At 43.8% G+C, this 144,179-nt stretch overlaps 1 protein-coding gene across 2 annotated transcripts; it reads right to left on the reverse strand.

Annotated features, from left to right (window-relative positions):
• Positions 1 to 28,585: 28,585 nt before the first annotated feature.
• EMC2 (ER membrane protein complex subunit 2) lies at positions 28,586 to 85,681 on the reverse strand. 2 transcript variants are annotated; one of them, XM_075270280.1, is made up of 12 exons: positions 85,605 to 85,681; positions 82,334 to 82,376; positions 71,044 to 71,157; positions 63,806 to 63,870; positions 59,897 to 59,982; positions 57,565 to 57,622; positions 47,953 to 48,038; positions 47,726 to 47,785; positions 44,467 to 44,548; positions 42,821 to 42,931; positions 40,292 to 40,396; positions 28,586 to 29,069 (listed from the first exon to the last, which is right to left on the reverse strand). In XM_075270280.1, the coding sequence occupies exons 2-12, from the start codon at positions 82,371 to 82,373 to the stop codon at positions 28,983 to 28,985; spliced, it is 894 nt and encodes a 297-aa protein (XP_075126381.1). In that variant the 5' UTR covers positions 82,374 to 82,376; positions 85,605 to 85,681; the 3' UTR covers positions 28,586 to 28,982. The 2 variants fall into 2 exon arrangements, with proteins under 2 accessions (XP_075126381.1, XP_075126380.1); XM_075270279.1 differs by having other exon boundaries at positions 85,591 to 85,668.
• Positions 85,682 to 144,179: the final 58,498 nt, after the last annotated feature.

Genomic DNA, 144,179 nt, shown 5'->3' on the forward strand with positions numbered 1-144,179 from the left:
GAGTTCGATAGAACACTGTTCGATCATCTCTATTTATTAACAAAGGTGTATGAAATGTAAATCTTAATAAATCTGCCCTATATTTTTACTTACGCCAAAGATTTTAGTTTTGCTATGTTGGTCATACCACCAAGAAACAACCCAGCGACAAGAGCAACAAGGTGTTGTAAGTACCAGTATATTATGGAAGTTTAAGCATTGTGAATAACTTAAGGTTTTGGCCATAGACATAATATAAAGCAAGCAAGGTATTGTAGCTATCCACCAATGCACTAGGAGCAGGGCCGGCGTCAGCGCACGGCATAGTCGGGCAAGTGCCGGGGCCCACAGAGCCTCTGGGGGCCCCCCCGCACTTGCCTGTCACAATTTCAGCTCATCGGCGTCCGTCCGCCGATGAGCTGAAATACATACGCGATGCAGGAGCTGTGAGATCAGCTCCTGCTTTAAAGCTCCGGCCCCGGCTTGCGTGTGTAGGCGCGATGACGTCATCGCATCACGCCTACACACGCAAGCCGGTCCGGAGCTAAGCAGGAGCTGATCTCACAGCTCCTGCATCGCGTATGTGATTGGAGTGAGAGAGAGGAGCGTCGGGGGATCGAGGGAAGGTGAGTGATAGAAGGTGAGTGATGTGTTTGTTTTGTATTACATATTAAGGTGAAACATAATGAAGGGGGCTCATGAAACTGGGGGGCAAATGAAGGGGAGGGGGGGAACGGCATGACACTGGAGAAGATGAAGGGGGTGGGGAGAGAACGGCATGAAACTGGGGACAGAGATGGAGGGGGCCCAAAGAAACTGGGGGGCAAATGAAGGGGAGGGGGGAACAGCATGACACTGGGGCAGATGGAGGGGGGGAGAACAGCATGGAACTGGGGACAGAGATGGAGGGGGCCCAATGAAACTGAGGGGGCAAATGAAGGGGGGGGGGACGGCATGACACTGGGGAAGGGGGTGGGGAGAGAACGGCATGAAACTGGGGACAGAGATGGAGGGGGCCCAATGAAACTGAAGGGGCAAATGAAAGGGAGGGAGGGAACGGCATGACACTGGGGCAGAGACGGGGGACATTAAACTGTGGGCAGATGAAGGGGGAGAACGTGATGAAACTGGGGACAGAGATGGAGGGGGGACATGAAACTGGGGGCAGAGGAAGGGTGTATATGAAACTGGGGGAGAGATGGAGGGGGGCATATAATTTACGGGTGACTGTAGGAGGATTATACTGTGTGGGAGCACATGATAAATGAATGAGAATGGGTGGAATCAACATAAAAGTGGGTGGAGCTAAATTTGCCACGGCGCGCAGAGCGCGCCGCACATTTTGCCCCTCTTTCTACTCTTTAAAAGATTGGGAGGTATGGCGTTGGTGACGCCACACTCCTGCATGACGTCACTCGCTTCATCTGCAACGCACAGTGTCTCGACTCCCCCACCTCCTTTACAAGGGGGCCCACTGAGGCTCTGTCGCCCAAGGGCCCATAAAAACCTGGAGCCGGCCCTGACTAGGAGGCATCTGCCCTATCATGACTGGTGGAGGAAAAGGTGAGCAAAGTCTCCAGAGGTTGAGCCAACCAAGGAGAGATCAGGTCTGTCGGCTGGTGCAGGTAGCATTAGGTGCATAGACATCTAAGGAGCTCGAGGTCAACCAAAGAAGTTTCTGTATGCTATACTATAACAGTGCCCAGAACAACTGCGTAGATGGGCCATAAAGAGGTCAATTGTATATAGTAAGAACCGAGCCCCTTGGAGTTCCACCTAGAAAGAAAAACCTCAAGCTCAAGTAGGAAGAGGAAGACGGGAAGGAAGAGATAAAGATATCTCAAGATTTTAAAACTTCTTTCTGGAGTTTTGGTGGCAACTACAGCCAGACTTACCAACTTTTGGGACTGTCACAAAATGGGACTTGGGGCAAACATAGGGGCCATCTGTACCTTGAGAGGTATGATCACTGCTTTATGTCATACATGACAACATACTGTGGATACACAAACTCATTTTACTGGAATGATATAGCGACAATTAATAAATCTGGTTCACATCGGCCAACGCAGCTAACCACGCCAACCTTGTTACCTACTTCTCTAAAGTATAGGGAGTTGTGCAAAAATGCAAAAAAAAATCACAAAATATTTGTGCAAATATCCTCAAAAACAAGGCAATCCATAATTTGTGCATTTTTATCAACATAATTCTGGAGTACACAACTTGATAAATCCCCCCTCCTATATTTTTGAGGATATTTGTTTCATCTTAAAGGGTGGTCATATATGTAATGTTGTGCAAGCGTTTTAGGTAGGAAGGAATGCTGCAAAGTGAGTATGCTTTCAGAAATTCCCTGCCTAAAACTTTTGCCTAGTACTGTACTATATAGGAAACGCTACTCTATGAACCAGAATTAAAATCTGCTGTGTAAGATTTGCTCCTGCTCTGGTTTTCCTGGTCCCTCCATGCCCGATATAATAGACATTCCCTTGATGTTAACGTTACGCAGCAAATTGTGGCCGCAGAACATTAATATTGCAAATGTCATCATGCCAACCACAAATAATAATAGCGAATGTAATATCAGCGAAGTCCGATAAGTTTAGTTTTCTGCTGACTGCCGTGTTGTGATAACTTGCAGGTCACAATGTGATCACACTTTCTATGATAAGTTGCTGATATGATAAAGGATCAAGGGTCCTGGTGCAAAATCTCAGCTTGGGTCCTTCCTGAGCAACTTCTCCTCAAAGCTGTCAGCCAAGTCCCATCTGTACATTTGAGTAGAGTTTACAATTCCCTTGTTTTCTCTATCTGGGACTCAAGGACATTATCTGGGACATGGCTGTGTATATGAGCTTTCCCTGTATATACCCCTCACTTAATAATCATGCCCCTTTTGTGCCATCGCTTCCACCACTGCTTCTGACCAACTGCAATTTTTACTATGAAATGGTTGATTTTCTCTTTTCTGACAGTGGAAGGCTGTGTATCATAAATCTTCTCACTCCAGTGCACTGGAGGATAGGGGTCATCTATTGGCAATCATCAAAGGAAATCAGAAGGGAGATCAAAGATGTTTATTCAGTTCTAGTTTGGTGAGGGGAACCTATGGGTGAAAAAACAGCTGTGACCACTGCACTTCTATAGTTATTAGAGATGAGCGAACACTAAAATGTCCGAGGTTCGAAATCCGATTCGAACAGCCGCACACTGTTCGACTGTTCGAACGGATTTCGAACCCCATTATAGTCTATGGGGGGAAATGCTCGTTTCAGGGGTAGGCAAAATTCGATCAAATTATACTTACCAAGTCCACGAGTGACGGTCGGGCTGGATTCTCCTTGAAGTTTTCTCCCGATGCAGCGCCCCCGCGGCGTCTTCCGAGTGGAATTCACTCTGCCTAGGCATCGGGGCCTAGGCAGAGCCAACTGCGCATGCGTGGTTGGCTCTGTCCGGCCTGACGCCTGAGCAGAGCCAACTGCGCATGCGTGGGCATGCCCGCGCATGCGCAGTCGGCTCTGCCTAGGCCGGATGCCTAGGCAGAGTGAATTCCAGCCGGAAGACGCCGCGGGGATGCTGAATGGAGAAGACTTCTAAAGGTAAGAGAAGAACCAGCGTTGATTGGCAGAATGTATAGCATTCTGCCAGTCAACGCTGGTTTCGCATTGAACCTTAAACTTTGAACAGCTAGTAGTGTTCGATCGAGTACGAGTATTTCGAATACCGCAGTATTCGATCGAACACCTACTCGATCGAACACTACTCGCTCATCTCTAATAGTTATGCCAGTGAAGAGGAATCCACAAGTGTCCAGTGTGCGTCCATTCTCCACCAGTAGAGCTCCAGATGACCTACAGGGGGAGTAGTGTCTGGGTGATGGCCGCAGTGGACAGGAGGAGTGGCAGTAATGGCTTGAGAACCATATTGGCGCACAGTCCTGGGGACTAGTGGCTGTCCTCCGGTGACCTCTGAATATGGAAAAAAAAAAGTATAAAATTTCGGAACATCAGGATTTATTTGTAAAGTAATGGAATCAACATGGTCACAGGGTGACACCAAGATCATGACAAATAGCGCCATACAAGCGGGATGTGGGCGAAGGCTCTCAGATGACAAGGCGTCGGGCACTAGCGTATTGTTAACATGAAGTCTTAGAGTATAATAATCCAGATAATATGGTGCAGTTAATGATCACGTTTGGCGCTCTCTGATTCTGATGATAGTTACTGGCTGATGTGTTATAATCTCTCCAAATTACACGTCCGCAGTAATAGAACATAGTTAAGTCGCCACTAAGTGCCTGCACCATGTTATCATTCTGCTCGGTGGCTGCCCGCAGGCCCTGCTTGTGTCGTGACCTTGTAATTATCCATCATATGTAAGAAAACCGCACAACTTTGTTTCTTAGAAGGAATTAAACAAAGGAATTAGCATCTAAGCATTTAAAGCAGCCGGTACAGACAGATGAGATTAAGAAGGGGGTCAGTGTGTGACCCGTTATATTAGACCTCATGTATATGGCAGATCCATGTGCAGGAGACTGTATGGTGGCCCTTGGATTCCCACGTAGCTCCATACCATGACTGCAGGTATCACCGTACCATGCTCTGGAGAAGAGCCCTGTATATACAATGCTATATGCATTATCATATGAAATTCACCAACCCTTGTCCTCCATTTGATTGGTGTGTTCCCTGTTCCAAAAGTAAAGAAGTTCAGCTGACCATTGTAGCCTATGACGGTCCTCAGTCACATGTTGGGTACCAGTGACCTCAAGGCTGATACATGTTTTGCCGATGACAATTCACCTGATCCTCTTCACTTTTGGCCAGTCCTGGCAAACATGGGTGAGTATCATTTCTTTTTTTTACTATACCCCATGTCTGCCCCTCCTGAATTTGCCATTTATCACAGTCAACCTCTTCCAGGAGACATCTATAGGTCCATAATTTAGACAGTAATACTGTGTCACATTACAAGGTCTACACACATGACACCACCTTGAAGATGAGCACTTTACTAGGTGGTTGGTGTCCAGTACCTCCTCCTTCCTCAGCTTTTGGGGCATCCTTGCTAAGTTTTTAGATTTACAATGGACAAGGAAAATAAATGGCTGCTATTCGAAGTCTTCAGCTATGTAGAGTGAAAGGCAGAACTAAACATACACTTACATGTCCTACAGGCCCTGGTGACCTAAGAGGTTCTGCCGAATACGAGGTCTGTTATCATATTCCAATAATTTTTGACCACTACTTGTGTTGACTTCTTCACTTCTGAATTCTACCTGATCTTATCTTCTATAATTGTCTGCAACCTTCTGTAGCCATAGTGTACTCGCCATTCCATGCTCCAACTCTATTAGTCTTGTATGACATTTGTCAGGGATTCCAGACTGCCGAGTTGAAGCAACACATTGGCCTCAGAGCAACCTATGTGCTTTGCCTTCCCCGTAGTTGACTTGGATCACTTGTACATTCTGAATTTTTGTCACCGACTTGGCTTGACTGACTACACCTCTGTACTACAATACAGAATACCTGACCCTAGTAGACCACTATTATCAAATATTTGGCACGGTTGACTACTCTTCCATTTCATCCTTCTACCAGATATTTCTGTCTACCTCCCATTCTGAATTTATCAACCATCCTTCTGTTCCCCATCTCTCCATAACTCACTTCCAATAAGTTTTTACATGGACAATAAACTCCAGATAAATATTTGTTGACGTTGCAGATTTTGGTGGGATCCGCCAACCATCTAATGTGTATTGAGGTGTCTGAACTCTCCACCGCTGGGGGAAAGATGGATTGGGCATGTTGGATTTCCACATCCTTGATCGTTTTGTTGTCACCAGACATGTTGTCTCTAGCAGTGGCTTGCTTATGTCTCTCTACTGAAAACACATCCATGGTTTGTCAAGCCAATTGTACATGAGTATGGACAGTTTGGATTAATAGCATTGAGCCAAAACTTTATGGCCACCTTTACACAGTTTATTTCTGGTTCCTCGTAGACATCGTATCTCTGACTACTCTCATTTGGCCTGATTCCCACTTGCTGGACATAATCCAAGGAAGCAATCACTGGACCATTTAGGCCTACCTAATTCTTGGGGCCAGTGGAGTACTCTGACCTTAACCAAAGTTGAGGGAAAAGGGGTATTTTGGTTAAAATAGTGCCATCTAATCGGTTCTGTATCACATGAAGTAGATTAAGACAATGATCCTTCAATTTCTGTCTTCAGATTTCTCCTTAGGCATCAGCCTTTGCTTATAGAGGTCTATTCTGCAGGCAATGACTTGAATATCTAACTGGATTAGTCCATAGCTCAGTAGGGTAACAAATGAGGTTACTAGAGATGAGCGAACAGTAAAATGTTCGAGGTTCGATATTCGTTTCGAGTAGCCCCTCAATATTCCACTACTCGAATTGAATATTGAACCCTATTATAGTCTATGGGGGGAAAATGCTCGTTTCAGGGGTAGGCAACGTTCGATCAAATTATACTTACCAAGTCCACGAGTGAGGGTCGGGCTGGATCCTCCGAGAAGTCTTCTTCTTGCAGCGTCCCCGCGGCGTCTTCCGGCTCTGAATTCACTCTGCCAGGCATCGGGCCTGGGCAGAGCTGACTGTGCATGCCCGCACTACAAGCGGACATGCGCAGTCCGCTCTGCCCAGACCCGATGCCTGGCAGAGTGAATTCAGAGTCGGAAGACGCCGCGGGGAAACTGCACGGAGAAGACTTCTAAAGGTAGGAGAAGAACCAGCATTGATTGGCCGACTGTATAGCATTCGGCCAATCAATGCTGGTTCTGCATCGAACTTTTACATTCGAACAGCGAGTGGTACTCGATCGAGTACGAGTATTTCGAAAACCGTAGTATTCGATCGAATACCTACTCGATCGAGTACTACTCGCTCATCTCTAGAGGTTACCCATGGATTACATACCCTAGTCTAACCAGCAAAGAGTTACAAAACACTTAGAAATATATTACTGTATAGCCTAAGAAGGAACCTTTACCTCATTTGACCCAGAAAAATTCAATTTAAAGAACAAAGTCCTATCCGGCCACCATGACGGGCATTGTTGTCGAACGTCAATGCTTGCTGTCTAGGCTTGCCTTGTCTGAAAAACGATACGGTCCAAAAACATCAGTCAATGTGTGGGTGTGGCCTTTATAACTACATGAGAACAAACTGAGGTAATGGGCAAGTATAATGGGCATTTGGCCCAGGAACCGTCTTGAAGCAAATAAATTGTCCTCCGAGCCATTGCGAAGCCGTCTTGTTTATTTATGCATTTTCATGGATGGAGAGGGAGAATTTAACAACCTGTTTCATTTTGGTTATACACTAGGTTACACTTACAAGTTTTGATGCATTTCTCCAGAAGTATACACTAAGGATGTTAGACATACAGTGGTTTTGCTATGTTTTAAAGTTTATTTTATAATTGAGAAATTATGGTCTACAATAAGCACAGATGTTAGTCAGAACCGTGCGGTTTGGAAATTTCTCCGAAATGTGTTCTCCTTCTGAATGAGAATAAGCATAGACGGATACATCACCAAGAGACCAGATATAAATCTCACTCAAAATACCTCCTGGTTGAAAAGATTTCATCCAACGAGTCAGATACTCTGGTTTGTCAGATGCAATTAATGAGAAGTCGGGTCCAGAAAATGTTGTTATTTTTGGTAAAATCCACTTGCTGGATTCATTCCTTTGCTGACTTTACATGTTATTTCAGTTCATGAGCACCCCATTAACCCAGTGTAACGTATCACTTCCAAGAGCAAGCTCCAAACCAAATAGTTGGTTATAGAATCACTTGGTATCCCGTCACTTACCCTATAGGCAGAAAGTGATATATGGGGTAAGATTATGACACCAGAATGGGTTATTGACTAAGGGTCGAAATGTGATAAGTTTTCCATTCTAAAGAAGAGAGAATACGGGTTTATAAATCCTAGATCATAAGTGGGTAACGGATTATTGACTCCCAAAATTTCTCCAATTTTGACTACAATTTTCTGTATTTCTATCAGCACTTTGTGTGCAATCTAAAAGTCAGAAGCAATGTTGGCAAATGTATATAATGTATACCTCCAGTTCTAACAACTATGCCTACATATATACTACAGGTGAATATCAGAGACGTTGTAATATATCTTATTGAAGAAATATGGTTCCACTTTTCAGACTCAGTTACTTTCTACTTACGTCTATGAAGATACAACATCTGTTGTTAAGCTCTGCTACTCTGCGAATGAGGGATAGCACATTTAATACTGCTATGTCTTCCAGATATGATTTTCTAAGGTCTGGTTCACATTTGCATTTGGGAAGTCCATATGAGGAATCCCTGAATGGAAACCTATCCGCATAAAAAAGCTGTTGCCTAAGGAAGCCCACGGACCCCATAGACTATAATGGGGTCCGTGTGGTTACTGTAAGAAATATGCTTGCATACTTCATGCGGATAGGGGAACAGAATAGCCCGAACGCAGATGTGAACTATCTCTAAATCTGCAGAATGCAGAGACATCAACTTGTTAGAGCCCTTCTCAGGGTGATTCGCGATTGCCATTTTGCCACAAAAGTGGGAGTGGCCTTTTCAAGGCGCATATACTCCATATAATAATATAGGAATCCCAGATTGTTACTGGTGAAACAATGTAAGCACTTGCACCACTTTAATTAACCATTTAACGATCAGGTTAAATATTGTGTTAATTGCATTGTGTCATTTGTAACGATAGCTGCAATATCAAGTATTATATCTATGTTACTTCCTATGTTTTGTAATGGTCAATTAATAAAATGTGTTAGTTAAATGGGTTGATGGTCATTTACTTTCCGTAATTTATTTTGTAATCTCTAACACAACCACATCATAATAATAGACACTCTATTGTTTGAGCCACGGCCTAAATTAATGTTGATGGGAGGATTTTCTCTTACTAAACATCAGCATTGTGTACTTACTATTGAAGTTTGGTAAGGAATGAAAAAAAATTCCAGTTGAGATGAATGGAGACAGCTGGAGCAGTGGAGTGACCGCCCTATATACATCATCAGTAGGTGTGATCCTAATAGAATAAAACTTTAAATAGAGGTGGATTTCCCTTATTAACTTAGAATTCCCATTATGTTCAAAATAGATTTTTAGGACACAAATAAAATCACTTTAAAGGGGAAGTCCAAGCTTAGAAAAATAGACTATGTTTATATAACATTTTTTGTAATTCTCAATTTAAATATTTTTATTTCAGAGTTTAGAGTAGTATTTCTGAGCTTCAGAAATGTATGTTTTTATAAAGGTGTGTTTTTCTGCTGTCCCTCACCATTACCCAACTCTGAACCTGTGTGCCATGTTGCCTCTGTGCCACCTGCCTGCCCTGAACTCTGCTTGACCACTGACCACATCTCTACTAGGGTTGAGCCGATCTTGAGATTTCAGGATCGTTTTTAGAATCTGATTTCTGATCCTTTTCCAGACGATCCTGATATTTTGCTTGATCACCGATCGGGATCCGATCTTTCCCGATTGCTCAACCCAGGTCAATGCTTCTCTATGGGGAAAAGTCACTTTTAGGGTTGAGCCGATCTTGAGATTTCAAAATCCGATTTCCGATCATTTTCCAGCCAATCCCGATCATGAAATTTGCTTGATCGCCGATTGGCATTCGATTTTTCCCAATCCCAATCGCTCAATCCTAACCTCTACACATTCAGTGCCACACATCAGTGTCTCTCAATATGTCTGGTCAGCTGTCACTAAACCGAGACTACTCCTCCTAAAGGTATTAGCCTGGTGATTCTTTATAGTCAAGACCATACAAGGGTGAAACCCAGGGAGCCGCTGAGACAATTCTTTCAGGAGTAGCCCCAGACCAAATACTTTTAGTGGCACAGTGAGTCGACACCTACTGCCTTTGACTGTTACATGGAATCCAACATGAGGATTGTGCATTGAACTTCAATTAACCATGAGAACAGATCCTTGGTGCCAAAGTTGGCAAGAAGCTACTTGGCTTTGCCAGGGTATTTCAATTCTGACCAAAGACAGCAAACCAAGCCCTTGCCCCAGGTGAAGGAAAACTTAGCTACATCTACGTTCTAATGCTAAATGCGTCTTTCCTTCTCCTCAGCCTTTGACTATTTCTTTGGCTTGAATTAAAAGGGTGACTCCAAGACGGTCCACCCCATCTAGATAAACAGTGACTATGGAAAAGTTATTGTAGTGTATTTATAGCCCATATAGGAATTCTAGCCAGAGCTAGATCATTATTAGAAGGTCAATGACTGGAACTTTTTGATGAGCCGATACATTCGAGCCATGGCTGCTGTGTCAAGGAGATTAATAGGAAACGTTACATGATTTATTGGTACATATAAAAGAGAGAAACAACTCAAGTGATCCTGCTGCATATTTACAGCATCATGTCATTGTGGTCGTTGCCCACTGCCAGGTGGTTCCTGTGGACGGAGTACAGCAGCTGGTGGTGGCTCTCATTTCCTGGAGAGTCATTTGTTTGATTTGCACCACACTTCAGTTTTCTCCTTTTTGGACTTGTAAAAAGTATTTGGTGTCTAGAGAAGTATTCTGTATCAATAATGGGTGTTCTTTCTTTAAAAATAAAGTTGTCAAGATTTGTGGTTTCTGGGGATGAGTAGAGGAACTTGGCGTGTTTTGAGACGTCGAAGTTCTAGACCATCTGTGGTCCTTTTAGGTATTTTTACAACGTATTCCATTGGGTTCTTGGACTGTTTGGTTCCAAACTAGGATTAAATGAATAGTTTATATTATGATCATATCCTTATTTTATTTGTAACATTGATGTGAAGTATGTAATAGTTAACCATAGATGGAATAGTTGTCGTATTCACTTGACGCTACTTAAAAAGTACCTTAGTCAGTAGAGGGTGACATGAACCTGGAGGAAGCTTCTCCATGTTATATCTATATTTCTTGGTAGTAAAGACATTTCTGTTTACTACAATACTCAACCCCTTCCCCTAATAGGTCTCTTACATATTTAGGCTGTATTAACATTACAGCTAGAGATGAGCGAACAGTAAAATGTTCAAGATTCGATATTCGTTTCGAGTAGCCCCTCAATATTCGACTACTCGAATCGAATATCGAACCCTATTATAGTCTATGGAGGGAAAATGCTCATTTCAGAGGTAGGCAATGTTCGATCAAATTATACTTACCAAGTCCACGAGTGAGGGTCGGGCTGGATCCTCCAAGAAGTCTTCTCCGTGCAGCGTCCCCGCGGCATCTTCCACCTCTGAATTCACTCTGCCAGGCATTGGGCCTGGGCAGAGCCGACTGCGCACTACAAGCGAACATGCGCAGTCGGCTCTGCCCAGGCCCGATGCCTGGCAGAGTGAATTCAGAGCCGGAAGACACCGCAGGGAAGCTGCACGGAGAAGACTTCTAAAGGTAGGGGAAGAACCAGCGTTGATTGGCCGACTGTATAGCATTCGGCCAATCAATGCTGGTTCTGCATCGAACTTTTCCATTCGAATAGCGAGTAGTATTCGATCGAGTACGAGTATTTCGAATACTGTAGTATTCGATCGAATACCTACTCAATCGAGTACTACTCGCTCATCTCTAATTACAGCGTAATACACAACCTCAGGGCTGGGACAGCAAAAAACCCTGAAGCCAAGGTTACGTTTATAGTGAGTTTTTTATGTGGATTTTGATGAAATTATGAGCCAAAACCCACATCAAAAAAACGCCCGCACTAAAGTGCTATTGTTTTCAGCAGTAATCATTTTGACAGAAATCTCTTTTCTTTAGTCCATCTCTATCTTAGTGAGTTTCTGCACTTAAAACTGTACCAGGTAGCCACTAGGGTTGAGCGATCGGGATCGGAAAAGATCGGATTCCGATTGTCGATCGAGCAAATTTCACAATCGGGATCGGCTGGAAAACAATCAGAAATTGGATTTTAAAATCGATCCTGAAATCTCAAGATCGGCTCAACCCTACTGGCCACACAATTTTTTTCGTGTCATCAAAAATTGATGTGAGAACCTAAAGGGATTGTCTGGAAAAAATGTTGGAAAATAGTTCAAAATGGTAAAATAATTAAAGATGACATACTCGCCTTACCAATCCATCACTGTCCACATTTCACCTCTTTCCAGTTCCACTGGTTTCTGTACCTTCTGGTCAATAATGTCATTTGGTAAAGTAGAAAAAATTCCCATAGGGAGATGATGTCACGTAACTGCTGCCTCCAAAACCAGTAGAAGTGGAAATGTGTCTACCGATGCTGCCGCCACCAGAGTTTGCCTTAGATCTACCCCAGGCAGGTCTTTTGGATGTTGGGGCAGCACATTGGATGGAATTTCTACTATTGCACCCTTGTCCTCTGATGTCACCCTTTCACTCTGACCCCATTGACAGGCCTTATCTGGTATAGGATCATCTTCTCCACTTTTATGTCTCAACATTGTAATGGGATTCCTCTATGCTCTCACAGTTCCCCCTAATGCATCTACTAGCACGACTATCAGAAGCTCACCCCCTACCACTTCCACCAACACCTCCATATCTACCTCCTCTACATCCAAAAAAACCCACCGTTCTCATCCAACTCATCAAGAAGAGGAAGAAGTATTGGAATATTTTGGTGAAATCCAGCTTGGAACAAATCGGTTCGCCCATCTCTAGTGAATATAAGAAACTTTGTAATATATCCTACTAAGGAAATCTGGTTTTCAGAAACAGTCCCGGCAAATTTGAAAATTCCAAACCTAAAAAAATGTCAGGTCCTGCACTGTTTTAACAGAGTCTGTGGGCATGCCTATGGGCAGGTTGATGGCTAAACCATATTTTACCAACTACAATGTGTATTACTACTTAGTGTACAAGTTTAAGGGAATATGACTACAAGTTCTGACTACAGAGTGTTTGTAGTCTGTTGCCAAATAAAAGGACATTTTAAATAAGACAAATTGCTGGGGGACACACGGTGGCTCAGTGGGTAGCACTGCAACGCTGGAGTCCTGGTGTTCAAATCTCGCCAAGGGCAAAAAACCATCTGCAGGGAGTTTGTATGTTCTCCCCGTGTTTGCATGGATTTCCATCCCATATCACTGATAGGGAAAAATGTACATCTTTAGCTCTATTTGGGGCTCACAATCCACATTAAAAAAAAAAGACCATTTGCTATTTTATCTATCATTTTTAAAGTTGCAATTTATAAAATCTCAATGCATAGATGAACCTAGCTTAAGTCTAATTTGTCGCTTCCATATAGTCTACTTTCACACAGTATAATATGTGTATACCTGAGAAATCACGTCACTTTTATATTTACTTTACCAAATACCAGTGGCTACCCTGGCACCGGACAACGGCTAAACTTTCAATGTAAACCCTACGAAATATCAATGAGAGAAGGCTTATTAAGGAATAAAAGCGCCATTCATAACATTTTATGTGCCCCGCGGCCCTGTCAATGGTTCATAAACCTCAGTGATAGCCTCATAGATTCCGACATTACTTATACAAACAGCTCTTACAAAGAATACGGGTCAGGTGTTGGCAAATGAGTTCAGGAAACCAGAGGATGTTTGTTATACAGGTCAGTAAGCCCAACGTCAAGAAAAGCCTCCACTTTATAGTACAGGAAAGACCATTATGAGACAGACTTGTGAGAGCTGTCTAAACGAGAAATCGTCTTGAAGGTCTATCTGCTACTTTATAAGCTGACTTTCTACTTTGTGGCTATCTTGGCCGTCTGGTATGTGTTTCTGATTCTGGATTTGGTTATCGTCTAGCTTTGCCCGGTAGAGTAAAGGTGCTGATGTTTGGATTGTTTAACCATGTGCATTGCCTCCCATATTGGTATTCTGATTTTTATCTTGTCTAATGTCTTTTCTGTGTACTTTTGATTCTATAGTTCCGGAAAAAGTCTATTTCAAAATTGTGTCAAAATGTATTATTATTATTAGAGATGAGCGAACACTGTTCGGATCAGCCGATCCGAACAGCACGCACCCATAGAAATGAATGGAAACACCTGTGACGCCGGCTTGCCGCCGGCAAAGTCAGCGTCACAGGTGCTTCCATTCATTTCTATGGGTGCGTGCTGTTCGCTCATCTCTATATTGTTATTATTATTATTATTATTATTATTATTATTATTTGCTATTATTTTTGGTAGTATTTTTTAAGTATTATTATTGTTATTATTCATTTTTAGAGCACTATTTTATTGTAATGGAATTGCAATAGGAGCAATTCCCCAGTAGCTGCTGGTGAACCCTGGGGGAGGGCATAATAGACAGTGAGTCCTAACCTGAATCCCCCGACTGTCCCTTCCTGCTCGCCAGTCCTATCCTAAGCAATAGGCGGCAACTGGTCGACGGGCCCTTCCTATATAAGTGACAACACAGAACGAAGGCAAGGCAAACAACAACAAAGGGAGGTCAGCTAGCCAAGGGTCCAGTAATAGTCGAGCAATGCAGTACAGAATCAAAATCCAAGAGAGTAGTCAAAGGGTAAGCCAGAGGTCTGAGGTCAGCAATACAATAATAGCAGAAGAGGAGCTTAGCAGGGACAAAGTCACAATAGCCAGCAAGTCTATGAGGGCTGATCTCCTGTATAGAGGAAGCCCAGGACCCGCCATAGGCTTGATTGGAAGACAGGCTGTCAATCACACAGGCAAAGCTAGAATTAACCATTTGATGAACAGAGGAAACAAGGAGCAAGAGATGGGTGTGGTGGAAATTCAATTACAGAGATAGAGCAGTGTTCACACAGTGCAACGAAAAACACTAAGCAAAGAACCAAACTGAACTCACCTCCTGTGCCGCAACGTGTGAGCAGAGGGTGTCGCAGAGACATGAACAGAAAGAGACATTACATACATAATTCAAGACAAGTACAATTGACTAACTTAGTCAAACTGGTATAGTGGGAGAACGGACCTTGCCCTATATATGGTGGTTGGGCACCAACACTGCAAGAAGCTCCCGGCCACTATATAGGGCGGGGGAACCAACTCCTTCTGGTAGTACACAGACAAGATGCATCGCTGAAGAAGCTGATCTGTGTGGGGGCAAGCTGTTGAACCCCCACTGATCAGATATTTATGGGCTTTGGATAAATCAAACTTTAAGAAAATGTATATGTCATACATCTACAACAGGACCGCCTATTACTGCCTCATAGTGACTGAATAGCACCACCATAATATTAGCAAATAATACCTCTACATCATACCCACATATTGTATTAGCACCCCATAGCAACTGAATAATACCACTATAATGTTACAAAATAATACCTCCATACCATGACCACATATTATCATCATAATGACTGGAGAAAATCCACCATACCACCATACAGTGACCCTATAATGGTACATTCCACTTCTACACAAAGGCTACAATTAAATCCAATGACTTACAAGTGATGTCTCTTGTTCACCTTCTAGTCTTTTCTATTTAGTCATACCAAATGGTCTAATGCTTTGAGTACAGTTCCCCAGTCAATTAATAGTGTCCCCATAAACTAATAGCACCCCCACCCCCCAGTGCCTTCCTCCTTCTAGGCCTCTCTTTGTTATTGATGGTGTTCCCTGTTAACTATGGTGGAAAATGAAGAGGGATTACTCTTAATTTTCCACTCGCTGGTTCCCCCGACGTTCCCCCGATAATTAGGCCAAATGAATGGGACCCAATCATAGGCTTCATCAGTGACCGCAGAGCACACAACGTCACCCAGGAGGCCAGAAGAGGATCCAGAGAGAGCACCAAACACAGCGAGGAGGCAAAGAATTGGTGAAGGAAGGTTAGTATAACTGCTTATTTTTTACACCACCCTTGGACCTCCATCCATTATACTCTGAAGAGACCCCATAGTGTAATAATTTCATTTTCGGTTCTATCCGAAAATCTTAGGATCTTCAGAGGTTCCCCATCTCTATGGTGTATTATCTGGTTGAGATATATCTGTACGAGTCTGTAGGAGGTGCAATGATTGTACCACGCCATGCCAAGTTGAGCCCACTTGGCTCAGGGTCCCATCGGGGAATTCACCTGTTCATCTGTGGGCCAGTCTGCACCTGGTTACACGGAACAGACAAAGAGGTGTTGTAATATGTCCCCATGAATATAGATTTGGGCCATGATGTATAGAAATACCCTTACGTGATGTATTCCTTTACCACAACTAGTGGCTTGTCCAATAAGCCATCTACCTTGTCGTTTTCTACTGCCATTACTACTACCCTGGCTTCGGGCCTGCGGTGACCAGCAGGGTGTGTCTCTAACGTTACAGGGTGTACTTTACCTCATCTTATCTAGTTCTTTCTAGGTAGACATGTTTATGTACTCTCGGTGAAGACTCGGTAACCTCAGACAAACTGAACAGGTTTCTTTGGTATTCTTGGAACATGGACGTGTAAGGAACGAGAAGATACGGCCTATTTGCCAACAAGTCAAGCTTAATTAGCTTTCTTTCCATTCCTACAACTGGCTAAAGTCAACGCGCAGACAAAATGCAATGAAAAGCAAGTGGAGGTGCCATCACAAATACTGCGCGTGCCAAGTGGAAACCATACATTGACAAAAATCATTTCCACTAGAAAGAGAAAAATATGAGAACGACTAAACTTAATATCCAAAATGGACGGCTGTGTTTACTTGTAGGAATCGTAGAACTTCAGCCCTGACTAGGGACACAATATTGTGCTGTGCAGGCTGAAACCTCATCTGTCCCAGATGCCCAACCTATTACCTCATGTCAGGAACCAGAGAAGACCTGGAAATATAGGACAATGCAGCTCAGTTATGGTTGTGCTACAAGGTGACACGGGGCTGTGTAATGTATCATACCCTAGATCTTCACCGATGCATGGATTTACCCCACTCTTAAAGGGACCTGGTGATAATGAATATGCAGTCCTATCTGCAGACGGCATGTTATAGAGCAAGAGGAGCTGAGCAGATTTGTGTATATGGGAAAAGATTCAGAATACCTTGTTACTTATCCCATACATCTATGCTTAGGAGTCCAATGGGCGGTCCTACTCTGTTACTGAAAGTTTTCCTTGTATAAATGTGCATACAGATAGGTGAACCTGTCACCAGTCCAATCTGCAGGCAGCATGTTATAGAGCAGGAGGAGCTAAGCAGACTGATATGTAGGTCTGTGGGAAAATATTCAGTATATCTACTGAAATCTCTGCTCTTTCTGTGCTGGGAAGTCCAGGAGGTGGAGCTATCAGTGAGTGACAGTCCTTCCTCTATAACTGTAGCTGTCAGTCACTGATAGCTCCACCTCCTGGACTTCTCAATATAGAAAGTGCGGTGATTTTAAAGGGATCCTATCTTTCAAACCCACAAGAAAAATGGCCGCTTACATAGTATTATAAGCGACCATTTTCTCGTGGCCGGCGGGCATTCGCAGTTGGCTTGCCCTAGGCCCGAGGCCTATAAGTTAGAACACACCGCCAGAAGAAGATGCAGTGAAGACCTCATTCCAGACGAAGATGGAGGCGGCAGTGGAGAGTTCGCTCGCAGCATTGGGGCCGCCCCCAGTGCTGTTTGAGTGCTGGGGCCCACCCCCAGTGCTGGGAAAGAACTCATTTACATACAGACAAAAAACGGGATTTTAGGCGAACGGCAGCGTGGAGAAGACAATGAAAGGTAGGAGACGAATAGCCTTTCTTAAGGCTATTCCAATGTGTTAGAAAAAAAAAGGGTTTGAAGGATAGAATCCCTTTAATGGATAAAAGTCAGGTTATACTCAATATTTTCCCACAAACCTATATATCAATCTGTTCAGCTCCTCCTGCTCTATAACATGCTGTCTGCAGACTGGGATTTTTTTTTTTACATGACAGGCTCACTTTAATAACTGTTAGGATCTCCCACTGAACTCCTAAATCCAGAATGAGAAGGAATTGAAGATGATTGACTCTTAAAGAGTTTTATTGAACTTTTTGCTACAAACATATATATCAATCTGCTCAGCTCCTCCTGCTTTATTACATGCTGCCTGCAGATCAGTCAGATGTTGAATACGACAGGTATGTTTTAATAAGTGCAACAATCCATCAATATAACTATAATACAACATAGGAAAATAGTCCATTTATATTATCAGGTCTTGCTGATCCAAGTATATGTTACCGACAGGGTTTGAAATCCGGAATTCTATAGAATGCCTAGGCATTGTATATAATGCCTACAACTAGCAGGGGCAATGTATGAAACAATTCATATTTCATACATTAGCTAGGCATTCTATAGAATGGCAAATGAGAAACCAGCAAATTATGAAATACATCTCTGATTCATTTCAAATATCATGTTTGACTTTTAACCCGTGATACGGTCGCTGACTTTGTTTTGTTTTTTTTACTTGCTTCATAAGCTGAGGTCCAATGGGAGTTTTTAACCCCTTGAATGCCTCAGTCAAAAATGACCGCAGCATCCAAGGGGTTCCACCTTGTTGCCGGCACCCCCTGCAGTGAGATCTGGGGGTGCCGGTATCTGTAATCTGCAGCCCAGGGTCTAGCCAGTGACCTCAGGCTGCCTGGAACCCCCTGTTATCTGGTTGATCCTGCCAGAACTAGAGGAAGTCAGCCTACAGTCCCCTACAGTGTGGATCCAGAGAAAGGCAAAAAAAACCATGAGGCTGATGTGAATTGCTCCCATCAGTACTTCCACAATCAGTATAAAACCCTGGATCAGCTTGTCTTTACTAAAATCCAAAACCTGTAATATTTTTCCGTTCAGTATAAGCTTCCAAGCCTTGATGAATCCATCATCACCACATCCTGGAGCAATGACTTCCATGGCCTCGCTGTTCTTACAGAAAAGAATATCTGTCTATAATGCGGGTGAAATGTTCTCTCCTCTAGGTGTAGAGGACGTCTCCTTGTCACTGTCACCAGTATAGACGTAGAGGATGTCTCCTTGTCACTGTGACCAGTCTAGACATAGAGGATGTCTCCTTGTCAATGTCATCTGTCTAGATGTAGAGAATGTCTCCTTGTCACTGTCATCTGTCTAGACATAGAGGATGTCTCCTTGTCACTGTCACCAGTCTAGACGTAGAGGATGTCTCCTTGTCACTGTCACCGGTCTAGACATAGAGGATGTCTCCTTGTCACTGTCACCAGTCTAGACGTGGAGGATGTCTCCTTGTCACTGACACCAGTCTAGACGTAGAGGATGTCTCCTTGTCACTGACACCAGTCTAGACGTAGAGGATGTCTCCTTGTCACTGACACCAGTCTAGACGTAGAGGATGTCTCCTTGTCACTGTCACCAGTCTAGACGTAGAGGATGTCTCCTTGTCACTGTCACCGGTCTAGACATAGAGGATGTCTCCTTGTCACTGTCACCAGTCTAGACGTGGAGGATGTCTCCTTGTCACTGACACCAGTCTAGACGTAGAGGATGTCTCCTTGTCACTGTCACCAGTCTAGACGTGGAGGATGTCTCCTTGTCACTGACACCAGTCTAGACGTAGAGGACGTCTCCTTGTCACTGACACCAGTCTAGACGTAGAGGACGTCTCCTTGTCACTGACACCAGTCTAGACGTAGAGGACGTCTCCTTGTCACTGTCACCAGTCTAGACGTAGAGGACGTCTCCTTGTCACTGTCACCAGTCTAGACGTAGAGGACGTCTCCTTGTCACTGTCACCAGTCTAGACGTAGAGGACGTCTCCTTGTCACTGTCACCAGTCTAGACGTAGAGGACGTCTCCTTGTCACTGTCACCAGTCTAGACGTAGAGGACGTCTCCTTGTCACTGTCACCAGTCTAGACGTAGAGGACGTCTCCTTGTCACTGTCACCAGTCTAGACGTAGAGGACGTCTCCTTGTCACTGTCACCAGTCTAGACGTAGAGGACGTCTCCTTGTCACTGTCACCAGTCTAGACGTAGAGGACGTCTCCTTGTCATGGCCACTGGCTTAGAAGTAAAAAGATCATTACAAAGCTCTCTGTGCTGTCCCTTTCATGTATTTGTACATTATTATTAGATCACCTATAGGCATCTTTTTCCTAAACTAAATAACCCCAAATATGTTACCCTGTCTCCGTCCTCCAATCCGCCCATTCCCCTAATTGTCATGGTCAGAAACCCAGCCATGACTTCTTTATTGTGGCCAGATTATCAGGCAGGGACATAGATAAGATAAGATAGAAGATAACCTGGGGTGGTGTTATAAGGGGGCACCCTTCCTGCTGCTCGATACTATATACAAGCTTTGTTTACTTTAATCATGCAATTCCTATTTCCTACTCTAGGTGGCGGAACAATATGGGATTTGTTTTTCTGCAAAAAGTGAGAGATCTTTTTTCGGCAATATTTATTGCTAGCGCTGAGCCGTTCTTTTGAGTTCTTTTCCCAGTTACTGGGAAATATCATCAAGGTGCTGGCAAACGTAACGTAAGATGTCAGGAAAGAAAGGATTGACTTCACCTAGTGAGTTCTGGTTTATGTTGGTCCCTTTTCTTGTGCATAATATTAAAAAGGAAGAACTGGTCATCTGAATGTTAAGTGTGAATTCTGGTCAAGGGGACCCAGAAGGAATCATAATGTATCTTCAGGCCCGTAAAAACAGAAGAGTCTGGATTACTTTATCCTGTTATGTCTGAGTGTGACAGACTGGAGAGCGGTGCAGAAGGAGAGATCATTTTGCATCAGATTTGCAGTCTGTTTTCCACCAGTTATCGTTGTATCTCAGACATATGGCGATATTAGAGCTCCGTGCAAGGGCCCAGAGTGGTAGGGGGCTTTTATACACCACCCATGGAAGTCTATGGGATTATATCCTCTACAAACCTGCAGTTTATAGCAAGGTCTTCTCTTTTGGATTGATACAGAATTTAATAGAAAAAAAAAAAAATGTGACAGCTATTGTGTCTTTATATTTTATTATTTTATTTTATTATAGTATTGTGTCTAGGGAAGATTATCTCCATAATAAAGTGCTATGTGGAGGCAAAGAAACAAACTGCAAAAGTAGTAACAACCCAAAATCTGCCAAGCATATTATACTACCTACCTCCTACCATATTGTACCAACTTTTTATGTGGGGATAATGCCACTCCTTAGGGAGAGACCACCTTCTCAGGTGTGTGGAGACTTATACAGCCATAGTTGCTCCACTGCAAGGGAACATGGGAAGAATATGCAAATCTGTCTCCCAAGATGTAAACAGGGAGACAGTGCCTCTGTTATGCTGCCCTCTATTGGGAAGCACCCTGAATGATGTTACACATTGCTGACATTATGATGTTCCAGTAAAGTCATGGAGGTTCGTTTAGGTTTCCTCTTTCATCATCCATAGTTATCAGTAATTGGTTAGTAATTTCACATTATGTCTCAGTGGAAATGGCTTCCATTAGTTCCTGGGCTCTGTAGCATCTGCTATGTTTGCTATTGTGCTAGTTATGCCCATGTCTCTGTTCGCTCTATATCTACACCTTATATGTGCCATATGGCTGTGTATGAGGTTATGAAGGTTTTCCAATATTATCACGTATGGTATTCACAGGATTGGACACAAGTGTCTGATTACTGGGGGTCCCACCATTCATGAGAACAGGGGTCCTGTGTGCCCGTTTTATTATAATGATGGACACGCAAGAACTCTATCACTCTGTGTAAAATATATGGATCTGATAGCTGAGCGATGTATTTGGCTCCACAAGTCTCATTGATATTGACAGCATTAGTTTTAAACATGCATAACCGTCACTTCACTTGAAATTGGGGACACAAGACCCCTGTTCTTGTGAACTGTTGGGGTGTCATAGTTGGGAGTGGGACCCTCATCGATCGGACTGTGTATAGGTGACAAGCTGTTGTGATGGGACAATCCCTGTAAAGAGAACCTATCTGCTCTGATGATAAATTTTAACAAAAACTCAGTCCCAATAAAATTATGGTGGAACATCTTTTTGTAAGAATTCTATGTCACCTCCAACCTGTTATTCATCCCATAATGTATGCATATATTGTTGATATGTATGTATTTTTCCCAATATCGTGCTGCAGTGATCTGCGACTAGTCCGAGTGACAAGAGGACGGGTACTTGACCATTTTCTTACGAGTTCAATAAACATCTAAATATAAGACTTGTGTGAAGATGTTGCAGGATTTCTTGGCCTCTTCTGTTTATTTAATTGTTCTGGCCGAGTTCCTTGATCACCGATTACCTCCTTCGGAGGACCTACACTGAAGTTGGCTTCTAGCCCGGGGACTGAATGTGGTTCCCTGTGCTGTGTTATTTACCGAGCCATCGTGCGAAGATTTATGATGCTTCAAAGACATAGTTACTTACCCATTTCCAAGACATCTTGAGTGTCCGGTAACTGATGATACCACATTATGGGATTATTTTTATATAGTACTTTTTTGTAAAGGAATACATTTATTTACCTCTTGACTTGAAGCGCAGAGAAGACGCCTAATAATTCTACCATAATGTCTTAACTTCTACGCTTTTATCATTTACATAGTACTTGGATAGGGCCACGGTCAGGGATACACCTCCGAGGGCAGACAGAACTCTTAGGTTGAAGCCCCAAGTTGTGGAAAAGCCAGAAGAACACGGAGCGGAAGGTAGATATTCCCATTCCTTTTGTAGCCATTCTTGGTTTTGGCTCAATAAACTGCAGTGAAAAAAAGTTGGGTTTCCACAACGTGGGGCCTCCGTTTTAAAGGGGCCAAGAGGTTTCTAAGCAAGTCATGATGGTGGGGTCTGCCAACATAGGCTTTGATTTTGCTGATATCAAAATTCCCCCAACTCTTTTGGACCTCCTCATGGCGTTCTGTACCCAAGTCATCACTATGGCCCAATCACAGGCCTCAACCATGACCCCGGACATGTGACGTCAGAGAGGAGACCAAGAGTGGGAACACCAAACTCAGGAAGGAGGACCAAAAGAGGTAAAAGAAGGTGAGTATGATTTTTTTTTCCACCACCTCTGGACCACAGAATATAATAATTTACCACAATTAATGGCAACAATATTGGAGGTGGACCTTCTCACTCGAGGGGAGAACAGAAGAACCGCGCTCGCCTGGGTAAAATCAACAAACTTTATTTGTACAACGCGTTTCGAGCCTATCTTGCTCTTTCTCAAGTGCATACAGATAACCTTCCCATCATCCACTATTCGAAGGTTATCTGTATGCACTTGAGAAAGAGCAAGATAGGCTCGAAACGCATTATGCAAATAAAGTTTGTTGATTTACCCGGGCGAGCGCTGTTCTTCTGTTCTCCCCTCGAGTGAGAAGGTCCACCCCCAATATTGTTGCCTTGACGTCTCCCAGACGTATATCCAGCTGCCACCCACGTTTACCTGTGCCATCCATTCCTAAGATACACTATAGGGGTGGTTGTGTCTCAAACAACCCCACCAGGTGAGCAACCATTTGTTTCTGCTTACCCTGACTTTTTGATTCAAAAAATACTACACCAAGGTCGGCTCGGTGCCTCTCTTCTCTTTTTTTGCTTTACCACAATTCATGTCATGATGGCCATTGTAGTTCAAGATGAATCTCAATTGGTTTGGTTTTGTTAAAAACTGAACAATTGGAATATTTGGTTCACCCATCTGTAACTGGCACCTAAACCGCCCATGTCATGAATAATATAATTGGGAGTTTGGTGGATGCAGGACCAATCTGGTGGGAGATTCGTCCCGCTCTTCCGGGATGTCACCTGCTTTTGTAGCTTAGTAGATGATTACAAAGAGTATGAGATAGCTTAGACAAACCCTCAGAAAGAATTGTCACCTTTAGGCAATTCTTTTCTCTTGGCAAGGTCTTCGGACTATAAGCTATAGGATGTCCACCGCTTAGATCCTTGGTCGTGATCGGTAGCAAATATTCAGTTTCACTGCAGCACCTCCACAGGAGAAATGAGTCCCGAATAGGTGACCCTCTCAATTATCGCAGACCTCCCTAATAGGATATCTGCAACGGTCTTTCCACACCAGACAACTCCTGTAGAAGCGGTTATATTTTTTGGAGAAGCCATGAGATGCTAGTCCATCCTGCAGATCTATCGGCTCAGCCCGGCAAGGCTTCCCTCCAAAGAGCTGTTCTTTAAATAGCGACTTTAAAAGGGTATTTATATGAAGCGCAGAAGGTCTCGGTGCGACGTATCCGATTTCATGACGTGTCTACTCTTCCACTGTTCCATTGAACCTGCGAGAGACCATTTTAATATCCTCCTTGATGGGACGCGATTGGAGAGGAAATGCTAAGATGGCAGTAAATCGTGTTTAAGTGGAGGAGAAATTCTGCGCTTTATGTTCCCTTTGAAGCCTATTAAACCTACCTTTACACCTAGGGCACGGGAGAAGTGTGGTTAAAAGACACCGATTGTTCTAGCAGATGTTGCTGATATTCTAGATGCCTGATGCTGAAGCGCAGGTTGAAATGTTTCCAGAGAACTTGGTTTACTGTCGGGAACATCTGGTCCAGACCTTATATTTCGCTGCGATGTCTTTGTTGTAGGTAGTTCTTATCATAGGACATCGCTGTCTATTGTGTTGGCCTCTATAGTTGTTACCGGCAGCTTTAAACAGAGGAAAAAAAGGTGTAAAAAATCTTAGAAAATGGGAAAATCCAAAATGAGATTCTGTATTTCCACCCCAAATATGGAAAGGGTATAGATCCAGGATGGTTCTGCAATGGAGAGTTGGGTATTAGAAGTCGGCGAACCATTTCGTCCTGAGCCATGTTTTACCAGAAGATTCCAAACCGATAGTTTTATAACAAAAACAATTGGCAAAATAAAATGGATTCTGCAACATAAAATGGCTTCTTACGGTATATTAATATACTCTGGCGTCTCTTCAGACCCCACAGTATAACAGGTGGAGGCCCAAGGGACATGAAAAAATAAAAAATATTTGTACTCATGTTCCCTCAACCTCTTTTGAGCCTCCTAGCGGTGTCTGTCGCTCTCTCTTGGTTTACTCGGTGACGTCATGCACCCGGAAGACCGCTGAGGCCTCTGATTGGGCCACAGTGGTCAAATGGGCGTGTTGTCATGGTGCTCGGTGTGCCCATCTGACAGTTGAGGTGCAATAATAGGCCTCAGCGGGGACCCCGGGCACATGACATCACCAAGGAGACCAAGAGATGTACAAAAGAGGTAACAGGAGGAGAGTACGAATGTTTTTCACTTTTTACACCTCCCCTGGGCCTCCTCCTATTATAGTCTGTAGAGATATACCGTATAATCATTACATTTCTGATTCAACCCGAAACAAATCTGGAACCTGAGCCACACCAAACCCAAAACATATCTTGAAAAGTTCGCCGACCTCTAGTGGGTATGCTGAAAAGGGGGTAGAAGATAAGGTAGAACAATTCTCTTAAAGGGGCTTTCCACAGGTAAATTCACAGAATGTCTCATAAATATCTCATAGTTGGGGGATGCTTCTTCTGATTCTCTGCTATTTGGAAAATTGGAACACACAAGGAATACCCACAGTGGGATAGCCAATGCTAAATTAGTGGATAACCCACTGATATGTGCGGTACTATCAGTGTAATGGATGAAATTTAAGGGGGTTGACCAGGAATTGGAGCAATCGTTTGGACAGCCAATGGAGTTTTTTTTCTCATTGTTCTCTCACAGCGATGGGGGTGGGCCCCAGCGCTAAAAATGTGATGAGGGCGTCCCCACTGTTGCTCGAGAACACGATCCTGTGATGCCTCTATCTTCGGCTGGATCCTCCCCCTTTTCTGTTGTCTTCCTCCTGCGTCACCTCCGACGCCTGAGCAGTTGGCTCTGCCAGTGAGACACTAGTAGAGCCAGTCGGCTCTTGTTCTTGTAGTTCAATGCAGGAGCGGCCTCCCAAAAATGGCCGCCGGCCGGCATTCACACTCGGCTCTGCTGGTGTCTCACTGGCAGAGCCAACTGCGCAGGCGTCGGAGGTGATGCAGGAGGAAGACAACAGAGAAGGGGGAGGATCCAGCCGAAGATAGAGGCGTCGCAGGATCGTGTTCTCGACCTGCAGTGGGGATGCCCCCATCGCATTTTCAGCGCTGGGGCCCGCCCCCATCGCTGTGAGAGAACTAATTTGTATACCAGTAAAAACCAGTATTTCTAAAGAACGGTAAGAGAGGTAAGAGACGAATAGCCTTTCTAAAGGGTTATCCACAAAAAAAGAGGTTTTAATGGTAGAATCCCTTTAAAGCCAACCTGTGATGATTATATTAGGATATATCAAACATCACAGACCCGCCGTCTGACTACAGTGGGGCCCATAGAGCGTGGGGGACAGGGCCCAGCACTGGTTGTTACTATTTCCTTTACTCCTGGTTGCTGAAAACCCCCACTCTCTACAGACGCAAAATTGCCCTAAGGATCATGGAAGAAGGGTGAAAGGGGCAACAAACATCAGGCCATGTTATCCTGTGGGTCCCGTAATAAGGGACCACCCTAAGTCACTGCATTATAAAGAAATTACACTCTGAGTTGGGTCCTATTTATCTTTATATTTCTCAGGATGCCTAAAGCAGAAGCATATCCTGCAAAGAGATCCCGGGCCCCCACGTGGTGTCTATCCAACAGCGCTTTCATGTGACTATAAAACCTGCCAAGATTCTACCGTCAGATAACAATAACATAAACTGCGAATACCTGAACTCTGCCCAACTCCGATCATTTATCATTTCTATATTGTCATTTCCTATCTGGCCTTAATGTGCTTGTGACAGGTCTACACTCAGACCTCACAAAATCTTCCATTACATAAGAAAATACCTCTCCCCCTCTACGCCAGAAAATGGAAAAGCAAATGGCTTTATTTTGGCCACAATACAAGCACATTTGCTACCATGATTACTAAGCAGTAATGGAAATACCTTAAATAAGTAGTACAGCCTGTCCAGCAGAAGAAGACGGACAGCGAGATAAGGATTAATAAATGAGAAGTTGTAAGTTTTGCTTCCTGGCTCAGGTGCGGGCCTGCGAATAAACGCACAGAGCAAAGGAAAAAGAATTATTCGATTTTCATAAACGCTAAAACTTGGTGAGTAAAGTGGAAAATAAACTGAATAATAGCACTCAGATCCTCTTGTACGGTAGAGATCTGCTGCTTGGTCATAGTTTGTTCACATTACACTTATTTCTAACTTGAACAGTGTCTATGCTGCTGTAAGCACAAGACATCACTTACAAACAAGCTGCTCCTATGGCCACATAGCTTGTAATTCCATATCTATCTATCTATCTATCTATCTATCTATCTATCTATCTATCTATCTATCTATCCATCCATCCCTGCAGGGAGAAAGTAAAGGAATGCAGAGATTCAATTTACTCTGCCTCATATTAAAATGAATGGCATGCCACTGCCAAGTAAATGGAACTAATAAACACAAGACATTGCTTACAAGCAAGCTGCCTCTTGGTCACACATCTTGCAATACCTTATCTATGTATGCACGGAGATGTGCTCTGATACCGGTGGAGATCCAAGGGACTTGCATTGAGATAGTCAAGACCTATAAGTCCCTGGGTGTACTCCTTGATAATATGCTGGACTGAACTGATCATCTGGAGGCGCTGCACAGAAAGGGTCACAGTAGGCTCTACCTGCTCAGGAGGGCCTTTGGAGTCCAGGGGCCACTTCTTAGGGCCTTCTTCAAACCTTCTTCACAGTGGCCTGCTGGGGGAGTAGTATACCAGCCAGGGACAGAAATGGACTTATAGAAGGGCCAGCTCTGTCCTGGGGAGCCCCTTGGACCCAGTACAGGTGGTGGGTGACAGAAGGATACTGTCCATGGTGACCTCCATGCTGGAGAATAAATCCCACCCCATGTATGAGACCTTGACGGCACTTGGCAGCACTGTGACCGTCTGCTTCACCCCAAGTGTGAGAAGGAGCTATCGGAGATCCTTCCTCCCAACCGCGACCAGGCTGTATAATCTACATCAGACCAAGTGAAGATCACTCCACACAGAGATAATCCTGGTCTTCCTTCTTTCTTAGTTGCTATCGACTCCATAGTACATCTTTTCTCAGCTTATGTGTCTACTTCTGTAATATATTACTGTGTATTATCCTGTATCTGTACTACTATGCTGCTGTAACATACTGAAATTTCCCCACTGTGGGACTATTAAAGGGTTATCTCATATCTAATCTATTTCAGCAGGGAGAAAGTAAAGGACTGCAGAGGCAAGTTCCCATTTACTCTGCCTTATGTTACAGTGAATGGCATGTGTGGTCTATAAAGTAAACGAAATTCATAATTTATAAGCAAATGGTCTCTACAAAACACATAGCTTGCATTTCTCTATCCATCTATCTCAGCAGGGAGAAAGTAAAGGACGCAGAGACCCAAATTTCTATCTACTCTGCCTAAGAAAATGGTGTGTGCATCCTGCAAGCAAATGAATCTACCAAACAACATCTATAACTCATACTGTCCTTCCAGATTACAAACCTGGATTTACATAACGAGATATTCAAAGCGGTTTTTGGTGGATCACCAAATGTGCCCAGCAGAAGTATGGACAAAGTATCCCACAAGATAAGGCAAGAACATCCTGCATTCTTGGGGGTGCAAACAAAATTTAATCAAAATTATGAGTCATAATTAAATCTATTATTCTTTTTCATCCACCACAAATCATTGCAATTCCTAGCTTGGTGCCTCCCCCTCTTCATGGTACGATGGTATGTGGATGTGCTTCTATGTTATATGGTTGTGGGTTTCACGGGCTTCAAAATATACAGTCTGCTCATGAGCTTCAGAAAAACCAAGAAAAATAAGTTATTAAAAAACTGAAATCATCTTCGAGTTGCGGTGATGTCATTAGCTCCTGGTGATCTGATTGGTTGACTCAGGTCCCCACATGTACGGCCAATGGCTGCGCTCTGCTCTGTCGATGGGATAATGAACCTATTCGTTCATGGGAATAAGTCGGTTGGGTCGCAGCACTGAGATTTTAGGACTGGGTGATCTGTAATGTTTCCAGCATGTTCTCTACTGCCTTCAGAGACATCTGTGAGTCTGTCATGGTCCGGCCTGCAAGCTGATAACAAAGAGAACGGTTACTGGATTTACATTTTTATATAATTTATTCATTCATTTTTATATTCATATATATCTATCTTATTATACATGTACATTATTTAAATCTCTCTCTCTCTCTCTCTCTCTATATACACATATATATATATATATATATAGCTATCTATGTAAAGATAAATATTTCAAGAATTCTGCCTCGGACAATCCACACTGTTATCACCCACTTGGCTAGTAGGCCCTCAGTGGCATCAACATTACAAGGGCTTATATCTTTGGAATGTCTGAACAGATCTCGATAGACAAAACACCAAACACAGGGTTAATAGATTTTTATTTTTTTTTTCAGATAAAATTAAGAAAAGAGAAATGTAAATCCCATCAATATTTGGTGTGACCTTTGCCTTCCATCAATTCTTCTCGGTACTTGCAGACAGTTTTTGGCAGAACTCGGCAGCGAGGTTGTTCCCGCCGCCATCTTGTAGAACTAAGTACAGATCTTCTGTATATGTAGGCTTGCTCCAATCCGTCTGTCTCTTCATGTTATCCCAGACAGACTGGATGATGTTGAGATCAGGGCTATATCTGTGGGGGGCCGTATCATCACTTCCAGGACTCCTCCTCCAAAGGGAAAAAGTCACACAAAATATTGATGGGATTTACATCTCTCTTTTACTTGTGCAATTAGTTAATTATCAGAATTAAACTATTAACCCTTCTAATTCTGAAAGCGTTCTTACTTGGCAGCATTTTCTCTACACCTGCCTACTGTACATACATATATACACAAGGATAACGTATATACTCGAGTATAAGCCGACTTTTTCAGCACATTTTTCATGCTGATAAAGCTCTCCTCGGCTTATACACAAGTCAGAGTCCACGGAGCACAGAAAACTGGAAGGGGGAGGTCCTTTAGTGCTACTGCTCTGTGATTGGCTTGTCATGAGGTCACATGACTGTGATGTCATCAAAGGTCCTGTAGCCACTGGTATGTAACATCTGCAGATAAGGTTGAGTCTAAATCCTAGTAGCTCCGCCCACACCAGAGGTCATGACGTCATCAGAGGTCCTTTAGCCCACTAGGATTTAGCATCTACCCTGCAGATGAGTGGCCAGGATTCATTGTGTCTTATGGAAGATGTCTGTTGTATGGAGGAGAGGAAGCTACAGTAACGTGACACACACAGGGACCTTCCTTTAGTTACTCTGCCTAGTAATGTCAGGCATTTGAGGTTATTTAGTTTCAGTAACTCCATGTGCCTCACATTAATAACAGTTAACCCCATCATGTCCCTCATATTAACCCCTGTGTGCCCCATATAAGGGTTACTAATATGTGAGACACAAGGGGGTACTAATGAAGGACCTTAATTATGAAGATACCTAATTATTACCTCCATATGTCGCACATATCAGTACCTCTTATGTGAGGCACACAGGGGGTTAATGTGAGGGCCATGATGGGGTTAACTGCTATTACTACGGTATGATCCCCATGGAGTTACTAAGCTGCAATGCATAAGACCAGACTTTTTAATCTGCAATGGTGGATTCCCCCCCCCCTCCCTCCCCCTCGGCTTATACTCGAGTCAGTAAGTTTTCACAGTTTTTTGTGGTAAAATTAGGGGCCTCGGATTATATTCAGGTCAGCTTATACTACAGTATATACAGTATATTTTATTTCTAATCTAATACATATATAAATAAAATTAATTAATAAAAAATCTACATAAAATATGAATACATCTAAATAAAAATATATATAAATATACAAACACCTCTATAAAAATCTAAATAAAATAAATAATACTAAATATAATAAAAATAAGTAATAATAATAATTAACATAAATAATAATAAAATAAAAAATAATAATATGAATATAAAGAACTATATAAGCAGAGATCCCGTAGATTGAGCGTGGTCTTCCTGTGGATATCGGGATAGTGCTAGGAAAGATTAACAGTCCAGTCCACCATTAAACTAAGTTTTCATTTCCACTCTCCAGCATTTACTCAGGAAGACATTAAGCCGGGGCCAATTATATCCCCTATAATGGCGGTGGCGGGCCGCTCTGCTCGCTGGCTGGAGCCCTTTGAATGGCGGGCCGCTGAATACTTCACGCTGCTTTTAAAATGAGTTTCCTAACAGTCCTGACAACCTCCATCACTCATCGGCCAGTTTACACCGCACATATTAAGCAGGTAACTGGCTGGTTTGTGTCAGGGAAAGGCCTATCTGCAATTCGCCGGCCATAAAGCGCCATTTTCTCCAGAGAACACTATTGCAATTTGCTATCGGTAAGGAGCAAAAAAAAAAATTAAAAAAAATCTAGTTTCGTGGTCTAATGTGAACATTTAAACACTTAATAAATTTTCGATATAATGGTTTATTTTGTGAAACGCAGCATATTACGGCCGTGATTTATGAGCCCCCTCCCCGGGTCCCCCCCTAGTCTGGTATGATGTGTGTGGAAGGATTATGTGATCAAGAAACAGTTCCAGCGAGGAGCGGGGGGAGTTGCCGTTAACCTGTTCCTGACCTTTGGCTAGGCGACCTGATCAATCTTCTCTCTTTTATTACACGCTCACGGCTCAATAAGGTAAGTACCGCTGATGTATTCACCAGCACTTAATAACGTAAGAATTGGACGGGCGCGCGGACAAGCATCTGCTAGGCCCTATATCCTGGTTACACCACGTATTGCACTTTATTATACTACAGGTATTTGTTTTCTTCTTGGCTACAACGCATATCTAGTTTTATTGTATTGCGAGATTTGGTTTCGGTCCTGGCGACGTTCCTTTACAGGTTCTTTTGTAATTGAACAGCAGGCGTCTGATGGAGTCATGGCCACATAGAGCGCTGCAGGCTTCTGCTCCAGACCAGGCCGTAAATCATCTCGCAGGTGACAATACTATGGCTTTCTACTACTTTTTATCTTTGACATGATTGGATTATTATAGATAAATTTTGGCAAAATGTTCCGATTCACGAAAAAATGAAGTTCAGGCGTCCTTTTATTCCATGACTTCGGCAGCCATAAAACGCCACCTGTCTCCATCGGAACAGATGACAACAAACCCTTAAGTGGCAGTCATATTGTCATCCGGCTGCTCCGTATTCGTAACATACAAAAAGTATGCTAGCAGGAATCGGGAGACTGATAGAAACAAACTTGACGACAAGGCTACAGACTACACATGGAGATGTAAATACAAATATACAAAGGTTTTTAATCAAAATAATTTGCAAATTGGCTTATTTTTTTATACTAGATGCCCCAGAACAATAAAATAGAATATATTCTATGTCATGAAAAGTTAGGCCCCAGGGGCAAAACGGCGGCTCAGTGGTTAGCACTGCAGCCTTGCAGCGCTGGAGTCCTGGGTTCGAATCCCGCCAGGAACAACATCTACAAGGAGTCTGTATGTTCTCCCCGTGTTTGTGTGGATTTCCTCCCATTCTACAAAGACATACTGATAGTAAAAGAAAAAAAAGTTAGGCCCCCACATCACTACCAACTTTTCACAAGCCACGTTCAGCGCATGCGCAGTGGAGAACGTGCCCTGGTCTTAGCTTTATAGACACTTTTGAATACCACTTGGGGTGACCAACACCAAACATGCCAAAAAGTAGAAAGATAACATTGGGAACCTGTCCGTGTCCTCAATAGCGGTTTACTGGTGGTTGGGGGGGGGGTCTAATTCCAAAATTTCAGGATCCCTTAAACTAGAAGCTTTGCTGTATAAGATACCTGAATCATTACAAAAGCAATTGATGGCCCGTGCTTAGGATGTGCCATCACCTAAAAATCAGAGAGAGTCAGAAACCCGGGACTGCCATGGATCAGCTATCTGTGGCTTCAGGGATTCATTTTTTGGTCTGGAATTTGACGCGGAGGCCGCCTCAGATTCCGTACCAAAAAGTGGGTAGCAACAATTGGATGCCGATGCAGTGCACTGGCACCCAGTCGCGGCACTCCGCTCTGGATTAGGCCCAAATAAATGGGCCTAGTCGGGAGGGAGTGTTGAGAGGGGACATCAGCGTCTGAACCAGCCACGGAATCCGCCTGAGGAAAGAGCATGTCGCTTCTTTTTCTGCGAGCAGGAACAAACCGCTTGTGCAAAATAAGAAATGACTGGCACCTGATGATTTCAATGGGAGACTTTTTTGGGTCAGAATTTTCCGCGTCAAAATCCTGACCGAAAAACCCCGTCTAAACTCAGCCTAAAGGGGATTTCTCATTCTGATAACCAAGGTCATCAGTATGTGATCCGTGGAGCTCTGACACCCAAACTTTGCACAGATCAGCTATTTCGGCACCCTCTAGGCACCAGAAATTGTTGCACTGTATGGGGAGTGTATATTATTCAAGTAACAGGAGCAGAGATGCAGTTCCCTGGCATTAACACTATACAGTGGATGAGGTTGCAGCTTTGCTCCTATTAAGTGAATAGCTGCCGCCTGCACAGGCTCCTCGTCCGGTACAGGAGCTTCCGACACCCAGAGGCCGTTAGAACAGCTGATCTGTTTGGGATCCAGGGTCCTAGCCTGTATAGGTGGGACACACTACTGCTAAATTTCTAAAAAAACTTCCATGCACAAAACTAAACAAGGTGTTCTCCCTCCACAACTACACAAGTCTCATTTGCTCTACACATTGGCTAGCTTGTTCAGCTGATGTCGCTCTCTCTCTCGATGCCTCCATGTACATGCATGTTGTATTTGGCCAGGTATGCGTGTGCTCCCCGTAGGAACAGGGACGTAGTCTTCTACCAGACTTCTCTAGCAGCTTATCTTCCCAGACATCAGCATTCGGGGAGGCCCTGATACGCATAAGACCGAAATCTGTGGGTGCCGCTGACATTCCTTAATGTGTATGATCGGGGTAACAAGTTAACAGATGTCTTAAGGTCTTATTTATAGGCGGTTTGGGGGCTTTGGGTAGACGATAATCTCTCAGGTCTGCAGAACAAGAAGTGTATAAGATAATCCGCACTCCGGAGAGATCAGGTATCTGCTGTATTCAGAGTGCCTACAGCTCTATCAGATGTGTCCGCACTGAATGCTCGAGGTGTAATGCACCTACAAAAACTCCCACAGCGGCTGGCGAAGATAAAAGGCTTTGTCCAGCGACACGGGTGACGCTTTTATTTTCCATTCTGCTCGCTGATAAACTCGAGCACGCCCGGCCTGAAGGAGAACAGAACGTCTTTTCTTCTGACGCTCGCCTTCTATTCCCAGGCAAACAGGAATGGTCCTAATCTGCGGCCACGGGAGTCTCAATTCCTTCCAGAAGCAGCTTTGATACAGAAAGCAGCGGTAATGCTTGGGAATCTTTTGATAAAAATCGCTGAGACTTTTGAAGAAATTAGGTCAGATTTCTGAGCGCTGCATAAACATGGATGGAAAAAATGTTAAAAAATATTACGAAAAAGATAGCTGAATAATAATAATAATAATAATAATAAAAAGAAATATACTGGTGTGGGCCTAGCTTTGCTGCCATAAGAGAACCACTAAGCCAACAGAATCAGGATATGAGAAAACTAAAAAACTGAAGGAATACTAAACATACATTTTTCTGTTTCCTTGATGTCATGTTTGTCTTCTATCAGAATCAGGATATGATGGTGGAGGGTCTGACTGTTGGGAACCCCAGCTGTCACAAGAATGGGGGGCCCTGGGTCCCCTGTGTGAATGGAGTGGTAGTGCACATGTGTGACCACCACTCCAATGATACAGTACAATGATCTGTCAAGTCCCATATACGAGGTGATCCCGAATCAACTCTGTTCACACAGGCATCTTGCAGGAACCCATTCTCGTGATTGCTGGGTGTGACAGAGCTTGAACTCCCTGTGATTGGACCCTGGGGTCTCAATCACACGGGCGAGAGTGGAATACCAACAGTTTTCCCCATACAGTTGCTAAAATTGCAGCAGGATCGCAAAGCCAGGCCCAAAAGGCTTCCTATCCTATCACTTTCCGACATTTCGGATTTCTCGTTCCGCGCCTATCGCAAGTCTTCTTTGCGGCACTTTCTGAATGCTTCCAGGGCTTGTATCCCGGCGGTTTGGAAATTGCCTCACCCCCACTACCTTCGCCATTGGATCTGTAAGGTGGAGGATATCCAGAGCATGGAGGGCCTGACGGTGTCATGGGGCCTTCGTGTATGTTTGGACGACGTGGATTCTCTTCCAGGGTTCACAGCCCTATTGTGATCTGATGGGCTGAGACAATATTGCCGGCCATGCTCCCATCTCCGGGGACGCTCACTTTTCTTTCCCTTTAGGGGGCATTCACACAGAGTAAAATGGCGCTGATTCTGGCACAATAACTCGCAGCAGAATCAGCGCTGATAAAAAGACTCATTGACTTCAATGGGTTCTGTTTAACATGCGGAACACGTTGAAATCAATGGGTTAAAACGCATCCCATTGATTTTAGTCAAAGGGGTTGTCCCATCACAAGGATCCTATCTATACTGCTAGTTTATATGGATTTAAGACTTTTCCTAAATGCATTGCTTTATCAAAACTGCTTTGTTTGGCCGCTATCTTAATTTATTCACTTCATTGTTGACACTGCGTTTCTATGGCCAATGGGCTTATCTGCTCAATTCCCAAGGGGGGGGAGGGAGGGGCTGACAAGCAATGGAGCTCCTCAGATAGCGGAGGGGGAGGTGAAAGCTCTGGGATTACTGCGCTGTCTATCTTGAGCTTTTCTACTTATCAGACGGTTTAATTGAATTTGGCTGATAAGGGTTGAGATAAGGAGTCCGTTATCTCTGTATGTAATGCAAGCTGACTCAAATCCAGCTCTGCTATATCATTTTCCACATCAGCTTTATACTGTGGTAATGCATTTACAACCAATCCCTCATTACTGACTGCAAATATAGCAGATAGCAGAGCAAGTGAAACCCCGCCCACCAATGTGCCGAGAAATCCAGGAAGTGAAGAGAGCACAGAGCCTGGAGGCTGCAGAACAAGAGTTATGGGAATACCCTTTTAAACGGAACCCATTGAAGTCAATGGGAGTCTTTTTATCAGCGCTGATTCTGCCGCGAGTTATTGTGCCAGAATCAACGCCACTTTACTCTGTGTGAATGCCCCCTTACCCCTCCTTTACCTTAACACCCCCCCCCCCCTTTTTTTTTTTTTCCTTTCTCTTATCTCTCTCATTTTCCTTACCGGCTGTATTTGATTTGTATTTGTTGCTGTTGTCTATATGGGGGATTCTTCCCCTTTAGAAGTCAGGCTTTCGGGCCCTGTTCCGTTATTGGTTTGTGCCGTTTTTTCATTGTGTTTTAACTGGTTATAAATAAAGAATTTGCTCTGCTCCACCTTCCATGCTCAAGTTCCTACAGAAGTTTCTACTTATTCGGAGAACTGAAGCCCTGGTTGCGGAGGATTCCTCCCACCCCTCCAGGTTTGAGTGCCTATGGCGGCCTTGGGTGCTGTTCCAGGAGTCTTCTGACTTCTCCGCTTTCTTCTCCTAAGTTAGGGCGCAAAGGCCCCTCGTCTCACCCTCTTTCTTCCTAGCTCTTCCTTTTGGTCTCCCCTCATTGTTTCTTGTCCTGTCTCCTCTATTATGTTTGCTCCTGTTGTTTGGTCTTCATGTTTGTCACCCGCGTTTTTGTCTGTTGTCTCCTTTCTTCCCCTTTCGTAGCAGTAGCTCGGGGTCGGTTTTCCCCGACCCAGTTTTCTTTTTACTTCGCCTAGGCGTTGTGCATATGCTGTATTGATATACCGGCTAGGGGTTTTCCCCTTGTCCGTCTCTATTGTTTGTGGCAGTAAGCCTTGTTCATTGATTCTTTTGCTTATCTGTATTTGTATTTTACGTTATTGAAAAACCTTTAATAAAAACTGATTATACATAAATAAAGAATTTATTAAATATATTTAAAAAAAGGTAGGGTAGAATAACTAGAAGGCAGGCCTTCATGGTCACATGTTGGTTCTCAGTAGCATCTGCAACAAGAGATATCCTGTTTACACAGCAACCCATGCCAGAAAAAACAGGTCATACTGTGATCACGTCATTTACTGAAGAAGGTGAAAGCAGGAGAAGGAAGGACACTGAGTAGATGACTATTTCTACTGATGGGATGGTCTTTCAGACAATATAATGGGCCAAAAAAAAACATATCACCGGAGGTTCCCTTTAGAGTCCTGGAAAACTGCTATAATAACAAATGCAAGTCATATGTTATTGTGCAAAACATAAAAGCAGTATAAGGAGGTCAATACTAACAGGATCCACACATCGATCAAAAAATATTTACATCAGAAGCGGCAAAATTGGAGATTCTAATAAAATCAGGCTGCCGGGACTTAGTTGTACTTGGACGTGCGGCTTTTCTAGGAATCCTTCTACATGAAGATGTCAAACATAATTTCAGTCATCGGCTTCCAACAAGCTGACGGAGGTCATTTTCCTTGACAAGCAATTAGTCTGTCTACATTCATCACGGAGAGCAACCTGAAGTGGTTACACCAAAATTATCGCAGCTTTGCCACAGCTACAATTAGAAACAAGGGTCGGGCGTATTAAAAATCAGTAACTTGTCCAAAAGAGTGTTAGGCTGGAAAAATAAAAGTGAATGGGATCCCATTAATGTACTGTCTAAGCAGTAATAGACCCACTCGCTCAGCCAACACTTTCCCCGTCTCAAGAAATGCAAAACCGCTTCCCAAGCATTAAAAGTAACAAGTGCTTTCTGTACCAGGAGGATTTCTCCGAATAAACAAACATTAGCGCAAGTGAACGATGCGCCGTATATTAAAGAAGTGACCGAGGCAAATAAAAGACTGCCATAATGGTGTATGTGATGTATACAAGGAGGACGGAAGAAGGGATGATACATGAAAGGGTGTACAGACGTGTACCATACATATCTGATTGGAGAGGGGCCGACAAGGCACGGATCAGCTGTTTGGGGACAATTTCAACACCCATGCTAGACACTGCACAGAACCAGACAGATCTATGTCCTGTATATTGGTTGGGAATGTAAAGGGAACTGAGCTGAAAGACCGGCGCCCTCTCACTGCACGGGGGGCCGGAGCGATCTTCTCCAGGTCTTACGTTTGGGCGTTGTGTAGGGAAAGTGGCCCCGAACAGATGATCTGTGCCACCTGAAGCAGGTGATTATGGGGCCAGTTATTGGGCCTCTCCTAAAGATAGGCCATGCAAAGCTAAATCCTGGACAACCCCTTTAACTTGTGACGCGCCTATCTAAGGGAGCGTTCACACTAGCGTCGGTGTCCGACAGCTAGTGTCCGCTGCTAATGTCCGTGCAAAATCTTGCGCGGACATTAGCATTGGACATTTGCATTGATTTAAATGGACACCGGGTGCGTTCTTTTACTGTCCGTGTCTGTCCTTAACTGTCTGTTCCCAAAGATGTCCGACTTTTCAAGTGGACAGCTTGTCGGGTTTTGCTGTCCGCTTGAAAAGTCGGACATCTTTGGGAACGGACACTTAAGGACACCCACGGACAGTAAAAGAACGCACCCATTTAAATCAACGCAAAATGTCAGGGACACAGCTAGTGTCCGACGCTAATGTCCACACAAGATTTTGCACGGACATTAGCTGCGGACATTAGCAGCGGACACTAGCCGCCAGACACAGACGGTAGTGTGAAAGCCCCCTAACATTTCCAGCTAGGAGGAGAGGTAACAAGGAATCATCTTTAAGTAAACCTCTAGATTCCTAACCAATCTTCTTCCTATGGGTCCTTCACCAGTCTTTACTTTCGGGTTTCCCACCACAAAGGAAAAAGAGAATTCACTCACAGTTTACCTCCAGTAATACAGTACATCAACTTTTCATAAAATGAATAATGCAAGTGAATATAAGAAACTTTGTCATTTATCTTACAAAAGTAATAAGATTTATTCGCCAGTTTCGCACAATTTCTTCTTATATAGAAGTCTATGGAGAGGGCGAGGAAGAGTGTGATTGAAAGGACACAGAAGCGGACCCTTCTGACCCTGCTGTATCTTTAAGACAAGATTGTACACAGAATGAGGCAATAAATCATTGAACAGCCTCTTTCTCTCCCCTACTCTCTCCATAGACTTCTGAGTGAAGATAAGGAAAAGGGAAGCCTACTAAGCAGAGAAGGATAAGATACATTAAAACGTTTCTTATATTCAACTGTACCATTCACTTATGAAGTGGTTTTATAATTGGAGGGATGCTTTACTCTATGGTTAGTGGCGACCACGGGTTAGTGGGGCCACTGCGGCCCATGATTGGTAGATCAGTCATTTCCAGAGGGAGCAGGAAGTAGAGACTGAAGTGGGATCTGTGAGTATGACTAAAGCTGGCCATACCGATGGGACAACTGGTTGGGCATCATGTTGCAGATCGATGGATTGTGGGTTTGTTTGCTTACTTCTACTGAGTAAATGAATCAGTTCGTGGTCATGTGATTTATAGTACATGGTCATGTGATGAGACAGAGCTCGTTACAGTCACAGCACAGTAGTCAGACATCTACATGTAACCTTTTTTTCCCCTTAGTGAACCTGAAGCAGCAATCTGTGTTAGGGTAAGTTCACACGGGGTTTTTTGGACCGGAACCTGAGGCGGAGGTCACCTCAGGTTCCAGTCCAAAATACGGCTAGCCGCACTGCAACCGGCATCCAGTCGCGTACTCCGCTCCAGATTAGGTCCAATGAATGGGCCTAGTCGGGGGGAGGGAGTGTCTTCAGACCAAATCGCGAGGCGACTCGGCCTGAAGAATGAGCATGTCCGTCCAGAACAAACCAGCTCCCGGAAAAAACATCTGACCGGCTCCCATTGATTTCAACGGGAGCTATCTTTTTAGTCAGGACTTTGAGGCGAATACGGTCTCAAAATCCTGACCAAAAAACTCTGTGTGAACTTACCCTCACACTTACAGAGAGCCTATTAGGTCATAAGTCTAGCAGGGCCTAATAGGCGGAAGCTCACCACAGACCTGGGACCTTTCTTAGGCCGCTGGCTGCCATGGATTGCAGGGGATTGATGGGCAGACATTGGTGTTATTCTTTGGGTGCTGCAATTACTTTTTTCCCAGACATCTACACCAGAGAGGTTTTTCTAATATCGGTAAGCACAGCAGAAGCCTGAATGTCAATCATACCTATGCGAGCACCACGACTCCGCATGTACAGCATAATTGTATTTTGACTCATGCGCTTAAGATTCTGGATCACGTACCTGGTAAGCTTTTTTGATCTGACCGGCAGCCCATGTAGCAAATTTCACATTGTCCTTCTTCATCTTGGCGCTGGCTTTAGGATTAGACGCAATGTGGATCGATGACTAGAATAAGACAAGAGAGAGGGGGGGGGGGAAGGCAAATTATGTAATACATGCGAGTGACTGGTTTTTGTATATTACGATTTGCCGGAGCGCTCATGAAGACAGATTGCAATCCATTCAACCTCTTAATCTTCTAGTGTCACTTTGGGCTCTGAGCGCCTCCATAGGCCGGGGCCTTCCTATTGCTCACAATCCACAGTGAACAAGAATGTACAATCGCACCGCGCCAGGAATGTGCAATAATAAATGAAATTAAGTCAATTGCTGTAAAGTAAAACAGAGTAAGTGAAACCTGAACTGTGAGTAGTGACAGGAGAACATTCTTATAAAACTGGATTCTTGGGAATTGGCAAAATGTTACATTGCTTTTCTAATCCGGTTGTGTTGTCTTAAAGGGGTTAGGCCACGAAAAGTATTTATCTTCTACTCATAGGATAAATACCTGATGGGTGGAGGTCTGACTGCGGAGAATCCCACCAATCCACAAAACGTGGGGTCTGTTTGCCCCCATTTGGAAATTCAGCCTGAATGCAGATGTGTTGCTTGTTGGATGGGGCTCCCAATGGCTTCCATAGAAGCTGTTGTACTACAGATGACTCCGGCGCTGAACTACTTTGCAATGGGAAGAGATGAAGCGGTGGGGGGGGGACACACCAGATCCCCACCGATCCCTATCCTATGGTAAAGGAAAGGATAGAAAATACGTGTCTGATTGGTCCAACTACTAGGACCCCCTCAAAAACAAGAAAGAGGGTCCCCCTTGTCCTTCCCTTGAATTGAGAAGTGGTCTAGCACTTGTGTACATTCTAATCAAAATCTATGAGACACACAGCGATGGTTAAAGTACAACCCTCGACTAGCTCCAGCAGTCGCACTGAGCTTGGATGAAGCAGTAGTGTCCATGCTTGATTCCGCTCCATGTAAATGAAAGACACAGGACCTACATTCTCAAGACTGGTGGGGTTCTTGGGGAATCAGGGACTTGACCTCTATTCTGTGGATGGGATGAATCCCAACCGTGATCAGGCTGTATAATCTACATCAGACCAAGTGAAGATCACTCTGCACAGAGAAATAAATGATCCTGAAGTCTTCCTTCTCTTCCTTAGCTGCTATGGACTCCTAGTATATATTCTCTTCTCAGCATATGCGTGTCTAGTTCTGTAATATATTACTGTGTAATATCCTGTATCTGTATTACTATGCTGCTGTAACATGCTGAAATTTCCCCACTGTGGGACTATTAAAGGATTATCTTATCTTAATATTAGGTTATTGGGGTCTGACAACAGGTACACCCACTGCTCAGCTATTCTTAGTAACTGATAAACAGAGAATGGGGCAGGAAGCAGACAGTGCTGTTCTCTGTGTAGTGGCCAATCCAGGTACTACAAATCAGCTCCCATTCACGTGACTGAGAACTAAGCTGCAGTGACTTGGTTCAGCCACTACACAGAGAACAGCGCTGTCTGTTTCCTGCCCCAGTCTCTGAATATCAGCAGCTGAGAATAGAAGATTGGGGTGGAAGCCAGTTTTCATATCCGCCATGTGGTAAAAACCCCTTTAAGGAATCTAATTGTCAGTTCTGCATTGTGACTTTCCACTTTCAACTCATCCAGTTATAACAGCAATGAGAGGAATCCTATGAGCGGCTGTCGGGGCCACTTGTGTCTGTACGTCTGGTATTGCAATACCAGAAATGACAAGTGCAGTGCTGCTTCTAAAGAAACAAAAAGCAGACTAATGTTTTGGGATTTTTTAACCCTAGACAACCCTTGTTCGAAGCCACAGCTAACAATGCCTTGACTTTCTAACGGAGAGTTGCAGGACACATCACTGACAAGCCTGGCATATTAAGCGATGCCTATGGAATATAGTGGATTGTCTGCCAGTGTGACTGCAGTAGTTATAGCACAAGCCTGCCGAGGCCGATAATGGCTGCAGATATTACATGGGTAGACGGGGACGACATCGCTGCAGTCAAGTAAACACAGACTGGCCATTTCAAATTGGAAAGACACAATAATGAGTTTTCCCAGAAAAAATAGCTTCAGAAATAATGACTGTAAACTCTATGTAACTGTCTGATTCCAGAGGGCTGCTCTTTGAGGTCACGTATACAGGTCTCGTCAATGAGAAGTATAGCATATGTAGGACCCTATGCACAGGTAGACCTGCGGCCCCAATCCAGAGACCTAGTATCAGATTGGCCACCCAGACCAATCATCTGTTTTGGCTGGTAGTATTCATATACTAGGGATATGGCCGGAAGTAGCCCTGTTCCTGTTCAAGTGAATGGGGCTGCAGTTCCCCCACAAGGTCTGGAGCTTCTGCTCTGTACAGTGCAGAGGGATAGGTCATCAGTATCCATTACCTTCAGCCCTTTAAAGCCTATATAGCCACTAGGACATCCTAATAACTTACTATATAAAGACCAAACAGAGCTCTCATATTGTGGTTATTCAACTTCAGAGACTGGGAAAAATATTTTCTAGCCAGTTCCAGGTTTTCGAGTCCTCCCTGAGTGTATTTCACCTGCAACAATAATGAAGAGTTAGCAAGACAGGGCAACCATTCCTAAATGATTCAGATTGACATGTATTATACAAATAAACATATATAAAAAATACCAATAGATATACTTTAACCCTGAAACATATCCTTCCATACACGTATTATGGAAGTGCACATACATGATGTGGCAGCTCTATATGTCCAGTATACAGCCAACACCCAAAGGGTTATAGGGATATCCATTAATATGATGAAGCCGACACTGAAATTCAGCTTTCCCGGTGTGCACCCTGGTGCTGGAGATATCGGTGATGATATCACCCTACTTTCAGAAAGGAGGGCCTAACAGCCTAGCATCATCGCTGGGCTGTATAGAATACCCCCCTGACGGTACAAGAATACAGTCAGAGGGGCCTTCCTCACACTCCAGCAACCTCGTTGAGCTGTAAGGCCCTCTTTTCTGACAGCGGAGGGATACTGGTGCGGCAAATAATGGTGCCAATATCTTCAGCACCAGGGAGCCTACTAGGAAAGTCAACAATGCGATGAATTCAGCTTTCCCAGTTTGTGCCCCAGTTCTGGATATATCGGTGCCGTTAGTTTTGGCGCCAGTATCTCCCCACTGTCAGAAAGGAGGGCCTTACACCTTAGTGTCAGCGATGACGCCTGTCCTTCTGACAATGGAACGATATTAGAAATTAACCGATATCTTCAGCACTAGGGCACACACCAACAAAGCTGACAGTGTACTGAATTCAGTGTATTGTCGGCTTCCCATATAATACCGCACATCTAGGAGGACGTGATAGGTTCTCTTTAACTCTTAGGGCTAGTTCACACGTAAAAACCACCTGGCTTATTTTGGTCCTGAAAAAACAGCGTTTTTTTTTTTTTTTAACCTTGAGGCGTTTTTTGGAGCGTTTTCTGGAGCAGTTTTTGGTAAAAACTGTTTCAGAAAACGCCAGGCGGTTTTCCCCTCCCCTAAAGTGAATGGACAGTAAAAAAAAAAAGAAAAAAAAAACGCTAGGCGTTTTCAGTTGTGGTTTTTTGCCTCCCATTCACTTGAAGGGCTAGTTCACATGGGGGCATGATGGCGGATTTTGACAGCGGATTTCGCCTCAAAATCCGCCTCCATACAATGGTGGTCTATGGAAAAAAAGAAGCGAGCTGCCCTTTCTTCAGGCGGCAGCAACCTCTGGATCCATCCCATTCATTTGACCTGACTCCGGAGGGGGAAGCCATGACCGCAACGGTCGTGGCAGGTGGGTTTTGACCCCAATGTGACGCGGCTTCCCGCGTCACTCTCGGTGCCAAAATCCGCCCCAGTGTGAACGTGCCCCTATTGCTTTCCTCAGGTGGAATCCACCTGAAGAAAGGTCATGTCGCTTCTTTTTTCTGCTAGCAGTCTCAATAGACCACCATTGTATGGAGACATAGTTTTGAGGTGAAATCTGCTGTCAAAATCTGCCTCATTGCCCCCGTGTGAACTAGCCCTTAGATTCCCTCACATACAACCTGATCGATGATACAATAAGATCTGCTCTGTAAGCACTCACTTCAGCAAACTGCTGGTAGTAGAAGTGGTTGTGCGGGTTGGTCAGGATCAGCTCCTCCAGGCAAAAAGCAGCTTTTGCATAGCTATAAGGAAGAAGAAATTGGGATTAGATATGGTTGACACTACAACAGGGTCAAACATCATAAAGATCATCACTTGTCAATGGAAATCCATTCACCATTATATATGTGCGACTGCATTGTTTACTTCTAGTGGATAGGTACCTGTCCTAGACACGTGATGGGCGCATAGGTTTAATACTGAGATTTAGACTGAAGTGGATCCAGCATAAGGGTATGTTCACATGTGACATGGGGATGTTGCTTAACCCCTTAAGGACCAGGCCATTTTTTTGGTTTTGCATTTTCGTTTTTCCCTCCTCACATTTCAAGAGCCATAACTTTTTCATTTTTCAGTTCACAGAGTCACATGATGGCTTATTGTTTGCGGGACAAATTGTACTTTGTAATGGCATCATTCAATATGCTGTGCAATGTACTGGGAAGCTGGAAAAAAATTCAGAATGAGGCGCAATTGGAGAAAAAATGCATTTGCGCCATTTTCTTATGGGTTTAATTTTTACAGCGTTCACTGTTTGGTACAAATGACATGTTACCTGTGTTCTACGTGTCAGTACGAACGCGGTGATACCAAATTTATATAGTATTTGAAATGTTTTGATACTTTTAAAAAAATGATAAACTTTGCAAAATAGAAAAAAAATTTTGTGTCATCATGTTCTAACACCTGTAACTTTTTCATATTTCCATGTATGGAGCTGGTTGTGGTGTCTTTTTATGCGGGACAAGATGACGTTTCTATTGATACCATTTGGGGAAAGATCTGATGGTTTGATCACTTTTTATTCAATTTTTTATAGGAGGCAAAGTGTTGAAAAAAACGCTTTTTGGCTGTTTTTATTTTTTTGCCGCTACGCCGTTCGCAGTACGGGATAAATGTTTTAATATTCTAATAGTTCGGGCATTTTGGAGCGCGGGGATACCTAATATGTTTATGTTTAATGTTCTTTAATTACTTTTATAGCTAATCTAGGGAAAGGGGGGTGATTTGAACTTTTATATTTTTTATTTTTTTAATACTTTTAAAAACTTTTTTTTTTTCTTCTGTTACATTTATGATCAGACCCCTTAGGTACCTTGAAACCTAGGGAGTCTGATCGCTCATACTATTCACTGCAATACTACAGTATTGCAGTGAATAGCAAAATTGCAGCACTTCTATTAGAGGCTGCCTCTGGCATCGTCTAATAGATCTAGTGCAGAGACAAGCCTGGAAGCCTTCAATAGGCTTCCGGCTGTCATAGCAACCGATCACCGCCCTCATGTGACGTTCAGGAGGGCGGCGATCGGGGAAACATGGAGGCGCCCATGCCGCCTGCGCTGTTTACACGCTGCGGTCGCGTTTGACCGCAGTGTGTAAAGGGTTAACAGCAGCGATCGGCTCGGGCACCGACCGCTGCTGTTAGTGGCAGGTCCTGGCTGTATTATACAGCCGGCATCTGCCGTGTATGGAGCGAGCTCAGCGTGTGAGCTCGCTCCATACATCCCCATGCGACCCATGACGTACAGTTACGTCAAGGGTCGCTAAGGGGTTAAAGAGGACCTTTCATGGTCCGGGGCACAGGTAGTTCTATATACTGCTGGAAAGCCGACAGTGCGCTGAATTCAGCGCACTTTCGGCTTTCCCGATCTGTTCCCCGGGTGAAGAGCTAGCGTCCCGGTACCGTATCTCTCTACAGTCAGAAGGGCGTTCCTGACAGTCTGTCAGGACCGTCCTTCTGTACAAGCAGTGCCTATAGCGCTGTACAGTGTGAGCGCTATATAGTTGAACACTGAAAAAAACATTTTTTAGGAAAGTTGCGCAAATGCAGTTTTCCTCCAATTCCACCCCACTCTGAATTTTTTTTCTAGCTTCTCAATACATTACAAAAATTAAATGGTACCAATAGGGAGTACAATTTCTCCACAGACAAATTATACCCTTGTACAGCTCTGTGAATGGGAAAACCCACAAAGTTATTGCTTTTGGAAGGTGCGGAGTCAAAAATGAAAACCACAAAACGCCTTCCTTTTGAATCCTCGCTGATCTTTGGGTTAAAAAAATAAATAAAAAAATGCCAAAATCTGTGCGATTGGTGCCCAAGGAAACGGCCAAACATGGCGATCAGCTGGTTCAATCCTTGCATTACAGTCCACAACAGAATCTGCAGCAATAATTTTTTCCACCATGTGTCAATGGGACTTGCTCTGACATCAGCGGTATTATATACCGCTAGAGAGCTGACATCATTTCTGGGCTGTGAGGCCCCTTCCACAACCTTATACTGTCAGAGGGGGCTTTGATAACGTTGATCTGTAAGGCCCGCCCTTCTGACAGTGAAGGGACATCGGTGCCGAAACTAACGTTATCGGGGAGAATACCACCAAAGCTGACTGTGCGCGGAAATAATACCGCCGATGTCATGAAAGGTCCTGTTTACATTGCATTCATTTCAATGCTACAGTAATTCGCAGCAAGTCAGTGGATCACCACTTGCGTCCCCAGCCTAAGGGCTAGCTCACACGGGGCAAAACGGTCAGGATTTTGACATGGAATCCACGTCAAAATCCCGCCACCTCCCATTGAAATCAATGGCAGCCAGTCATTTCCTTTTTCCGTGAGCGTTTTGTTCCTGCTCGCGGAAAAAAGAAGCGAGCTACCCTTTCTTCAGGTGGCGTCCGCCTCGCGACACCGCCCTCCAGACTAGACCCATTCATTTGGGCCTAATCTGGAGCGGAAAGCCGCGACGACGGGATGCCAGTGCACTGCACCGGCATTCCGTTGCGGCAGCCGCGACGGAATGTGTTCACGTGGAACCCCATGTGAACTAGCCCTTAGTATGTTGATAACTGGAGATGAGCGAGTACTATTCGATACGGCCATTTCGAATAGCACGCACTCATAGGAATGAATGGAACGGCCAACACTTTGCAGGCAGCCGGCTACGTCCATTCATTCCTATGGGTGCGTGCTATTTGAAACAGGAGTTTCGAATAGTAATCGCTCATCTTTATCTATAACCTTTACTAAACCATCAATATCAGATTAGTGGGGTCTGACACCGGTCACCTGCTGAAGGTAGACAGCGCCATTCTCTGTGTAGTGGTTGAACGGAGTCACTGCACCTTGTAACCTGGCTCGGCCACTACAAGCATAGGTTCATGGTATAATATCGTCCTATCATCTGCCCAGCGACTTACTCGAGTTCATTGATATAAAGTTCCGCCAGTTCGTGCCAAGCTTCTTGGTCACCTACAAATCTGCAACGAGAAGGTCAGACGCTTGAGGACTATGGGTAGGGTGGGAAAGAAACTTTTGGAAAAAAAAAAAAGCGAAGGGTCTAAATCAAATGCAAATTCCATTTTAATTAAAAAGAAAAAAATATATAGCAGAAGTGCCGAAGAAAATCCCCTTGTAAAACACTCACTGTTCCAGATACTCATTCAGCTCTCGGATCGCCTCTGTGTTTCTCCCCTGGGCTTTGCGAATGGCAATCTTCCTCTTTCTTGTCGCCTATAGGATGACATTAAGAAAGGATTAGGCTCTGGGTAAAGAAGGCAATTTAACTGTGCAAATTATTATCTCAATGCCAGAGGAATTCCACTGTTTGGCGGGAGTATATAAACACACGCTATGCTGATCCAGCCACACAATGCATGGCTCAGCCGGCCGTCCCATTACGTATGCCCGCCTATTGATAGCCGCACTATGCATCACTTCATCAGAAGAAGTGCCCCGGCAGAATGTAGTAATTACAAACCAGCGGGGAGGGCTAATCCCGGGACCCCATTCAGGGTCCTATCTCTCCTTCCTGTCACTGCCATAATCTCTGCAGGAGGGGGGGGGGAGGAGGAAATTTAAGGGTCTTGTAATAGCTCTAAGCCAAGGATGGACATAATACCGTGGACTTTAAGAGTCGGCTGACCCCTTTCACTGGCCCAGCGATGTGATATCAATAGACAGCCCAAAAAAGTTTTAAGTCCCATAGGTGTAACCTATGCAAATGCAAACAGGCCCAGCAGGTAAGAGGCAATTTAGGATGAATTCCCATCTGCGTCGGAGACTTCATCGCATTGCCCATCCTTCTTATTTTTGGACTTTAAGTTAAAAAGTTGGGACACCTGACAGAAGCCATTATATATATAGTCTACTGGTGTCTGCTATTTTTGCAGTCCGTTGTTCTGATCCTCCAATGGACACCCCCGACACTAGTGAGAATCTAGGGTTACCAGCAACTTCCTACTACAGTACCTATAAGGTGATATGTAAGGGACTGAGGTCATGAATATCATGGCTCACAATGACTGGTGGAGAGTTATACAGCCATAAGGGGGTGCTCTAGGAGGAGATACTGGGCTATAGGGCCCAGGACTGTTCTTGAAAGGGGTGTCTACCATTGTTTGTGGAGTAAGTACACCATGGTTGACCATATTTCGATAACTTACCCCCAAGGCCACATAGGTCCTAAGCAAAAGACTATTTCAATTGCCCAAGTGACAGGTATACGAGGACAAGTTTGGCAAACCCAATAGATAAATGATAGTCCCTGGAGCCATACAGAATTGACAGGATCCTAACAAGAGCCCTGCACACGCAGTGGAGCAAGGTGTGATGTATATGTGCCAGGAAGGGTCGGGGAGGAGTCCTGGACTCATCTTCAGCACAATCCTTCCTATCCTACTAATATTATAAATGTGAAAGTTTGTGTGTTTGTTCCTCAATCACGTAAAAAAGTCTGAACGGATTTGGATGAAATTCAGCACATAGATAGTTTGTAACCTTGATTAACACGCAGGCTACTTTTTTCCTACTAATATTATAAATGTGAAAGTTTGGATGTTTGTTCCTCAATCACGTAACTGTTATGAATTTATGTTCACATACTATATACTATATTACACTGCTCTTGCCAGCAGGCTGATAAAGCCAGGTCTGCTTTCTCTCTATATAAACACACAGATAACACTAAGCCCATTGTGTACAAGCATTTGCATATTATATGATCTACTCCAGGCTGTGCTGACACACTCAGATGGGAAAACACCTTTAATCTAAATTCGCAGTGTCCCAATTTTAAACATGCCGGGAAAAAGGAAATCTAATTTGTCGAAAAAGTCTCAAAAAACAAGAGCTATGAAGAAAGCCAGAAGTCACAGAGTTCTCCTCAAGCGGAGCTGAGGAGGATTGAGCAAGCTAGGCATCAAGTGCCTCTAGAGCAGCCGAAACGCCGGAGCAGGCGGATCATCAACACACTCATTATATGGCGTCCCAGCGAGCTGCTGACATGCCAGAACAATCACAGGCACGGTGCGAGGAACAAGTTCATCAACAGTCTAGTTTGAGAGCTGTCGAAATGCTGGAACGTGACATAACACGCTTATATGGTGTCCCAGCGAGCTGCCGGAACAATCACAGTAAAGAGGACATGGCCTGTTTGTAATGCATTTTTAATAAGTGGTATAATGTTGGTCTAGATGGTCTAAGAATCCATCAGATCTATCACACAGCATCAGACACTTTGATAAATCTGGTGCTGCTTAAAGGGGTTAATCCAATTATTAATACTGATAGCCTGTCAATATTAGATATGCCAGGGTCCAACACCCAGGGAAACGCAGCTCCCGGTATGTTTACATGCTTCTCACTCCCTGTACAAAGTCTAGTGGTGGGTTTCGGTACTGCAGCACTGTACTACAGCACTGTACTACAGAAGTCTATGGGGGCATCACTGCAGTAACTAATCCTGCGACTACAGTTTAGGATAGGTCATCAATATTAGAAACTGGAGGACCCCTTTAAGATGGTCTAGCTTAAGACTTAGACATTATTATCAACATCCCCCAGCAAACATCTACAGCCTCTTCACCCCCCCCCCCCAAAAAAAAAAGGAAGGTGAGAATATGTCGGTATATTATAACAGGTATAATAGGTCTGAGGTCCTTAGCTGCCCAATGATCGTGTTGGCTGTATTCAGTTACCTGTACATATAGCCTAAAGGGGATGTTAAAGGGGATGTCCAGGTTTTAGGATTTTAAAGTCTTTCTTTAGGATAAATGTGTGAATGGTGGCGATCCACTGTACAGGATTGATGCCCATACTATACACAATGCAGGACAGGAAGCAGATAGCTCCGATCCCTGTATAGTGGCCGGCGCCAGTACTGCTGCTCGGCCCTTAACGATGTCAATAGGAGAGTAGCCGCAGTATCGGCACCCAACCACTACGCAGGAAAACAGGAATAACTGCCCATTAACATGCCCGTTATTGAACATAGCACAGACATCGGAGGTAGCGCTGTACGCCTGATCGGTGCTGGAGCTGACTGCCCACACAAACACGATTACGGTTTTATCCTAACAACAGGCCATAAAATCCTAAAACCTCAACAACCCCCTTAACATCACCGATAAGCGCTAACACCAAAATCAGAGGTGTGTGCAGGAAGGATTTTCAAAGCAGAAACAGCGCCACTATTGTATAGAGGCTGTTTCCAGTATTGCAGCTCGGTGCAATGCATTTGAGCTGCAATACCAGGCATGGCCCATGGGCAAGAGTGGCGCTGTTTCTGGGAGTGAGTGGGAGATTAGGCCTAGTGGTGGCTCTGATACCACACACCGCACATAGATACGCTTTAGCCTCGATTCTCCAGTGAAATCTGTAGTAACGCGGCCGGGAACACAACCCCAATGTAACTACAGGGCTGTAGAAATAGCTGGAAATGTCAATAGGCTAAACAAATTGGATTGGAGCGTGTTTTCATTTTCGCAGGGCTGCAGACATCTTGGCCATGTGGATTTAACTTACTAAAATACCATTGAATACAAAGCCCTATTCCACCGACTCGCTGCGCGCGGAGGATTTAATTGGTCGTGCGGTTTAGTGATTTTTCCAGTAATGTATCAGGATCTCGGATGATTTACAGGGCTTGTCAGGCAGACTGGACCAGAAGGTTTTGAGGACTGTCCAGTAAGACATTATGTGGGATTGTTCCCAGAATCAGTGTTACCCCGTGCCGTCTGCCCGGACGCCTGTAGCTCAACGGTTAAGGAAAAGTTGAGCCGATCATTTATTTTAATTTGACGCATAACTAAGCAAACAAAGAAGCATTGGCCTTAAGAAAAAGAATCTGGATAAGTAAGTCCTGACATCACAAGGATTACACAAGTAGCAGAGCTGGGTTTGTAAGATGCGGCAAGAGGGTGGCGCTGAAGTCAGCAGCCGTGTGCACAATGACAAACACAACCCTGCTACAACGCCCATCTAGCATCTGGTATAATGAGGAACGATTAAAGACTGGCGTGTACACATACAATGACAAACACAACCCTGCTACAACGCCCATCTAGCGGCCACCTACCTGGAGAGAATACGCCACCCCAAGCACAGACCGACCCTGAGCCGGTACAGACTGAGCGCCCACAACCTAGAGATAGAGACGGGGCGATACAGGCAGACGTACAAGCCACGGGAGAATAGACTGTGCCAGGACTGTGACCAGGGGGTCCTAGAAGACGAGACCCACTTCCTGCTACACTGCACCAAATACTCAGCTGTGAGGGCCGTCTACTACCAAAGACTCTCTGCCCACATCCCAGACTTCACATCTGCAGACAAGAAGAGGAAACTCTACATCCTACTGGGAGAAGAAGAGGCCACTGTGGAGATCGCTGCCCAATACGTGTCCAGCTGTCACCAAACAAGAGGAAGATGAGACTCCACGGACTGTTATATTTATCCCAATACACCCTCCCCACCCCACCCCCACCTCCCCATATAGCAGTCACCAACGAAGAAGAAGACGAGACTCCATGGACTGTTATACCCCAAACCACCCACCCGAATCCAACCCACACACACACACACACACACACACACACTCTACTAGCTTTGGCAATGCCAAATATCTATTCGGACGTGCCAATAAAGCTTTTTTGATTTGATTAAAAAGGGTTGTTATTGTTACTATATATTTTTTAATGTAGATCGTGAGCCCCATATAGGGATCACAATGTTCATTTCCCTATCAGTATGTCTTTGTAGAATGGGAGGAAATCCACGCAAACACGGGGAGAACATACCTTGCAGATGTTGTTCCTAGCAGGATATGAACTCAGGACTCCAGCGCTGCAAGGCTGTAGTGCTAACCACTGAGCCACCGTGTTGCCCCTTCTATTACCGTACTTGATCAGGTGTATTCTTGATGTTGGAACCAGATGCCCGGCTCTCTCATCTTTACTATAGTCAGCCAGACCCATAGCACAGGGACGGGATTTGAACCAAGGACCCCAGCACTGCAAGGCTGCAGTGCTAACCACTGAGCCACCGTGTTGCCCCAAAAGAGGACACTTCTTGTGTCACAGTGCAGCTGCCTGATGGGCGATGCGGACAGTGACAGCACTGCAGCAGCACAATGTGTGCACTGGATATCTAAGCGTCAGCTGCAGAGTGACAGGAGGTGTTAACCTAGTGTGACAGCAGCGGCCAGCGATATCCCCGCCCTGGGATAGTATTTAGCCGCGTGCAGATTTGGGGCTGACTTGTGATAAATTGGAAGTGACCGGCGCCTCAGATACATTGTCAGAATCAATTGTACGTTCCCGTAACCGGTTTATTATTGGCTGTGATTTTATGTGTCGGCTGTCCAAGAGTAACAATCTCGTATCCCAAATTACAGTAAGCGGGGGGATACATTACACCGCTTATGTACACGGCGTCAGGGTATCTAATGATGCATTAGCGGCTAATGAAGCCACAGGCACGGCCATTAGCTCCAAGGCTGTATGGAGAGCGAGTCCACATAGACTACACGTGGCCGTCACTCACAACTATAGGTCATGCACTCCAGCAGAGTTATTGGCCGCTCTTCTTTTGTTCTGGAATAGAATACTGGATGCACAGTAAAGACTGACACATCTACAGAGCAGTGGGAGAGGAGCAGGAAAGTTGGGCAGGGGGAATACAAAGCTAGATGGTACACTGTAAGGTAGAGAAATACCTATTAGCGGGTGTTATCCAGTATACGGAGGGGTGACTATTTTAGGGGTTATGAGTGTAAGTGCTATGGCCCATTTAGGGATTGCTCCACAATAAGAGTCCTCCATTTTCCAGTTTGCGTTACTACAGTTCTGCTTGGGAAAGGACAACGGGCTCCGAGTACAAGCTGCCACTTTCATAGACTCACTGCCCGGGTTGCAGGTTTTTAGATCAGGTCTTGCCTCTTGTAGAGACATTTTAAGGAGGACCTTTCACCACCTCCACCTCACTGCATCCTACAATAGTGGCTTCTTCACCGAGTCCGAGTTTTGTTTCTAGTGGTCACTGTTCCCGAGTAATCCTTGCTCTTATCTGCAGCACCCTACTGTCAGGTGGGTGGTCCTGGGCTAGAGCAGAGACATAGGGACCACCCCCCATTCCAAATACAGCCGTCACACAGCTATTCTTCACTAACGGTACATGTCTGAAATTTCCCCAAGGTGGGACTATTAAAGGATTATCTTATCTTATCTTATGTATGGACAGCATGTGCACTGTACAGATCCAAACAGACGCATCCATTACAGGAATAGGAGGCATCCTGAGTTTTGCCGCAGGCTCACAGCACCCTACATCGCCCTGTGATAATTTATGGGGCCATATAAAATAATGGGCTTGTGGGCACGCTCATGAAGTGGTAACCAAACCCCACCGGCATGTGGCCATCATTGTATAATCTTTTATGGCAGCCACATACAGGCAGAGCATCATCTACACGTGGCTACGTCTCCGTGAGCGTGCACCCTTACAAAAAGGCAAGACCCCCCCCCCCCCGCCCCTTCACGTATATCATTCATTTATAGGTTCTGTGCTCCTTTAAAGGGATTCTACCATTAAAGTCACATTTTTTTCTCACTCACACATAGGAATAGCCTTAAGAAAGACTATTCTTCTCCTACCTTTAGATGTCTTCTCCACACTGCCGTTCAGTAGAAATCCTGGTCTTCGTCTGTATGCAAATGAGTTCTTTCGCAGCACTGGGGGCAGGCCCCAGCGCTCAAACAGCACTGGGGGCGTCCCCAATGCTGCGAGAGAACTCTCCAACACCGCCTCCCTCTTTAGGAATTGCCTGTATAAGCGGCCATTTTTCTTATGGTCGGCTCTGCCTGAGGCCTAGAAGTTTGAACCCAACTCCGGAAGAAGACACAAGGAAAGGCCGTTCCAGAAGATGGAGGCGTCGCTGGTGATTTCTCTCGCAGCATTGGGACTGCCTCCAGTGCTGTTTGATGGCCACTTACACAGTAAGCTTGGCCGCCAGCACCGGAAGAAGACACGTGAAGAGGCTGTTCCTGAAGAAGATGGAGGCGGCGCTGGAGAGTTCTCTCGCAACACTGGAGACGCCCTCAGTGGTATTTGAGCACTGAGGACCGCCCCCAGTGCTGCGAGATAACTCATTTGCATACTGGGGAAAACCAGGATTTCTATCGAACAGCGGCGTGGAGAAGACATCTAAAGGTAGGAGAAGAATAGTCTTTCTTAAGGCTACTCCTACATGTGATCGAGAAAAAAATGTGATTTTAAGTAGTAGAATCCCTTTAAGGAAGAAGTTTGAGCAAACCCCTGCAGAGCATTGCAGATCTTTACCGTCTTATCCTCTTGCTAAGCAGGCGTCAGGTTGCGGGTAGCAGCTCGCGAGGACATGCTCGGGCACAGTAAATATTTCCAGTGGCACGTCTGGCACTGGCCGTTCCCATAAACGCTTTGCAATTACGCTTTTTGGCAGCTTTTGATTTCATTTTGCCAATTTAAATTAAAACCCAGGTCGTGTTCACACTGGGCGCATTATTGTGCAGACAATACCTGCTTCAGCACTTTATATATTAAAAAAAGGAAAAAGTTTCTCCCAAAGACGGTCAGAAACCTCCTTGGCCTGTGTAGACGCTTCTCGTCTGGTGGAAATGCTCTGATAAATGGTCAGGTATTGGAATTGTTTATATATCATCTACCTGCTAATTATATCCATATGGAGATGTGGCTGAGGAGGGGGAGGGGGCCCAGGGCTCAGAATCCGAAGCGCGGCTTGCGCTGAGTTTATCTTGGCATCCAAAACAGACTATCACTTTTTCGTTTATGTGTGTGTGTGCTGACACATGGAGCTGCTTAGATTGTAGTATAAAATACAAGGACTTTCTATCAGCCAGACAGTGCACTCTGGATAAATAATAGGAACACTCACTAGGTGCTTATTAAAGGGGTAGGACGGTTATTCTTCAGATAAGTCATAGCTGCACCATTTCTCAATATATTATCTATTTCTGCTCTTCTCAGGTGTGCGCCGGGGTCCTCGGTTTCACAGGCAAGTGAAGAAATGAAGTAGCAGCAGTCAGAGAACGGACCGCAATCTCACAAGCAGGGAACCCTCCATCGGTGGTCATGCAACAAGCTAACAACACGAGGAATTTGTATATATGTTCAATGTGTATACAGCAATGGTGCTCATGGTCGGCCACCGCTCCGCTCGAGGATCATGATCTTTGCCATTCCCGTAGGTGAATGGAGCCGTGGCCGAGCATGCGCACCGCTGAACTATTCACGTGGGGCAGTTGTTTTTGTTAACGCTCGGGGTGCCGGCGGTCACCCCCTGGTGATGAGACACCTGTTCCCTATCTAGTGTCTAGAGTGGCAGAATTCCTAGTTTGAGCATTTAGGACCAATCTATGAGGGTTTTTTTGGGGGGGCAATGCCACGTTACATTAAAATAAGGTTTAGTTTGCAACTCCCACCCCTCCCCAAATAAATAAATTACTGTATATACTCGAGTATAAGCCAACCTGAATATAAGCCGAGGCCCCTAATTTTACCACAAAAAACTGGGAAAACTTATAGACTCGAGTATAAGCTGAGGGGGGAAAATGCAGCAGCTACTGGAAAATTTCAAAAATTAAAATTTAAAATTAATTTATTTTTTTTTGCTTGACTCGAGTATAAGCCGAGGGGGGCTTTTTCAGCACAAAAACTGTGCTGAAAAATTCGGCTTATACTAGAGTCTACCATGGGTACAACTGTGTGCTGTTGATGGGTTGTGTAAAAATCAATTTTTTCTCGTTAAGACGTCGGAATAGCCTTAAGAAAGGCTATTCGTCTCCGGCCTGCCGTTCGGTAGAAATACCAGCTTTTACTGATATGCAAATAAGTTCTCTCGCAGCACTGGAGGTGGGACCCACTGCTCAAAAAGCACTGGGAGCGTCCCCAATGCTGCGAGAGGACTCTCTGCAGCGACACCACCATCTTCGATAGAAGAGGCGGTTGCTGTTGAAGATGAAGGCAGCGCTGGAGAGTTCTCTGGAAGTCTAGGGGACGCCCCCGGTGCTGCTTGAGTGCTGGGGCCCGCCCCTAGTGCTGCTTGAGCGCTGGGGCCCGCCCCTAGTGCTGCGAGAGAACTCAGTTGTATACTGGTAAAAAAATGGTATTTCTACCGAATGGCGGGCCGAAGACAACTTCTAAAGGTAAGAGACTAAGACTTTCTTAAAGCTATTCCGACGTCTCAACGAGAAGAAATTGATTTTCAATGGTAGAATCCCTTTAAGGGCTTTTACAGACATATTAGGAGTGATGAGAAGAGAGGAGCCCTTAAGAGGACGGCTCAGTCTCCTGACAGTAATGGATACGACTTTATTTCATTCTGGGAGGTCTGTCTACATGAAGTCATTGTGTCGTGGAAGTCTTAATATTAAATTCAACTTAAACCTAAACCCTTCATACTCGCTCACACGATGATCTATTTAGAGACCAGGACCCTCAGCAATTTCACGTAAAACAATAAAGTTTCGCCAAAGCGCCTCGTCCTAGGAATAGAAGCCATTATATTATTAATTCCTCTGCTTCTCTGGTATGGCAAATGCAAGCAAAAACAATACGTCCAAGTTAATAAAAAAAAAATAATTAAAAGAAATATATTTCCCTGCGGGAGAGCGAGAATGATTTGGAGCAATATTTTGTTAGCCAAGAGTATGCACTCCGCCGGCTTCTCTCAAATTACCTATAACAGTCACAATATTTGACTTACTGTGTTGGTTGGATCTTCTTGTAATATCCTGTCATAGATCTGGAGAGCATCTTCATACCTGTTCCAAAAAGGAAAGTGAAAACCACTTATGGAAAATCAGTTCCAGAAAACATACATAGGAAGAAACAACCCAACGAGTCAGCGTAAAAAAAGAGAGATTCAGCTGCGCAGGAAAATACTGCGAAACAGTTCAGGTTTCCATGTAAATTGCAATCAGGAGAATGGACGCGATGCCAGAGGGGGCGCCGGGGAGGAGGTAAAGCAGTGCCTGTTAAAGGGCTTCTCCCACCTAAGGCCGACTGTGCAGGCGAAGACTCTCCTGATGGGGGGGTCCGATGCTCCGTTACATTGATCATAGAGTAGCTTCTATCCTCTTTTGTGGCATCAATAGGGAACAGATGGCAGTCGGATGACACTTGGATGGCATCAGAGTACACTCCGCTATAAAATTTATCTCCCCCCTCAGCCTGCGCACTCAACCGTTTGCATACAGCCTTAGTCTCAGGTCATACTTTGCAGAAAATGTGCAGTTTTTGCTTTGCTTTTTTCCCAAAACAGATGGGGGAGTAGTTGGGAGAAGTTCCTTGAAGTGGATAGAGGTAAGAATTCTTTTAGGCTAAGTTCACACAGGTTTTTTTGGAGCCAAACCTGAGGCGGAGGCCGGTCCAAAAAACGTGTAGCCGCGACTGAATGCCGATGCACTGCACCGGCATCCAGTCGCACACTGCGCTCTGGAATAGGCCCAATGAATGGAGGGAGTGTCTTCAGGCCGAATCACGAGGCCAAACGGCCTGAAGAATGAGCACCTCGCTTCTTTTTCTGGGAGCCGGAACAAACCAGCTCCCACCTGAGCGGCTCCCATTGTTTTCAATGAGAGACATCTTTTTGGTCAGGATTTTTTTTAAGGCGGATACGGCCTCAAAATCCTGACCAAAAAAACCCTGTGTGAACTTACCCTTATAGTTACCATTCTTTTAGAATCCACTCCTGACTTTGGCTCAAAAACACAGCAAACTCTGCAACAAAAACATAACTTTTCTGCAATGTGTGGCCTTAGCCTTAAACATTCAAAGGGATCGCACTTGAGAGCCAGGGATTCCTTGATAGCAGATCTGGGGGTTGCAGGCTGGTTCATTGGACAGAAACTAGGCCCCATCCCCCCAAGTTGCTCCACCTCCTCTCCTGTTTTCACTTCTACCTACCTGTATCATGGGGGCTGGCTTTACTATATTCATCCCCCATAGTGGGAAGAGGCAGATCAACCCGGGGAATGGTGGGATTCTGACACCTGGGGTCCCCACTGATCCACTGGGGAAAGAGGGTTGAAGCCTTCAGATGAGCGCTTTACTGAATACCAAGCACAGCGCCGCACATATTAAAAAGGCTGGCCTTGGTATTGCAGTTCAGCCCATTCGTTACAACGAGAGCAGTGTTATGCTGCCTTCATGAACACGAATGGAAGCCAATATGGTCACGTTACAACCTGCGGGGTGCCAAAATCATGATAAGACATTCACCAAAAGTCCAGCGGGTTTGGGCTCCTGCTGACACTGTACCTAGCTGGTTGCAACGCAATCCCATTCACCTTCATTAGTTGCAATGCAGACAACGCAACACTGCGACTGTTGGATCTAAAATGTGTGTTTTGGCCAAATTGGGGTGACTGATGTGGGTCCCATCTTTGTTCGGCAGAAGACAGAGATAGAAAATGCATCGATCAAACATCTATGGCAACCAGAATGAACAGAAGAGACAGAGCTGGTGGCCACATCGCCACTGTAGCGGACAAGGCAGTTCCTTCATTCTGAGAATTGAGTTGCTGGATCTTAATGTCGTGCATCATAAAGTCATGGTCTACCATAGCAGTATACAATGGTAATATTCCTTTAAAGGGGTCAAATCCCTGTCGGGGTGCAAGCTTACATAGCGGCAGCCACATGCGCCCAAAGTCCTAAAAATGATTGCATAACTTTATAATAGGACAATCATAGGCGGCCACATGCGGGCGAGGTTTCGAACAGGTGTGGCTACCACAACATGAGAATGCACCTGTACCCTTTCTGATCACTAGGAAAGTATGGTGTCTCCTTGTCTCCGGTGCTCTCCTATACCTCTGTGTACAATCTGCTTCTAGGGAACCTATAATGATTTTTTTTTTTTTTGCAAATACAGCAGCACTTTTGGCATTGGTGAAACTCACGCTCCGGGGAATACATTTTGGAAAAGGATCCAAATACATATAGAAGCAATGAAAAACATGGAGCCTCATTTACAAAGAAGAAAGGAAGGGAAGAGCCAACATCTGCAACATACATGGTATCGATTAGGTTACCTTTCCATGGCCTCGAATCTCATGCCAGTGAGTTTCTTCACCCTGTGGCTGCCAGGAAACTGCCTTCGTAGTTCTTGTAGAGAAGACTTCAAACAAGCAGAGTGGGCACAGATTAGTGGTCGGCATTAGAAACAGACCTCTCCTTAAAGAACCTGACAGCCTTGATCATCACCAAGGGTTAAATAACGAAAAGGTACAAGATTCTCGTGTCTTACCAAAATGACAGATCATAGCGATGGGTAATAATAAGTGTCAGTGGTGGTCTGGGGAGCCAAAGGGGTACAGGCACTCAGCTTTAATTTGGCTTCCACTGAAGAATTCCAACATCCATGCTATACACTGCATTTTTTTGCATTATACAAATCAACACTGCTGTTGTTGTACCTTATTATATTAATTCCATGGTGCTGTACATTATTATATTAATTCCATGGTGAAGTACATTATTAGATTAATCCCATGATGCTGTACATTATTATATTAATCCCATGGTGTTGTACATTATTATATAAATTTTATGGTGCAGTACATAATGATATTTTATGGTGCTGGACATTATTATATTAATCCCATGGTGCTGTACATTAATATATTCATTCCATGGTGCTGTACATTATTATATTAATTCCATGGTGCTGTACATTAATATATTCATTCCATGGAACTGTACATTATTATATTAATTCCATGGTGCCGTACATTATTATATTAATTCCATGGTGAAGTACATTATTAGATTAATTCCATGGTGTTGAACATTATTATATTAATTCCATGGCACTATACATTATTATATTAAATTTAATGTGTTCGGTATTCAGTTCGGGGGGGGGGGGGAGGTCCCCAAGCAAGACTCCCTGAATGCAGATGTGAACCAGGCCTTAGCTTGGCTTAAGTGCCAGAAAACAGGTGAATAAAGGATGAAAAAAGTTGCAATTTTTGCACACAATTTGTTCTTAAATTTCACTCCCTGCACACAAAAGCGCCCTAACATCTATCATCTCTTGTGTAAGGGTGGTGCAGCAGGCCCTGTTACAGAAAATGGGGGACGTTCCATTGGAGGTGACAAACATGAACACCAGTGTTACTCACTGGGATCCGGCGGGACTCCCTGCTGTCTTTGGGTTTTCAGCCTGACGTCAGACTCCGCTGAAGCCTGCGATTGGGCAGCAAGACATAAAGACACATGATTGGGCCTCAACTGTGCCTGACGTCAGGCAAAAGCACGGAAGAGAAAAGGGAGCCACACCAGGGCCCAGGAAAGATAAGTAACACTGTTTAAGGTGGTAATCCCATAACTCTTGTTCTGCAGCCTGAAGGCTCTGTACTCTCTTCACTTCCTGGATTTCTCGCACATTGGTGGGCGGGGTTTCACTTGCTCTATCGGCTATGATCCACAGTATGACACTGATGTGGAAACTGATGTAGCAGAGCTGGATTTGAGTCAGCTTGCATTACATACAGAGGTACCAGACTCCTTATCTCAGCCCTTATCAGCCAAATTCAATTAAACCGGCTGATAAGTGGAAAAGCTGAAGATAGACCGCACAGTAATCCCGGAGCTCTCACCTCCCCCTCCCCTATATGAGGAGCTCTGTTGCTTGTCAGCCGCTCCCTCCCCCTCTGAGAGCAGGCAGCACTTGACAAATGAGCAGATAATCCCAAGGGCCAGTGCCAACAATGAAGTGAATGAATTAACATAGCGGCCAAACAAAGCAGTTTTGATAAAGCAATGTATTTAGGAAAAGCCTTATATCCACATAAACTAGCAGTATAGATAAGATGCTTGTTATGGGACAACCCGTTTAAGTTTGACCACCTTGGTATACCCATGTCACAGGCCTCAGCGGTGACTTTGGGTGCGCAACGCTACCCAGGAGCCAGAGAGAAAGCATCAGACATTGCGAGGAGGACCAAAGAGGTAAGGGAACGGAAATGTGAATGTAAATATTTTTTCTTTTGTTTTTTTTTTTTACACCTCCGCTTATTATACTTGGGGGTCTGAAGACACCCCACAGTCTACGAATAGCAGTTTTGGCTTGGCCTTGTTCGATCCGAACTAAACGCCACCATGTTCATCTATACACCATATCAGAAAGGCTTACATTCTGGTTACATATATGACAAGGTGACCTGGACCAGAAGGTAAGTCTCAGACCAAATTTTTGTCTCCTGTCACTTTTAAGTTGGGCTCCTGCATTTTTGTTGACACTTGAGCTTGCCGAAAATGTTCTGGATCTGCAACAACTTGGAAAAGGTCTGGGTAGTTTTTAAGTTAAACAAATCCTGGGACATTCTTGGACAGAGAACAGAAAAACAGCGCACGATGATGAAAAAATATGATAAATATGCATGACATAACCACACAAACTTAAACACAGAGCGGCATGGGCCGGAGAGGCGAGGAACATGTCTGAGAACATGTGCGGCAATGTTTAACTGGGAGATGGATGTGTAGGGAGAAAATCTCCGCTGCAGCTTCATTTCAAAAGATTAGACCGTGAGCGAGCCGAAAACCAGAAAAATATGGTAGTGCTGGCAAGACTTTAAAAACAGGGCACTGAAAGGCGCTCGCAAAAAATAATTTAGGGGGTGGAAAAAAAAAAGCAAAAAAAGAAATCATTCAAGAGACATGCAATTTGTCAACAGGGCTTACAATACATCTATCACATAATAGGTCTGCTTGGCTCTTTTCAGAACGCCAACAGGAATGAATGGAGAGACCTGGGCATGCAAGGCCACCTCGCGGGGTGGGGATCTCCGACTGCATTCTCAAGACACAGATAGGGGTCCCAGCTCCTGTGGTTATGCCATAAATGTATGAGGTGAGAATATCCTTCAATGATCGCTTTATAAGCACAATATCTAACTGGTAAGAGAGAGAACTTTGCAGCTTTTCACGGCTGCACAGTTCTCACTCTGAATTGCCTTGGACTGCATCACAATGAAACCATACTCTTCTATACATTTGGGTGCTGAAGAAACAATTCCATACAGTATGCTAACAGTCCCAGAATAAATAGCAAGTGGATCACATCCTCCATGTGATCTTAGTCCACATGGCATGTTTACAGTACCCTGGCATCCAAAGTACATGCTCAACACTTCTGTGGTCCTGCCTTAATATAAAAATCCTAATTTATGTACCTCTAGAGTAGACCCTGTATACAGAGTGGGTGCATCAGTGATGTCAAGGGTCACGTCAAGGGCCAGCCAAATCCTGCTCTCAGCATCATACAGGTAAGAGTTGTCAACCTGACGTGACCGCAGCAGCCACTCTATAAAAAACAGAGCAACAGAACTGACGGCCATCCGAATGTGTCCTTTAGACGGAATGCCATGGTATATGTTAGCTCCACCCAACATACCATTACAAGTGGATAAGGGCAGGTTCATACCTGCGCCCGGTCTCCGCTTTCGGCAATCCTGCTGGGTTTCCGTCTTTTGCCCCGCGAAACTGGACAGGGGACGGAAACCCGGAAGTCAGTTTTCAAACCCATTCACTTGAATGGGTTTGCAAAGTGACCGCCCGTGAGCATCTTCTGCCTCTCCGCAGCGAAACCGTTTTTTTCTTTTTTTAACCAGACACAAAGTCCTGTATGTCCAACTTTGTGTCCAGTTAAAATAAAAGCGGTTTCGCCGCGGAGAGGTGCAAAACGCTGATGGGTGGTCACTTTGCAAACCCATTCCGATGAATTGGTTTGAAAACTGACCGCCGGATTTCCGTCCCCTGCTCAGTTTCTCAGGGCAGAAGACAGAAACCGGCGATTGCCCAAAGCGGAGACCGGGCGTTGGTGTGAACCCGCCCTAACATACCTTTAGCTTACTGCTCATAGTAATACATGTGCTCAGCATCAAAAACAGTTTATTAAAAGGAAATTAATAAAATAAACTGTATCTATGACTTACCATTGCTATATCATCACGGCCACAATCCAAGGCAGCGACCATCACTTGTTCATGTATAATCCATACTGTGCAGAAAAGACATAAATGGAGATGATCAGTGACGAAGCCCTCTGCTCTGGACAGATTCTGTACTTTCACCTCTCACCTCCTGGGGCACATGCCGTGTAATACCGTGAATTCAGCGCACTGTCAGCTTTCATGTTCTGTACCCCCGGCGAAGAGCTATCGGTGCAGGTACCGTAGCTCTTCACCGTCAGAAGGACGTTCCTGACAGTCAGTCATGAACGCCCTTCCTCACAGCAGCGCCCATAGCGCTGTGCTGTGAAAGTGGGGAGGAACGCCCCCTCTCCTCCTGACAGACTAGTACTGGGGGGGGGAGGTTCCTGAGCATTATCACTGGGCGGTAAGCAACGCCCCATCTCACAGTACAGCGCTATGGACACTACTGTGAGGAAGGGCGTTCCTGACTGACTGTCAGGAACACCCTTCTGACAGTGAAGAGTTACGGTACCGGCACCGGCAGCTCTTCACCAGGGGCACAGATCGGGAAAGCCGACAGTGCGCTGAATACAACGCACAATCGGCTTTCTAGCGGTATATAGAACTGCCTGTGCCCCGGAGGTAAAAAGTCCTCTTTAAAGGGATTGTCCCGTCCAGTTCTCTTTTTTACTTGATGGACTATTCTCAGGATACACAGCCCGGCAATACGCACGCAGTCGCATGCATTTCACTTTACTACCAGAAGCCCCATCTTCCGATATGAGGAGAAGTTGCTGATCCAATACTGAGCAACTATGCTAAAGACAGGACAATCTCTAAATCTTAGAAACCCCCTTTAACTACGATATAGGACAGAGTCTGAGAAATACATGAGTACCATTTACATCTTATTCATCCATTCCAACAACTTGGACAAGGTCTTCCCTCGTCGGCTAATGCCAATTATAGGACATGGAGGCCAAAACATGTTCTTTGAAGACTTAACAATAAATACTCTGTGATCCTAAATAGGAATTTGCGTCGGTCTCTGTGTACTGTCCTAAACCCGTGGAAAAGTGTAAGGAACGGTGGAAGGAAAAACAAGGTAAGAATCAAAAGGACCTGCTGGAAAGTCACATAGAAACAATGAGGTTAAGGCTAAAGGAAATCAATCCCAAGATCAAGTAGGATCTACGGTGTTAGAGTAAGTTTGGAAAGTATGCGGCCCGGGCGGGCGAGAGGGCCCTTATCTGCCGTCCACATCTATGTATATATTCAGGAATGACTACAATGTCAGAAAGAAACAACTCCTTCAAAAGGACTCGCCGTCTTTCTAGGTCTTACCCCAAATGAAAGAGAAGGTTTGTACAGACTTTAAAGGAACACTAAACATAGAAAATAGACAAAAAGAATTTAAAAAAAAATCCTGCAATCCCTCCCGTAATCTTCAACTGTCTTTTCATCTTATGCGATCTTACAATTAAAACTAAAAGTATTCAAAGAACTCTTGTCTGTGTGTCCCAGGAGCTCAGCCATGTCCTCCTCCTCCTTTCCTGTATCTGGCAGTAAGACAACTGGCTGCAGCAGGAGCCTCCCCCCGAAAATGTAACAGATATGCAGGACACTTTTGTTCTCTGCAGTCAACCCAACTAATCTAATATCGATAACCTACCCTAAACTAGATCATCAATGTAAAAGACCTGGAAAACCGCTTTAGGATGAATGTCTGGGAATAAAACAATGGGAGGCGTGAAAAAATGCGGATTTTGTGGCTGATTTAGCAGAGGAATCCGCAGCTTGAGACTCTCCCAAAGCCAATGCAAGCCATTCTGCCTCATGGAGCCGGCGGCTGGAAAATAAAGAGGAATTCCTCTATATGAATGGCCCCTTAACAAGTTGCCCCATCCAATTCAAAATCAGAAGGACAAAAAGGACAACAGTGGACAAAGACAAGACAGGACAGGAGACGGGAGGGGGGTGGGGGGACACCAATAAGGGAAGACTGGTAGGGGCTCAGTGGACCACTGATTCATATAGCCTGAGTTGTCCAAAATGCGTCGCGCAGGATCAAAATTTCTAATAGATCCTGAACCTGGCACCAGAAAGGAACCAGGGAAGAACAGGACCAAAATAGGTGGTAGTTATGAGCGGGGCGAGCAGCAATCTGGAATGGACCTGTCAACAGAATGGAGAAGAGCTGGCGTGTGGTGCCAATGCATCAGCATTTTGAAAAAAATTCTCTTTATGAACGACGCAATTCGAGGTCTTAAACCCCCTATCCCAAATGAGGGATCAACCAGCGTCTGAGATGGGTTGACCCAAATAGGTCTCTCATCGGGACATATAGGAATGCTTGGGTAAGACCTCAGGAGTGGGGTTCGATAGAAGGTGGTATATGTCCGAAACTAACCCCTGCGTTCCAGTACGAGCTTTGCCAAGCCTCTCAAACACCGTAGGGGTGGGCGCAGTTAACCCCCGAAAAACCGAAGAGGCATAATGGAAATTGAATATCCGCTGAGTCCTATTTAAGAGAATATGATTGAGCCCCTATGATGTGTATGGTATCGTGATGGTGCTCGATGAAGAAGCCGTAGCGATCAGCCGATCCTGCAAATAATTCCTTGAATTTGGAGATAACCATCCTGACCTGAAAGGGCCACCCGACCAACCAAAAGAGATTCCCTATATAAATCCCCCATTCCCAGAGGCCGGCATCTGTGATGGATATAAATGGATCCTTTACTGATCAGTGGACCCCATGCAGAAGACTTACTATGCTCCCCAACAGAGAAGCTTTAATCTGGTCTTGGATGAAGGATGGAATATTTGGCTCAAAGAAAGCATGGAGTCATCTCCCAAATTCCTATCATGCCTTAATGGGGGGCTCGCCCCAATATACATTGCATGGTTAGTCAATCCTGCCACCATTCATCTATGGTATATGGACACCTTTACACACAAGATCATGTCTCATAGTACTATGGGGTCTCTAGAGAGAACGTAGGATCACCAGTAGACCAAACTGGTAATCTGGTACTAATAAAATGAACGTGCTAGAACTATATACGTAACCCCCACCTGTGCTGAAAATCCAGAGCTGAAACTGTCCCAGACCTGTATTCCCTAACCAGTCTTCTATGTTAGAAAATCAACATTTCCATCTAAATTCCCAACTAAACAGCAAAGCAACTATTTTTTTCTCTGGTTTTCTTGAGAATAGAAAAAAAAAAAAAAATACGCTCATGTTCTGCCAAAGTTCACAGCTTCGGAAGATAAATGAGCTTTTACTATTGGAACTCTGTTTAATATTGTCTAAAGGTACCAAATAATAGTGCCGTGCCAAAGTGGGTCGGATTTCCTATAGGTTAGGTGACCATTTCCTGGAATATGTTATTCTTGGAAAGCTCGCAGCTCACAGGAGACCTAATTATCAGCAGAACGCAATCCTGCCGAGACCGAGCGCGAGGTACCCGAGCAAGAGACGAAATACATAACAAGTGCTGCGAGCGCCGGCTTAGATGACCCACTGAGTGATGACAGCGCAGCGAGCCAATACAAAGTAGCCGGCTCTGCCAAGCAGATATTTCACAGATCTGTCATAGCAAACAAACCGCAATTCACGGGACAGCATGGGGTCCAATATTGGTTATGTACAATAGACAGCATGGGGTTCAATACTGGTTATGTACATGGGACAGCATGGAGTCCAATATTAGTTATGTACAATGGACAGCATGGGGTTCAATACTGGTTATGTACATGGGACAGCATGGGGTCCAATATTGGTTATGTACATGGGACAGCATGGGGTCTAATACTGATTATGTACATGGGACAGCATGGAGTCCAATATTGGTTATGTACATGGGACAGCATGGGGTCCAATATTGGTTATGTACATGGGACAGCATGGGGTCCAATATTGGTTATGTACATGGGACAGCATGGGGTCCAATATTGGTTATGTACATGGGACAGCATGGGGTCCAATATTGGTTATGTACATGGGACAGCATGGGGTCTAATACCGGTTATGTACATGGGACAGCATGGGGTCCAATACTGTTTATGTACATGGTACAGCATGGGGTCCAATATTCGCTATGTACATGGGACAGCATGGGGTCCAATATTCGCTATGTACATGGGACAGCATGGGGTCCAATATTCGCTATGTTCATGGGACAGCATGGGGTCCAATATTCGCTATGTACACGGGACCCCTCCACAGAGTGAGAACTTATCATGTAAGGGATATATGTTCTTACAGTAGACAAGGTGGATCCAATGAATTGGTAGGGATTCAGCTAAGAGTTATACCAGGAGTCACATGTCTGGGCAATAAACCACTTACAGGCCTTTAAAGACCAGGGGTTGAGTGTCCAAATAGCCCAGTAGTGAAGATGTCCATTCCAGTATAGGGCGGGTCCACATCCGCGCCCCTCTCTCCGTTTTGAGGTTTCCGTCTTCTGCCGACAGAAGACGGAAACCTGGCAGTCAGTATCCGCTGGGGAGCGCCCGTGAGCGTCTTCTGGTCTCCGCGGCAAAACCGTTTAGTTTTTTTTTGTTTTTTTTTAACTGGACACAGTTAAGTCCTGCATGTCTGACTTTGTGTCCGGTTAAAAAAAAAACTGGTTCCGCCGCGTAGAGCACAAAACGCTGACGGGCGGACACTTTGCACACCCATTCAAGTGAATGGGTTTGAAAAGCGACTGACTGTTTCAGTCTCCTGTCCAGTTTCTCGGGCAGAAGACAGAAACCAAAAGCGGAGACCGAGGCGCAGATGTGAACCCGGTTTAGGGTCCCAAATCACCCTGACAAGTTCCCTGTAGGGTGCTATCCTAAGTGTCTATCAGCAAAAGGAGCCAAAAACTCAGTAGGACACCAAATAAGCAAAAAGATATAGGCACACAGGCAGAGGTAAGGGCTGGCAGCGTTCTTCCACTACAATAGACAGGCAGAGGTCAGGGCTGGCAGCGTTCTTACACTACAATAGACAGGCAGAGGTCAGGGCTGGCAGCGTTCTTACACTACAATAGACGGGCAGAGGTCAGGGCTGGCAGCGTTCTTACACTACAATAGACGGGCAGAGGTCAGGGCTGGCAGCGTTCTTACACTACAATAGACGGGCAGAGGTCAGGGCTGGCAGCGTTCTTACACTACAATAGACAGGCAGAGGTCAGGGCTGGCAGCGTTCTTACACTACAATAGACGGGCAGAGGTCAGGGCTGGCAGCGTTCTTACACTACAATAGACGGGCAGAGGTCAGGGCTGGCAGCGTTCTTACACTACAATAGACAGGCAGAGGTCAGGGACGGCAGCGTTCTCCCACTACAATAGACGAGCAGAGGTCAGGGCTGGCAACATTCTTACACTACAATAGACAGGCAGAGGTCAGGGCTGCCAGCGTTCTTCCACTACAATAGACAGGCAGAGGTCAGGGCTGGTCTTGTTCATTCACAATAGTAGACAGGTGCTTGGTCAGGGAAGGCAGGTAGATGTAGTCACTTGTATGGGATTACTGGAAATGATGAACTATGACCCTGGGTTTTTTCTAATAGGCCTACAAAATGAATGGATTGCAGGAGTAGGGATCCCAGCAATTTGCAACGTATACACTTGTCCTATGTGTAGGGAATAAGATGTTTGAGTGCAAAGCTTTTGTAAAGGATAAATTTTAAAGGGAGTTTATCACTGGGATGATTTGAACTAAACCAATCTTCATGTAGGCTTTAGAAAGGCTATTGTAGGCAGCATTTTTTTTTCAATAATGTTGCGAGCATTTTCGTAAAAGTCAGTTTCTTTCTATGCAAATTAGCTTTCATGGAGCACCAGGGGCGTTCCCTCCTGTGTTCCGAGCACCCTTACATCATTGGCCTGGAACTATACCCCCCGCTCCCTTCTTGATTGTAGTTGAAGCCTCCTGTTCTTTACTACCTTCTTACACGAGTAGGGGTACTGCGCCTGCTCGGGTAAGAAGTCGTTCAAGATGGAGCATGCGCTGTATGGCTCGGCCCACAGAAGTGGATGAACTTACAGCATATGATCTGGCTGCCATCTTGGATTTCTTCTTGCACGAGCAGGTGCAGTACGTAAGAAGATAGTAAAGATCAGGAGGAGGCTTCAACTATAATCAAGAAGGGGGCGGGGATGCAGGTTCAGGCCGATGATGCGGGGGTGCTCGAAGCAGCGCTCAGTGAACACTAACTTGCATAAGAAGAAATTGGCTTTTTCATGAATTAAAATTTTAAAAAAATTCCAAATATAAACTCTCTATAAGGTGGAGTCCATTCCAAAGAAAAAGCCCTATTGAAAACATTAAAAAAATAACAGGTGCCATGTAATACTGCCATATGGACTGGAGTGGTTATGATGAGACAACTAGAGATGAGCGAGTAGTATTCGATCGAATACTTGCTGCCATAGGTATGCATGTAAGCGGCCGAACACCAAGGAGTTAAGCACCGTGAATATTCAATGCGCTTAACTCCTTGGTGTTCGGCCGCTTACACGCATACCTATGGCAGTGAGGTATTCGATCGAATACTACTCGCTCATCTCTAGAGACAACCCTTTTACCTACAATATCTCTGCCAAGTCTACAGTACGCAGAGCCATCTCTATAAGCCTGAGGCAGACGTTACATCTAACAATAGATCGTCCTAAACCTGGACCCAATTTATTACCTTTTTTGCCGACACAACATTCCTGCATTTAATAAATCCACAAGGGTCACAGAATGAGCCCCTCATGCCCGGCCGCAGCACCTGGAGGATTGTAATTCCAGGCAGACCTGTTCAGGATCATCATCGTCTTACTATCTGGGGAGATTTGCAAAAATGGCGACTCCCTAGTGTGACCCTGTGGACCATTACCTAGCAGACAGAGGGCCTCATTTCAGGGTTCGCTGACTTTCGATAGGTTGGGGGGGGGGTGAGTCTCTAAGCGCTCACTTACACTAGTCCTCAAATACTCTGGTTGGAAACAGTCAACTATAAAAGAGCAGATTTTCATTACAAAAAAAAAAAAAGGCAAATTTCATCCTTTTTGAAAGCATTTGGAAAGATCCGCAGCCATGGACGGTAATGAGAAACACACTTTTTTATTACCGCACGTAAAGCTCTGGGCTGCTCACAACCCCGTTCCTATATAAACTTCTCTTGACACCAATTGAAAAAAAATGGAGTCCCCTGTGGGATATTACAGCTGAACAGGTGTTCCCCACGCCGAGCCTGAACTGATGGATACAGTAAACTTACTATCGTCTCCGAGTTTGGCCGCGTGCTCGTTTATCAACTCTTCGCCGACTTCGATGATTTGCTCGCTGTTCCTGTAATTTTCCTCCCGCCAAGTTTTCATCTTGTCGCGCATTTCTGGAAAGGAAACGTCAAATGTTACACCTAGATGGACGCACAATAATAGAAGGTACAGAACAAGTCTATTAATCCGGCATCCGATCATCATCCGATACTCTGGCACTTGGGTGGCAATACCTGGATGACACAACCCTTGATGTTCTAGTCTTACCCATATCCTATGACTCCCCTCCTTCCAAACCCCATAACACTTTTATTTTTCCGCTCTCAAACCCATATGAGGTCTTAATGTTTGCAGGACAAATTTTTCTTCATGATGCCGCCATTAGTTATTCTGTATAATGTACTTGGAAGCTGGAAAGTAATTCAGAATGAGGTGGATTTCAGAAAAAAATTGCATTTGTGCGACTTTCTTACGGGTTTTGTTTTTACAATGTTCACTGTGCAGCCAAAATGACATCCCCTGTATTCTGTGTTTCATTACGATTCCGGGGATACCAGATTTCTATGGTTTTATTTACATTTTAACCCCTTAACAAAAATCCAAAACTGTGTTTAAATTTTTTTTTTCTAAAAGTCACCATATTCCGACAGCCGTAACTTTTTTTATACGTCAGTGTACGGGGATTACTAGGACGTCTTTTTTTGCGGGGCTGGGTGTACTTTTTAGTTCTACCATTTTGGGGAATTGCTTTTGCCTTGATCATTTTTTATTCAAATTTTTATCAGAGGCAAAACAGTGAAAAAATCCGCGGTTTGGCACTTTTGACTTTTTTTTTTTTTCCCCCGCTACGGCGTTTACCGTACAGGAAAAATATTTTTATAGATTTGTAGAGCGGGCGATTTCGGACACAGGGATACCTAACATGTATGTGTTTCACAGTATTTAACTACTTTTAGATGTGTTCTAGGGAAAGTGGGGTGATTTGAATTTTTTAAAAATATTTTTTTAAAAACTTTTTTTTTCCATTTGTTAGACTCACTAGGACAGGGGTGCTCACACTTTTTGAGCATGTGAGCTACTTTAGAAACTGACCAAGGGATAAGATCTACTACCCACTTCTTGTGGGCGGGGGCGGGGCGGAGCATGAGAGCAGGAGACAGCTCTCCGGTGTCTCCGGTGCGGGGCCGCCGCAGCCCTGACTGCGAACGAGTGCAAGGTCCCAGCCTGCCAGTGTCCGGAGATGATTCTCAGCCTGCGCTGTCAACAAGTAGACACCGATCCCGTGATCAACCGGTAGATCGCGATCGACGTATTGGGCACCCCTGCCCTAGGGGGTCTTGAACCCCAGGGGGTCTCATCACTAATACAATGCCTTACAATGCTAATGCATTGCAAAACACCGGCCATTCTATTGCAGGCTACCTAGTGTAGCCTACAATAGAAGCGATAGAATGAGAGACTGGGGAGCCTTCTCAAGGCTCCCGGCTGTAATAGCAACGAGATTACTCCGGGTGCCGGCAATCACAGAAAAAATGGCGACACCCACGCACCGCCAGGAGAATGGCACCTCAGTCAGTTTTGACCGAGGCGCTGGAGGGGTTAATGCCCCCGATCAGTGCAGGCACTGACCGGGGGGCATTAGCGCTGGATGTCTACAGTATAAAACAGTAGACACCCCGCGGCTATGGTGGCCGCCCGGCTTCCGAGCCACCGCCATAGTTAAACACCCGGCATGCACCTTACTAGTACGGCGGATGTCAGGAAAGGGTTAAAGGTGGAATCTGCCTGAAGATAGGTCATGTCACTTATACTGAGGAAAAAATCTGCTACTGACTCGCACTGTAATAAATAGGAGGGTTTTTTTGAGGCGGATTTGGCCCCCAAAACCTCCTGCAAAAGAAACTAAGTGGCCGTGCCGTTCTCTTGTTAGACGTCCATATCTCCTGACCCCTGTTCAACAAAAATATGACTCCCCCACCCCCACCCCGTCCCCCCGGGAGCCATAAACTGTGATCTGTCCCGTTGATAGAATAGGAACATATAGTAATGGCATAGAGCTAGGAACATGGTATGATGAAAAGGCTCAGGACACCAAAATATTACCGAGCGCAGAGAGAAGGATTTTCCATGCAATATAACATCAGACCAACAAACCTGACAAGGGCGTCACTGACCAGGAGAGATCTCAATTCTCCCATAAAGCGGTCAGGATTTCTATTCTGAAATTTCTTCAACCCAACCCAAACCACTCTAGGGTAGTGACTCCAGAACAAACGCTTGTGGACACAAGGACCCCGACTGAACGCTATGGATATCAGCAAGTATGAGAACATCACGAAACTACACAGAAAATAAACCGTCAGCCGGGCCAACGCTCCCTACCGACCAATAAACTGGCGCCGGCTATGGCAGGCCGACGCTGTGCTATCGTGGAGCTCGCTTTGCTGCGAACACATTTCTCACCCAAATGTGGAATTAGTAATTCTGGTAAATCCGGAAAGAAAAAAAAAAAAAAAAAAAACACGAAAGACAGAAGGATTTCTCTGAGGACTAGCTAGAGAAAAATCTCCTCCTAGCACATCACTTTCTGACACCTTCTACTAGGCGAGTGCTTGTCTGATGAAACATCTGCACCGGACAGGAAATCCGAGGTGTGAGAAACTCAGACACGGCTCGCTAGACTAACACCCAAAAACACCTCGGCCAAGGGAAAGTCATCGAGACGTATCGAATGTATAAGGTGGCAACAAACTATACCAGGAAAGAGAATGAAACACTCTGGAGATAGAGTATGGGTATGGCTGCCGAGCATTGGGAGAGCAATACAATATATAAAATAAGGGAGCAGAACCTGAGCCACTACCTTGGCCTAAAATAGATGCAAGTGGTGTATTTACACCACCAGTGAGTGCGACAGGGTCACCACTGCCATTCAATACAGAACAAAATATAAAGTCATTACTCTCACCCACAAGGCTCTCCATAATGCCGCGCCTCCATACATCTCCTCCCTCATCTCTCTCTACCGCCCAACCCGTGTTCTCTGTTCACTCAATGACCTAACACTTACATCCTCTATTATCAGAACCTCCCACGCTCGTATACAAGACTTCTCCCGAGCTGCACCACTTCTCTGGAATGCTCTACCCCGGACAATCAGATTAACTCCCAATTTCTACAGTTTCAAGCGATAAAGACACATCTTTTCAGACAAGCCTATCCCAATTCCTAATGTAAACCTTTCCACAGTTAGAATTGCTAAAACTAACCATCCTCTGTTCCCGCTCCCACATTACCCCACAGGACATGATTCTTTATCGGACTTACCATAACTTTATATGTCCAGGCGCCATCTGCACATTATAAGACACGGCTGGTGACGGCTCATACAGCTTAGTAACCTCCATCACATAAATGGCTGGACCCCTGTATAAGCAATCCTGCCCCTGCTACCTCCTGTGTCACCCCCTCTACCTCATAGATTGTAAGCTCTTGCGAGCAGGGCCCTCAGTCCCGCTGTGTGAATTGACTATTTCTCTGTAATCTATATTTTTGTCTGTACTTGAACCCTACAATTTTGACAGTGCTGCGAAATATGTTGGAGCTATATAAATAAAATGTATTCTTCTTATTAGTATTTCTGCCAGCTTTGTGGTGTAAATGAGGACAGGAATCTGCATTAGCTATGATTGAGCATGGCTCTCTACTGAGGTGCCCAGCAATGTGCCTGATTCAGGTGAATGCTTTGCGGTCACAGTGGACATCCAGACCGTGCACCATACACAATGGCCGTGATGAACTCCCCCACTGGGTTATCCCAACCACTATTTTCCTAAACTGGGCATACACAATATGGATTTCGGCTGAGACCACCTAATCTAATGTGTATGGAATCCTCTCAACTCCCTCCAAGCCGATAATACGGGTGATACGGATCAGACCACCACTGGTGTATGGCAGCCGCTTCCTTCCCTCTCCCAGGTCAGAATATATGAACACCCAGACAAACTGAACATTCATGTACCCAGGCAAGCCCAATAGCTGTCGGGTGGATTAAACTTGGGCTAGGGTTATATCTGAGCAGGGTGACGGTTCTGATTCGTCAGACAACCAGAAAAACCATAGACCACAGAAATAGCAGACACGAATGGAGCCCAAGGGACCCCAGAACAGAGGTTACATAGTTACATAGTAGATGAGGTTGGATGAAGACATCAGTCCATCAAGTCCAACCTATAACCCTACAATACCTACAGTGTTGATCCAGGGGAAGTAAAAAAAAAAACAAAAAAAACATGAGGCTCATGCCAATTGCCGCATTTCAGGGGAAAAAAATCCTTACCGACTCCAGGTTGGCGAGTAATTTTTTTTTTTTATTTTACCCCACACCTTTAAAGACGTTAAAGAAACACTTAAGTGTCAGATTATTGTGGAGGACCCAGTGGTTGTACCCTCCATCGACCTGACACTTAATGCGGACAGTCCCATTCATCACTATGGGGTTGTCAGACACTGCAGTCCTAGCAGCCCCATAGCAGTGAATGGAGCACTGATCATGCAAGTGCCCTGGCCCCTCATTTGGTCTCTCTTTTTCCTGATCACTAGGGGACCCGGTGATCTGACACTTATTTCCTATCTGTGGATAGGGGGATAGATGTCTCTAATGGCTATATAACTCCTTTAAGATACTAGCCTTTGGAAAGGCATGACTGGACTGTCCAGGGTGAGCAAAGATTGCAGATTTCTTCTGGAAACAGCGCGATAACTTGGCACAGGTTGTATCTGGTACTGCATTTTACTATGAACTTTAAAAGGATTCTACCATTAAAATCAAATTTTTTGTCGATCACACATAGGAATAGCCTTAAGAAAGGCTTTTCTTCTCCTACCTTTAGATGTCTTCTCCGCGCCGCCGTTTGGTAGAAATCTGGGTTTTCATCGGTATGCACATGAGTTCTCTCGCAGCACTGAGGGCGGGCCCCAGCACTCAAACAGCACTGGGGGCATCCCCAATGCTGTGAGAGAAATCTCCAGCGCCGCCTCCATCTTCTTCTGGAATGCCCTCTCCCTGCGTCTTCTTCCGGCGGAAGCTGCGTGAAGAGGACGTTCCTGAAGAAGATGGAGGTGGCGCTGGAGAGTTCTCTCACAGCATTAGGGAAGCTCCCAGTGCTGTTTGAGCGCTGGGGCCCGCCCTCAGTGCTACGAGAGAACTAATTTGCATATTGAAAGAAAACAGAGACTTCTACCAAACAGCGGCACGAAGAAGACAACTAAAGGTAGGAGAAGAACAGCCTTTCTTAAGCCTATTCCTACGTGTGATCGACAAAAATAAAAAATGTGATTTTAATGGTAGAATCCCTTTAATGGAGGTAAGCTGCAATACTGGGCACAACTCCTAGGCAGATGAATTTCTAACCCTGGATGACCCCTTTAAAGATGAGGCATTGCTGACACAGCGCTCCTCTTACCTGACGTGACCCGCGTTATGTCCAAGCAGTGTAAAACTACCGTAGGTGCGGGGCTATAACACATAAGGGATATTCTTGTACATCGGATCCATTACCCAGATTAACGTTAGAACAGCACTGAGAGCAAAACCAACAATGTTAATTGCGGCCGCTACTTAGGATGGCATTAGGAGCTTTGCTAAACCGGATTTTCTTTCAAAGGGAAGCGCTGGTGATGTTCCACGCTGAAAATTTAGTGCTCCCAGACTTCCTTTTGGACGTTGCAGCTTCACGTCATTATTTAGCCTGGCTCCCGGCTTGTTTTATCTGGTTATGAATATTCCATCGCTTTTGTGGAAAGAATATTCGCTGTTATTTTTCAGCCGTAATTAAAGGCTCAGGGATTTTTTAGGATGAATAAAAGTTTATGGGTTGTGATGTTTATAGTGACAGCGTAATACAGATCACCTGTTCCTGGCCTGCGGGCCGATGGCGAGCCATGGACATGCAGATACAGCGGCAGATGTTACAGCCTTACAAAGGTAGCCCTGTTCTGTCCGCTCTCATATTGTAATAGTCGTGGGCCTCAAATGCAAAGAAATGCTACAAAGAAAATTCCCGGTTGCATCCTCTGCTAAAAATATACATGACAAGCAACATGGCGGTCAATAGAAGAGTTACTCAAATTGTCTGCTGGCTGTCGTAATGGGGCGGGGAGGGTTAAGGTAAAAAAGCTTTAGGTTACATGCACACGGTGGCTCAGTGGTTAGCACTACAGCCTTGCAGTGCTGGAGTCCTGGGTTCAAATTCCACCAGGAACAACATCTGCAAGGAGTTTGTATGTTCTCCCCGTGTTTGCGTGGATTTCTTACCATTGTACAAAGACATACTGATAGGAAAAAAGAAATGTACGTTATGATCCCTATATGGGGCTCACAATCTACATTAAAAAAAGAAGGCCCCCACGGAGGTGCATCAACCTGCACACCCGGCTGTCTGCATGACGCCTCACAAATATCTTGTCTGCCAATTTTGGTGATGTCAACAGACAGAATTGGTTGAATTGATGAGGGCTTTGGATGTTAATGGGTTATGCAGGGAAATGAACAGGTTAGGCCCGGTTCACATCTGTGTTCGGGAAGTCCACTGCAAACCTATCCGCATAAAAAAGCGGTTACCTTAGGAAACCGGCGGACCCCCATAGACTACAATGGAGTCCATTTGGTTTCCGCACGAAAAACGCAGACAAAAAAAGTGCTGCTTACAGCGCTTTTCTCTCCGCATATTTCATGCAGATAGAGGGAACGAAATGGCCCAAATGCAAACGTGAACAGGGCCTTATGGGTATATTCCCTGCACTACTAATCGTCATACCAGTTCGCTGTTGCCCTCATCTTAACTTTGCAGAGTGCTACAGGGAGACAAATCTGTTTCCTCTGCTGACACTCCAACTCTCGGTCACATGACTACCCACTTTACTCCACGTATGAGCGGTACGAGTAGTCGCTGACATAACAGAGAGCAGGAGCACAGGCAGAAGAGACTGAGCACAAAAGCTTCTAGTCTCCAGTGCTCTGAAAACTAAGAACAGAGGCAAAAGTGGGGCCTGTATATATATATATATATATATATATATATATATATATATATATATATATATATATATATATATAAAATACGCACCGGTAAGCTTTTTATTTCCCTGTATAACCCCTTTAAATCCAGGTCAAAATCCCATAAAGACCCTAATATCTCATCATAGTACAGGTATTCTGGTGCTACCCCAAGGAAGGAATGCTAGGCATCATGGGTAGGAAATGGTTTCCTTTCCACTGTAAACAAAGGAGTCTGTCAGCTGACAAACCAGCCACATGGCACTGCAAGGCTGAGTTCACACAAAGTTTTATGGCCCGGAATTTGAGGCAGAGGCCGTTTCAGATTCCGGACCAAAAAAAAAACGGTAACTGTGACTGGTTGCTGGTGCACTGCACAGTCGCGGCACTCCACTCTGGATTAGGCCCAAATGAATGGACCTAGACAGAAGAAGGGAATGTCTTCAGACAGACATCCGAGGCTGAATCGGCCACGACATCCACCTGAAGAATGAGCATGTCGCTTCATTTGTCCGGGAGCTGGAACGAATGAAGAACTGACCGGATTCCACCTCAAAATCCTGACCAAAAAACTCTGTGTGAACCTTAGGGACATTATCCTGAGCACCGTCAGAGTCCAATAGTTGTACCATTTCCTTGATAAAGACATTTTAGAAATAATACAAATAAGGCTCACGGGCACTAGGGGTCTGCCAGAGCCTCTGGATTCAAACCCTTATCAATATGTTGGCACTACATAAATATAAAATATTGTTTTCTTATTATGCAAACCAGAATACAGAGCCCTTAGAGATCTGATCCCCCTCCCCCCCGGCACTTGAACCTCATTTGCCTATTTATAACACAGCTTTTACAAGAAAATAGTGTATTCAAAGGTATGATAATTCTCAGTATAAAGTCGCTGTAGCGAGGGTTGATAGTGTTTACTGGTGACAGACTCCCTTCATCCATTAGTAACCGACGTACAGACTTACTACGTCACTTGCAGTGGAATAATGAAGGGTCTCCTGCATCCTCAGGCACCTGCTCCTAATTAATCCTGGGAATTTCTCCCCTTAGATGTCGCAGTAAATAGCAACTGTACCATCTAAGGGGTTTGTGGAGGTGGGGGGCTTCTTCCTGGAGACCTCAGAAACCTTGCGACAAGATTGCAGGGGTCTGATGCCTTTGCATTGCAGGGCCTAATGAAAGCCCCCAGGGCTGGCTATATACAGTCCTATTAGGCCGTGCCAGGATCCAGACAGTTAAGACAGTGTCCCATATATTTCGGACTATAAGACGCACCTAGGTTTCGGAGGAGGAAAATAGGGGAAAAAATTTTGAAGCAAAAAAGGGTAGTAAAATATTTAACAACATAAGTAACATATGGGAGTTGTAAGGCCATACTGACAGGTGTCCCTGCAGCTGTACGGGGATGCATAGGGCGTCTTTTTTGCGGGGCCAGATGTGCTTTTTAGTTATACCATTTTGAGGAATGTCTACTGCTTTGATCACTTTTTACTCAAATCAGAGATGAAACAGCGAAAAAAAAACAGCAGTGTGGCACTTTTGGTTTATTTTTTCACCACTGCGACATTCACCCTGCGGGAAAAAGATTTTTATAAGTTTGCAGACTGGGAATTTTTGCACACAGGGATACCTAATGTACATGTGCTTCACTGTAATTTTCTACTTTTATATGTATCCTAGGGAAAGGGGGTGATTTAGTATTTTTATTTTATTTTTATTTGCCCCCTTCCCCCCCATGGAGCTTCTACCTGCAATCATTTGACTGCAAGTCCGATAGACTGTAATACAACTGTATTGTAGTCCATGGGAGATTCTATACATTACTAGTGAGGTTGGGCATAGACCAGCCTCAGTAGTGATATTACTATGACAAGCCTGGGATCCCTCATAAGGCTCTCGGCAGCCACAGAAATAGGTCAGCTCCTGTGATCTCGCAGTGCAGGAGCCGGCCTGCAACTTGAACCGGACCCAGGGGCTACTTTTATACGTTAGGGACTCTGACCTAGTAATGCCCGCAATCAGAGTGGACTCTGATCGCAGGAATTAGCTCCGGGTCTCCGCTGTACATTACAGCCGAGACCTCATAGCTATGGTGACCGCTCTGCAAAAGAGCGCCCACCATCATCTTTATAGACCTAATAGATAACAGTGGATGCTGGGAGGTTCATAACACTCAGCCCACGGCCTCTAGCATCGCCCCACTCTTCCCGCTGCAGGAACCCAATGATGGCAGGAGTGGGGCGATACTGCAACTGCTCCTCCCCCGCCAAAACACCTCACCACATTCGGATTATAAGATGCACCCACATTTTCCTCCCAAGTTTTGGGGAAAAAAGTGAGTCCAAAAAATACGGTAATATATTACACTACAAAAAGGTAACAGTGCATTATAAAAGCGATCAGAAGGTCAAAAGATAAAATCAAGCTAAATGAAGCTAAAATCACTAAAACACAATAATTCCCCCAAGCCAACACGTTTAATGACCAACAAAGCATAAAATGTCTGAGGAAAGCCAAAGTAATAGCAGAGGAATGCCACAATCTGTCCAAAAGGGGACACAGCTAGACACAATGCCAATATCCGGATCAGATATCAGAGACAAATAAAAATGTAATATACATATGATGGAGGAAGGGAGACCAACAGGATCTAGTGGATCTCAATCTCTACTGCTCCTCAAAGAAGGATACCGTATATACTCGAGTATAAGCCGACCCGAATATAAGCCGACCCCCTTAATTTTACCACAAAAAAAACTGGGAAAACTTATTGACTCGAGTATAAGCCGAGGGGGGAAAATGCAGCAGCTACTGGAAAATTTCAAAAATTAAAATGGTTTTTGGGTGCAGTAGTTGCTGGGGAAGGGGAGGGGGTGTTTTGGTTGTCTGTCTGCCCCTTCCCTGAGCTTGAGGACTGAGTTTTTTTTCCCCCCACTTGGAATTCAGCCTGGCTGATTATAGGGTATCTGCAGTGCTCCTATTAACCCCTTCCCGACGGAACAGGAGCCCTGCAGATCCCCTATATTCAGTAGACCGGGCACTGTCAGACACAGGGATACCTAATGTGTTTGTGTTTCACAGTCATTTTCTACTTTTATATGTATTCTAGGGAAAGGAGGGATTTACAACTTTTATTTTATTTTTTTATTATATTTTTTAAAGCTTGTTATTTTTTCACTATTCTATGGGAGATTCTATACATTACTATTGTGGCTTGTCATTGCCCCCACCCCCAAAAAAAATAATTTTTTTTTTCTTTCTTTTTTTTTTTGCTTGACTCGAGTGTAAGCCGAGAGAGGCTTTTCTGTACTTAAAAATTCGGCTTATACTCAACTATATACAGTAATTCTACCAACCTTTCTTTCTTCACCATGATACTCCACAGAAGACCTGCCATAGAATCTCATCCCTGTAGACTGTAGATGGGCCTAGGATTGCCTGAGATTTTATGGGAAGGTCCAGGCTCTCAAAAACATCCTCTAATTTAGAAACACCCATCAAAGAGACACAAGATACCTGCAGAGATACCATGAAACTCTGCCGGGTATGGCACTGAGGGGAACAAGACTAATTTAGCCCAATACTGCATTGAGAATGAATCTAATGATGCAATAAGGACTAACAAAGAAGTGAGGACCAACGTCAGCTGGAAACTTGTGTATTGTTGGCAGTGGGAATTCTTTCAAAGAGGTAGCATCTGCAAACGCTATATATAGTTGAAGATTGTAGTATAGTCAACACTAGGGGGCGTAATAGTGAGCGCATACAATGGGGATAGCGGCAAACTTTTCGGGTCTCCCTTCTCGAGGGAAAGGAATCAAAGATCTCAAGGAGTGTTCTTGCCCGAGCTCTTGCTGCCTCATATGATAGACTAACAAGAGACAAGACATGAGAGCCAAAGTCCAGTCTAGAAAGGAGGATCCACAGATACTGCCATTGATGGAATCAAACACTTCAAGGGAAAGAAGAAACCCTGGAGTCAGGTCATGTCAGGCAGACGCAATATTAAGGAGAAGTGTTGGATAAAATGTTAATGGCTCCTCCCAGCAGGAGATCGGGGTGAACGTGTGAGAAAATGTCAGTCTTACATGTCTAATTTCATCTCACGGTCTCCATAAATCTGGAAACTATTACAAGAATCGCAAGACTATAAATATTACATTCCCGTAATTCACATAATGCTCAAGATATTAAGAGAAGATAAAGCAGACGCGGCTTACCTTCCCAGGTCACATCAAACATGTCAGAAACTTTGGCCATGGTCTGTAAAAAAGAAATAGATAAATAATTTAGTCAATCAATCATACTCCATCACAGAAGGGCATATTATAACTCCAGCTGATCAGCAGGGTGCTGGGGGCAAATGCTAAATAGAGATGAGCAAGTACTATTCGAAACGTCCGTTTCGAATAGCACGCACCCATAGGAATGAATGGACGCAGCCGGCATGCAAGAGGTTAAGCGGCTGGCCGCCAGCAAAGACGGCGTACCGGCTGCGTCCATTCATTCCTATAGGTGTGTGCTATTCGAAACGGACGTTTTGAATAGTACTCGCTCATCTCTAATCCTAAACAATCTAATATCCTAAAAATCATACTAAGGACAGTTTATCAATATTTTAGCCCCAGAACACCATTTAAGCCACTTTTATACTTGGCACATGGAGTACCTGTGAGCGTGACACCACACAGGGACTCCCGTGTCTCCATGAGGCATATTTTCCGCTAAAGCTATAATCTGCATTCACAGGTTTAGGTTTTTTCATGCAATTTTTGAAGCCCAAATCCAGGGAGCCCCTGCGAATGCACTAACTGATTACAGGCTTTCTCGTATTACTGGTCACACGGTAGCCCGCAAAGCTGTGTGGCCAATAATGGCCAAGACCCCACATTGTGGAAACGCAGCATTTTTTTTGTTGTTGTAGATTTTGCTGCAGATTTTTAAAGCCAAAGCCAGTAGTGAATTTAGGAAAAGTGAAACCTCTAAGAGCGTCCTATATGTTTTACATTCTTTTTCAAGCCACTCCTGACTTTGCCACTCAAAACGCTGCAGCAAAATCTGCAACATGGAGACTGAGGCTAAGGTCCCATGGGCCGAAAACGCAGCGCTAAAGTGCTGCAGTAATAATCGCGGCATGAACGCATCACGGTTCTTCCCACAGTGCTGTGAACAGAAAGTTTGCGTAGTTTTCCTCCGTGGACTTTCTGTTACAATTATATCTACGGAGAAGCCGCTGGCGTTTATATAGATATAATTGACATGCTGCGGTTTTCGCATGAATCCCATCCACTTTGCAAGTACTGTAAAACACTGCGATTTTTCCCGCCGCATGAAGTTTGCTGCATTTCGCGCCCGCGGGGCCCTGGTCTTAGCCTTAGGTTTGGCCACGAGGTTTACAGTCTCTGCAAAGTGGACTAGAAAATTCCATTCACACTGTGCGGGAAAAATACAGGCAGCGGACAAGGTGCAATTTCCAAAATGGTTCGAGTTTAGGAAACTGTAGCATGTCAATTACACATATGGAAACAACAGCGACTTCCCTATAGGTATATAACGGAACCTTTTCTGTTTTTTTTTTTTTTACTGTGGCCCAATATGTGGTGCCTTAGCCTTAAAGGGAATCTGTCAGAAGGAAAATCGCTATATAACTAATAACAGTAACTTGTAGAGAAGCTTCTACACTTTCCAATAATGCTTTACTCTGCATTGCAGCTCCTAGATTTTATTTCTATGCAAATTATATGAAAAGAGTTTTAGGGGCGTTTTTTCTCCTTCCACATTAGATATTTGCCTCTAACTGCAGACAAAGTACGAGAGGTCATTCAAGTAACTAAAAGAGGCGCTGGGCAGCAGTTAGTGGCGGTTATCTACTGCAGGGAGTGAATACTTGGCAGGAGAGGACACGCCCCTAAAGCTCTTTTCAGCTAATTTGCATAGGTATAAAATCCTGATTTTCATGAAAATGAAGCTGCAACGAAGAATAAGAAAGACATCTTTGGAAAGCATAGAAGCCGTTCTACAAGATACTGTCATTGATGCTGACAAACTCACTTTAAGGCTTAGGCCCCATTCACACAGGGCCGCGTATTTTGGTCCCGATTTTGACGCAGGAAGCCACGTCAGAATAGGACCAAAATGCGCCTGCACGACTTCCGACAGTCGCGGCTTCCTGCTCCGGCCCAATGAATGGGCCTAGTCCGGAGGGTGCTGCCACAAGGCGGACACCGGGGCTAAAACCGCCTGAGGAAAGGACAGCTCGCTTCTTTTTTCCGCTAGCGGAAAAGAGAACGCTACCGGTCTGCACAGACCTCTATGCAGGATTCAGCACCAAAATCCGTCCCTCTTGCCCCATGTGAACAAGCCCTTAGCCCCACATAGCGCTGTAGGAAAAACAGTGCACTGCATTTTTTCCCCCACAGACCATAACCATGTTTTTCCCCATATAAATTTTTTACGTTTTTTCATCTGGATCGTGTGAATCTAGCCTAAGACTGTGGGAGTGTGCGTGCAGTCAGTACCTATTCAAGTAATAGGGGCGGCACAGCAATTCCCCAAAACCACCGCCATACTGTGGACAGGGCTGCGGCGCCATCATGTCTGAACTCACCCCTAAGTAGATTACCAAATTTTATAGTTTTCCATTTTTTCAAACTAATATGAATAAAATATATAATAATAATAATAATAATAATAATAATAATAATAATAAATGACCAAAAAGTCATTGGAAACAAATCAGGAACCTCGACCGTATTTCTGGGGACACATCAGGAAATTCAGAAACAACAAGAGGAGACACAAGGCAGCTGCTAAAGGTAACCAATCAGAAAGATGCTTTCATTTTAACAGATTGGTTGCTACTGATGACCGCTTCACTTCTTTGGTGCTTTTTAGACATCTCTGCCATAGACTGCCAGCCTATGCCACTCCCCATCACCTGTGGCTGTGGAGAACAAGGAGGCCTCCATCACAGGAGAGAGTCTTCCAATCTAGAGGAAGGGTAATGTGGACAAGCCAATGACAACCAATCAGCTTGAGCCTTTCATTTTGAAAAGGGCATGTGATGCAAGAGAGCTGGAATCTGATTGGTTGCCGTGTACTCTCTACTCCAGGCTTATGGAGATCAACCAATCACATCAATTCTTACGTAGTCTAACGTTGCTTTGAAAAATGTACGCTCTAATATGATTGGCTGCTACACAATAAGCTTGTAAAAGGTGGTGGTGGGCGACACACAGGTGTCATGTGACTTTACTAGAGACAGTTGTCACGTGCTCACACCGCTTAGGTCCCCACTAGTCTTTAGACAGGAGGCCCATTGAAGTGTCTGCCTGTCAGCACTGCACTGATCTGTCACACATGAGGGTGACACCAGCGGACAACACCGCGCAGCGCCCGATAACAATGTACTATAGAAGTGCGCGCTACCACACATATGACGCTCATTATACAGAATACAGTCAGATATTATCATTACCTCTCTGTACTTACTACAAGCCGGACGGGGATGATTGGTGGGAGATATAGCCGGGACGTGACGTCTGACGTCACGAGGTCTCAATGTCAGCTACGGAAGGACGTACTGTACGTGCTGCGTCATCGCGGGATTAGAGGAGGCAGGGAGAGGGCGGAGCGGAGCGTTGTCATGGACACGTCTATAGCGATTTGTGAAAGTTACGACGTGCTGGAAAGTAAAGCGGTGCCGCGAGCTCCATGACCAGAGAGGTGTATGGGATGTGTGATAATGGAGAGATACATAGAGATACAATGGAGAGATACATAGAGATACAATGGAGAGATACATAGAGATACAATGGAGAGATACATAGAGATACAATGGAGAGATACATAGAGATACAATGGAGAGATACATAGAGAGGAGGCGGCTAGAGAAGAGATAGATATGGGAAGATAAAAGATACATCCTAGCCTACTACTATTATTATATCCTACTAATCCTCCTACTAACTATATATATGTGTATATATATATATATATATATATATATATATATAACTAGCTGGTACCCGCGACTTCGTCTGCGGTGATTGTAGCAGTGGGTATATACAGGCGCGGGTAAGGTTTTCGTACTGTGTATAAGGTATGGGATATGAAATGTAACTTTGTATCTTGTTTTCGCTGTAATTCAGAGAATACATGAGACTTTTGTGTTGCAGTTACTTTGTATTAGAGCTGCTATATATACGGTGTTGTGAGAAACTTTACATAGTGACTTTGGGACAGAAGTATTTGAAGTTAACCCTTTCCCGCCGATGGCATTTTGTGATTTTCGTTTTTGACTCCCCTCCTTCTAAACCCCATAACTTTTTTATTTCTCCGCTCCCAGAGCCATATGAGGTCTTAATTTTTCTTGGGACAAATTTTTCTTCATGATGCCACCATTATTTATTCTATATAATGTACTGGGAAGCAGGGAAAAAATTCAGAATGGGGTGGATTTGAAGAAAAAATGCATTTCTGCGACATTCTTACGGGCTTTGGTTTTACGGCGTTCACTGTGCAGCCAAAATGACATGTCCCCTGTATTCTGTGTTTCGTTACGATTCCGGGGATACCAAATTTATATGGTTTTATTTACATTTTGACCCCTTAAAAAAAATCCAAAACTGTGTTAAAAAATTATTTTTTGAAAACTCGCCATATTCCGACAGCCGTAACTTTTTTTATACGTGCGTGTACGGGGATGTATAGGGCGTCTTTTTTTGCGGGGTCAGGTGTACTTTGTAGTTCTACCATTTTTGGGAAATGTTATTGCTTTGATCACTTTTTATTCAAATTTTTATCAGAATCAAAACAGTGAAAAAATGGCGGTTTGGCACTTTTGACCATTTTTCCCGCTACGGCGTTTACCGAACAGGAAAAATATTTGTATAACTTTGTAGAGCGGGCGATTTAGGACGCGCGGATACCTAACATGTATGTATTTCACAGTTTTTAACTACTTTTATATGTGTTCTAGGGAAAGGGGGGTGATTTGAATTTTTAATCCTTTTTATTTATTTTTTTATATTTTTTTTACTTTTTTTAAACTTTTTTTTTTACATTTATTAGACCGCCTAGGGGTATTGACATGGGTGGGTGGTGTCGCGGATTGTCAGAGTGGTGGGGGCAAACATGGCTGCTCCGGAGCGTTAAAGAGCGCCTCCTAGAGAATCATTAAGGTGAGGGGCAAAGTGGTAAAGTATATGTATATGAGATTGTGTGGGGTTAGGGGCGAGGCTGCAGAGGGCAATATGAATTTTGTGGCTTGCTATGGTCCAAAGTGTGTGAGATTGCAGAGATGGTGGTGTGAGTTTGGGTTTTGTGGGGGTCCTGGCACAAACGTATGTGCGCTATTGTGACGAAAAGTAGCCTATTGTTTAATCGAGTGTAATAACTATGTTTGTGGAAAATTTCAGCCAAATCGGTGGAGCGGTTTTTGCGTGATTGACCGCCGAACATCCAAAGGGTCCTGGGAAAAACGTATGTGCGCTATTGTGACGAAAAGTAGCCTATTGCGCAATCGAGTGTAGGGACTATGTTTGTGGAATATTTCAGCCAAATCGGGGTCCAAAGTGTGTGAGATTGCAGAGATAGTGGTGTGAGTTTGGGTTTTGTGGGGGTCCTGGGAAAAACGTATGTGCGCTATTGTGACAAAAAGTAGCCTATTGTTTAATTGGGTGTATTAACTATGTTTGTGGAAAATTTCAGCCAAATTGGTGGAGCGGTTTTTCCGTGATTGAGGAACAAACATCCGAACATGCAAACATCCAAACACACAAACCCACAAACTTTCACATTTATAATATTAATAGGATTATAATCCTCCCTATATATAATATAATTATTATTATCCTATCCTACTAATATTATAAAGGTGAAAGTTTGTGTGTTTGGTCCTTAATCACACTCAAACAGCTGAATGGATTTCTTTGAAATTTCACACACACCTAAATGGGCTACTTTGTTTGTGTCTCACTCACCCCAAATCACCACTGCGATTCTCAAAAGTTGTCTCCTGCTCCGCTGTCGGCCCGGGCATGACGTCAGCACAGGTAGTGACACGCAACTCCTATTGGTGCATGGTGGTGTGTGGGCAGGATAGAGAGCCAGCACAGCGGCCCCATAGGTTTGCGCCGAATTGTGGGCATGGCCAGCGCGCCAGTACACTTTGCTGAACATGGCGGCTGGCCACATGTTGCGGAACACCGCTGAAATGCTGGCTGGCCACACATTGCCTCATGCCGGCGTAGCATGCAGCAGCGGAACCAGGCTGATCGTGCGGGGGGGGGGGGCGGAGGAGCAGCAGCGGGGCCGTGGCCTCCCGCCCCATGATGCTGTGGGAGGGGCCTGCGGCGGCTGAGTCCATTCTGTACATGTATTTTCATATTATCTGATCTGCTCCAAGCAGTGCTGACACTGGATGGGAAAACACCTGTAATCCAAATTGGCAGTTTGCCAGTTTTAAACATGACGGGAAAAAGAAAGGAAGCCAGAAGTCAAAAGAGTTCTCTTCAAGCGGAGCTCAGGAGGAGTGAGCAAGCTAGGCGTCAAGCGGCTCTTAGAGCACCCGGAGCAGGCAGATCAACGACGCCAACAACACACTCATTATATGGCGTCCCAGTGAGCTGCTGAGATGCCGGAACAATCTAAGGCACGTTGCGAGAAACAAGTTCAGCGGCAGGCCAGCTTGAGAGCTGCCGAAACGCCGGAGTAGGCGGATCATTGACATCAACAACACGCTTATTGTATGGCGTCCCAGCGAGCCGCTGAGATGCTGGAACAATCACATGCTGAATATAGGCGGATCATCAATGCCAACAAAACGCAGACAAAGTCGCGCGTAGATGTTATGTAATGCTCCACAGTGGCCCCACACAGTATAATGCTCCACAGTGGTTCCCACACAGTATAATGTTCCACAGTGGTCCCCACGCAGTATAATTCTCCACAGTGGTATCCTACAGTATAATGCTCCACAGTGGCACCCTACAGTATAATGCTGCACAGTGGCACCCTACAGTATAATGCTCCATAGTGGTCCACACACAGTATAATGTTCCATACTGGCCCCAGACAGTATGATGCTCCACAGAGGCGCTCCACAGTGGTTCCCACGCAGTATAGTGCTGCACAGAGTCTTCCGAAAAGTATAATGCTCCACAGTGGCACCACACAGTATAATGCTCCACAGTGACCCCCACATAGTATAATGTTCCACAGTGGCCCCACACTGTATAATACACTCTACATTGGCTCCAGACAGCAATGCCCCACAGAGCATGTATTTTTTATGTTAAGCCGCTACCTATTATACTATTGTAAAAGTTAGCGGACGATAATTTTCCCACCTGTCCATGTTCCTGTCAGGCCACTTCACTATCACCTCCAGGCACACAATACCAGACACTGAAGAATGCAAGGATGTTGTACGTCATGTCCTGGCGTTCTTCATCGCCATGACATAGGTGCAATGCTGCGTAGAGGTGGTCTGTTATTGATATAACAGACACAGATAGTGCCCCCTCCATTCGCATCCACCGCAACGTTAAGAACAAGATGGCAGCTTTCTTCCTGGTTGGATTTCATCACATGCAGCAATTGGACCATGTGGCCTTACCCTAAGGTCCTATTCAGAATTCAGTGTTTTACATCAGGGTTTTGTGTCCGCAAAGGTCGAGTGTAGGATATGTTTCATCCATGATGCCATGAGTGAAAACTGGACCACTCACGGAAGGAAACCCTATGTTACCCATGACTTTCATGGACTTGTAGAATTCAATGGCAAAACAGACCAAAGCAGGGAATATGTGTGTGGAAAAAAATGGACATCTACATACACCCAGTGACCATGGACTGTCAGTGAAAGAATCCATGTGCCTGACATGGAAACAAACCCATTCAAATGAACTGAACCAAGATGAGTTTCATATGGCTGAATTTGGTAAATATTTTGGCCAAGTTTACCAGCCAGAATGCAACTTAGCTGAACTGAACTCAGGCTGAATTCACATATGCGAATTTTCTCTCCACTGGTTTCGGAATAAAAACGGCGAACACCTAGCGGACTCCATTGTAGTCTATGGGGTCTACAGTCAACTGCTGTTTTGGCGGCCGAGCTCTCCATTGTTTGGATTCCCTGGTGGACACAACGATGGAGTTCACATGACCTGGGCCCAGGATGTTAAAAGCAGCTTATATATGGACCAAGTTTCCAACCGAGATAGCAAATAGATGCTTATAGGAGGAGGGCCAAGTATTGCACCCTCTCTATTATTTCCATATGCCATATTAGGACATAAGGACACCCCTTTAAAGGGATCCTATCATTGGATACCCTTTTTTTGCGATAACTCGTAGGAATAGCCTTAAGAACGGCTATTCTTCTCCTACCTCTAGACGTCTTCTCCGCGCATTCGTTCGGTAGAAATCCGGGTTTTCTTTGGTATGCAAATGAGTTCTCTCGCAGCACTGGAGGCAGTTCCCAGTACTGGGGTGTCCCCAATAATGCCAAAAAAATTCTCCTGTGCCGCCTCCATCTTCTTCTGGAATGCGCTCTCCTTGTGTCTTCTTCCGTCCTGGGTTTCAATTTTCTAGGCCTCGGGCAGTGCCGACCAGGGGTGAACCTGCCCCTTTCGCCACCCGAGGCGAACGACAGAAAGCCCCCCCCCCCCCCCCCGGAGGGGGCGGAGCGGACGGGGCTAAGTGGAGGGGCAGGGCTTAGCGGCGTTTGCAGGCATGGAGAGGACCTGCTCTCTGCCTGAGCGTGAGGGGAGGCTGCTGGAGCAGCGCTGCTCCAGTGGCCTCCCCAATCCACTGCTCGGTGCTAAGCCAGTCCAGGCTTAGGTAAGCAAAAATGCCGCCCTCCCTGGGGCTCTGGCATAGTGCCGCCTGAAGCGGTCGCTTCAGGTCGCCTCATGGGAGGTGCGGAGCTGGTGCCGACTGTGCATGCCCGGGCCACAAGAAAATGGCTGCTTACACCAGCTTACTGAGTAAGTGGCCACAAGAAAATGGCCGTGTACATCAGCTTACTGTGTAAGCGACCATTTTCTTGTGGCCCGAGCATGCACAGTCGGCTCTGCCCGAGACCTAGAAGATTGAAACCTAGGACAGAAGAAGACGCAGGTAGAGGGCGTTCCAGAAGAAGGTGGAAGTGTCGATGGAGAGTTCTCTCGCAGTATTGGGGACGCCCCCAGTGCTGTTTGAGCGCTGAGGACTGCCTCCAGTGCTGCAAGAGAATTAATTTGCATACTGAAGAAAACCGGGATTTCTACCGAACGGCGGTGCGGAGAAGACATCTAAAGGTAGCAGAAGAATGGCCTTTCTTAAGGCTACTCCTACGTGTGATTGAGAAAAAAAGGGATTCCAATGACAGGATCCCTTTAATACCCCATATACTAAAGAAATCAAGCCCTACAGCAATATAGAACCTATGTTGGTTTTTTTTTTACTTATTTCTAGAGCTGAATTTCGTCAACGTTTGCGATATCAGAATAAAGTGAACGTAACAGATTCTCACTTTATTGCCATTTACCCGTTAAATATGTTTATTAAACAGGACCACATATGAAAGCCTATAAAACGCCTCCTCTCCATAGTATAAGAACACCGCCAGCCACGTATAAAGCATATGTTACCGTTTACTGTAAATGTACTTCTAACCTCTTTATTAGATTTCTAATCTTTATGTAGTTGGCCACCGTGCCAGAGTTCTGTCTTGAAGTCCAAAATGTGTGTGAATATAGCCATTGTTTATTGATTTTACTGGAAACAATTCATAGCCATCAGACCTCTATTGGTTCCAAACATGTGTTCGGGCAGAAATATTAGTTTAGAAATATTTGTTTACTTTATTTGAGGTTTGACATCATCTTTATAGAATAGCCAATACAAGGTGCAATATATAAGAATTATTGCAAAATCTTCAAAATCTCCACGTTCGGCGATATATTATCCTGACACTGAGCTGTCAGGCCTTATTTGTCTATAAGACTTGACCCATAAAGACATGTGAGTTTTGCAATTAAGACAATGGGGAGGGGGGGTGGATCTGACTTTTCTAGCCAAAGCTGATCAAGTGCTCAGACATGCGGCCATTTTGGTGTAGTTCACTATAGAACAGCATACTGAGCAATATGCTGAGTTCTATAGTGAGCTACAACAATACCGCTCTGAACGGAGTGGAACGGGGCATGCCCGAGAATTGCAGCAGCGCGATCTGGCAGGGAGAACATTTTTTTTTTTTTTGCTAGACTCGAGTATAAGCCGAGGGGGGCTTTTTCAGCACAAAAACTGTGCTTATACTCGAGTATATACGGTGTATATACAGTATATAACTATATACACTCACCGGCCACTTTATTAGGTACACCATGCTAGTAACGGGTTGGACCCCCTTTTGCCTTCAGAACTGCCTCAATTCTTCGTGGCATAGATACAACAAGGTGCTGGAAGCATTCCTCAGAGATTTTGGTCCATATTGACATGATGGCATCACACAGTTGCCGCAGATTTGTCAGCTGCACATCCATGATGCGAATCTCCCGTTCCACCACATCCCAAAGATGCTCCTCTATTGGATTGAGATCTGGTGACTGTGGAGGCCATTGGAGTACAGTGAACTCATTGTCATGTTCAAGAAACCAGTCTGAGAGGATTCCAGCTTTATGACATGGCATTGCATTATCCTGCTGAAAGTAGCCATCAGATGTTGGGTACATTGTGGTCATAAAGGGATGGACATGGTCAGCAACAATACTCAGGTAGGCTTTGGCGTTGCAACGATGCTCAATTGGTACCAAGGGGCCCAAAGAGTGCCAAGAAAATATTCCCCACACCATGACGCCACCACCACCAGCCTGAACCGTTGATACAAGGCAGGATGGATCCATGCTTTCATGTTGTTGACGCCAAATTCTGACCCTACCATCCGAATGTCGCAGCAGAAATCGAGACTCATCAGACCAGGCAACGTTTTTCCAATCTTCAATTGTCCAATTTCGATGAGCTTGTGCAAATTGTAGCCTCAGTTTCCTGTTCTTAGCTGAAAGGAGTGGCACCCGGTGTGGTCTTCTGCTGCTGTAGCCCATCTGCCTCAAAGTTCGACGTACTGTGCGGCGTTCAGAGATGCTCTTCTGGCTACCTTGGTTGTAACGGGCGGCTATTTGAGTCACTGTTGCCTTTCTATCAGCTCGAACCAGTCTGGCCATTCTCCTCTGACCTCTGGCATCAACAACGCATTTCCGCCCACAGAACTGCCGCTCACTGGATGTTTTTTCTTTTTCGGACCATTCTCTGTAAACCCTAGAGATGGTTATACGTGAAAATCCCAGTAGATCAGCAGTTTCTGAAATACTCAGACCAGCCCTTCTGGCACCAACAACCATGCCACGTTCAAAGGCACTCAAATCACCTTTCTTCCCCATACTGATGCTCGGTTTGAACTGCAGGAGATTGTCTTGACCATGTCTACATGCCTAAATGCACTGAGTTGCTGCCATGTGATTGGCTGATTAGAAATTAAGTGTTAACGAGCAGTTGGACAGGTGTACCTAATAAAGTGGCCGGTGAGTGTATACTGCTTGAACTAAGCAAATTGATTATACTATAATGTGTGCAGTGACAATACTATCTCCATAGTGGCTGCTACACAACCCACAGCCACCATATCGGCCCACAACCTTAGAGGGCCCAGTCGCTCCCCTGCGGCTCTTTATTTTTTCAATAGGCTGTTACTGTCTGGAATACACCAGCAGGGAACGGCCCCTATTTACTCACTGATCCTCACTCTTGCCGACGGCCACCTCCACTTCCTCTTCACCCCTCCAGGGGGCCCCCTCATGCGTCAGGACTTCGCTGACACTATTCATCACAACGCTTGGGGCCTCCTAGAGGCTACACTGGGCAGGAGTGGGTTTGGTAAGTAGGGCCCATGGTACTTAGAGTATTTGTTGGGTGAACTTTGTAAGATTTATCTCACGAGGCTCGACTAGTGGTTTCATCTAAACTGCTGTTATTATACTGTGGGGTCTCTTCAGATTATAATGAGCGGAGGCCCAGGGGAGGTGAGTAAAATAAAAAACAGTGTAATTCACCTCTCCTGGACTTTGGTGCCGGCTTCTAGGCTTCTTCAATGATGTCACAGACTGCTGAGGCTTGTAAGGGCCCCTTCACATGGCGTAAGCACTCGGCTCATTCCGAGCCGTACACGCAAGCGCTTCTAAACACTTCCCTTTCACTTCAATGGGAGCGCGCGTAAAGGCGGCTTTACGCGCACTCCCATTGAAGTGAATGGGACGTGTTTAGAAGTGTTCGCGTATACGGCTCGAAATGAGCCGAGCGCTTACGCTGTGTGAAGGGGCCCTAATTGGGAACCCAATATTTCTGCAATCCTGGAGGCCAGGAAAGGAGGTGCTATGGGACCCAGTCTATGCTAGTTATGCCCCTGTATGTATGCATATCTTATAATGGTAAAAATTAGAAAGTACAAGTGCTATTCCTTTGCAGGCGGGTAGATACACAAGGCTCCGAATTGCCTAGGACATGAAATGAATGTCCCTCTTTCTATAAATCTATATTAAATTTCTATTCAATTAACACAAAGTCTAAATGCACCTATCATTAGGCAGCAGTGTGAATATGGGCCAACTAAAAAGGACTGCAGTATGACGGCTGAATTACTGCACAGGTTATTGGCTTTTGCAGATAAACACAAAAGCAGGCGTCCTGACATGTTGTTCACTCTATACGTCCATTCTTCATCACTCCAGATCGTTTCAATTAGCTTCATATACAGAGTAAGGACGTTACAGAATATTTAGGTATTCCTCATATCAAATAACTGCACATCCAAGCCACAATAAATTAAATTAGGACTTTGATGATAGCAAACATCATAATGCATCTTTGTTTGCCAAGGCCAGCCTAATAAAAATTGACAATCTTCTCACAGATATCACATGTCCTGCAGATGCTGCGATTAGAACAGACAGATATAAGGATTGGATCCAACCAAAATGCCGGAGGCGTCAGAAAGGTGAGAAAACGTAACTCGTGTATGTGAATGTATAAGCGAGGGAGAGATGTGGGAATATAGCAAAAAACTAGGACTTGTGAAAGATGGAGCCTGTCAGCAAGAATATTGCTTATAAGTGATACCCACCGTCCTGTAGGGCAGTTCACACAGATAAGCCTACAGTCACACAGTAACATCAGGGCCCCTTCACACGGCGTAAGTGCGCCGCTCATTTAGACACGTGTCCGAGCGCGGCGCTTCAAAACAGAGCCCATTGATATACGCCGATATACGCGCGCTTCCCATTGAAATCAATGGGCTCTGTTATGAAGCGCCGCGCTCGGACACGTGTATACGTGTCTAATTGAGCGGCGCACTTACGCCACGTGAAGGGGCCCTCAGCCACGTCACATGGCCACGTTCATTTCACTGTTGGTCATTTTGATGGTCCATTGTCACAGACCGTCAAAATATGTCATGCTCTATTTTTGACTGTTTTCACGGATCCCTACATACATAGGAATCTGTGAAAATGGCCGCTTTTCAGGTACAAAACAGTGGTGAAAAATGTCCATGTTTCACGCTTTTTTTCACCTTTGTTTATCTGAATGTAGGCTGTGGGTGAATGAGGGCTAATGACATGACCAATATTTTGATGGTCCCATGTCACGGATTGTCAAAATATAAGTCATGCTCTATTTTTGTCTGTTTTTACTGATCCCTTCGCACACTGCAATATATGAGGAATTGGTGAAAATAATCACCCCTTGGAAGCAAAACGGCCGTGAAAAATGAGAATTCACGACTTGTTTAACCCTTGTCAGTGTGAATTATGCCACAGTGCACAGAAATTCAGGTTTCTATAGATATGGAAATGACCTACCAAGTGCTACTTAGGGTGTGGGGTGTGCACTCAGATTCCAGTAAACCCCTCTGTCCAAGTAAACACTCCTTTCATTCCCAATAACATCCTCCCCACCTCCAGTCCCATCTGAAATCCTGTACGTGTCCACCACTTGCAAATACTGGCGCAAGCGCAGTACAGTCTCCGACTCCAGTGGTGTCACAAGGAAGATGTCATCGAGAATGAAATGGACAGAGGGACTAGGAACAAATGCCTGCAGTTGGGGGACTGGAAATGAGTAGGACACTTGAATCTGAGGGAACATCACTTGTAGAACTTGGGGATTCACATGTTTATGAAAACCTGGATCTCTCAGTCTTGGAGCATCAGATCTCAATGTAAATGATCCCCCAAGTTCTACTTGTACATTCAGATATAAGTGACTTGCTCTCATACAGGTCCCCACTCCTTCGTCATATACTCCTTGTCCCTCTGTAATTGTAAATACCACTTTAATTCTTAATGACATCCTCCCCGCCTCCAGCCCTACCTAAAATCCTGCACATGCGCACCACATCCACTTTCTGCCACAAGTGCTGTACAGTCCCCAGCTCTGGTGGGGTCACAGGGGAGACATCATTGAGAATAAAAGCTGCATTTACAGTAGGCAAAGGAGCTACAAACAAATGCCTTCAGCGGGGCCTGGATGAGAGCCTGGCACTAGAATCTGAGGGAACATCCCATGTAGAATTTGCAGACTTTACATACAGTGTTGGCCAAAAGTATTGGCACCCCTGCAATTCTGTCAGATACTCATTTTCTTCCAGAAAATGATTGCAATCACAAATTCTTTGATATTATTATCTTCATTTAATTTGTCTTCAAAAGAAAACCACTAAAACAATTGTCAAAAAGCCAAATTGGATATAATTCCACAGCAAACATAAAAAAGGGAGTGAACAAAAGTATTGGCACTGTTTGAAAAATCATGTGATGTTTCTCTAATTTGTGTAATTAACAGCACCTGTTACTTACCTGAGGCACCTAACAGGTGGTGGCAATAACTAAATCATAATTTCAGCCAGTCAAAATGGATTCAAGTTGACTCAACCTCTGTCCTGTGTCCTTGTGTGTACCACATTGAGCATGGAGAAAAGAAAGAAGACCAAAGAACTGTCTGAGGACTTGAGAAGCAAAATTGTGAGGAAGCATGAGCAATCTCATTCATTTCAATGGGAGGCAGTAGCTGATTTTTTTCTGCTAGCTGATTTTTCCCGCTAGTGGAAAAAAATAAGAATCCTGCTCATTGTTCAGGCAGATTCCGCCTGAGAACTCCCATTCAAATGAATGTGAAACAGAAAATATACCTTTTACATCAACGCAGAATTTCTTTGCAGAATTGGCTGTGGAGTTTGTCAAAATCCACTTGCGGAATTTGAGATTTGGCCCGGCCCAATAAAGGCAAAAAAAGTGTCACTCTTTTCCAATTTCCACTTCAAATTCAGCATCAAAATACTCATCGGTTTTTGTCAAGCAGAAAAAAAATCTCCTGTATTGCTTGACAAATTCAGCATCAAATACATGACAATACTCCCTTGGAATTACTGCCTGAAACAGCAGGATAGCACCTGCCATGTGAACTGTTCCACTCCATCTACAATATCTAAAGGGGCCTCCGCTACTATACCAGGGGCCTGGTGCAGAGGTATTGTTTTCCCTATGGTTAAAGCATCCCTGCTTCCATTGATCTGATATTGATGACCTATCCTATATAGGATACTGGCTTTACCCACGACTTCATCCGCAGCCCCCACACCCTTGCAGTGCGGCCTGTGGCCCCCCACGCCGCTTTTCTTGCGGCCGCCACGGGCCCCTCCCACAGCATCTTGGGGCGGGAGGCCACGGCCCTGCTGCTGTGCCTCTGCCCGTTCCCGCCACTTTCACCTTTATAATATTAGTAGGATGAATATTTTGGAAATCTGTTTCGTAATTCTGTCACTGAGCCAGAAACATATGCAAGGTTCAAAAGCCATAGCAGGCCTTTAACTATGAAAGAGTTAAGATTCTGTAACAGCGAATATACCCTGTCTTGTTCATACAGTAGCACATGATGCGATTGCATAAAAATGACAGCCGTACTTCTTAATCAAATCAATTATTTTTTCAGCCTACAGAATAACCAAACACGAGAATATTTCCTGCATGTCATTTGCGCTAATGCAATTACGGAGGTAAAACAAACACAGATGCTGCCCGGCACAATTGAGGCCTTTATTCCGCAGCTATCCTCTTTGTGGGTTACGTTGATTCAAGTGGACAGTGCACTTTTCACTTCTTCTTGGAAACAGATATATTGAGCTCTGAATGCAATAACACGGAACCAAATTTACACGTGCAGAATAAAATGGCTTCTGTAAGGTCTCTTTTCATGTATGCTTCAGTAAGCAGCAAACTTTACATTCTGAGAGACGAAAACTGTCAGTATATAGAGGATCAGATGTTACTGGTAACCAAAACAGCTCCCCAAACCACTGAAAAATAAGCAAACTCTTTGCCTCCCCGTGAGACATCCCTGAAGAACGGGAATACAATGGAGGGTCTAAGACGGAGTAACAAAAATGACATGCCCTCCCTGGATTGTTGACGTCAATGAGGCTTCCTTACAAGATGTCTCCATCATCATGAAGTTATCTGACTACATTCAAGTGGAAACAGAGCTCATCGTCTTTCAATAACAAACTGCTATCAGGTGAAAAGCTCAGACTAATCCTCAAAAGAAGAGTTTGTCTACGGCAGCCATCGAGTGCGTAGGTTCAACTATCGAAAGCCCAAAGTCCAAGTGTTGGATAATGAAGTGGTCATGAGCACCTATTAGTGAATTCTGAGTTTAATTGGGGGTCTTCTGTTCAGGAATAGCATCTTTTGAAGAGTGGAGAGCCCTTACAAAGAGGGTCTTTGCCAGTGGAGGCCCTGTACTGTCCTGCATTGATTGGAATGGATGTCATGTAATACTTCTGTTCGCCTGTGGTGGAGCTGTAGGGAAAATGAACACTTACTGCTGTGTTTCTCCATAGATTATATCTACTTGCTGGGGTGCTTCTTTGTGTATTTTATTGTTATAGAGCTCTTTCTATACAGTGTTGGCCAAAAGTATTGGTACCTCTGCAATTCTGTCAGATAATACTCATTTTCTTGCAGAAAATGATTGCAATGACAAATTCTTTGGTATTATTATATTCATTTAATTTGTCTTCAATGGAAAACCACAAAAAGAATTGTCAAAAAGCCAAATTGGATATAATTCCACACCAAACATGAAAAGGGACTGTATGGTAGGAGACCCAGGAAGACCCCACTTCTTACCCAGAGACATAAAAAAGCCAGGCTGGAGTTTGCCAAAACTTACCTGAGAAAGCCAAAAACGTTTTGGAAGAATGTTCTCTGGTCAGATGAGACAAAAGTAGAGCTTTTTGGGAAAAGTCATCAACATAGAGTTTACAGGAAAAAAAAGTGGCCTTCAAAGAAAAGAACACGATCCCTACAGTCAAACATGGCGGAGGTTCCCTGATGTTTTGGGGTTGCTTTGCTGCCTCTGGCACTGGACTGCTTGACCGTGTGCATGGCATTATGAAGTCTGAAGACTACCAACACATTGTGCAGCATAATGTAGGGCCCAGTGTGAGAAAGCCGGGTCTCCCTCAGAGGTCAGGGCTCTTCCAGCAGGACAATGACCCAAAACTCACTTCAGGTCAGCACTAGAAAATGGTGATGAGAGAAAGCCCTGGAGACTTGTAAAGTGGCAGCAATGAGTCCAGCCCTGAATCCCATAGAACACCTGTGGGGGAGGAGAGATCTCTTGATGGCAGTTTGGAGAAGGCCCCCTTCACATCTCAGGGGGGACCTGGAGCAGTTTGCCAAAGAAGAATGGTCTAAAATTCCAGCAGAGCCTTGTAAGAAACTCATTGCTGGTTACCGGAAGCGGTTGTGCGCAGTTATTGTGTCTAAAGGTTGTGCTACCAAGTATTAGGCTGAGGGGGCCAATACTTTTGTCCAGCCCATTTTTGGAGTTTTGTGTAAAATGATCAATGATTTGACTTTTTTTCCATTCTCTTTTGTGTTTTTTCATTGCAAGCAAAATAAATGAAGATATTACCAAAGAGTTTACATTTTCTGGAAGAACGTGAATTGCAGGGGTGCCAATACTTTTGGCCAACACTGTAGGTATGATTTTTCCAAAGTGAAGAACCCCTTTAAAGGAAATGTGTCAGCAGAACTCAACACAGCCCTTCAGATAAATAGGATAGGGTCACCTGAATCGAACTGGGTTTTCCTCTTGTGAATCAGTGCCTCTGTTACTGAGATAGCGCTATTTTTGTTAACATGCAAATGAACAATGAAGCAGTTTCCAATATTCCAAAGAACTTACTTGGATAGGGACAACAAGGGCAATACAGGACCTACAGGTACACCCTAGCACAGATAAACAGCCGTTGCCTGGACCTATAGCCAATGGACGGTTAGCAAGTACTTAAGTTGATTCTATAGACCTCCGTCAAGTCTCTTTACCAGGATAAAAACTCATTCTTATGGAAAAGCTCTACCATAACTCAATGAAACAGTGTAGTCTGGTTCTACTGTCCACATGACTTTTTGGAAAATTGAAATATGCCCTTCTGTTTCTTTTATAACTTTCCAACTGGACCCATACGGAGATCTGACATAGAGGTGCTTATGTTTGGCACAAAAATGAACCATTCATCCTCCCCTAAAGAATACAAGTCTATCGTCAGTCTAATAACACAGCACAGCCCGCTGACAGCGCCACTAATGTACATGATGAATGATATTTTACAGTTACAGTAGCAACCAAATGTGTCATGGGGAATCCAATGCTTCTCTAAACACAGGCCCTCACACAAGCAATATTAAACAGGTTGTCTGGTTTTAGGAAAAAATTCACCATAGGCGGAGGATGTCTTAAAATAAGAAATTGAGGAGTATTTACCTTTTCGACTTCCCGCCTATCCATCACTGTGTCCCGTGTTGGACTGGCCTCTCAGAGTACCAATGGGCCCAGGCTCTAACATAATAGTGGTCCAGCTGTATATACCCAAATTTGAAGGGTACTATGGTCTAATTCCTAGGGGATGTTGGAGGATGGGCCCCAGAATCATTTTATCTGATGGGCCACGGAACTCCAATCTGACATTTGTCGCCATACAGTCGATGGGGCTGCTGTGGTGCAAATCTCTGGCCTCAGTGGCGTATGGCTGAGGCTAGTGATGAGCTGTAGCAGTCATGTCTTGTCTCAGACCCCAGAGTACAATATGTGGAGGCCCGGGGAGATGATAAAAGTAAAAAGACATAAAGTCATACCCACCTTTCATTACCTCTTTTGAGCCTCTCGTGGTGCTCTCCTGATGACGTCATGTACCTGGGGTCATGGCTGAGGCCAGAGCTGACAACATGACACTTGGTGTGTCCATTTGACTTTTGAGACCAAATCACAGGCCTCAATGGTGACCATGGACACATTATGTAACCGAGTAAGTGGAGAGAGAGCTTAAGACCCTGTGAGGAGGCCCACAAGAGGTAACTGAAGTCACCTTGTGAATGTTTTTTTTTTTTTTTTGCCACCTCCCCTGGGCCACCACGTATTCTACACTATGTTTTATAGATAGGTTCCTAGCAGCCCTGACAGTGTTCTACACTATGTTTTATAGATAGGTTCCTAGCAGCCCTGACAGTGTTCTACACTATGTTTTATAGATAGGTTCCTAGGAGCCCTGACTGTATTCTACACTATGGTTTATAGATAGGTTCCTAGGAGCCCTGATAGTGTTCTACACTATGTTTTATAGCTAGGCTCCTAAGAGCCCTGACAGTGTTCTACACTATGTTTTATAGATAGGTTCCTAGCAGCCCTGACAGTGTTCTACACTATGTTTTATAGATAGGTTCCTAGCAGCCCTGACAGTGTCATACACTATGTTTTATAGATAGGTCCCTAGGAGCCCTGACAGTAGTCTACACTATGTTTTATAGCTAGGCTCCTAAGAGCCCTGATAGTGTTCTACACTATGTTTTATAGATAGGTTCCTAGGAGCCCTGACAGTATTCTACACTATGTTTTATAGATAGGTTCCTAGGATCCCTGACAGTGTCCTACACTATGTTTTATAGATAGGTTCCTAGGAGCCCTGACAGTATTCTACACTATGTTTTATAGATAGGTTCCTAGGAGTCCTGACAGTGTTCTACACTATGTTTTATAGATAGGTTCCTAGGAGCCCTGACAGTGTTCTACACTATGTTTTATAGATAGGTTCCTAGGAGTCCTGACAGTGTTCTACACTATGTTTTATAGATAGGTTCCTAGGAGCCCTGACAGTGTTCTACACTATGTTTTATAGATAGGTTCCTAGGAGTCCTGACAGTATTCTACACTATGTTTTATAGATAGGTTCCTAGCAGCCCTGACAGTGTTCTACACTATGTTTTATAGATAGGTTCCTAGGAGTCCTGACAGTATTCTACACTATGTTTTATAGATAGGTTCCTAGGAGTCCTGACAGTATTCTACACTATGTTTTATAGATAGGTTCCTAGGAGCCCTGACAGTGTTCTACACTATGTTTTATAGCTAGGCTCCTAAGAGCCCTGATAGTGTTCTACACTATGTTTTATAGATAGGTTCCTAGGAGTCCTGACAGTGTTCTACACTATGTTTTATAGATAGGTTCCTAGGAGCCCTGACAGTATTCTACACTATGTTTTATAGATAGGTTCCTAGGAGCCCTGACAGTATTCTACACTATGTTTTATAGATAGGTTCCTAGGAGCCCTGACAGTATTCTACACTATGTTTTATAGATAGGTTCCTAGGAGCCCTGACAGTATTTTACACTATGTTTTATAGATAGGTTCCTAGGAGCCCTGACAGTATTCTACACTATGTTTTATAGATAGGTTCCTAGGAGCCCTGACAGTGTCATACACTATGTTTTATAGATAGGTTCCTAGGAGCCCTGACTGTGTTCTACACTATGTTTTATAGATAGGTACCTAGGAGTCCTGACAGTATTCTACACTATGTTTTATAGATAGGTTCCTAGGAGCCCTGACTGTGTTCTACACTATGTTTTATAGATAGGTTCCTAGGAGCCCTGACTGTGTTCTACACTATGTTTTATAGATAGGTTCCTAGGAGCCCTGACAGTGTTCTACACTATGTTTTATAGATAGGTTCCTAGGAGCCCTGACAGTGTCATACACTATGTTTTATAGATAGGTTCCTAGGAGCCCTGACAGTATTCTACACTATGTTTTATAGATAGGTTCCTAGGAGCCCTGACAGTATTTTACACTATGTTTTATAGATAGGTTCCCAGGAGCCCTGACAGTATTCTACACTATGTTTGTTTTTTTTCTGTTTTTGTTTTTTTTTTGGCGCCGCCCCCCGAGAGGCTGGCTGCCTTTGATGCAGTGCTCCAAGCTGGGAGCAAACTTTTTCTTTCCTTTTTCACTCTTTTTCTCTATATCTTCAAGAATCCGGTAACCAAGCAATCTAGCACTATGAATTTAGCAACTATAAATCGAATGGAAGACCCTGTGGAGTTTTTTGTTCCTTTTGTTTCCATTGTAAAGCATGGACTCAAGACCTGGTTCAGCTGGTTTCCACATGTGCCTGCTACCATCCCCCCAGCTAGGACAGCATGGCTCAACATGCGGCATGGAAGAGAAACCTACATGGAAATGCGGACTTCTTCGTTCAAGGAGATGATTTCTGGTGTCAATTGCTGATGTGTGAAGATGCTACAGCGGACTGGTATTTCTTTCTATTACTGTGGACACGTGGGACACTGTTACAACCTGGGAACCTACCATCACCCACCTACCCCAGGAGTTATGGAAGCTTGGCAAGAGAGCAGCACCATGTATACCTGGATGGTCTCTGACTTCCTTGGGGCAGTAGAACACTGTGGTAAGGAGGAGGAGGAGGGCTTGTGATGAAGGACATTTGGGGCATTTTTTGTGGTTAAAAGGACAATAGTGCTGATGCAAGATACCGAACTATCAGCTGTGAGCAGGAGATCTCACCACCTACCAAAGGAACTGCCACATGTTATCATGATAGCTGCATATGTCCCCCACCTCTGCAAAAATTTCTGCTTGTTATATCCACATGCTGTGACCCCCCTCCTCGTGTCCTACAACCAAGTCGGCTGTATTATTATTATTATTATTATTATTATTATTATTATAATTATAATTATTATTATTAACATCAATCTGCACAGAGAACTAAATGATCCTGCAGTGTGTCTGTGTTTCTTTCTTTTTTAGTTGCTATGATTCCTAGGATTTCTCTATCTGCCATGAGCTTCTATGTGTTTCTCTCTTGTTATATACTACTGTACCATCTATGAAACTGTATCACTGAAATTTCCCCATTGTGGGACTATTAAAGGAATATCTTATCTTATCTTTTATAGATAGGTTCCTAGGAGCCCTGACAGTATTCTACACTATGTTTTATAGATAGGTTCCTAGGAGCCCTGACAGTGTCATACACTATGTTTTATAGATAGGTTCCTAGGAGCCCTGACTGTGTTCTACACTATGTTTTATAGATAGGTTCCTAGGAGCCCTGACTGTGTTCTACACTATGTTTTATAGATAGGTTCCTAGGAGCCCTGACTGTGTTCTACACTATGTTTTATAGATAGGTACCTAGGAGTCCTGACTGTGTTCTACACTATGTTTTATAGATAGGTTCCTAGGAGCCCTGACTGTGTTCTACACTATGTTTTATAGATAGGTACCTAGGAGTCCTGACAGTGTTCTACACTATGTTTTATAGATAGGTTCCTAGGAGCCCTGACAGTGTTCTACACTATGTTTTAAGCCATTGGAAGGTTTGGTTTGTACCAAACTTGTTTATCCTGAAATGAATCTTGGACCTGAACCACCTGAACCCAAAACAAAATTAATCCTGAGAGGTTTTCCCATCTCTACAAAGCTTGAGGTGGCTCAGAATTTTATTAATAAATTTTAAAAAGCAGCACCTCACTGATTCCCTGCCATTCCTATTCTGATGCTGCCTGGGTTTACCACAGGTCTTTACTTCCTAGCCCCTCACAATACACACGGATCAATGAGGAAGTAAAGTAGTCTAGTGAAGACACAAGAAGCAGCATACTTACCTTTCTTTCTCCCTGGGAGACGACTCCTCCCTGTTTTTCACTGTGCGCAGGCTGGAGACGCCTCTCTTCTTCTCAAGCCGAAAGTACCTCTGACGCCTGCGCAGTAGAGATGGAGTACCGCCTCTACTGCACATGTGTCGCAGGCACCTTCAGTAATGGTGACGTTCCATTTTGGGGGAAACAGAACATCAATGGATTATCAGAAAGTGTATGATATGGATAAATATAGATTTTTTAAAAAAAAATATAAGTAAATTAAAAGTTAGACAGGGAGGGGGTTCATTTCATCCCGGACAACCCTTTTAATGCCATGTATAACTCTGTATACAGGTATAATCCTTTGGGGGGACCACTGCGGGGCAGATTGTACTGTCTGTGGAGGCCACTGCGAGGCAAATTGTACTGTCTGTGGGCGCCACTGCGGGGCAGATTGTACTGTCTGTAGGGGCCACTGCGGGGCAGATTGTACTGTCTGTAGGGGCCACTGCGGGGCAGATTGTACTGTCTGTGCATCCAGCTGAAACCAGCGATCGCTCACTAACGGGGAGTCCTGTACCGGATTCCCCGTTACTGAGCGACTGCACGCGTGCCATCACTGGTTTAGAGTCTTATTGCTGGTCATGTGACACAACTAAAGACCAGAGCAAAATGCAACAAATTCAGTTACTGGTAAGATGAAAACCAATAAGAAGATTCTGTTAAGAAGGAGACTTGAATAATAGGAAATTGCTAGTTATGCTAATAAATAAATGTATTAATAGAGGTGGAGCTTTACTTTAATCTCTTTTATGGTGAATATACAGAGATTTAGAACACATGTGAAGACTCTGTATCATATCTGGACACCAAATCACAGTAATAGAGAACATTTGTCTCTTATGTTTTCAGCCCCATAACAATTCTATTACCTTTTGGCACATATTACAAATCATTAACAGATAGTGTGTGTCTTCTATCAGAAATCATTTTATAACCATTTTATCACTATAATAAACAGCATTTTTACTGTATGTTCATAGGATTTAGTGTTACATTCACACGCCCTGCTCTGCTCATCCCTGACCCCAAGATTGGCTACAAAATCCATACCAAAGCGTGGAGACATGAATTGTATATTGCTTATCATGAGAACAGCAACCCACCCAAAATAAGTAAGATTAATCAAAAAGGATCATAAACGTGAAGATTTACATATCATCCATAAACAGTAAAGACAATGTAGCATCAGAAAATTACATATTGTTTAAATCAAATTTTTATTCTTAACATTTTGTTCACATTTTTAGGTGTGTTTGTTACTATCCATAAAAATTCCAGTTAGAACAGAGAAGATATGATAAACTGATAAGTCCTGGATTTTCTGCAGATCCTTTGTGAGCTTTGCTGTGTATACTGGGACAGCGTCAACAAAGGGAGGAAAATTTAAAGTGACCCTTTTGGTGCCCCCTAAGACTTCCTTACCGACATATATGTATATATATATATATATATATATATATATATATATATACATATATATATATATATATATATATATATATATATATAGTGAGAGGTGTGGTCTGGGAAGACAGGAATGTCCCAACCAGGCAGCTAATGGGTGTTTGGTAAAGACCCACACCAGGGAGGTCAGCTGTGTAATCAAGGTCTGATATTAGTCTGCGTGTGAAGACTGTGAAGTGTGGCACCACACTGACAGAGCTGGCCTGTCCAGACCGAGCCTACAAAGCAGGTGCTGTGCCACCTGTTGTTGTTGCCAAGGCAGGAGTCTGGTAGCCAGTCTCCTGTATAGCCAGAGGAAAAGTTTCTTATATTTAGTTAGTTCTCAGCCAAGAAGGTCTTTGATTTGTTTGTTTGTGCCTGTGCAAAGGCAGTTTATGCACAAGAAGTGAATAAATACTGAACTTAAGTGCAACCCAGTCTGTGTCCCTGTTTCCTGCACTGCTACCGAGCATCTACCTGAGCGATTCCGTATTATATATTAAAAGTTCTGCAACTGGGTAAACTGCTGTAGTGTGATATATTACAGAAGACAACAAAAAGCAATGAAAAGTCTTTGAAAAATAAGATAGCATGCTGCATCAATTGTAGAAATTCAGGTTAAATCTGCTAGATCTGTACGTCCCAGGACAAGATGACAGAAAATAGGTGCATTTGCAGGAGCAAGCCAGAAATCTCATGGTGGAAAGAGAGAGTAATACACAAGCCAGGATCAAAATCCAGGAGAGTACAAGAATCTGAGTCATGGAAGTCAATGGAAGCAGAGGAATATCAGAAGTTCAGGCAATGGTTGAGTCCAAGCGGTCACAGATAAAGCCAAATCAGCAATAAAAGTAATAAGCAGAAAAGTAAGCCAGTAACACAGTGAATCAAGAGAATACAGGGTAATATACTGAGCATAATTTTTGAGAATACAGAGCCTCGAATACTAATGTAATCCCAGGTAAAGAAAGTGTCAGGTTAAAATGCCCCACCTCTAGGGACAACAAGGTGACTTAGTGGTTAGCACTGCAGCCTTGCAGCACTTGAGTCCTGGGTTCGAATCCCCCTAGGAACAACATCTGCATGAGTTTGTATGTTCTCCCCGTGTTTGCGTGGATTTCCTCCCATTCCAAGACATACCTAAATGAAAAAGATTTTTAAATAAAATGTACATTGTGATCTCTATATGGGGCTCACAATCTACATTAAAAAAATAAATAAAAAATGCCCCACCTCTGGATTGGATGCTGAAGTACACCTCTCATTGGTTTGCATCTCAAGCCTCTGACTGGCTGAACAAACTCAGCCAAAGTTTGACTGGCAGGCATAGCAACCTTAAAGCAATAGCCATGTGGCAAATACAGATCCCAACATTACTGGATCAGGTCATTAATGACAACCAAGTACACATTTTTACAGTGGTCATCAAGCACTGGGGCTCCCTTGGAGCAAATGCTCAGTTGTCTAATGACAACCTTGTACCGTCCATAATAGCTGGGATTGGAAAAATCTCAGATCCCAGCCATTTGATCCTTTGTTGGGCATGTTGATGAGTGATCACAATAGGATCAAAAGGGACTCCATGATCGGACTGAGGAATTAGAAAGGACCCCAGGTCATGTTTTGGCACACTGTTATGACACAGATGACATTATTATTATTTTATAATGAAGACATAAAACAGATATCTCATAATGGGATTAAAAAGAAATGTGATAAGAAATTAAATGCAAAAAATTGCACCAAAAATATAACAAACAAAAAAATTACGCTTAGTATGTAGACACATGTATATAAGCATGTTAACCTGAAGAATTCATTTAAAGGGATTCTACCATTAAAATGCTTTTTTTTCTCGATAATACATAGAAATAGCCTTAAGAAAGGTTATTCTTCTCCTACCTTTAGATGTCTTCTCCACGCCGCCGTTCGGTTGAAATCCTGGTTTTCCTCGGTATGCAAATGAGTTCGCTCGCAGCACTGGGGGCGGTCCCCAGCACTCAAACAGCACTAGTGGTGTCCCCAATGATGTGAGAGAACTCTCCACCTTCTTCAGGAATGGCCTCTCTGTGCTTCTTCTTCCGGAGCTGGGTTTCAATCTTCTAGGCTTCGGGCAGAGCAGACTGCGCATTCCCGTGGCCACAAGAAAAATGGCCGCTTCCACAGTAAGCGTAAGAGGCCATTTTCTTGTGGCTGCGGGCATGCGCATTTTGCTTTGCCCTAGGCCTAGAAGATTGAAACCCAGCTCCGGAAGAAGAAGCACAGAGAGACCATTCCTGAAGGTGGAGAGTTCTCTCACATCATTGGGGACACCCCCAGTGCTGTTTAAGCACTCAGGACTGCCCCCAGTGCTGCGAGAGAACTCATTTGCATACCGAAGAAAACAGGGATTTCGACCGAACAGCGGTGTGGAGAAGACATCTAAAGGTAGGAGAAGAATAGCCTTTCTTAAGGCTATTCCTATGTATTATTGAGGGAAAAAAAAGCATTTTAATGGTAGAATCCCTTTAAAAGCTTATTTAGTGAGAAATACGAAAGGTATTTTAAAAATGCTGAAAATCTTTTTTTTTTAATATAATAAAAATTTGAATGCATCAAAAGGCTGAAACAGAAAATCTATTATTGGAATCCTTGTGTTCTGGCTCTTACTGCGGATTACTTTCTCTTATATTGATGATTCAAGTGATTTTTGAAAGTTTTTGTAGTCTTTAATGTAAGCAAAAATAATGGCTATTTTATATTGACAGAGTGAAATCGAACTGAGAACCGCAATCCATTCCTTGGTATTTACAAAGAATGCTTATGGTCAACATCTCGGTGGCCAAAAACCATTTCTTAGGAAATGAAAAGACATTTTTGCATTTTTTGAGACTCTTTCAAGCTGCTAGCTTATTTTAGAAATTAGCCGTGGTGCCACCTTGGTCTCTCTGGTGCAATTGAACCACAGCTTTACACGTTTGATTATTGACTTTCAAAGACCGTATTATTACGAGTTCTCTATAGAGACTCTGCATGTTGTTGGTATGGTTGGCCGGGATAATGGACACTGAGTAGAAAAAGAATATTATTACTGGCCCGTGGAGGTATTCCTAATTTTGCAAATTTATTTTTAGCTGTTTAGATAGACATCAGTTCTCTTCCTTTGCAGTTGAGCCAATTTTCTATACAACTTTACTTTTAATTCACTTCTACTTCAGATGTCTTTTCTTCTGGTTAGTCGGTGAACCAGAAGAATGGACACATGGACCGCTAAAATTACTCCAATGGGGTCCATCCATTTTTTTTTTTTTTTTTTTTACAATAAAATTTTTTTTTTACAATTAAATTTTTTATTGCAATTTTATAATAATACAACAAGGTCTGAAACAGACCAATAGTACAAAAAATACAAACATACAAACAAAACAAAGCGGGCCGGACACCCCCAGGCAGACCCAGCCAACGGGGCTACAGAGATGTTAAGAAGAAAAGGATGAGAGAGTGAAAATGGAGGGAAAGAATTAGAAAACGGGAAGAAGGGAGAAGAAAAAAGGGGGTGGGAGGAATAGCTAAGGGGTGTGAGTAGGGGGGCGAGCAGAAAACAAACCATATAAGGGCGCAAATGAAGGTCCAGGGAACAAACCATGTCTGGTCCCCATCACAAAGACCAATAACATAAGGACAGAGATTAGAACAATAGCAATAGCACCATAGCCAACGGTGGAAACCATGCACATGGGACAACGTTCATGCATAAGAGGAAGGTCCAGAGCCCAGAAGCATCTGATATTCACCAGAGCGTTGGAATTCCAACCAATCCATCCATTTTTAACTGAAATCACTGAACAAAAAAAGTCAGGCTTGCAGAACTTTTTTGTCTGGCCATTTTAGACTAATCTGTTCAGGATATTCCGAATGAAGTCTTCGACTCAGATTGGAATCTGGCCTTACTTGTATTAATGGAATATTCCAAGATACCAAGAGGTGGTGTAAAAATTGAAAATTGTGCGTAAAATTTAGCAGTGTATGCCACAGATTTGGTGCATCTTCTGACTGCCTTTTTAATGCTTATGCTGTCTAACGAAAAGACAGCATTTGTAAATTATTATTATTATTATTATTATTATTATTATTATTATTATTGTTTATTTATATAGCACCATTAATTCCTTTGTGCTTTACATTTGAGGGTTACATACAGTACAAAGAATATACAGGTAGATATAATACTAACAATGACCGACTGGCACAGTGGGGTAGAGGGCCCTGCCCGTGAGGGCTTACAATCTATGAGGGAAGGGGGGGTAGAGACAGAAGGAGAGGGGGGAGACTGTACAGATGGTGGTGTTGTGGCAGTGGTTTGTGATTGTGGGGGTCAGTCTTATGTGTCTTGGTAAGGAGTTCCAGAGTATGGGAGATGTACAGGAGAAATCTTGGAGACGTTTGTGTGAGGAGCGGATGAGAGCAGAGCGGAGTAGGAGGTCATTAGAGGATCTGAGGTTACGTGTGGGCAGGTAGCGGGAGATTAGGTCAGACAAATATGGAGGGGACAGGTTGTGGATGGCTTTGTATGTTAGCGTTAGTAGCTTGAACTCAATTCGCTGGATTATGGGTAGCCAGTGGAGGGACTGGCAGAGGGGAGCAGCTGATGAAGATCGGGGGGAGAGGTGAATGAAGCGAGCAGCGCAGTTTAAATCCCACTTATTAAACCTGACAGGGCACACCTGTGAAGTGAAAACCATTTCTGGTGACTACCTCTTGAAGCTTATCAAGAGAATGCCAAGAGTGTGCAAAGCAGGAATCATAGCAAAAGGTGGCTACTTTGAAGAACCTAGAATATAAGACATATTTTCAGTTGTTTCACACTTTTTTGTTAAGTATATAATTCCACATGTGATAATTCATAGTTTTGATGCCTTCAGTGTGAATCTACAATTTTCATAGACATGAAAATACAGAAAACTCTTTGAATGAGAAGGTGTGTCCAAACTTTTGGTCTGTACTGTATATAGTCGCCTAAATAGATCCTCCCAAATCTCTTCTGCGAAGTTTAAACTTTCCCAGTCAGATCGCAAAATTATGACCCCTAGAGTAGTCAATGACTGGAGACTGGTATGCATCTGGTGATGATGACAAGGCACATCCATATAGCCAAAAGTCATCAGTAACATAGACTTTGAATGGAGAGGTGACGCACATGTTCATCCACCACCAATGAGGAAGAACAAGGACTCTGGACCTTTGTTCCAGTGGTTGGCAAGGTTGGAAGTGATCTAACATTCTTGATGGGGTCAAAGCTCTTGGATCCTCCTGAATGTTATCTTCCAGAAGAGGATTGTGGATGGATTCTCCCCACAGGCAGATAACGTTTGACCTTATGTTTTTGTAGAGTTCTTGTTATTCACTTTGCAGCTCCAGAATGGACCAATCATTACTTTTCTAATCTCCTAAGCCTATGTAAACGTTCACATTGCCAAGCCTCATCGTCAGGACAGGTCTTCTGTTTTCTGCCTCATAATAAATAATCGCCGGCATCGCCAGGTGCCTCATTAAATACTTGCAAGAATTTCCACTACATACGTGTTGAAATTTACATAATTGTCCTTCCAAAAAGGGTGTACACAAGCTGTGTTCTTGATTCGGTGCACCCATAACTTGTCCAGGACTGATGAAAACCATACATGACAATCCTTCCCTGCCAGCCTGACTTTACCAATGAAGTAGTAGATTTTCTTTGATGATGTGTCTACTTGATTCCTCCTTTGTTCTCTACAACATAGATATATCCCCCCTGTGCACTGTTAAAAAGTTTATTGAAGCAGGAGCTCAAGTTTTGTTACATTTGGTCTTTTTAAGAAACTAATATAAAAGTTTGGGAGGAACATTTTTACATAGCTCATTGAAAAAATAAACCATAACCTCATGTATCAATGCTCCGATGTGAGATAAATGGCACATGGTAAAGTGCAGCACATGAAAATACTGTCCTGAAATGGGTCCCAGATTTTGGGTTTTGCCCCAGCTTCAAGTCACCTGCACTCAAAGGATGCAGATGAGTTTAGTACACTGCTGAAGCAGGAAGCTGCCCGTTTCCTGCTTCACCATTCTGCCCCATCTCTGCTCCTGGCAGCTTGGAAGCAGGCAGGGGCAATGTAGTGACCTTGTTATATCTCGACTGCTTCTGCCAGGACACCAGCACCAGATACCAGAGTGGACTACTGGGTAATTGGGGAGGTGAATGTGGGGGCACCAGGAGGGGACATTATAGAATGGGTGGCTTGTTCACTGTGATATTACAGTGTGAAGGCCTCATTAATGGGTACATTATACTGTGGGGACCAGATTGAGAGGTCCTTATACTGTAGGGACTGCATTGAGGGGGACATTATATTGTTGGTACCACAATGAGGGGAGTTATAGGGACTACAAGGGGATATTGTAGAGTGTGGGGAATACAGGGAGCATCATACCAGGCCACTAAGACATTGTACTGTGTAGCAGCACAAAGGGACCTCCTTGCGACATCTGGTGCTCTTTCTTGGGTCATTGGTGACATTGTGCACCCTGGATCATTGCTGAGGCTTGTGATTGGGTCTCAGCAGGAACATGGGCATGTTAAGCGTCATGACTCGGTGTGTCCATGTGATCGCTGGTGGCCCAATCACAGACCAGAGACCCTGGAAGAGCACCAGATGTCGCAAAGGGGCTCAAAAGAGGTGAGTATGAATGGGTTTTTTTTGGTATTTTTACACCTCCCCTTGGCTTCCACCTATCTGGAGTTTGGAGAGACCCAAGAGGTTGGGTAAAAAAAAAAAGACCAATAAAATTGACAGACAATAAAAAACGGGTGGTCAACAGACATTAAAAACAGACAGATGACCAGAAAATGGATGAAAGATATGTGATACACTGATGGGAAATAGATGTTAGGAATGGGCCATTTCTTCCATTTTTTAATATGTGTCTTTTTCAATGTCCGTGTACATGGAGTCTAATCAAGATATATTGTAACAATGCTACATATGGGCAACATGGTGGCTTGGTGGTTAGCACTGTAACCCTGCAGTCCTGGGTTCAAATCCTGCCAAGGACAAACATCTGTAAGGAGTTTGTATGTTCTCTGTGGGTTTCCTCCTTCAGTCCAAAGACATATTGATAGGGAATGTAGAGTGTAATCCCCATAAGTCCTGCAGAATAAGATGACGCTATACAAGTAAACTCAATGAATAAACATATACTCTATGAATAGCTTAAGCTGATTTTTAATACATGATATTTGTTACTATTTTTTTTAGCATTTTACTGCTTTATGTCATTCAAGTCATTTTTTTTTACCATGTCCCATGCAGATCAAATCAGCCCAAAAATGCCCAAGAAGCAAGATTTGTCCGCCCCCATAAACTAGGTGGAGCGCCCTTCCAGTCTACGAATGTTATGCCCTGTAGTATTTTCGAGCGTGCTGACTTAGTATTAGTTTCATTGGGTTTCGCTGTAATGCACACTCTATATTAAAAGCAGGAAAGTAAAACATATTTTCGTTCCCTCCACGAAACAAAGCAGGGGTTATTCAGAGACATGAAAATGTTTTCCCCGCACTAGAGATCATGTTATGCTTATGAATCTTTTCATAATCTGGGGGCATACGTCCGCTGGCATTACCGCGCGTGTTAATATCCGAGATGAAAATGTTTACAGGAATTGGAATGGATGAAGCCTGCCAGTAAATAGCCATCAAAGTATCAATGACCAAATTCACCGCACACCTCAGGTCATAAGCGAAACGAGCTTAGCGTTCTCAGCCTATTACTTTACTAGATGTTTACAAATTACACAGATCGCCACAAAAGCCTCCATTGTGTTTGGACTGGCAAACGCTTCTTGAGATAAGCAGGGCTCGGCTAGATGGCAAGTTAAATATGAAGCAAAATACAGATGTGGCAGAGCTGAGTATGTCGTGGGACTGGTTCTGCTGTGCACTGTGATAGCTCAATGAGATAAGGATGACTGCAGTCCTATACTGCTGAAATGGTACAATTCTCATTCATTTCTTTATTGTCTGTTTGCAGAATTTTTCTTGTTCATTGCAGAATGGGCTGTTTTCATTTACAAACAGCGCCCCATTGGTCCATGAGGCGGTGTCTGGTACTGCAGAGCAACCCCATTCTCTAAAATGAGACAAACAAAGGGACAGTTTAATAGGAAGCCAGTATGCTTTTGGAAAATGGAAAACATTATATTTAGATTATTATTATTTATATAGTTACGAATATTATTGTAAAGATTCTAATTATTCCTGAAAAGTTACAGTATATGCATTTTATAAATATTCTTGTAGTAGTATTTTATATGATTATCTATATACAGTACAATGTTACATACCGTATATACTCGAGTATAAGCCGACCCGAATATAAGCCGAGGCCCCTAATTTTACCACAAAAAACCTTATTGACTCGAGTATAAGCCGAGGGGGGGAAATGCAGCAGCTACTGGAAAATTAAAAAAATTAAAATGGCCGGAGTTTTGGGGTACAGTAGATGCTGGGAAAGGGGAGGGGGTGTTTTGGTTGTCTGTCTGCCCCTTCCCTGAGCTTGAGGACTGTTTTTTTTTTCTCCCACTTGGAATTCAGCCTGGCTGAATATAGGGTATCTGCAGTGCTCCTATTAACCCCCTCCCGACCAGCAGCAGGAGTTTGGCAATGCTGTTCATTTCAAATTGCAGAAGTACTTACAGTACTTCTGTTAGCTGGCCAGGAACGCAGACACACGTCGGGTGTGGGCCTGAGTTTATGTGGCCATGTCACCTGGCATGTGATGGAGCTGAAGAGCAAGGGAGCAGAGGCCCGCTGTGTTCCTGGCCTGCTAGCAGAAGTACCATAAGTATTTCTACAGTTTGAAATTCCAGCGGCCGTATATACTCGAGTATATACGGTAATATTATTTATTATTATTGTGTTATTATATTGACTACTGACAACATGTCTCCGGAATTCAAAGCAAAAAACATTGTATTTATTTGCAGCAAATAAGAAATCGTCCAAATAGTAAAAAAAAAAAAGCAAATCAGACCTGTCAGGGCTCGTTCACATCTGCGCCCGGTCTCAGTTCTGCAGGTTTCCGTTTCCTGCAAAAAACAGAGGCAGAAACCTGCAGGACTCTCTCATTCATTTGAATGGGTTTGAAAGCTGTCCGGTCGTGAGCGGCGGTGAGCGTTTTATGCTCTCCGCTGCGAAACCGTTTTTTAAAATCCGGACACAGAGTTAGACATGCAGTACTCTGTGTCTGGTTTTAAAAAAACGGTTTCGCGGTGGAGAGCATAAAACGCTCACGCGTACGGCCGGACCCGATCTGTGCTTTCCATTTTCTTGCATGCAGAAGACGAAAACCACAGAATGGAGACCCGAACACAGGTGTGAACCTAGCGTCAAATAATGCAAAGAAAACAAGATCATATTCATTTAGAAACAACAATACTAATGCTTTAACTCAGGAAGATCAGAAATCAATATGTGTTGGAAAAACAGGATTTTTAATCCCAGCTTTCATGCGTCTTGGCTCTCCACCAGTCTGTCATACTGCTTTTGGGTGACCTTATGACCTGGAACAAACATTTAAGCAGTTCTTCTTTGTTTGATGGCTTGTGACTATCCATCTTCCTCTTGATTACATTCCAGAGGTTTTCAATGGGGTTCAGGTCTGGAGATTGGGCCAGCCATGACAGGGTCTTCATGTGGTCTTCCTTCATCCACACATTGATTGACCTAGCTGTGTGGCATATCATATTGTCCTGCTGGAGAAACCAGTCCGGAGGGTAAGTTCACACAGAGTTTTTTGGATCGGAACATGACGCAGAGACCGCCTCAGGTTCCAATCCAAAAACCGCGTAACTGCGACTGAAAGCCGGTGCACTGCATCGGCATCCAGCCACGCACTCTGCTCCGGATTAGGCCCAATGAATGGGCTTAGTCCGGAGGAAGGAGTTTCTCCAGGCCGAACCACGAGGTGACTTGGCCTGAAGAATGAACATCTTGCTTCTTTTTTCCAAGAGACAGAAGAAACGGCTCCCGGAAAAAAAACTTGAGCGGCTCCCATTGATTTCAATGGGAGCCGTCTTTTTGGTCAGGGTTTTGAAGCGGATACAGCCTCAAAACCCTGACCAAAAAACTCTGTGTGAACTTACCCTCAGAGTTGGGGAACATTGCCTGAGCAGAAGGAAGCCTTTCATCATATGAAGCCATGTAATGACTTCATTTTGCTGAGACAGGTTGTATTTTTAAATGGAACCATGTTGGAGTATAATATAATTTGAACACATTAATTTTTTTTTGCGAGGGAAAGGAATAGAAAAAAATAGCAATTCATTAGTTTTTTTGGATTAGTTCTTATGTTGCATTTTTACAGCAGTCACTGTGCAGTATAAATGGCATGTTAACTTTATTCTGTGGTACAATTACAGCAATACTCAATTTAGGCTTAGGTTCCACATATCAGGTCGCAGCAAAAAAGCCCTGTAGGAAAAACCACGGCGTCAACGGACTGCGTTTTTTTCCCCGCAGATCTTTTCACAGAAAGTCCGCAGAAATCTCCTCTGCGCACTTTCTGCTTCCATTATCCCTATAGGGAAATCGCCGACATTTGTGTAGATAGAGTTGACATGCTGCGATTAACAAAACCACAACAGTTTCGGAAATCGTAGCATGTGTAAAATATATATTTATTAAAATTATTGTAATATATAGTGAGAGAGTGAAGAGTGTGGTGTGGGAGGACAGGTATGTTCCAGCCAGGCACCTAAAGGGTGTATGGTAAAGACCCACACCAGGGAGGTCTGCTGTGTAATTAAGGCCTGGTATAGTCTGTGACTGAGGACTGGGAGTGTGGCACCACACAGACAGAGCTGACCTGTCCAGACCGAACCTACAAAGCAGGTACTGTGCCACCTGTTGCTGTTGCCAAAGCGGGAGTCTGGTAGCCAGGCTTCTGTATAGTCAGGGGAAAAGTTTCTTATGTTTAGTTAGTTCCCAGCCGAGAAGGCTTTTGTTTTGTTTGTATGTGCCTCTGCAAAGGTAGTTTATGCACAAGAGGTGAATAAATACTGAAATTAAGTGCAACTTAGTGTCTGTGTCCCTGTTTCCTGCACTGCTACTGATTATCTACCTGAGCGATTCCCCACTATATATATATATATATATATATATATATATAATTATTTGTACTTACAAATAATTGTACCACTACATCTGTATTATTATTACATTATTATGATTTAGATATAACGTAAAAAGCCCACACTGTTTTTATGTTTATTTGTGTTATTATATTATTTACATATTCCTATATAAATTTATGTTTTATTTTCTTATTATTTATGCATATACGGTACATGGTCATACAGTTTATATTTATTATGTTCTTATTATATTTCTATGCATATATAAGGTCATACAATACACATATATATATATATATATATATATATATATATATTATATATATATATATATAATTGTGTTCTTCTTATATTTAGATGTATACACAAGGTCATACAATACATATATATACAGTATATATATATATATATATATATATATATATATATATATTATTTATTGGTATTATTATTTACTTTGTATATGTGCTTTTTCAAAGTCCTCCAGATGTTTTACGTTACAGTCAGCAGCTAAACAAGTTCATGTGAAAAGAATATCTGGAGTAATGTGTTTCATTTTGGTTATTTATAGCTCCGCACAAACGTCTTCTTTTCTTTTCTTTCTTTCATTCTTTTTTTTTTTTCTTTATTTGAACAATATTAAAGAAATTACCCAGGATTTATCTGATCAGGCGGCCAAGAAGGATTCACAGAATGCAAAACACGTTAAATGCAACATTGTGGCACCAAATACAAACAGTTTACAAACACAAACGATTTTTCTGGGGCGAGCTGAAGACGTGTTGATTTTAGCGCTGCTTTTTTCTCTGCCACGCACGTGGACGGTTTGGGATCATTTTTTGAAGTGATGTCATTTCACTATAAAAACATAATGGATAACAATGACCTGAGATGGGCATAGGTGCGGACATGTTAGCAGCGTCCTGTCGTCCCGGCACATATGGGGAGCAGATGGCTTGGAAGCGAGTTGCTTTTCTCTTCTTTATCTGGAGGTTAAGGCTGTATACTTTACACTTTATTAAAATTCTTAACAGCGTAAATGTCCGATTAATACTTAGTGATGACAGTCACGGGTGATCTAAGATAGGCTTAGCAGAGATAAGGGAAAGAAAGATTTCCAAATGAATATTCCACTGTACAGTGCGAGAGAATGTGCTGAGAGGAGCTAAATGGACACAATGTCCGAATAGAAATTAACAAATCAAATTAATCCAATGCAATAAATATTCTTAGCATAGTTTCGGGCCAAACTCGTTTGGCACAATCGGGATGGGATATTATTATACTTCAGACCCCAGGATATAATAAATGGAGGCCCAGGGGATGTAGATTTACATACTAAGCACCCATACTCACCTTGCGTCACCTCTTTCACAGAGTCCGGCTGTCCCTGCATGTTCTCTTCTGGCCTTCTGGTTAATATCTCGCACCCTAGGAGACCATGGGTTGTGCCAATGTTATGATGCTTAACCACCGGACGTTGGAAGGGCGTCCAGGAAAGGTGAGGCAAGGTAAGTATAGGTGTTGGTTATATTGCTGCCTTTCTCCTGAGCCACTGCTTATACTGTCGTCCGAAGAGACTCCAAAGTATGATGGTAAGTTCACACCTTTTCCGCCAAATGGATTTTTGGCACAGGTATGTTTTTGGCATCCCGTCGCGGCATCCCGCTCCTGATTAGGCCTAAGCAGGAGGGAGTCTCGAGCCACGGACGCCACGGCGGACTCAACCGCAGAGTCCAAGTAAAGATAGAGCATACCGTTTTTTTTCTCCCGCTAGTGGAGTGACTCCCATTAAAATAAATTGAAGACGTTTGTGCAGGCGGATTTTGAGATGGATTCCGCGTCAAATCTGTCTGCAAAATACTCCAAGTGAACATACCCTAATGTTGATTCATGGGTGATGAACCTCAGGAGCTTCGGGTTCAGGTTGGACTCGAAACTTTTGGAAAATTCAGATTGAATCTGAATCCGCTTATCTCTATTTATTATTGTACTACAGCACAGTGTTCCCAATGTCAGGTAGAAAGAGCTAAAGCCCAAGTCACCAGACATTGTTATCAGAGGCTTCATTTCAAATATCAGAACAAATATCTGTAACATAGTCCGTTATATACTACGTGCATTTATAATACTAGTGCCTTGTTATGTCACAACAGAATATACAGTCTAGTATAGAGATATGTCTACTCCTAACTTAGGTAAAATTGTTTAATGAAACCAATTCAATACAGTATCAAGATAAGCTAGCCAAACCTTTGAAAGGTTACAACTCTCAAAACATGGGTAGCCACACAGTGGATAGCCCCACATATAGCCATCATATAGCATATCGCTTGGTGATATAATATCAAGAAACAGTATTTTCTTGAAAAGCTAACTATCTTGTGACATATATATCTGAACACATCCGGCCAATAGGAATGGTAAGGCAGGAATCATCTGTATCAGATATATACTATGTTTGTCTATAAGATATTCTATAAAAGAAGGCAGGTAACGTACTTGCTCTGGGTGCCGTCAAGCAAAGATGTGGAGACAGGTGTTTGATCTGGAAGTTCTGTCTTCTTCTCCTCGTTTTTGCCTATGTTGCTTTAACCACTTCCAGACCGCCCATAGACTATAAACGTCTGGGAAGTGGTTGCCTTGTTCTGACAGGACGTACCGGTACATCCAGTCAGAACACAGCAGCTGCACAGAGATCGTGCAGCTGCTTTCACTGGGAGCCAGCTGTAACTTCATCCGGAGCTCCCAGAGAGATGGCAGGGAAGGTTAATTCCCTTCCCTGCCATCTCGATCGCTGTGTATACCTCGCTCAATGAGCGCTGTATACATGGCTATGGGCGCCGTCATGATGTGGCCGCCCTCTGACCCGGCGGTCATGTGATCCGCCGGGAGCAGCGTCTTGCAAGAGCTGCTGGGCCCTACAGATCACCTTATGGGGACGCAATCTGAAAAAATAAAATAAAAATATAATTAAAAAGTTAAAAAAAATGTAAATAAAATAATAATTTAAAAAAAAAAATACGCTAATAAAACGCTATTATTAAAGGTTATAGCCCCACCCCCGACGACACCATACAAAATAAAAATTACTGTAACGGAAAGGAAAAACTATTTTATAAAGTTTTTCAGTGACACTTTGTGTTATTAAATTAAAAAAAATAATAATAAATTGAAAACCAGACACCAGGTTAAAGAGAACCTTTCATTGTCTTCACCACTGCTATGCCAATGACACCCAAATATACATCTCTGGACCAGACATTACCTCCCTGCTGGCCAGAATTCCAGATTGTTTAGCGGCCGTAACCTCCTTCCTCTCCTCCCGCTTTCTCAAACTCAACATGGAGAAAACAGAGTTTATCATCTTCAGCCCATCCTGTATGGCCCCTCCACCTGACCCATCTATCAAAGTTAATGGAACCACAATTACCCCTGTCCCACAGGCCCGATGCCTTGGAGTAACCCTGGACTCTGACCTATCCTTCAAGCCACATATTCAAGCCCTCAACACCTCCTGCCGCCTCCAGCTCAAGAACATCCACCGAATTCGCCCCTTCCTCACCCAGGAAACTACCAAGATGCTCGTCCAGGCCCTCATAATCTCCCGCCTAGACTACTGCAACACCCTTCTCCATGGACTCCCAGCAAACACCCTCGCCCCCGCCAGTCCACCTTAAACTGCGCTGCTCGCTTAATCCACCTCACCCCCCGATCTTCATCGGCTGCTCCCCTCTGCCAGTCCCTGCACTGGTTACCTATAACCCAGCGAATTGAGTTCAAGCTACTAACACTAACATACAAAGCCATCCACACCCTGTCCCCTCCATATATCTCTGACCTCATCTCCCTCTACCTGCCCACACGTAACCTCAGATCCTCCAATGACCTCCTACTCCGCTCTGCTCTCATCCGCTCCTCACACAACCGTCTCCAAGATTTCTCCTGTGCATCCCCCATACTCTGGAACTCCTTACCACGACACATAAGACTGACCCCCACAATCACAGGCTTCAAGAAGGCCCTGAAGACTCACCTATTCAGGAAGGCCTACAACCTCCAATAACACTATCACCGCACCGCCATCTGTACAGTCTCCCCCTCTCCTTCTGTCTCTACCCCCCTTCCCTCATAGATTGTAAGCCCTCGCGGGCAGGGCCCTCTACCCCACTGTGCCAGTCGGTCATTGTTAGTATTATATCTACCTGTATATTCTGTGTATTGTATATAACCCCCAAATGAAAAGCACCATGGAATTAATGGTGCTTTATAAATAAATAAATAAATAATAATAATAATTTCCCCCCTATTGTGTTTATATTTTCCTGGATATAAAAAAATTAAAACACATTTGAAAATAAAAACAACATAAAAATAAAGCCCTATGTGTCCCCGAAAAAAGACGCAAAAATTAGTTGACTGAGACATACGAGAAAAATGTTACAGCCCTCAAAACCGAACATACAAAAAAAACCGAAAATGTGTCTGGTCCTGGACCACAAATTGGCCCGGTACTGAAGTGATTAAAGAGAACCTTTCATTGTCTTCACCAAAACCAACACTTTGTATTTTTTTTAATAGGCTCCGCCTCACTGATTCCATCACAGCAGGAATTTTCTTTCTAGCCCCCACCTTTCCTGAGCAATCAGTGCTGTTTATTCCAGCCCCTAATATGCTAATTAGACTCTCTACTTTCAGGTGGGCAGGCCTGTGCTAGAGCAAACACTATAAGGGCCACCCATGTGACCATAGAGAGCCCAATTATCATATTGGGTACTGAAAGTAACAGCACTGATTGCTTAGGAATGGTCGAAGCTAGAGAAAAATTCTAACTGTGCTGGAATCTGCCAGAGTCGGAGTACAAAATGCGGGGCCTCAACCTAAAGTAGTCATTCAGAAATGCTCCTGATCAGTCTCTGCACACTGGGGAACTTATATTTAAACAATTGCCTATTATATTAATGACTCTTCACTCTAATGAGCCACAGCCTTCATTTTACACCATTATACTATGTCGCCGGCTCTCACCTCTGCAAATATGAAAATGTGCGATACAGATGTTGCAGGTATTCCAATTTTTAGCATGGCAATACGTCCCGAGCAGCCTAGGTAAGTGCTTACAGATGTGCGGCCTATCAGGCTCGCCTTCATTTGACGGCCTATTTCCCCCTTGATAAGCTACTGCTACAGATGCTTCACCAATGATTGATTTATCGGCCTAGTGAAACGTCCTACGAAATATATTAGGCTCGGCCTCATATGACAGCTCCTCGTACTATGCGGATGTTGATCGATTCTGTTCCCTTAGTCTTGTGAATTGATCACCTGGTGAGGAAATGGAGGAAAAACAACAGGTGGCAAACATTAGACGTTCTCCCCGATCACCTTATTATTAACAATCTTCATGGCCGACGTCCCAACCCTGCTGTCTTCTGGCCGCGTGTGACCTGCTCACGTTTCATCGCTCATACGTAGAAACTAATAAAGTTCTGATTTTTGACATCTATGGGCTGCGTATAATAAAGTCAGTTTAATCATCTATAATGGTCCCTAACCGGCGTGTGTTATACTGTTATTACTGCTTGTTTATGACCTTGTCTGCGGTGAGGGTCTCCTCTGGTTCAACGGTCACATATAATAAAGAATATTTGCGCCTTACAATAATAAAAAGAATGGTGATATAGAATACGTACTCATAATTGTATTCATCTGTAATACAACACCTGTGGAAATATACGGGCCCATACTGTGCCCACATGTGCCTTCAACGTCATACAGAGACGCAGGGTTACGTTAAGGCTCAGGCCCCATGTTGCAGAAATGCAGCTTTTTGTTGCAGATTTTGCCACGGTTTTTTGAGCCAAAGCCAAGAATGGCAATGCTCAATCGATACCTGGCTTTGGCTCAAAAAAACCACAGCAAAATCTGCAACAAAAAAGGTGAAGTTCTGCAACGTGGACCCTTCGCCTCTGTATGACGCTGAATGCACTTGCGCCTTAATTTAGCATTATACCTCTTTCACTGCATCCCATGATTTTATCTGCCTTGGCTGCTCTACCGATTCCAGCACAGGTTGGAATTTTCTCTCTAGCCCCTACCATTCCTAAGTAATGAGTGCTGATAGTTTTGCTGTCTCATATGTTATTTAGGTTCTGTACTGTCAGGAGCATAGTGTCAGGCAGGAGCAGGCAAAGGTTGTGATCGGCCTCTGATTGGAGTTCTGAGTCAGGCCTCCTTGCCTTACACCGCCCATCTGACTGTACAGAACCTAGGTAGCATATTAGGCACCACAACTAACTACATTGATTGCTCAGAGTGAATTTTACAACTATACATGAGTATAAATACCAGGTAGCAGACATAGCATGGTGTGAGACTCAAAATCTTAGAGACCTAGGGTGCAATTAGTGTTAACTGAAAGCAACTGCACCTCTATTACTTTACTGGTACACCATAATGCCTGTAAGTGATGTCATTATAATTACTGTCCTCATATGCTGTGATGTCACAGCGTACACAGTGATTTGTCTGTGGATGCAATATCGCTGTGCTATAATGTCATAATGGGCATTATCCCTGTACTGTGACATCACTGTGTGTATTATCCTGTACTGTGACATCACTGTGTGTATTATCCCTGTACTGTGACATCACTGTGTGTATTATCCCTGTACTGTGACATCTCTGTGTGTATTATCCCTGTACTGTGACATCACTGTGTGTATTATCTCTGTACTGTGACATCACTGTGTATATTTTCCTGTACTGTGACATCACTGTGTGTATTATCCCTGTACTGTGACATCACTGTGTGTATTATCCTGTACTGTGACATCACTGTGTGTATTATCCCTGTACTGTGACACCACTGTGTGTATTATCCCTGTACTGTGACATCACTGTGTGTATTATCCCTGTACTGTGACATCACTGTGTGTATTATCCCTGTACTGTGACATCACTGTGTGTATTATCCCTGTACTGTGACATCACTGTGTGTATTATCCTGTACTGTGACATCACTGTGTGTATTATCCCTGTACTTTGACATCACTGTGTGTATTATCCTGTACTGTGACATCACTGTGTGTATTATGCTGTACTGTGACATCACTGTGTGTATTATTCCTGTACTGTGACATCACTGTGTGTATTATCCCTGTACTGTGACATCACTGTGTGTATTATCCTGTACTGTGACATCACTGTGTGTATTATCTCTGTACTGTGACATCACTGTGTGTATTATCCCTGTACTGTGACATCACTGTGTGTATTATTCCTGTACTGTGACATCACTGTGTGTATTATCCCTGTACTGTGACATCACTGTGTGTATTATCCTGTACTGTGACATCACTGTGTGTATTATCCCTGTACTGTGACATCACTGTGTGTATTATCCCTGTACTGTGACACCACTGTGTGTATTATCCCTGTACTGTGACATCACTGTGTGTATTATCCCTGTACTGTGACATCACTGTGTGTATTATCCCTGTACTGTGACATCACTGTGTGTATTATCCTGTACTGTGACATCACTGTGTGTATTATCCTGTACTGTGACATCACTGTGTGTATTATTCCTGTACTGTGACATCACTGTGTGTATTATCCCTGTACTGTGACATCACTGTGTGTATTATCCTGTACTGTGACATCACTGTGTGTATTATCTCTGTACTGTGACATCACTGTGTGTATTATTCCTGTACTGTGACATCACTGTGTGTATTATCCCTGTACTGTGACATCACTGTGTGTATTATTCCTGTACTGTGACATCACTGTGTGTATTATCCCTGTACTGTGACATCACTGTGTGTATTATCTCTGTACTGTGACATCACTGTGTGTATTATCCCTGTACTGTGACATCACTGTGTGTATTATTCCTGTACTGTGACATCACTGTGTGTATTATCCCTGTACTGTGACATCACTGTGTGTATTATCCCTGTACTGTGACATCACTGTGTGTATTATCCTGTACTGTGACATCACTGTGTGTATTATCTCTGTACTGTGACATCACTGTGTGTATTATCTCTGTACTGTGACATCACTGTGTGTATTATCCTGTACTGTGACATCACTGTGTGTATTATCCTGTACTGTGACATCACTGTGTGTATTATCCTGTACTGTGACATCACTATGTGTATTATCTCTGTACTGTGACATCACTGTGTGTATTATACTGTACTGTGACATCACCGTGTGTATCATCCCTGTACTGTGACATCACTATGTGTATTATCTCTGTACTGTGACATCACTGTGTGTATTATCCTGTACTGTGACATCACTGTGTGTATTATCCCTGTACTGTGACATCACTGTGTGTATTATCCCTGTACTGTGACATCACTGTGTGTATTATCCTGTACTGTGACATCACTGTGTGTATTATCTCTGTACTGTGACATCACTGTGTGTATTATCCCTGTACTGTGACATCACTGTGTGTATTATTCCTGTACTGTGACATCACTGTGTGTATTATCCCTGTACTGTGACATCACTGTGTGTATTATCCTGTACTGTGACATCACTGTGTGTATTATCTCTGTACTGTGACATCACTGTGTGTATTATCCTGTACTGTGACATCACTGTGTGTATTATCCTGTACTGTGACATCACTGTGTGTATTATCCCTGTACTGTGACATCACTGTGTGTATTATCCTGTACTGTGACATCACTGTGTGTATTATCTCTGTACTGTGACATCACTGTGTGTATTATCTCTGTACTGTGACATCACTGTGTGTATTATCCTGTACTGTGACATCACTGTGTGTATTATCCTGTACTGTGACATCACTGTGTGTATTATTCCTGTACTGTGATATCACTGTGTGTATTATCCCTGTACTGTGACATCACTGTGTGTATTATCCTGTACTGTGACATCACTGTGTGTATTATCCCTGTACTGTGACATCACTGTGTGTATTATCCCTGTACTGTGACATCACTGTGTGTATTATCCCTGTACTGTGACATCACTGTGTGTATTATCCCTGTACTGTGACATCAGTGTGTATTATCTCTGTACTGTGACATCACTGTGTGGATTATCCCTGTACTGTGACATCACTGTGTGTATTATCCTGTACTGTGACATCACTGTGTGTATTATCTCTGTACTGTGACATCACTGTGTGTATTATCCTGTACTGTGACATCACTGTGTGTATTATCTCTGTACTGTGACATCACTGTGTGTATTATCCCAGTATAGAGAACCTCTAGAATCTACAGAGAAAGATGAGTAACTTTGTAAATATTGCATTATAGTAATATGCTCCAGAGCAGCATTCACCAGCCTTCAGAGCTGAAATCTCCTAGCATCTCCCAGTGTGAGGAATATTTGCTTCCTATAACATTCCTCTACCTATACTAAACTTTCTATTTCAAGTACCTAGGAGCCGATTTGCTGCCCTACATATATCTTTCATTCTAGCTGCGCTCGTGGACACCATTTGCAACAAGTCAAAATAAGTTTTCTGAAGAATTCTCGTCTCTTTGAACTTGAAACCTGATGGTCGATACTATCAATGATGGACATATCTCCGTGTGTTCTGACCTAGAAAAGGTATTGGAACACGATCAGGATTAGAAACTGGATCCCTAAAAGATAACCGTTCCACCAGAGTCTCTAAAAAATGAATTCTCATAAATTACGCCTCACTCGTTTCTATATAAAAGCCAAAACCTTGTCCGCAATTTTTTTTTCCCTTGGTGAGAAAACAAAAAATATTGGACTCCTTGATTTCACGTAGATTGGAGCCGATAGCGGATTTGTTTTGACACACATGTGGAATCCACAAAATGTGTTGTAAACAGCCAGATAAGAGAAGCGGAGATGAACAAAGGTGATTGTTACCCCGCTGTTCTACATGTCATAAAAACATATCAGATCTCTTCAGTAATAAAGCATATCTGGGATTCTTCATCCACATGGAGCCGGCGAGATAAGTAAGTCATGCAAGGAAAATCATCTCAAAATATTTTAAGAAATTAAATACTTAAGATGGGAATTATCTCTTCACTTGTTTATCACTAGCAATACCAGAATTTACCTCTAAGTACAAATTATCTAGAAGGTTGGTCAGACACTTAAAGGGGTTTCCCATGAACATAACCATATTTAAATTGTAGACAACTAAAAGTTACACATTTTTGAAAATATAAATAATTTAAAAATTTGCAGAGATTTAAAAATTTCCTCTAACCATCTTAGCGGTGACATCTTTTGTCTTGATTGGTTGCCAATGGATGTCACCATGAATGTAGGAACTTTCTACGGTCTGGGACTTGTCAGGAACTCAACCGTGATGTCCTTATTGTGGTCAGGTTATCTTCTCATACATGTAGTGTCCTCCTGATAACCAGCCATGATGTCCTTATTGTGGTCAGGTTATCTTCTCATACATGTAGTGTCCTCCTGATAACCAGCCATGATGTCCTTATTGTGGTCGGGTTATCTTCTCATACACGTACTATCCTCCTGATAACCAGCCATGGTGTCCTTATTGTGGTCGAGTTATCTTCTCATACATGTAGTGTCTTCCTGATAACCAGCCATGATGTCCTTATTGTGGCCGGGTTATCTTCTTATACATGTAGTGTCCCCTCCTGATAACCAGCCATGATGTACTTATTGTGGTCAGGTTATCTTCTCATACATGTAGTGTCCTCCTGATAACCAGCCATGATGTCCTTATTGTGGTCAGGTTATCTTCTCATACATGTAGTGTCCTCCTGATAATCAGCCATGATGTTCTTATTGTGGTCAGGTTATCTTCTTGTACACGTAGTGTCCTCCTGATAACCAGCCATGATGTCCTTATTGTGGTCAGGTTATCTTCTCATACATGTAGTGTCCTCCTGATAACCAGCCATGATGTCCTTATTGTGGTCGGGTTATCTTCTCATACACGTACTATCCTCCTGATAACCAGCCATGGTGTCCTTATTGTGGTCGAGTTATCTTCTCATACATGTAGTGTCTTCCTGATAACCAGCCATGATGTCCTTATTGTGGCCGGGTTATCTTCTTATACATGTAGTGTCCCCTCCTGATAACCAGCCATGATGTACTTATTGTGGTCAGGTTATCTTCTCATACATGTAGTGTCCTCCTGATAACCAGCCATGATGTCCTTATTGTGGTCAGGTTATCTTCTCATACATGTAGTGTCCTCCTGATAATCAGCCATGATGTTCTTATTGTGGTCAGGTTATCTTCTTGTACACGTAGTGTCCTCCTGATAACCAGCCATGATGTCCTTATTGTGGTCGGGTTATCTTCTCATACACGTACTATCCTCCTGATAACCAGCCATGGTGTCCTTATTGTGGTCGAGTTATCTTCTCATACATGTAGTGTATTCCTGATAACCAGCCATGATGTCCTTATTGTGGCCGGGTTATCTTCTTATACATTTAGTGTCCCCTCCTGATAACCAGCCATGATGTACTTATTGTGGTCAGGTTATCTTCTCATACATGTAGTGTCCTCCTGATAACCAGCCATGATGTCCTTATCGTGGTCAGGTTATCTTCTCATACATGTAGTGTCCTCCTGATAACCAGCCATGATGTCCTTATTGTGGTCAGGTTATCTTCTCATACATGTAGTGTCCTCCTGATAATCAGCCATGATGTTCTTATTGTGGTCAGGTTATCTTCTTGTACACGTACTATACGCCTGATAACCAGCCATGATGTCCTTATTGTGGTCGGGTTATCTTCTCATACACGTACTATCCTCCTGATAACCAACCATGGTGTCCTTATTGTGGTCGAGTTATCTTCTCATACATGTAGTGTCTTCCTGATAACCAGCCATGATGTCCTTATTGTGGCCGGGTTATCTTCTTATACATGTAGTGTCCCTTCCTGATAACCAGCCATGATGTACTTATTGTGGTCAGGTTATCTTCTCATACATGTAGTGTCCTCCTGATAACCAGCCATGATGTCCTTATTGTGGTCGGGTTATCTTCTCATACACGTACTATCCTCCTGATAACCAGCCATGGTGTCCTTATTGTGGTCGAGTTATCTTCTCATACATGTAGTGTCTTCCTGATAACCAGCCATGATGTCCTTATTGTGGCCGGGTTATCTTCTTATACATGTAGTGTCCCCTCCTGATAACCAGCCATGATGTACTTATTGTGGTCAGGTTATCTTCTCATACATGTAGTGTCCTCCTGATAACCAGCCATGATTTCCTTATCGTGGTCAGGTTATCTTCTCATACACGTACTATCCTCCTGATAACCAGCCATGGTGTCCTTATTGTGGTCGAGTTATCTTCTCATACATGTAGTGTCTTCCTGATAACCAGCCATGATGTCCTTATTGTGGCCAGGTTATCTTCTTATACATGTAGTGTCCCCTCCTGATAACCAGCCATGATGTACTTATTGTGGTCAGGTTATCTTCTCATACATGTAGTGTCCTCCTGATAACCAGCCATGATGTCCTTATCGTGGTCAGGTTATCTTCTCATACATGTAGTGTCCTCCTGATAACCAGCCATGATGTCCTTATTGTGGTCAGGTTATCTTCTCATACATGTAGTGTCCTCCTGATAATCAGCCATGATGTTCTTATTGTGGTCAGGTTATCTTCTTGTACACGTAGTGTCCTCCTGATAACCAGCTATGATGTCCTTATTGTGGTCAGGTTATCTTGTCATACATGTAGTGTCCTCCTGATAACTAGCCATGATGTCCTTATTGTGGTCAGGTTATCTTCTCATACATGTAGTGTCCTCCTGATAATCAGCCATGATGTTCTTATTGTGGTCAGGTTATCTTCTTGTACACGTAGTGTCCTCCTGATAACCAGCCATGATGTCCTTATTGTGGTCAGGTTATCTTCTCATACAGTGTAGTGTCCTCCGGATAACCACGGAGCTAATGCCCCACATAGCGTCTTGGTTGCGTCTTGATTCATCAGGCCTTAGCCTTAAGCAATTTTTCAAAAAGTGTAGGTGTCTCGGCCACTCTTTTAATAAATCACTTTTATAGCAAGGACTGCTAGGAGGGCATAAAACAGTGAAGCTGATCACGTTGGGGTGGTAAATGGGGGGGGGGTGAGCACAGATGTTTTTGTCTGAGGAACTAAATGGTAACTTATGATATGGAAATTAGGAATTATATATGGTGGCATAGCTATGCTGGTGCAGAGATACAATAAACTTATTGGTTCACATTTACTGGTGTTTTCTATGTCAATTCTTGAAAAAAGATAGTTGAAGCAATTTGTGCCAAAATAAACAAAAAAGACTAAAGTAGCCGCAGATATTTGTACAATCTGCCAAAAGCCTAATGTTTCTAAAACTTGACAGACTCCTCAACATTTGGCATTAGTAAAAACTGATTAGACCTTCAAAATCAAATCTCTAGAGTTTTCTTGTTTCTGTTGGTTAATCGGATTTACTATCCAAGCCAAAAATAATAATAAAAAAAAATTTACCCTTTGTAAATTAAAAAAATCCGGTTGCAGAAACGCAGCTTTTTTTGTTACAGATTTTGCTACGTTTCTTTGAGACAAAGCCAGAAGGTGGAAGTATAAGAACTTCTTATATATTTCCAATTCCTATTGCAGTCACTCTTGGCTTTGGCTCAAAAAACTTGACATCAAATAGCCTGTGGGCCACAAGCAACGTATAGGGACTTGATCCGTGTTGGTGTTTTGGACCTCCATGGATCTTCAATATCTTCAGGTCACTGAAGTAAGTGAAAGTGTCCATTGAGGCACGGGCGGCACATGGACATCACCCATGACTGTCTGTTCCTTTGAACTACGGAGGTGGCACGCAGTGGCGTAACTAAAGTCTGGTGGGCCCCGGTGCAATCTTTTGTCTGGACCCCTACCTCATCCTTACAGTGAATTCTTGATAGTGATGGTTACAGATAGAGATGAGCGAGTAGTACTCGATCGAGTAGGTATTCGATCGAATACTACGGTATTCGAAATACTCGTACTCGATCAAGTACCACTCGCTATTCGAATGTAAAAGTTCGATGCAGAACCAGCATTGATTGGCCGAATGCTATACAGACGGCCAATCAACGCTAGTTCTTTTCCTACCTTTAGAAGTCTTCTCCATGCAGCTTCCCCGCAGCGTCTTCCGGGTCTGAATTTACTCTGCCAGACATCGGGCCTGGGCAGAGCCGACTGCGCATGTCTGCTTGTAGTGCGGGTATGCGCAGTCGGCTCTGCCCAGGCCCGATGCCTGGCAGAGTGAATGAAGAGCCGAAAGATGCCTCGGGAAGCAGCAAGGAGAAGACTTCTCGGAGGATCCAGCCCGACCCTCACTCGTGAACTTGGTAAGTATAATTTGATCGAACGTTGCCTACCCCTGAAACGAGCATTTTCCCCCCATAGACTATAATAGGGTTCGATTTTCGATTCGAGTAGTCGAATATTGAGGGGCTACTCAAAACGAATATCGAACCTCGGACATTTTACTGTTCGCTCATCTCTAGTTACAGATGTAAGGCGTTTAATCCACCTTAGTATGGTGAGGGTAATCTGTGGGTCTCCTTGGTTTATGGAAGCTGCAATACTGATGTCAGTGCTTATGGGCCCTCCTAAGGCTCCTGGGCCCCGCTGCGACTGTACCCTCTGCACCTCTTCAAATTACGCTTATGGTGGCACTTATACTGGCCTATAGCTTGGATGAAGATACATTGAACATACATTGGAGGACTGAAATGACGTATTTGGTGGGATATGCGTGTATTCATGAATTTTATAAGAATATTTATAACCATTTGTAGCATTTCTTGAAATGTCTATAAGACTGCAGGGATGAAGTACCCCTTTTACACATGCTTCCCTCTACTTTTAACACCACCTGAAATAAAGACAAGACACTGTAGATTCTTTTAAGTGGGCGAGTGGTGGCCACAGCTTTAATAATTAACTATGTTATTAATAACCTGTTTTATGCAAATTTATGCAAATTTAACCGTATCAAAACAACTGTAGAGATATTGTCAATAACCGGTGAGCTAAGCCCGGCCCCGCTTCCGGGGGGCCCGTAAAACTCCCTTTCCGGCCCTTATCTCCTTTGAACTACCGCACGCCAGCTGTGACTTGACATCAAGAAACGAGGATTGACTGCAAAACAAAAGAGACCATAAGCAACTCCAAGCAAAATAGCGACAAGATCATCCCCTAAGCAATCCAAAATCCATCCTTACCCCCTTTTTTTTTATATATATATATAGAACGAGCTGCCACAGCAACCCCATAGCACCTCAGCGAAACCACTAGAAACTCATAATTTTCACCATATGCATATACGTGTTTTTTTTTTTTTTGTTTTTTTTTTTATAAACAGCCACACCACAAATAATCCATTGCCTTAAGGGAGGGAGGGTGGGCAACTCGTCGGTGACAGGCAGCCGGAGAGGATAAAATGGCTGCCTGCCCAGTTTAAATCCGCCCGGGATGTACCATCACCAACAACGCCCCCTTTAGCAGGGGGAGGAGGACCACTGGGGAGGTGTGTCCTCCTAATCACATGCAGAGCGTACCATATTGCCCCTGCTAAGCAGGGGGATCCCATTGAAGCCTCGGAGGAGTATAAAGGAAGAGAATGATTACGCCAGAGAGGTTGTATGAATAGAACAGGACCAGGACATCTCCACAACAGGAACTAACACCAGAGGGAAGGTAAGTTATTTTATTTATCTTTGCACCCTGCAGTCCATGTCATCCTCCCTACGCTCCGGTGACTATCCAAAAAAGGTCCAAAAACATATAAAAAATCCTGTAACAAAAGCCACTGCCAGTAATAAAAACTCTAATACTTAGCGAATGCACATGGAGGTCAATAAGCTGGTAACTGAGAAGACATAAACACCACACATGTTGGAGAAATACGAGCTAGAACAGTAACAGGGCAGGAAGTCAAGTCGCCATTTTCTGGCCGGCGGTGTATGGGTCTACGAGATGTGAAGGAACGGGAACAAATCACAGAAAATGAATGCAGCATAAAACTTTGCAGTCAGGCTTAGAAATACAACCTTACTAAGCTGGTTTTGTAAATCCAAGAATGTTCTTTTATGAAATCTAAATATATCACATCTGTTTTCGGCTTTGCTAGAGCCCAAGTCTGGGAAAGGGCTGTGTCCCAGGGAGAACAATCATTGGGAAGTGATAGGAGATAACCTGGGAGGGGGCGCTATCACCGGCTACAGATAACTGCCAGCGGAGAACGGACCGCCCCGAACATCGGGTGTGGGAATAATATTCAGTTTTTAGTGTCATATTTTTAACCCCTTCCCGACGCAGCCATTTTTCGTGCTTGCATTGTGTTTTTTTTTACTCTCTGCCTTCCAAATGCCACAACTTTTATTTTTTTATTTGAGTTTTTTTTTTTTACGGCTTTGGGGAATGTATGATGTTTTCATCACTTTTTATTAAAATTTTTGGGAGGTGTAAAAGTGATAAAGGGAGATTTTTCCTTTTTTTTGGCTTTTGTACTTTAATATAAAATACGTTATTGGTCGCAGGGATGGGGAAGAATTTTTCTGTTACTTATATTGATATGGGAAGTTTGGGTGATTTATAGTTTTGTGTGTTTACATTATTAGAAACTTTTTTCAATTTTGTTCATTTTTTTTATTTTATAGGTTCCATAATGGGAATGAATTAGCTTTCATTAGATTGCTTAGACTGTAATACATCTGTAAAGCAGTCTATAGGAAAATTGCTCTATATGACTATAAGCCACCACAGCTTTGCAAATCGCAGCGTGTCCGCGCTGCGATCTTTTCTGCAAAGTGGGGATGGGATTCGCATGAATCCCATCCACTTTGCCTGCACTGTGTTTTTTCCCACAGCGTCTCCACTGCGGGCAAATCGCAGCGTTTCCGGCCCGTGGGGCCCCGGCCTAACCTGGAAATTGCCCCTACCCGCTACATATCATAGAGCTGCCTCTACTTAGTTTGGGCCACAAGACTTGAAGACAAGTAGAAATAATCTTATCACTTAAGAATTTCAATATAAAGGGTTTGGTAGAAGGTGACTTTTTGGAAAGAATACCTTTTTCTTCGACCTGTTCTCTCTATTCAATATTAAGACGTGTGCGTGCAAGAGATTTTATGTGCATGACCCAAAGTTATCAGGGATCTTCAGAAGAATGAAGACGTTACTATAAAGTCAAAGATAAAAAATTCCAAATGTGAAAAATATTCTTTTGGAGGGTGAAACGATTTGACAGTAAGAGCTGCTTGAATGCTTTTTAATCATAGCCCATTGTCCATGCCAAAGCCAAAATCATTTAGAGCACGCAACAGTTTGTGCAAGAATCCTGAGTAATATTGTCATATTCTTATCTGGCTAATTGGGGAAGAATTATGCTTTTTGTTCAGAAATATTTCATTTGGCGATACGTTTAAAGGCATACTGAACCAATTTGCTCTCTTTGTATAAGATAATAAAAAAACACAAAGGGCATTTATGCAACGAAAGCCGTTCTGACTCAAATTCCCTGCGCCAATCCAAGCTTCATTTTTAGAACATAAACAAAAGGAAATATAAATAATTCCGTGATTTTTGCCTAACTTGGAAAATACATTAATATTTTTGGTTTACAGAAATTCCTTCTTGTCAATACAGTTCAGAATTCTGCCCAGACTGTAATTCTCTTGCTTTCCTTGTAGATTTGTTGAAGTTCTCCTTATAGTGGATTAAAGGGGTTGTCCTATGGCAACCCTTTTCTTTTTTCATATGATGCCAGCCCAATGATCATTGGAGGAGAGGCTTATGAAGTCCCCATCGATGATGAGCTGTTATCTCCGGGGGAAGCTTGTCATAGATTTCTGTAGGAAATACATTGTTTTTCATGCTGGTGGATGAATGAATAGGTCTGCCAAGGATTATGTTTGTAGTAGCTCTCCACTCTGGATAATAAAGGTAAGTCCCGAGCGGACAATCTTCCACTATGAGGTCTGTTTACTCTGGACTATCAGCAAGACAACCTCTGGAGAGGATAGGAGACATTGTGTTGTGATACAAATTTTCCATATACCCTTGTTAGGGGTGGTCCCCAGTATGGTAGAAAATGCAATTTAACTCATTCATTGTATCTGTAGCACAACCAATTTGAGCGGTCCTTTACCAGGGTTGGTGACCTCTACAGAGTTCCCACCAAGGCTCCTCTACACTATATCGCAACCAATATACCAAGCGCTGGGATGCACTAATTACTTTTGTGTACAGCACTCCACTCCTGTATGGGTTATTCTGACCACTACATCCCTATACTCTTTCGCTTGCCCACCAGTCATTCTCCTTGACGTTAAGTGCAGGCCTGCTGTGGTGGACCTGATTCATCTATGTGATCTCAATAGTTTCCATGTAATACTACATGATAAATGATTGCAGGACTTACTTGAATCCAGAATTGTGGCAATCAGCCAATTGCTGCTCCCTCTCCCCTCTCACAGCATGCAATCTCACAGACACTAAGGGACTGATACTGAAGCTGAATCTCAGTTTTCTATTGATCGTATAACCCTAAATAGTATTATTTGTAAACTCTTGAGGCTTACAAACAGGGAAAGATTAAGACTACCATGGGCCCTGGGTGGTATGAAGATTGTGACCCCCACAAGTTTTCAGGGCAGTCTATCAGTTGAATGATGATTCATAAGAATGTTCACTCCCAGTAAATCCACAGTCTTAGGCTTAAGTAGTGCATGCTGATATAGCTTCAATAAGAGATCTGATGAAGGGGTGGCACTCATACAGTACCAAAAAAAACCTGAAACGCGTCTTTTACAATAAAATCTACTTTTGTCTACATATCCGTGTATCGATATTTGTCTACACCGAGGGAGCGCGTGGCTGGTTTATACATTGAGGAACCCTTCCCCAATACATTTTGCATCATATACTCCGACCTAAGAGTCATCGCCGGTGGACGCTGCCCATTGTACTTGGTTAATATTCTTCTTTTGCGCCCTACCAGGCGCAACAAGAGCTTGACTTGAATTGGAATTTCCTGAAGTTCTAAGGCCTCCTAATAAGCGCGGCCATACTTGTTCAATTGCTTTATAGTCTTAGGCTGGGTATTTACACTATACCGCTGTCCCTCTCTGAGGCCACTGAGGCCAATCACATGCCTGCGAGAAGTTTCACTTCAAGAAGACACTGGAGCATCATGACTGGACAAACATCAGAAAACTGGGGACAGGTGGGTATGATGGGGTTTTTTTCACCTTCCCAGGCCTATTGTAAAAAATATATTTTTTTTTTAACCAAAAAACCTTTAAGGGAGAATTTGGACATTAAACCACCCACAGGCCTTTATGGACCATAGGTTTAGTGTCCCAGATAGCTCTGTAATAAATTCAGGAGGGTCTTGTGTAAAAAAGTTGTTCCAAAGACATAGAAGATGAAAATATCAGCAACAAGGTGTAGTGTGCGGAGTCCATTATGCATGTCAATGTGCTGATCAGGGACTATTAGGAACCTGATGCAACAAATAACGCAGTAAGCAGTAAGACCCAGACACTAACCTTAGAATGAAGTCCCAGAGAGCAAGTTGGTCTGGAGTCATAGGAGAACTGGAGGGTAATCTAAGGAATTCACGTAGATACCCAAGGAGCAGATTCGTGGTCAGACAAGCCGAGTCGATAACTGGAGGTCACGTGGTAGCAGAAGGCAGAGGCAGAAGGGAAGTCAGAGAATCTGGGTCATACACAAGAGGTAAATCCCCAAGCACTGGGGCAACAACGGTCTTGGGTGTGCTACACTCTCCCAATTGGAGCGGAACCAGGCCCCAGGGTTTTTCAATAGTAAACAATAGAGGCAAATATAACAAATTATGTGTGGGTAAATGACCATAGCAACAAAGTGAACCAACCACACAAAATATATGAATAAAAATTAACTTTTATTAAGTGCTCCTAAAAAGGTGTAGCAACATATATACATACAAAATATATAAACAAACATAAAACAAAATCATATAGGGGTAGACAATGCTACAAATACCAACTTGTCAGCCATGGAATGTACACTGGATGGCAACACTAATATCATGGTACAAAGGGCTCAACCATAGCTAAAACTGAAAGTGTCCAATAATAAAGTGTTGTAAATGAAAACAACAAATAATCAGTGTAATAACCCACAGATAGCTATGAGATTGCCCACATAGGATGATCCAAGATTAGCCTCCATACATACCAACAGTAAAGGGACCCGCCGCGCGTTTCACCTGTGCTTGACAGGTTTCAGGGACCCCTGACGAAACCTGTCAAGCACAGGTGAAACGCGCGGCGGGTCCCTTTACTGTTGGTATGTATGGAGGCTAATCTTGGATCATCCTATGTGGGCAGTCTCATAGCTATCTGTGGGTTATTACACTGATTATTTGTTGTTTTCATTTACAACACTTTATTATTGGACACTTTCAGTTTTAGCTATGGTTGAGCCCTTTGTACCCTGATATTAGTGTTGCCATCCAGTGTACATTCCATGGCTGACAAGTTGGTATTTGTAGCATTGTCTACCCCTATATGATTTTGTTTTATGTTTGTTTATATATTTTGTATGTATATATGTTGCTACACCTTTTTAGGAGCACTTAATAAAAGTTAATTTTTATTCATATATTTTGTGTGGTTGGTTCACTTTGTTCCCAGGGTTTTTCACCAGAGCTTCTGATGGTAGAGTTCGACTTGGTAAAAGTTCAAGGCCCAGATCTGTAACTGCCCAGAGAGCGACACACACCCAGCAAACCCCAAGCAGGAGGACCCAGAAAGACCCAGACACTAACCTTAGAATGATGTTCCAGAGAGCAAGATGGTCTGGAGTCATAGGAGAACAGGAGGGTAATCCAGGGAATTCACGTAGATACCCAAGGAGCAGATTCGTGGTCAGACAAGCCAAGGCGATAACTGGAGGTCACGTGGTACAGAAGGCAGAGGCAGAAGCGAAGTCCAGGAAGCCGGGTCATACACTGGAGGTAAATGGAGTAGCAAAATCAGGATTCAAAAGAGAGGTCAGGTGGAAGCCAAAGGTCATACAAAGGAGATCAGGAAGGTACCAAATCAGGATCACAGAGGGGAGGTCAGTAAGGCAAGCTGGGTCATACATATCCAGGGAAATCCAGGTACAGGGAAAAAGGCAGGAGAAAGCAGGACAGGAGACAGGGAACTGGAGAGAGGCTCGGCTCTAGGGGAGCTAATACCACAGGGAAACGAATAATCAGTGACGGGCCGAAACCAAAATGAGCCTATATAGCGTCAGGCCTGCTGCAGACCCCCCAACCCCCGGAAGTGCTGGTCCCGATGCTAGGAGGGAAACCGGAACCTCCGCACACTCAAGTGAAGGCTTCCAGCCTACCCCAGCGCCGGAACAGGCCAACACTCCGGCACTGGACAAGGATCAAGTCGGGCGCCTCCGCGCAGCACCGCGGAGGCCGCAGCCCATCCTAACAGGGACGTTCTCAATGCCATGTTTCATATCTGGTGGCTTCAAGATATCACTTGTATTTTTTTTAATTCTAATAGGAAAGATTCAATGGCGTATAATTATTATTTTTATAGATACTGAGCTCATGCCTCCGTATTAATAACATTTTCTGTGCCCTTCTGGAATTATTATTTCATACTATTGATTTACGTCTCAGGAAATTAATGAGAGTATTAAAAGAATCGGAATTACACAGAATTTGGCAAAACATGAATGACATCACTAAACAGACATCAGCTCATTTTTTCCAGACAAAACACACTAAACAATGTGACCATAAAATATAAAGGACAAACCAATATATTACACCATGACTTTATTTTAAAGGACAATTCAGCGCCATATTCTATGGTTGAAATAACATCCTGCCCTATTAATGGGGAAAGGGTGTAACGTCAGGCTATATTTCAGGTTGGTAAAAACGTCTTTTGGTCGTAAAGTTTGTTCAACAATGACCTGCTGCCAGGGTGTCCCACTCCTCCAGAATTCAGAATAAATTCACATTGTGTTTTTTGGATCTGATTTTGAGACTTTTTCTGCCTTACAATCTGGACATGGGCGAATCGCCCAAGAATCATTTAGTTTCGGCTTCTTTATTCGTTTCGGATCAAACAACTTTGAATAGAATCGGATATCCAATTATTGTACTCCACCTCTGAGTATTAGGGTCCACTCACACGGAGTAAAGTAGTGCAGATTCTGGTACGATAACTCGTGTAACAATCAATTCCGAAAAAAAGACTCCCATTGACTTCAATGGGTTCCGTTTTCTGCACAGAACCCATTCAAATCAATGGGAGGCTTTTTTAACCCATTGATTCCAATGGGTTCCGCGTGGAAAATGGAACACACTCAAGTCATTGGGAGGTTTTTTTTCAGCGCCGATTCTTACGCGAATTATCATGCCAGAATCAGCGCCACTTTACTCCGTGTGAGTGGACCCTAATAGGTGGAGGCCCAAGGGAGGGGTAATAAATAAATAACACGTACACTCACCGTCCGCCATCTCTTTTGAGCCTCCTGACAGCGTCTGGTGCTCTCCCAGTCTCGGTGATGTGATGCAACTGAGCTCACCGCTAATGCCAGTGATTGGTTCTCAGTGTTGACATGGTCATGCGGAGCGTAATGACATTATGACACTTGGCGTACCCATGTGAACACTGTAGCCCAATCATTGACGTGATGATCTTGTACCATACATACAAGTATCACCACCAGTGACGTCAGTGATTGGCTGCAGTGGTCACATAAATGGTCTACACAACCTCATTGTTGGAGAGCCGGTGGGGACAACCACAGAACAGTTCAGAGCGAACAGTATTAGTGTCATGTTACCCCTGCTGTTGTCCTGTTCCCCCAGTTTCCATATGATGTTTCATGGCTTAGTAGCACTCTCTGTAGTAGTCTCTGTAGTAGTCCATTTTGGGGGCATCATATCCACTGAAAGGGTTGATTTATTTGGAATAAAATACATAGATACAGTAACAATAAAACGTAATAAGGTTGGAGCGCTTGTGTGTTTTAGCCTAAGGCCCCATGGAACAATACGTAGCGCTAAAGCGCTGCGGCAATACATTGCGGTTCTTCCCGCAGCGCTTTGAACAGAAAGTTCACAGAGTTTTCCTCCGCGGACTTTCTGTTTCCATTATATCTACGGGAAAGCCACTGGCGTTTGCGTAGATATAATTGACATGCTGTGATTTCCAAGACCGCGCCAGTTTTGGAAATAGCAGCATGTCCATGCTGCGGTTTGAAACGCAAAGCTGGCATGAGATTTGCATGAATCCCATCCACTTTGCAGACACTGTAAAATGCTGCAATATTTCCCGTGGTGTTTCCGACATGGGCAAATCGCGGCATTTCCGGCCCATGGGCCCCCGGCCTTAAATTTCTACAAAACCTATATGGTAAAATAATACCAAAATATATGACATTAACCATCGTGCATCAATAGGGAGTAGTTTGAAGATCCTGTGCCCAAGACCAAAACTACCAACAGACCATCGCCCACCTACTTTGTTCCATTTATAATAAAGATGGCTTCTTATATGGTCGAAAGGCCCTACAGGTACCAGGGCTTATGTATGACGGCGAACTCTGCACCCCCAATAACTAGCTCCTGGGCTTCATTTGCAGCCCCCAGTAGGTGGACTGGAGGAGTCAATTGAGTGTTCCTAGACTACTGTTAACAACTACAACTACTACTCCCATCCTCTGGTTCCACCAGTGTATTGTAGGACGTCTTCTTTCCAGACCCCGATGGCCCAGACCTGACCACAATAAATCTCCAAATTTTGGTGACTACGTCACCCTCTTATTGGCACTTTCCCATGTCCACTCTACTTTTTACGTATTTGCTAGCGACCTAATGAAAGTTTTCAATGTGTATCAGGTTAACTCTTTAATGACTATTATATGTATTATTAAACCGCTCTCAGAATTTGATGGCTTCTCTTATAGAATGCCATATAGAAACATAAGTAACAATGATTTTCCAGTAAAACCCGGTCGTAATTAGACATTTTGCTAATCACATGGGAACAATAGTCCGGCCGCTCCTAGCTCGCAAAATCAAATGACAACCTGTGTTTTTTTATTGTTTCTGGCAGATCGAATATAATTAATTTCAGAGGCGACAGGCTACGCCCCGGAGGCATGATCTAAGACACTTTACATGCCATGATTTGTGCTATATCAACATGTTGTTCAGAATTTTTTATTATTTTTTTTCGGCGACTTGTCTTCACCCATGTCTAATTGCGCACTTAGTAAAGCTCTTATTCCAGAAAGTGCGTAATGAACACGTCGTCCAACTAGCTCAAGTTTCTTTGGCATAACACCGTATTAAGGAAAATAGAAATTGGTGTTAATCACGGGAATTATGCAGAGATTTCTGTTTAATGCCTTAATCAAAATCAGATCTGTGACCAATCAATACTGTGTGACTACGGAATCCAGGACAAAGTCACTCTGTTTGTTACATAAGTAACGGCAAGCCCTTATATCATGCATTTCCAGGGAAATAGTATACAGAAGCGATTAGCACCTTATATAAGAGGCTTCTATCTACCCTAAGTGATGGTGCCAAGAATTTTGTGACTCGAGAAAATAGGCTTTCTGCAAAGAATGCATTACAAGTGTTTACCCTCTAGTGACAACCTTTTAACAACCAGAAGATAACTCATGGCATAGCATCATAAATACACTGTTGAACTGTCCATAACCAGCCAAATTGGACAACCTGATCCAACTATCAGGCACAAAGGGGTAATTTGAACTTCAATGAAAAATCTGTAAAAGATGTACTTATCATGGACCATTTATATTACAAGTGACTTCTAGAGATGGGTCAAACAAGTTATGAATCACTGCTTATATTGACTTAAAACATAGTGTAGAACACTGTCAGGACTCCTAGGAACCTATCTATAACATAGTGTAGAACACTGTCAGGACTCCTAGGAACCTATCTATAACATAGTGTAGAACACTGTCAGGGCTTCTAGGAACCTATCTATAAAACATAGTGTAGAACACTGTCAGGCCTCCTAGGAACCTATCTATAAAACATAGTGTAGAACACTGTCAGTGCTCCTAGGAACCTATCTATAAAACATAGTGTAGAACACTGTCAGGGCTTCTAGGAACCTATCTATAAAACATAGTGTATAATACTGTCAGGGCTCCTAGGAACCTATCTATAAAACATACTGTAGAACACTGTCAGGGTTCCTAGGGACCTATCTATAAAACATAGTGTAGAACACTGTCAGGACTCCTAGGAACCTATCTATAAAACATAGTGTAGAATACTGTCAGGGCTCCTAGGAACCTATCTATAAAACATAGTGTAGAACACTGTCAGGGCTCCTAGGAACCTATCTATAAAACATAGTGTAGAACACTGTCAGTGCTCCTAGGAACCTATCTATAAAACATAGTGTAGAACACTGTCAGGGCTTCTAGGAACCTATCTATAAAACATAGTGTATAATACTGTCAGGGCTCCTAGGAACCTATCTATAAAACATAGTGTAGAACACTGTCAGGACTCCTAGGATCCTATCTATAAAACATACTGTAGAACACTGTCAGGGTTCCTAGGGACCTATCTATAAAACATAGTGTAGAACACTGTCAGGACTCCTAGGAACCTATCTATAAAACATAGTGTAGAATACTGTCAGGGCTCCTAGGAACCTATCTATAAAACATAGTGTAGAACACTGTCAGGACTCCTAGGAACCTATCTATAAAACATAGTGTAGAACACTGTCAGGACTCCTAGGAACCTATCTATAAAACATAGTGTAGAACACTGTAAAGTGACCGCCCATGTCCGCCTGCTGCCTGTCTGCAAACCGTTTTATTTTTAGCCAGACACAAAGTCAGATATGTAGGACTTTGTGTCCGGCTAAAACAAAAACCTTTTTCCCCGTGGACAGGCAGTAGGCGGACATGGGTGGTCACTTTTACAAACCCATTGAAGTGAATGGTTTTTAAAAGTGACCGCCGGGTTTCCGTCCCCTGTCCAGTTTCGGCAGGGCTGCCCAAACTGGACACCAAGCACAAGTGCATCCTCTTCCTGGCGCCCTTAGTGGCTGCCTCGATACAGAGCTCCAAGCTGGGAGCAACCTTAATCTTTCCTTTCTCACTCTTTTTCTCTTTATCTTCAAAAATCCTGTACCCAAGCAAACTAGCACTATGAATTAGCAACTATAAATCGAATGGAAGACCCTGTGGAGTATTTTATTCCTTTTGTTTCTATTGTAAAGCATGGACTCAAGACCTGGTTCAGCTGGTTTCCTGTGTGTACACATGTGCCTATTACCATCCCCC

This window comes from Leptodactylus fuscus, chromosome 4 (genome assembly GCF_031893055.1).
Source record: "Leptodactylus fuscus isolate aLepFus1 chromosome 4, aLepFus1.hap2, whole genome shotgun sequence".
In the NCBI taxonomy this organism is placed as follows: Eukaryota; Metazoa; Chordata; class Amphibia; order Anura; family Leptodactylidae; genus Leptodactylus; species Leptodactylus fuscus.

Excerpts from the sequence above, each read along its gene's own strand:
- EMC2 (XM_075270280.1), bottom strand. The coding sequence starts at position 82,373 with ATGGCCAAAGTTTCTGACATGTTTGATGTGACCTGGGAAG. Across the intron at positions 47,786-47,952 it reads CTGAATGAGTATCTGGAACA|ATTTGTAGGTGACCAAGAAG; the intron begins GTGAGTGTTTTA and ends TTCTCGTTGCAG. Across the intron at positions 42,932-44,466 it reads ACTACCAGCAGTTTGCTGAA|GTGAAATACACTCAGGGAGG; the intron begins GTGAGTGCTTAC and ends TTATTGTTGCAG.